Genomic DNA, 144,179 nt, shown 5'->3' with positions numbered 1-144,179 from the left:
CCAAGGATTATGGGCCCATTAGGAACCCACTGTGTCACTGTTGGCCTGTTTGTACACAGTCCTCATTCAAGTGTTACATGTCTGTCAAAAAATTAATTTTGAAAAGCATTTGAGTCTTCTGCATTGCATTTTCTGAGGTGCCTGTGTCTCTGTTTCCAGGCAAGCTTGAATTTTTTTATCTCAGGCTCAAGAAGGGGTTTGTTCGTACAAGTGGGTGTGCTCATGCCTGCTGAGTCTGGCTCTATCCAAATTGCAGCAGAAGCTAATGCCTCCTTTCACAGAGAGCTGTTCAAAGAGCCATGGATTATTGGAAGAGGCCTCCAGCCCAGCTGGAGAGAGAGTTATGCTGAATTTGCTACTCTGGCACTTCAAATAGCCTCTAGAAAAGTGTGATAAAAATCAAGGCAAAGGGACCCAACCAGGTAGAAAAAGAGTCCTCAGAATGAAATGAGGTAATTCCATTAAGTAATGCTATAGACATTCCTTAGAATGGAATTAGAATGAGTCAAGGGTGATGCTGCAACTTTTAGAGTAGACTCCTCTATCTGAGGAGCTACAGGGCTGTGTTTGTGTGATTCTGCTCTTCAAGCCAGCGTGGTTCAGTTGGTGGCACAGCTTGACAATCTAGCTCTGAGACTGGGCTGGCTAACACCATCTTCACATGAGGTCAGGAAAATCCAACCAGAATTTGTATCTAGACAAGGATTCCCCACATGTTAAACCTACACACCTTCAAACCTCCATATCTCTAAGGAGTTAAATATGCTGAAAACCTCCCCAGATCCAAAGGTGGGAGTTCCTCTCCTGATGTGCAAAATAAGAGGGTGAACTGGGACAGTACGTATGTTATTATTTAAGAAAAAATAAAAAAGAAAAGCACATTTTCATATTCACTTCTTGTATGGGAGAATGTCTTTACAAAACTACCTAATAAATCTCTTATAAATTTATGTTAAAATAAAACACATTTTTTAAAAAGTATTTCTTTCCAATGTCTTTTCTGCTCTGCCAAGAGAAGGATGAATAATGAGCATTTGAAGAACAAACATGATCAGCACAGGGCATACACTGAACTGTTAGTAAGATTGCAGATAGCAGAGCCTTTTTAGATCTCTTTGATTAGTAAAGTGAAGCTTTTCCTTTGTACACATAATGTTCTACCATGTATTTACACAATAAATAGAGATGAATCAACATCTTATCTCTAAAGGAGATTAAAGCATTTCATTCATAAAATAACAACTCAGAAGCATCTGCTTACACATCCTTATTTAGACAATATGATGCACAGTTTGGTTGCTTGTAGAAATATAGCACATGTGAAATAGCACCAGTGGCATTCCCGTATTTTACAGACTTGCATAAAAGTATAATGGGCTACCACACAATACTGAAATTATTCTAATGCAACTGCAAGTAAATATGTTTTTTTCAGTGTTTCTCTAAGATTATAGGGGTTTTTTTACACTTCATGCAAATAAGGATAATGAGGTTCACTAGTTTAGTAACATCTTTTTCTAATTTCAGAAATATTTGCCACCAGCCACTTAGTGTAGATTGGCTATTTGGTGAATATGCAAATAGTGTTTTTCCCTTGTATTCACTTTCAGGAAGGACCTGAAATATTTATGTTTTATTTGTAATGAACAAATAAAATAACTGGAGTTTCAATTTTCCACAGGAAAAGGCTTTTATAAAATAAACCCACAAATTGCACTGCACTATTCTTGGCCAGCCTTGGATGCTTTCGTTTTATTGATATTGGTCAAGTTAAGCCCCACTGTTTTGCCCTTAAATATATTCAGTGTAAAGCCAGGGAGCAAGTGTAACATTTGAAATTTTTATTTAATGCCTACAGAACAAGCATAATCACCAGTAGGTTCAGAGGAAGGCTGTGCTGTAGGTACTCTAACCTGCATACAGAAATGTGCTGTAGGTAGTCTAACCTGCATGTTTTTGTGGCAAGTAAAGATTCATTAACAAAAAAAAATACACACTCTATTAATTTAAAGATATTCTGACCTTACTATCCTGCTTTTTTTTCTTCAAAGGCAGTTGTTCTTAACTAAGATACTTCTCAGCAGTGTAGAGAAGCTCTGATTTTCTAATGAAAATTCTGTAGAATTATTTGGACAATATTTTTTTCTAATGATCTGAAAAGCCCAAAAAAGTGCCATAGAAAGAATAAAATTGTTGAGTGCATTTTATTGTAATTGCCTACCACAGGTTTTCTACTCTTTATTAACTTTTAATAGGCATTTTTTTAAATCCCTAGTAGGATCTACTTAAGAAAAAAAAATCATTTATTTAGCACAATGAAGCATGTGTCCTTGTGTGTTCTGAATAATGAAATCATAGAATCATATTATAATAGTTTTGGTTGGAAGGGACCTTAGAGACTACTCAGCCAGGGCCAGGGACTAGATGTCACCTTCCAAGAAATGGTGGCATGAAGTCCTAGCTAATCTGGCCAGTTTCCCTGGGAAACCTCTTCCAGTGTCCCAGCACCCTCGCAGTTATGTATTTCTTCCTAATATCTGATCTAAACCAATCCTTTTTCAGTTTGAATCTATTACCTCTTGTCCTATCCCTGCAAAACATTGCAAAGCATGCCTTTCTTTCTTTTAGGTCCATTTAGGTACTGGAAGACCGCTGTAAAGTCTCTCCAGAGCTTTTTATTCTCCAGGCTGAACAACTCCAACTCTCTCAGCCTGTCATCATAGGAAAAGCACTCCAGCCCTGTGACCATCTTCATGGCTCTTCTCTGGACCCACTCCAACAGGTGGAGTTCCACATCATTCTCATGTTGCAGGTCCCAGAGCTGGATGCAGTACTCTGGTGGGGTTTTACCAGAACAAAGTAAAGGGGCAAAATCACCTCCCTCTTCCTGCTGCCCACACTGCTTTTGATGTAGCGAGGTTACTGTTATAGCTTTCTGATATGCAAGAACATGTTGTTGGCTGATATTGGGCTTCTCCTCAACTAAGAAAAATTCCTCTCCTCAGGGCTCTTCTTGATCCATTCTTTCTACAGCCTGTATTTGTACTTAGTAGTGCTTCAAACCAAGCGCAGGACTTTAAACTTGGTTTTGCTGAGCCTAATGAGGTTTGCATATGCCTATCTCTCAAGCTTGTCAGGGTCCCTTCTTTGCATGGCACAGCTCAGTGCTGTCAGAAAGAACGTACTGAGAGTGCACTCAATTGCACTGTCCATGTCACTGACAAAGATGTTAAACAGCACCAGTACCAATACTGACCCCTGGGGAATCATTCATCACTGGTCCCCACTTGGACATCGACCTGTTTGCTGCAAATATTGAGTGTGACCATCTAGCCAGTTCCTTATCTACTGAGTAGTGCATTCATCAAAACCATGTCTCTTCAGTTTAGATACAGAGATGATGTGCAGGATAGTGTCAAATTCTCTGCATAAGTCCGGGTAGATGCCATTGGTCACTCCCTCCTCATCCACCAACACCATAATCTCATTGCAGAAGATGTCCAAAATTGACTGGCATGATTTTGCCTTGGTGAAGCCACATCAGCTGTCATTCTCATTTTTCAGAGTTTCAAAGATGATCTGCCCCATGATCTTGCCAGGTACCATTGTGAGACTGACCAAGGTATGTGGTTTCCCAAGTCCTCCTTATTTCCCTTTTTGAAGATGAGGGTTATGTTTCTCCTTTTCCTGTCAGTAGGAATGTCATTGTATTGTCACGACTTCTCAAATATGATGGATAGTTAGCTACTTAGCCACTTCATTCACCAGTGCCTTCTAGATCCATGGATACCTCTCATCAACTCCTAAGGATCTGTGCACCTTCAGGTTTTTTAAATTGTCTCAGACCTGATCTTCAGTGGTTACTGGTTTTCCCTGCCTTGCTGTCTGTAACCTGGGCAGTGTAGCTGCAGCAATTGCTGGTGAAGACTGTAGCAAATCTGTCATTGACTACCTCAGCCTTCATCACACACCAGGGTGGTCAGATCTCCCATTTCCTTTCAGAGACAGTCCACATTATCCCTAGTCTTTATTTCATCATCAGTATACCTACAGCAGATTTTATTGCTATCCATGATATCCCTGTCCAAATTTTATTCTGCCTAGGCTTTAGCTTTCCTAATCTGATCCTTGGCTGTTCAGACAACTTCCCTGTATTTCTCCAGGGTTACCTGTACCTCCCACCCTCTGTAGGCTTCTTTTTTGTGCTCTTGAATTTGTCCAGGAGCTTTTTATTCATCCATTCTGGTCTGCCAGATTTTTTTTGCCCAACTTCCTCTTTTTTGGGATGCATTGTTCTTGAGCTTGGATAAACTTGAATATTAACTGGCTTTCTGGGGCCTTTCTTCCCTTAATAAGCTTGCTTTCTTCACAAACAAATGAAAGGTATATCATAAATGGATGAAATACCATAGATTACAAAGGTCAGTCATCTCCTCTGAATTCCTAATACCCAAAATCTGTTTGCTATCCATTTTCTCAAATGCCGCAGCACAGGTAGTATAAGGACAGTCTTACAAAAAAATAGATAGAAGTGTGTCCAAGGAATGTAGAGGAGGACTGTTCAGCTGGTTTTGTAATTTTTTTTTAACTTTATATGCTTTTCAGCAGTGACTATTAAGGATTTATCTTTGTAAGATATGCTTTAAGGAAGTAAATGGCTGAATTCAATATGCATTGAAGACCCAGACTTTTCTCAGGCATAGTCTCAGAGTAATGTTAAATAATTTTTTCCCTTGCAAACAGAAAGAAAATCCTAGGAAAATTCAGTAATAATTACCTAACCAAAATATGTGCAAAACAACCTAACCAAGAAAAAAAAAAAGTAAGCCTCTTTTGGAGGCTTTTGGAATTCTTTTGGAATTCAGTTTACTTTGTAAACCCTGCTGTATTTCATCCTGGAAAGAAAGAGATGGGCAAAATAACCTAAAAGAATCAGATGTCTCAACACAGCTTAGTATTTATCAGAGCAAAAAAAGAAAATAAATAAACGTGAAAAGGAAATTAGAAGATCAATTTTATGTGAGCAATAAACAGCAATGTTTTTTTGAAATGTCAGCTCAGAAAAGGAAGAATAATAAATAACAAGAGCATTTACATTAACAAGAATAGTGATAAGCCAAAATGATTACAGTATTTTGCAGATTGTTTTGAGGCACTTTCTTCCCTTTATATGTTAGAATAAAACCTATAATCTTTTGCCAGCAAATGAGAAAACAACAATTTTAAGCTATTTGACACAAAACTGGTTGATATAAAAACCAAAAGTGCTGTGAATGGCGATGAGAAGTTTCATGACTGCATTTTATAATATTGAGGTCATTCAGTGAACACATGTATGTAGCATATATAATTGGGAGAAAAAAATTCAATGCAGGCACAAAATACAGTCAAAATCCTCTTGTTATTACTGTTATAATTTTCCAAATGAATTCTCTGTTGAATGTTGATCTATGCTGGATCTGGCTGCTTTTAATTTTTTTTTACAATACATAATTAGCCATTCCTGATACCAATACAGCTTGTTAATGAGTATATTTTTCTGAACTTTGTGGTAGTTAGGGGCTATGGCAGTCATTTCAGATAAACTAGAAACAAATAACTGAAAGTAATTGACCTTGTTAAAATGGACACTCAGGATGAAGTAAAGTAAATGATTATCTGTTTTGTTGAATAATAAGAGATTGCTGAATCTCTTGTTCTAGGCTTCATCTGCAATGTAAAATTTTGAAGTCATTAAATCAGATTTTATCCATGTCTCATGACTTCCTATCAGCTGAGGGAATGATTATCTATCATGCTTACATTTCTGTTAATGTAAGCATGAAATTAATTATTTAATTAATCTATCATGCTTACATTGCTTTTAATTTCATTCTCACACAAATAAAACATAGTTTGGACAAATTCTTTGCTATCTGGTGTTTCAGGAGGACAATATTGTAAACTATAATTCATTTTGCAATTTCCTTATTATATTCTTATTGCCTCTATTCATGTTGCTTTGCTGTGTGTGGTTGTTTTGTTTTCCTGAGACCTTTACATATTGCCTATCTTAATCACATAGGTTAGAATGTGTCTTTCTTAAGATCAGTTGGCCCAGATTTCATAGTGATGAAGCTAAAAGTGAATTGCTGAGTTGAATAAATACATTGTCTTGTATTTCAATCATTCAGGATGGAATAGACTTCTATTAAAAAGTTAGAAGACAGACTGGTTTAATTCCTATGGTAATTTAAAAAAAAACCAAAAACCCAAGTCAAAATACCTAGTCTAGAGCGTTTTTGATTTTGAAAGTGTTCCATTTGGAAAAAAAAGTAATTTATTTGTTTAATTGACAAACTTATCATGAACACAGTGGTCCTGTGAAATTCACTGAGAATTTTTTGAAACTGGTAACAACGCTGGTTTCAGGAAGGCTGCTGGAGAAGGCAGGTGAGAGGGGCGAAATCCTGAGGTGGTTCCTACACTTCACATACTCATTCCCAGTGTCTCACATGTCCGCTGGAGAGTTCAGAGGGCTCTCAAGCACCTTGTACCATAGGAGAAAGATACCCGCAGCTACTGCATGACAAGACATTTTATAACTTTAGAGAAATCTGGGTAATTTATAAATGTTCACAGGATGGATACTTAGTTGCAGCTAGGATTGGGCACCTCTCAAATGTTAGGGTTTCCTTTTGTTAGAGCTATGATGCTCTGATGTGTTTACCATGTGACATATGAAGTGATTGGCATATTGCAAAACTGAATATTTAGGGGATGGTTGAGTTTGTTTCAGGTTCAGCTGGAAAGTCATTGAATTCAAATTACCAAATATATTCCATGATTTTTAGCTGTTGATATCTTTTAGCTACAAGAAATTGCCTCAGAACATCTGAACTGAATGGAAGATATACAGTCAAGAACCTTAGATTCATTAAAAAATTACATGTTATTGTCTTTAAATTTTCCTATCTCAATGTACATTTTAATATAGGCATGCAAGGCACCTAAGAGCTTACTTTGCATATATCATAAAGTATAGCATAAAACTGCAGGAACTTCAGCACAAGCACTTTAAATAATTTTTCGAAGTTCACCTCACAAACCAGGAAGATCCAGAATCAAAACCTAAATCTGTTTACAAACCTCTTTCTTTTAGTAAGGTAAAAGATTTTTTTCAGATGTTCTTTCTCAGTGAAGTAACATACTCCTTATTAATTTTAAATAAAAGATAGAATCTTTATGTCTTTTCATACTGTGGTACAAAAGAAAGCATTAATAAAATACAATCTAGAAGGGAAACATAACATTAGAAGCAATACTTCAGCTACAGGGCCTTCCTTGAGCTTTAACCAAATATTGAACAACATTAGATTAGTTTCCTTCTAATCTTTTACTTCTCCCCCCATTCCTGACCCACCCAACCCCAACCTATTTAAAATTCCAAATTCCAGGAGTGTGGGGATTTGGTCTTTTCAGTCAAACAAAGAGGTACAATGCCATTAATAATACGAAATTTCTAGCCTTTTACTCAAAACTAATTTTAGTCTAGATTTAAGTGTTCCTACCAAAAAGGAAAAAAGGAAACATTCATGCTCTAGAAAAAAAATGTAAGTATATGCTGAAATTTGAAATAAATTTTATAAAACAGCATTTTTTTTTCCTGAAGGCTGGATATATGTTACCTTCAAAATATTTTCCAAGCTGAGTTTATCCATTCTGGCTGGACAAAAATAATCCTTAAGAGACAAACTTAGGGAAAATTTCCATACACATTTTGTAGAACACAGAATGATAATTTTGTATAAGACCAAACCCAAAATATAAAAAATACATCATTTAAAAAACAACATAAAAGCAACATAAAGAATGATAAGCAAGGTGGTATCTTTAGAAGGAGAAGTAGTTTCTAAAATACCAGAAAAAAAATCTCAGTACTGTTGATGCATAATCTGACTAACAGAGCAATCCTTATCAGAGAGACACAATCATTTTCCTTGGCTCACACTGAATTATTTTTAAATTATGAATTGAAACTTGAAATAAGAAAAAAATAGATATTAAATTTACCTAATTTATTTTTCTATCAATTTGGAAAGCCCAAGTTCACATATGTGGCAGTCATGTTGAATTTTAAATTTTCCAGGATTTTTGCAACACAGCTTACTTTCATGGAAAAAGAGTCATATTCTTCTCCTGTTCTGCAATTTTATATATAAAAAAGCAAAGAAGGAAGCCTGTTTTCCAAATTCACTAGCTCTTTCCTTGTTGGTGCTTTGCACCATTTCATTTACCCTAAAAGTGAAATCTAGACCTAAACAAAAGAAAAAGACCCCTCCGAACAGGAAATGTCACCAAAAGGTTCATAAGGTACAACCAACAGTTTGTCTCTCTTCCCTGAAGTCCTTGCATGTAGATAACCAATGTTTCTGGGTTTTTTTTTTAGCATTGTTAACCTCTGAAGTCTTTGAAGCAAATAAGATCATTTGGATCACAATTGTTTCACTCCTAAGTGCAAAAGAGACTCATCCATGACTGGCTCTCTAGGAGGTATGATAAGGCATTTAAAAGTACACTTATAAAATTAAATTTAAAATTAAAATTAAAATTAAAATGTATCTCTGCAAATGGATCATAAAACTAGTTCTGCAGAGAACACACTTTCCTACACATGAAGTGTGAGCAGAATGTTGAAAATAATGTCAAATGCAGATTAAAATCCACAGCATTAAAATGCAACACATTTTTTACTTGGAAAAAAAAAAGGTGTGTACTCAAGTTTAACATGGTAGGTACCAATTAATTATTCTGAAAAAAAGAAGTTAAAGTTTTCTTATTTATTTTTGACAGTTTATTCCTCAAATAGTTAATGTATTAGCTATTACAGGGTAATTTTAGTGATGTCAATCAAGATATCTTTAGAGTAATAGCTACTATTGCTTACAAGTGTCAGATGTTTTATTGTAAACCAGGAGAGAAAAAAACCCAGCAAACAACAAGCCAACAAGTAACACCCACCAACCACTCACTTCCAGAAAATAAAAATCCTCTCTGCCATCATTATTTGTGATTGTGGATAGACAAAAAAAATGGAGCACTTCAAAATAGACAATTTTAATAGAAGCCACTATTTTATATGAAAAGTGAACACTGACAAGCCTTCCATCAAATTAATTATCTTCCAGAAATTTGTAAATAAATTTCTGGAAGCTTCCCAAGTTCTCTGTAGTTTAGTGATGTCCTTTGGTTCTCATGTTTACAATTCAATGCTTAAAATTTATTGCCAACCTGAATTTGGAAGCTAGCCTATGAAATCAATGCCTTTATAAAAGACTGGAAAGACATTTCAATGAATGACAAGTTCAAGCTAATAATTTTCTGTCTCTGAAATCCCAGATAACTTTCTATGATTCTGTTAAACTTGGAATAATACATTTCACCTGTTTAGAAGCTACAGACAATTGTTTTGTAAATGTACCATTTTTAATGTGTTTTGCATTATTTTAATCTATTCTTGAGTCAAATTGTAAAATAAATTAAGTGATGAAAGATTGAGAAAGAATTTTCACTTGCCTAGATATATTAGAAAAAAAAAGCCACCTGGATTTTACAGAACATTTTAAATTCAGGAGCCAGTTAAAAAAAAATCTGTTTCATACAAAGCAGTAAAATACTACTTAGTCTATTTTACGAGTAAAAAAATCAATCAAGATTGTCTCAAAGTCACTAATATTCCAGGGGTTTGAACATTGGTTTCATTGAGATTCTGATGCAAGATTGGCACTCAAATGCAGTAGAACATAGGTCATAAACAAAAGGTGAAATCCTAGAATAACTAAATCTGGAAACCATTTCCAGGCACATAATGGACAAGAAGTTGGTTAAAAATGATCAGCAAGGATTTGCAAAGGAGAAGCCATGTTTGACTACATGTGAGAGTCTTCTACAATTGAATGACTCAGTGGGTAGATGAGGGGAGAGCAGTGGACATTGGATACCTCATCCTGTGGAAGGCTTTTGGCTCTGTCTCATGTAAGATCTTAAAAGGCAAGTTGCTGAAGCATGGGCTGGATAAGCATGGAGGTGGATTGAAAACTGTTGAGCAGCTGAGCCCAAAACATTGTGATCAGTGGCATAAAGTCAAGTCAGAGGCCAGTACCAGTCAGTGTATCTCAAGGATCCATACTGAGTCCAGTCCTCTTCAAGATCTTATTAATGATCTAGGGGAAATTCTGAAAAAATTCACATTCTGTTCCACAAAACAGATATTTGGCTTGTGGAGAGGTAAGAGGGAGAACCTAGGACTCCCTGCCAACGCTAGATATGGCAATGCAGGTCAACGATAACTTGTGTGACTCTCATAAGGAATCATCCACATAATAAATAACTTTCTCAAAAAAAAGTCATTCAAAGAAATAGTCAAGTGAAAAGTTATGACTGAGATGTAAAACCAAATGCTACAAAATCTTGAAGCCAGAGAAGCTATTACTGAATGAAAAAACAAGTTTCACTACTTTGACAGCTGAGTCCTACAGATGGATGTTAATTTATAACAGAACAAAAATATTTTTTAAAAGCAATTCCAATTGAAACAATAAGACAACAACTGAGGAGGAAGTTAATACTAAAAAGAATGCTTGAGAGATTAGAATGTACAGAAGAGAAACACAGCAAAACAACCATTTTTATAGACTACGACAGCCTTGTTTTAGTCTGGGCTCATGCTGGAGTCCCAGCATACCTGACAAACTCAAATCAATGTCATGACATTGCCTCAAATGTTCATCAGGAATATATATATATACTATATATATATCTATATATTATATATATTTATACACACATATATGGAGCTGATAAAATGGCTGTAAAATATCTTACTCCTGAATCTTCTACCAGGAAGTGTAATGAAAAAGAAAAACAGAAGAAATGAAAAAAAGAAAAAAAAAAAATCAATGAAACTGAATGAGCAAGTATCATCAGCTGTGATAGCTGGTGTCACATATTGAACAATAAGAATTTGTCATTCTTACTTGGTGCCAACTCTCTTCCCTGGCATCCTCGCCAAGAACTTGATGGTCAATAGAACCTTCATGCAAATTTTATAAAACAAGTTAAGGGGAAATATACCAGCTGCATGGGAGCTTCTATCTGAATTGCCTTTTGTGGCAATTAGGAATATGTGGGAACTTTTTCATGCCCCTTGCACAGACAAAGCTTGTCATGCCTTAGCATAGTTCATTCTAGAGCCACGTACCTTCTGGCTTTCAGTTTAACTTTTTGTGCACTAGATTTGGGTATCTTAGATTTAATCATCAAGCCTAACTTAGCATTAGCTGACCATGCTGCTTAGAGTGAGGCGCTTTGTCTAAGTTCTGACCTCATTACCAACGAGCAGGATGAGATGGGTGCCCCTTGCTTTTCCTAAGCTCTGGCTTCTTTAAGGGAATGCTGGTTGTTTCATCAACAGCTCCCTTTCCTGGTCTCTGACTCTCCTACAGAAACCACTGCAGGCCCTGAACAGCAAGGGACCTATCATGATGGAGAAAGAAAGGAAGCTCAGTCCATAAAACATTCTACAATTTCCTTTTTCTATTATTTTATAAGAATTCTTGCTTTATTCTTTTTCTTAGAGATCTTTTCATATAATGCTCTCTCTTGGCCTGATTCCTCAATATGTGCAGTATTTCAGAGCTTTCATTTAAAGCAATAACATTTCTCCATTGGCTGGTATTGCTTATTTTTCGTTCTGAAAACAATAATAATGTCAAAACAAAACAAACATCTGCTCAACTGCATTAAATTATCTGGCTTTCCATTCTCTGTGCAGAGCAAAAATAGCTGAAGTTTATTTCATAAAGTGAGTGTTTTCAGGCTGTAGCATGCCTGACATGAGTACTGCTCAAAGGCAGAATTTAACCTTTCATATCTGGTTTAAAGTGCTCAACTATTCTCCCATAATTTCCAGCAATTTTTGGCCCTGAGTTTCTATAAGTCTTACATGATCAATTAATTAGAAAACAGAGCATCACTTGAAAAAACAAGTGCTTTCTAATGGAAGGTCCACTTCTGTAATTTGCAATGTTACTGGACTCTGTTAAAATAGTTAACCCACAAAATACTGATGCCTGTTCCCCTGAGAATCTGCTCTTTTGAATTTGACCCCCACAGTAAAATAAACCTCACACCAAATCCTCATGCCAAAATTAGTCAGGATGAGGCTAATATTAGATCACCTCTTTGCAGAGAAGTGCAGGTGTAGATATGTCAGGGCAGGCACATGTAAACCTGTTGTGATTTCAGAGCTGCATAGTGGAGCTGCTTTTAGAACAAGTTAGCACAATTTCTTTCTAATAAGGGTTTATTTATGGGTTTGAATGATATTATGGTTTCTATAGCTACAGCTGGCTGGCATCTGGACAGCTCAGGGGATGGTGGGACTATTCACAGTGCTCTTTTTTTTCACACATACAGACACATGAACCAGAGTGACAGGAGCAGAACAACTCCAGTGCAGATCCTCTTTGTGACACCTTTCTTTTGCCACCTTTCCAGCCGCATCTCATAAAGCAGAGCATGCTCCATGACTCCATATGCTGCATTGGGTACCACTTTTCACAGCATTTTTGGTGAACCCATCAAGCATTCCTAGGCTCTTGCACAGAAACTCTTATTGTCTGTATGCAGCTAAGTAAATAATTTTGAGCTGTTGAAGGATGGGGATCAAGATCCAGACTAACAATTTGTTTTTATATTTAGATTTACTATGTTTTAGAAATCAGAAGTAAAAAAGTTCATGAAGCAGAAAGACGTTGTACATGAAGTGGCTTAGATAAGAAAATCAAACAAACAAATAAAGGATGCTAGTTTGTATACCTATAATCAAATTAAATTTATGGTTGTTTCTGAGACAAAATATCACTGCATGGAGTATCAGCTGCATATATGTCTTAAGAGCTCTACAATACATACATGCTTATCACAAGAATATCAAATACTTTAGTATTTCTTATACAGAAGAGCAATAAAAATATTTATCATTTTTCTACTCTCCTCTTGGAGCTGAACCTATATAGGTAAGACACAAATAAGCCTGATTTGTTTACCAGTGGATTTTGCATTAACAGTTATGTGTTGATAGAAAAATCACTTGGAAAATAAAATAACTGAGATATTAACATTCAAAAGCCTTGTTTGAATCTATTCTGAAGTGAATCCTCTAAGAAAGAATTAGAATTATTTGCAGAATTGGTTTACTAGAAGCTGAAAAAGAGGATGTAGAATAAAAGCATTTTATGTGGAAATAGTGTATTTTTAACCAAAGTGTTCAACTGATAAGTGACATAAACTTATTAAAACCTAGAATTAAAAATCCCATTCTGTTGCCACTGAAAAGTTAATCACAGTGTGAAGCTAATCCTGGATATCAGGATTTTCCCACCAATAAGCTCCACAGTATATAAAGTAGGCCCTACAGTAGCACATCTATGCTTTACATGCTAAAACTTGAGCCCATATGAACCATCTTAAGTAAAAAAAAAATAAATAAATGAAAAGAAAGAAAGAAAATGAAAAAGAACCACAATAATCAGCATTTAAGTTAATACAGGAGCATGAAAGGATGTATATAATCATCTACTTAGTGGAAGCTGCTTGTGCAGTAATTCTCAATAAGTACTGGATCTTTGGGTCTTCTGTAAAGCAGAATTGCTTAAATAGAGAAAAAAAACTGTTTTCTCCAACCATCAGAAAAATAAACTAAAAAAGCCAGCAGACCTAGCTATATTTCATTAGGATTGTTTCAGTAGCTTTGCAAGATAAGTTCAGTTGATGGAAGGTTTTAACACCACAAATACTCTGCTGCAACAACAAAGATGTGTTAGAGTAGTAGTTCATACCTCAGGAGCTTAGTCCTATTCCTTTACTCGAAATTTTTGCAGTAAGGCACAGAAACCTAATGGACAAATATTAAGGTACTTAGTGAACTGTTTAGGCTAGCCGAGAAATTCAGAATACCACTTATATAAAAAGGTTGGGCAAACGTTTTCAGGATTCTTTCAATGGTATAACATTGTATAAAACTTCTCATTGTTAAAGCATATGAGCATAGCCTTAATGAGTCAGTGTGCTTCTACAGGCACACAGAATTTCCAGCAGGGCAACTGTTTAGTGATCTTCTTCCTGTCCATTAGTCTAAGCAAATCTGCATGAAGCATAACACCCAAGTAAATGTCTCCACACTTTAAAAAAAAATCAACACTATACATATCCCCAAAATGACACTATTTTAAGGACTTTTTAAATATGGTTTCTCGGTATATGGACAATTGATTGTTCCAGCCAAAAATCCTCTCAGTAAAAATAAAAATACCTTCCAAGAAAATCAGTAGACACTTGTTTATTTTTTACTTGTTTTATATAAGACTGGGTAAGGACCTCAGAATATCAGTTTCAGGTGGTAGGAATTTAGAAAATGTGTTGTAAATTGGATAATTAGTTTTTTTTAATTAGCTGTTTTGATGAGGAAGCATGCACAGTCAAAAAAGGCATCTGAGAGCAGAAGAAGAAAGTTTTTGAAAGTTATATTGTCAGATTGAGCTGGTCTGCTGCCTGGAATGTACTCGAAGATTAGCCTAAAAGCTCAAAGTGTAAATAGCATTGAAGAAAATAGTTTTTCTGTCAGAAAATTATGTTTTCCTCTCTTTACACTGTTGCCACATATGTACTTGAAAACTCAAAGGGTGGTTCAAGGTATAGTGTCATTTTAAAACAATCACAAAGGAAAGAAAATTGATGTTTCTCTCACAGGTTCATCTTTAAATCTTGCCTTTTAATGGCTTTTCAAGGTCTGAGTTTTTTCTGATTTCTTTGTTTTTATACTTTGTTATAGAATATGAGTTATGGCTTAATTTTCTTAATTTGATTTTGAGATGCATGGCATTTGTTTTCTTTCTTGTCCTCACACATTCTTCTCTAAGGTACAGGTTGCAGACCTTCCCTTCAACTACTATGAAAGATAGCAGTAAATGGGTAGGAATACAAGAAGGCCTTTGGGTATGCCTAGGTTCAATCTAACATTTTTTGGGGCATGCCAGCGTCTGGAAAATGGCAGGGAATATTAAATTCCCAGGAAGTCAGAAGCAATCAAACATATGCAAGTTACCTAACTGTGATCAAAGAAAGAAATAAGCAAGAATTGTTGGGATTAAGATGATGTTATTTATCTAAAAAGCCAATATGCTTTCTCTACCTACATAATACTGTTTTCACCTCTTAAAAAAAACCAGAAAAACCAACAGATTTTGGGGTGGTTGAAGTCCCCTTCAAGAACCAATGGAACTTGTCTGATTCTTTCTTGTTTGTTTGTTTTCTTGTTTTGGTTTTTTTATTTATTCAACATTACCTGTAGACAAGGAGCACCCATTCTTAGACTGTTAAACCACCAGATTTCAGAGGTCACCTTTGCTACATGAAAAGGTAATAATAATAAAAATCAAAGGAATATGAGATCAGATAGTTTTTGTTTAGGGATCCTGATTACATCTTTGAAATTTTTCCCATTTTCAACTCCCAAGTAAGGATTATAAAAATGCTTCTCACCACACTATCATGAATTTAAAATCTAAAGTGAAATATCCATAGTATATCACTCTAAGGCAACAACATAATGGAAAGCATTTCTAATGTCTTAGGTCTCTGCAATAGAAGGAGTGCAGTTAAGCATCAATAAACATATTTTGCATCCTAAAAAGATAAAAAAGGCTGAAATTCTTATTTTATTACAGCTAAATACAGTTGTAAAACTCCCAGTAGGTTCCATTTCTGATTGTCTTTCCAACTCCATTCCACAATGACACTTTTGCATGCCTGCTGAGGTTTTGGTTCCCTCCTGCTCCTTTTTTTTTTCTCTCTCTTCTTTCCTTTTTTCCTTTTATTTTTTTTTCTCCATTTAAAGGTAAGCATTAAAGAAACATCAAGAAAATGCTCAGAGCAAAAAGTGCGCACTTGTCAGAATCCTACAAGCCAGTAAATCAATAAGGAGGAGAGACATGGAAAGCAAAAATTGTTCTGCATGATCTTTGGAGAAAACCAATATACAAATGCAATATGTATTTTGCAAGGAATGTCAGGAACAGTTAATTTATGTCCTGGATAATGCAAAGGAAAAATTAGAAATATGGTACAAACTGGATTTAATTTTCAGTGCCAAGAAATTGTTTGTTTCCATTTACACTTCTATTTAGTATCAACCCAATGTATTAACTACACTAATAGCCTGAAAACATCTACTTTATCCCTGAGGAATGAAGACTCCAGAGACCTCTGCTGCAACAGCTGTTTGGTGCATTTGGCTGTCCCTACAATGACTTGCATAACAAAGTTCTTTTCTTGCAGAAAAAGCAAACAGGAAAACATCAGCCAAGTATATTTTTTGAAATTTTGCTGTTCCAAAATCAGCAATCAGTTTGTGGATTTTTCTACAGGACTGCTCCTCTAATCATTACGTTCTCATTGTCTCTGCCACTCTCCAATAATAATGGAAAATAAATATTTAAATCCTGTTGCGATAAATCTTGAAAACTGCTTGTGGTTGGTTGCTTGCTTAGTTGGTTGGTTGCTTGGGTTTTTTATTGAATCCAAGCCATCTATCACATAGGAGCAGTGAGACAGCAGAAGACCAACAAATTTTCTGTTGGATGAATTAATAAAAATGTGGAGAACAATTAGGAATTTCATATTACAAATATACTCTGAAGAAATAGCAGGGATGAAACTACATTTCTGATAAATACATACAAATTATAATGTTCTAATATTGTTTACTTTTTCTCTGGTAATGCAGACCAACAGAAAGGTAAGGGAGATCTTCACCTCCTTTCAGGGAAATTCCTCTTCCAGAAATACTTGAAATTTTAGGAGATTAATTCTCAGTTACTTAATGTGTTTTCCCTTTGAAAACATTCCAGTGATTTTAGATGTGTAGGTAGTAACTATGCAGATGTTAGTGTTTGTGAGTGGCTTGGTATTAAGATAACACAGGCCAGCTATTCTCTGGATTTATCTTGGCCTGAGAGAAGAAGTTATGACTTGCTTAAACATAAAGAATTACATAACCATCAGGTAACTATTATCTGATCTGTTTCAGATCTGTTTAGCTTTATGTAATCATATGGTGCAACTATATTTCTGTATTTGTATTTCTGCAGTTTTTTGAAAGAGTTATTTGCTGTAGAATGAACCTATGATCTTAAAATAAAATCCAGACTATAATAAAGTAATAAAATGAGAAGAGGCTTTGAAAATATTGTTCTAGGATTCTTCCATTGGAATAAGAGGCTACAAGGTGCAAACAGCTTACTAGTGCTTAGTTTCTGATCACTGAATGGATGCAATATTGCAACCTGGTTAAAATGAGCTTTAGAATAAAGAAGTATTCAATCTATGTAGAACAAACCATATAAAATATAATCAGACTTGTAGACCAGCAAATAAAGATTAATGAGTAAAAAATTCTAGCAAACATATAAAATGTCCTCCAGCAAATATTTTGGTCACAAGCCAAACATTTTTTTCCCAGTGACCTACAAAACCAGAACTGACCAACTCAGGTGGATATAGAGTTTTTATATGAAATGTTGTGGTTTAAAACTAGCTGGGAATTAAATTCCAAATGAACTGTGCCCCCTTCGCTGTGCCCCCTTCTGGTAAGAGAGGGACAAAGGCAGAGCCTATGGCTTGAGATAAAAATTTACTGAAAACAAACATTAATGGGATGAGAAATGAACAGTAACAACAATATTAATAACAAAAGTATACAAAAGAGAGGGTGATTTAAACATAAACAAGGTGCTCACCACCTTGACTCAGTTCCACATGGTCACTGAGACAAAGAAAATTGGAGGACGATATTTCAGGATCTACAAGTTTTTTCCAGCTCAGTAGCTAAACAACTACAGGAATTATTTGACCTCTTTTGGCCTTAATTTCATGCATCTTTCTCTGTATTTCCTGAAATTTGTGATATCAAAATAACTATTTCCACAAGGAGCTAACTTGGAAACCTTTAGCTGTTAGCAGGAAAATATAAAGCAATAATAATCATTCAAGACTGACAGGAACTATCACCAAAGAAAAAACATGGAGTTTTTAAAAACAAATCCAAATGTACATGAAGGTAAAAGGACTTAGATATGTCCTTATACCACTATCAGTTTGGAGAAAGTAGATGAAGCTTTGGGAGTCATTATCAGTGAGTTAGTGTCCACAGTGAGATGAAGGAAAGGTATTAGGAGGAATTCTTTGCTGTGGAAGGTCTACTGTGTCTAAGCCTTTCCCATAAGGAAAGATGCCTCTATTATTGTGAAGTCCTGGAGAGTCCAGCCTGCCTTGAATTTCTATGATGTCTGAGGCAGTGGCAGCACAGGATGGGGAGGAAGTTGAATAACTCCTGATTTTTAGGTGTCTGAGGTTGAGTGAGATGTACCACAGGGGATGCGAGTGCTTATAGAAGCTGTCTAGGATGTTTTTACATTCAATGGTGGAAAAGCAGAGCAAGACTTTTATGATAACAAGATACAGAAAGAACCTGGGAGATGTATTACTTTAGACACTAATCTTTGAGAATTCTTATAAAATAATTGTAAAGTAATTGTACTAATACTTTGAAGGCATAAGTGATCTGAGTAAATTGTCATTTGCAACCAATGAAATGAGGTTCATCAGACAACAATGAAAGGTGGGCATATTGAGTTAGGCTGTTGAAAGTCTAGAAGGAGATGTTTAAAGATAACTTATTTCATCACATTTTTAATATATCTTGGACACCTTATCTTGGCTTACCAAAGTGTTTGTACATTTTCAATAAATCATAAATGAGATACTAGATTTTTTGTCCTATGAAAATATTTTATAGTAATATTGGGTCTATTTTTGGCATACTGTTTAAATGAATGGGTGAATTTCAGAAACAATACTAGTGTGGCTGGTCAGAGTCTGAAAAACAGTATGAGCTGTCAAGTAATTAAACAGTGGGGCAGTCTATTATTGATTTAGCTTCATAGTCACCATTTTATATTACCTATTGTATTGTACAGGTGTTGTTCATACTTGATTTTTTTTTCTTTTTCTGGAATGAATGTTGTTGTCATTGCATAGTTATTTTAGCCGCTAGACTAACCTTGTCCTGTTTAATTGCCTACTGGATTAGTGCCCAGTATAAGAGCAGATTTTTATTTTTTTGAGTACTATTTCTAGAGCGGATGATATTTATTTTTGTCAATACATTTTACCAATTTTCTGTTTTTCTTTCTTCAGGGTCATCCAATTTTTGTTTATCTCTCAGGTGTCCCCACTATTAATAATGCAGGATATTTTTTGACATTTTTAAGTCCAATTTACTGAATCAGTACATAAAAAATTCCTTTTCCAGCTCCTAAGCTACTAAAATTTGTTGAAGATGTCCTTTTTAAAGTCTTTTCAGAGGAATTTCTAATGACAGAGACTGATTTACTTACAACAGTTTCAGAAGTAATGCTTCATATATTATTTTGTATTTATATATATGTATATATTCCTATGGGTAAGTCTGTATCCTTTTAAACTTTATTGTAATAGCTTTTGTACCATCCATTTGGTCAGATACATGTATGCAGACTTTATTGTCTCTCTACAAATCAAATCTATTTGAATCACCATATGTGGAGCATTACTTAAATTATAAACTTTAATATTATGAAAGTATTATCTAAATAATAATTAAAACATATGGGGAATTAAGATCCTTTGATATCCTGTTTCAGTTTCTGCTATTTGAGAGTTTTTTGAAGCACTGATGTTTTCTAATTCTATTTATTAGGTTTTGCTCTTAGTGCTGTATATCTAACTGCCTTTGCTGGCAAACTTCCTGTTCAGTCCTATACATATTTCTGACAAATGTTATTATCTGTTTGCTGCAGGTAAGGTGTTTCATACTGATGCAAGCAATTTCTCTGTATGCATGTTTTAGCCTTCTCTAGATATCAGAGTTAAATGTTACTGTTCCTTGAACTCCATGTATGATACAGAAGGCTGATATAAGATCATGCATGTAGAATTTGTCTTTTCCCAAACAAATACAGAAGCAAGCAATTTATTATTTCAAAATGTGTCATTTTTAAATGAATATTAATTCTCTCACTTTTTCTTTATAAGGCACAGGTTTATCAGTTTTCTGGTAGAAAAATGTTGCAGGCTTTACTAATAGCTACTAGTTTTTTCATATAAATTCTATTCTATTTTTTTTTTATCTGGATCAAGGTGAAATACCTTCTTTTCCAGAGTGAAAAATCACATAAACTCCTCAACTTCTACTCCTTAGAGAGCATATAGTAGATCTGATTTTCAAGCATAAAATGTGCACTGTCATTTCAAACAAGTGTTACCCTCATCTGACTGGCTGACCCCTTATAATTCAGAATGATGGTTAAAATAACCAGATTTCCAATGCAGATTTTGAAAGCAAAGCTAGGTGTATAATGACAATACCTGTGAGAAAAAATGAGGAAGGAAAATTATGTGAATTGAAGACTAAGACTTCCCACAGTAATGTGCACAATTTCTTCCCGGTGTTATGATAATAAAAAAACCTGCATTGGGATGTATGAAGTCAAAACGAAACTGACATTTTTATTTTGGTTTAATTGATAAAAAAATATAGTTTTCTACTCAGAGCAATGAGTCTGAAGCTGCAATATGCTATTAAGTGATTTGCATATTTTTTTTAGTTTTAGATATCTGAATGCTAATTATTATTAGTATTAGATACGCATCATGTTTATTTCCTTGTTTTTTGTACAATAAAACAAAACCCACAACACTCAGTGAGTTTGGTGTGAATCTTTATGAGTCAGAGTGAAACAGGAAGCCAATCTTTTGTCTGGTATTTCACCAGTTCTTAAACTCTCTTTTGCCAGGTTACAGAAAAAGACACCTGTAGGAATATCTCTTCAAAGTGTTCATACAGAAAAGCAGTCCGTGTGATGCTTCCTTTCACCATAAGGAATCCTCAAGTAAATAAGTCTTCCTTATATTCCCTTGGGCAGGTCATGAACAGCTGAATATTTATTTATCATCTGTCACCCTACCTGCACTCTTCAGTTCAGCCAATAACATAGTGAATTCTAGCTAGTAATCAAATTTTGAAAGATAAAGATAGTGGAAGATTCTATTGGGAAAACCATGCTACAATTTAATAGATTTCATCATCAGAAACTCCAACTTATAACTTATCCTTTATTAATTTCATGTTACTCATGATTGTGATCTCTTATATGATATTTTTTTTAGAATGTTTACTTCTTTCAAATAACAAGAGAATTCTAAAAAATCGTTTTCTACTAATTTTTCAGCAAACTTGAAGAAAGTGTGAAGTTAAAGTGTGAAGTAAGTTCAGTGGTTCTTTTCTCACATGTGAAAATTGACAAGGCTGGGTTAGATTGAATACTAGGTACCTAATAAGATGTGGTCCAGTAACAGCTAGGAATAAATTCTTGTTTCAGAGCAAAACATGCCCTTTGGCTGTTATGTAAACATGATCTAAGGCTTTTTCAGCTAAAAATCATTTAAGATCCTTTACAGGCCATCATTCTTTTTACATAGAAATTACTGACAGTGGCCTACATGGGGTTAAAAAAACTATGTTAGTGGTATGCACTACTTACAAAAATTATTTGTTGTTAAAATAGCTCACAGTAAAGACAGGAAATTATAAACATGATGGTTTAGTGTTGAAGGCTATTTTCCTACATAAATGGACAAAATCTCTGGATTGAGAAAGGATCAGACACTGTTATCCTTTTTGTACCAAATACAACCTGAAAGCACAGAGAATTCTCTTAAAGCCACTGGGACCATCTGTGAAATAAAGATTTGTTTAGGGTATAACCCACATAAATCTATAGACCTAATCCTAAACATGTAGTTTTCACTGTTGTCAACAACTAGTGGTGTATAGTCTTTCTCTCTCCATGAAGCAAATTATTAATATGTAAAATATTTTCTCAAATAAAAGTGATTTTGCCACATGTGTTAGAAATCCATTGGTGTAAAAGGTTGAAGTCATTAACACAATGCTTTAACTTTTAAAGCTCGTTTGTAGCTGCTCATTCACACTGGCATCCTACCATGAGATTGGGAAGAATCTTTTTTCTTTCTTATGAAAACAGGTGCTGCTTCATCTGCCTCTGGTCAGATGGCCACCCTGTCCCTTACCCCCCTACCCATAATTTTTCAGCTATGAATATAATGACTAATATTTCTGTTCTTACCAGACCTCACACTAGAAATCTCTCCTTATTTTCAAACACCTCCATGTTTTATTTTTAGGTAACAGGAATTTAAACTGCGCTAGCACTTTTCCACTTAGCCTACATACCTTGGTTTTCTTCAGTAAATAGCAACTGTAGTAAACATTGCAGAATTTGTTTGTTGGGGCTGGTTTATTTGTTTTCTTCTTCCTTGCATAAGCTTTCCTGAATCTGTAATTCAGTTTCACTTACCTAAAATTTTACTTAGAAAAAGAAAGAAAAAAAAAAGGAAAATTGAAAGAAATATGTTGCATAATTTGGTTTATCATGATGCCAGATTTTAGGTGATTGAATGAGTTGATTGCAGGATATTATTTCTGTAAGATGAGCCCTCAGTGAAAGAGAAGTGAGTAAAATACAGATGGGTTGTTTTTTTTTCAGACAGACCATTTTGAAAACATTTGATGACCTCAGTTCCAAAATTGCTGCTGGGTAGTGGTTTCAGTAAAGTATTGTTCTGGGATAGCTATATATTTGTTATGGAATGGTTGGAAAAAAATACAGTGTGAAATGAATTTTGAAATCTTACTTGAGTCTTGCAGAATGATTCAGGATCATTTTCAAAGTGGATTAACATTTAAAGCATTTTATTATCTTATTATCTAATGTCATACATAAAGTTTTATAACCATCAGTTTAGCATTTTAAAGATTCTTAATATTGTTATAATAAAACTGACTACTGCAGCTAATTTTATATTCCATAATAAAAAAATAAATCTGTGCTGGTAAATCAGTCATCCTTTAAACTCTTAATAAAAGGAAAAAATGCCTGTATTTGGACAGCATTTTGTACTAAGTGCAGTAATATATAATGTGGTCGATTGCAGTATTTAAGTTAAATATTGATTCTTTTTCCTATCTTATTTGCTAAATTAAGTATTGGTTTACACATTTTCCAATAGCTTCATTAAAAACTAAAATGGCAGCAAATACTTGCTGATGTCGTAATGTGCTTTAATTTTTCTCATAGGAAAAGACATTTGTTTTAGTTTTATCATCCTAAGAACAATAAATAGATGATCTTGTAAGCACTTTTGACAATGGTATTAGAATATCTAGGGTCTACTTTTTCACAGAATTATATTTATATAATGAAGCATTATACAAATATGCGTGTTTAACTTTGGTTAATGTATGTGTTCAACCGCAACAATATAAGTCTGTCAGCTTTGGAAACTGTTTAAAGCTTATGAATGACAGAATGTTTACAACATCCATTTATGGCTTCTATTCCTCCTTTTATCCTAGCAAGATCCAGATTTTCAGCATCCAGAAGAGGATCTAGATATCCAAAGCAGCAAGGTTTGCATTTAAGCACTTAGATTTCCACAAGGTTTTCAAACTATAACCTCCATCCCTTCATGCAGTAACACCCCTGGTGTGTTTTATCCTTTCAAGAGGTTTCCACATCCAAAACTTTCCATGTTAAATCCTTTGGGCTTTTATTTCTCCTGTTTAATGTGGGATGACCTCCTTTTTAAAAATCCACAGTTGAATTTGGTTGCTGAGACTTAGGAAAACAAAAGAACAATTCAGAAAGTGCCTAATCCCCCACAGTTCTGTGGGAAGAATACATGCCTGCAAGCTGCTTAAAGTGAGGTCCCCATTCTGCAAGGTAGTCATAGCTCTGATCCATGTCTGAGGTGTTTGAACCCAAGGAGCTAAGGGATCCTGCCAAGGAGCCAGTCCCCTCAAACGCATAGGTCTGAAGTGAGTCATAGGGAGGAACGCTAGGATCCGTATTTGCTTCTTCGAGCTTTTCTGCAATGAATTGCCTGAAGATTGCGCTGTCTGGGCCAACCTGCAGAGACTGTCTGTAGAGGCTCTGGATTTCCGAGGCCATCTTCCTCCGAGGTTTGTGCGTTCGCATGACAGTGCGTGTCCTCAGTGCTGAAATATCAAAGGCTTCTGTGTCCTCCTCGCCCCCTCCTTCGTCATCATAACTGACAATGTTCTCTCTGAATTCTTCCATCTTCTCTGAAAAGGGAGGCTTCTTCTGCTGCTGCTGCCTTATGGTTACAATTGCCAAAAAGAACACTGACAAAATAAAAAGAAAAGAGAAGGGACAAGAGAAAAAATTAAGCAGAACTAGATACTATGAATGTGCTTGGAAATATTTAAAAAATCGTTTCTTATCTTAGTATCAAGGCTGTTGAATAGTGAAGCTATCTTAACAAATTTATAGAGCTGTAATTTTTATGCATTTCATGGTTTTGAGATGAGCAATGGGTGTGTTGGAAAATGGCTACAAAGGGACTTATAAAAAAAGCGAATTAAATGGAGCAGTTCTTTTGGTAGATGCAAATTTGAAACTGAAACAGGTTATGCTTTTTGAAAGTGCTTTTTTTATCACATTCATTTTTTTATCACATTCACAGATATCCATTTCACATTCAGAATTTACATTCTTAATCTCTATCAGTCTCTCTGATAAAAGCCCCATCAAGATCAAATGAAAAATGAGACAATGAGCAAGATATCCTCCTCACCTGGTTGAATCATTCAGTTCCACAGACTGTGCTGAATGGTGTTCAACTATTTCTGTTGTGCTGATTTTAAAATTTGAAGACTCACTAAATTCTGCGTCATTTTACTGTCAAGCCTATGAATCCAGTGATCTTTTTTCTTTAAAATGTGAAAAGTTTCTTACATTTTCTGTTAAAGCATTATTTTTTAATCCCACATAATTTCATTTTAACTGAACAATCCCTTTGAATTGGTCTATGACTTTCAAATAAATTTATTCTTTCACTTTTAACTATATCTTGCTGCTGTTCTATGTAACAAGTATTTTGTGGACTGTAATGTTTTTACTCAGAACATAAAAGGATACAACTATCAAGAAATATAGCATTTTACTTAAGAACTTGAGGAACCTGAAGCAGTTCTGTTTTCTACTTAGAATAGCTTACAATATATATTCTATTTGCATGGGAGGTACCAATACAAGACATGAAAGCACAGAAAACAACAATTTTTACTATGTATTCACAAAACAGGTGGTTTTCCAAATGCTTTGCCTGGTGAACTCTTCTGATGGTATACTTTCTACTTGAAAATTAAATTTTCAGATATAAATGGCAAACATTATATAGAAAACATTTTATTATTTAATTTTAAATAATTTCAAAAATACATTCAAAGAATTAAGGAATTTAAAATATATGTATTTGTAAAGAGTATAGTAGATTAAGTTTTTTCTTCTTTTGGACTAATATATTTATCTATATTCCTGCTTTCACCTTGGTGATATGAATAGTTCCAGTAGATGCCATGGGTTTATTCAACCTGGAGACAAAACTTTTCTGCAAGAACCCAAGAAATCATCAATTAATAATTCCCATGATGGCCTGGATAATGCAGCGGTACAATTTGCCTGAGCCATAGATCCTGACCTCAATAGCACAAAGTGAACCTATTCAGATACCCTGCAACCATCAATCAAAACTTGAAATGCATACTGACCTGTAAGCTTAAACTGACCAAAAGACATAAGGCAGATATCTAAGCTCAGATTTAAATAAGACAACTCTGGAGGTGCAGGCAAGCCTAGAAAAAACAAATTCATTGCATGTTCCCATGTCTTCAGTTGGAAGCCAGGGCATGGATGTAGGGAATATAATGCATCCCTGGGCTTTTCTGTGGAGTCAAGAAATGGCTGGTGTCTAGAATGGCCAGCCTTGAGTTGTCGGTTTGGCTATGAATGCTGTTTGTCAGCTGTGCACGACCCTTTACAGAGGTACTAGAAAAACTTATGTGCATTTGAACCACTCTCAATCCCAGTTTTCACATCCACAAATTCCCAAATGTATTGGAGGTTAAGCTGGTGTCTCCTGAGAGGAAAAAGGAGATGTCCAACATTTAGAGAAAATGTTGTCTAGAGATGAAACCTTAATTGGGAAAGAAACTCCCTGTGTCTGGAACTTTCTGGCTGATGTCAGATTCCCTGTTTCTTTTATTATTCATAATTGATCTCAGTTCTACATTTGCCATTCCTAAGGCAGAATAAGTAGGGTGCTGCTTCTTTTAATATATTCCTACACTAGCAAATTTTCTTGAATAATGCTGTCTTCAGCTTTACCTGTGATCAATACAAACTTTGGGCTCTGAAATCTTTGTTATTTCACTGCCAGGAGAGTTAAGAGGACCATGACTCAACTACACCCAACTTTTAGAAAATTATGTTAGAATTCAAATTTTAATGAAAACTGGGGAAAGGAAAGGAGAAATTATAGTTAAGAAAACAGGAAAGAAATGAAACATTTGCCTTATTTCAATTTTTACCAATGGCTAAGAACTTCCAGTCTTCGAGTGAAGGGTCCATCTTTGTTACTTAAGCAACCCCTCTGTAATAGGAAGCAAAGTCATTTTTCTTACTTGTACTTACCTAGGAATATTAAGATGCAAGCCAAAACAGCAACTAAAGCCTCTGTGCTGAGGCCCAAGGAATACATGAAAGCTCCGTATCGGCAGTAGAAGGTGTTAACTTCAGTGTCACAGTCGCAGACAGTGACAGTGAGAGTATTTGTGCTCGTCAGCGGTGGGGTTCCATTATCCTGAATTAAGATTGGCAAGTAGAAAAAAAACTGCTCTTGCCTGCTGAAGCCACTTTTTCCTGTGAAAATTCCAGCTGTGTTATCTAGAAGATAAATTATTATGATGGTATGCATATATGTATCTTGTAACCACAACAATAATATTTAGTGCTATCTGACCTATTTAAAAGCAATCATACTCTGCAAAGCTACACATTAGCAAAAGTCAAAAACATAAAAGCAGGCACTGACATTTGGTGCATATTTTGTCAATTGTGAATAAATTGTATTTAGTTTTGATATATTTACCCAGGGGCAATAATAAAATTTGACTGAGGAGCTCTGGTTTTAATGTTCAGAGCTATAGAAATTAACATCTTTTTCAGTACCTGGCACCTGCTCAGACTAATTAATTGGTTCTTAAAATGGTTCCATGTATCCAGCTGCTACCAAGCCAGAAGTTCACAGATAAAGTACAGACAGTTTGTCAATCAAAAAGGTTAAAAAGTATTTCTAGCAGCACATTGTGAAAACAGGTGGCAAGGGAAAGAAGAAAAAGCAAGAAAAAAGTCCACTAAAATGGTCTTTTATTTATTTCCCTGGCACAAAAAACTGGAGCTAGCTGGACTTTTACTGCCTAAAATAGCAAAAAAATTTAGATGCTTTCAATTTGCTTTGTATTTAAGTATGAGTGTTTAGAAATCTGTTCTGTAAAAAACACAGTAAACAGTTTAAATTCAGGTCCTGCTGCATATCAGTTAGAGTATGTAACTTAGATTGCTGCAAAACAAAATAGTCCTGTCTACATACATGTGTAATGAAAAGAGGAAAAAAGAATCTAGAAATATTTCTATGTCAGAACTTTTTCACATGGCAGAGTGAAAGACTGCACGTGTGTATATGTAGAAGTAGGGAAAAAAGGGTTTCTACCATTATTTGCACAATACATCTATACAGTCTACTGAAGTTAACTCCCTCACATATAAGTTGTTCTAGGTTTCTATCACAGTTCAGAAAGTAACTCTGAGATAAAATACTAGAGATCTACAGTCTCTTTTTCTCTTCCTTAGGGCTATCAGAATTCAACCAGCCATTTCTGTTGGACGTGGCAGAAAGAGGCAGGATGATATCTTATTGCATCATATTTCAAAAAGTTTTTTTTCCCCCATTAGTAGCCATCAAAAGGAACTGAATGGGTTGCTTTGTGTGAGGGTCTGCTTGGGTTTTGGGCAGAAAGAGGAAAGGTGGGAAAGGCTCATGGCTTGTGCACAATTTGACCTTAATATAATGACTTATCTCTTCCTGGAAGGGAGTGAGAGATGAAGATGGGAACTGAAATTCTTATTGATACATTGACTAACTTTGACGATAATTGAGAAGTAGTTTTGCATTTAATGTATTTGGAGCTCCCCAAAAGTCGTTTCCATTGATCTGTTCCCTTAGCCAGAACATTCAAATAATTACCATGGTCAATAAGAACGATGTGCGCTTTAGCTTAGTCCAACAAAGTTTTATTTCGTAGTCTCAGCAGACTGACTATGAATGGTCACCTCCTTGAAATTCCATCAGTTATCACACCTGTGTTTTCATCTCAGTCTGTTATTGCTTGATATTGTATATTATAAATAACATTCCATTCCTAGTTATCTGTTTTTATAATGTTGGTCTTGCTGAATTAATGAAATAACAATCTTATATCAATCTTCTGTTTCTAATGGTCTTATTTTTCAGGAAAATAATTTTAACAAGAAAGTTGGAAATGACCACCATATTCAGCATTAAGAAAAAAATTTTTAAGAAATATCAGTGTATTTTTCATCTCAGCTGTTTTTTCTTTCCCTGAAATAAAACTGCCTTTTGCTGTTTATATTATTCACTTGAAAAAGAAAATGCACTTTTTGATACTATTAAATTATTGTTTTGAAGTGGACCTCAGACCATATTTAATTTTTATGACAAAAATTTGTCTTTAAATGGAAAATTTTAAGAAATTAAGAACCGGTTGGAAGCATGCATCTTCCATAGGAGGGTCTTAAAAAGCTGCATGACTGACACTACCTTGATTGTCTTTGACAGTAAAATGTGAGCTGTTTGAGTCCTCCTGAGCCAATGAGAAATAAAAATGGTGACCTTCTTCTGAGTCATCTTTATCCACTGCACTGATCCTTTGAATTAGCTGGAAAAATAAGAGAACAGAGTTGTTTAGAGTAAAAGAATTTCATTGTCCTTTAAAGCAATAAAAAGGATATAAAAGATATGTTAAAATTAAACTATTGATGTTGAAGTTGTGATCCGTGAATCTGTGTTGAGTGAATAATATGCAAATATTCACCAAACACCCAAATAGGCTTATTGAGACTTATATTCTGCAAGTACTCTGCTTTAAGTTTTCATCCATTTGAGACAGGCAGGCATTGAAATCTTGAGAAAACTTAAAATGCTTTCCAGATCAAAGGACCAGGAGCAAATGAAGTCTCCATAAATCTAAAAAAATTTATATAAAGAATGTTTTGTTCCTTTTTTTTTTTTTTTAATCCAAAGTGAAGAGTACATCATTCTGCATTTGAAGAAATCTTTCTATGCAAAACCCATTCCTTTTGAGTCCACAAACACATTATCATCATTCAACTGGTATATTGTGGCTCCAGTAAGTTACATACGTTGACAAGTTCACATGCTGAATTGTTGATTCTGGATATTATAACAGATTGATTATGGAAATTTTTGGCTGCTTTTTCTCAAGAAAACGAAATAGTCTTCATTTAGAAATCTGTCAAACCAGACAGTCATTGCAAGATAAAATAAAAAGTAACAGCATTCAAAAGAATGTTTTTCATCTCTATAAATAAACAATCACATAGTTAACATAATTAGCAGTATTTCTTTTTAAAAAGTCTATATTTCTTATATTTATCAGTAAATATTGAATTATCAGCATATATTAGTGAACATCCTTGCTGATCAGGAGGAAAGCAAACTGCTGGAAGTTGACAAATTTTCAGAAAAGAGAGGGTCAAATTTGAACTTTGGCTCAATTTCATCAGTTATCTCATGCTCTGTATGTATTTGAACACAAGAACTTGAACCCTCAACTTTTCTCAAACCACAGATCACCTGAATGATATAAGCAGGGCTTTAAGTCAGTGGAAGTGGCTACTGCTGGTTTCCATCTGTGCCTTTGACAACTCTTTTCTGGTTAGATGCTTTTTCAAAGATCTAGAACTTCAACACACATTCTTTTTAAGCAAGCCAGGTTTGGTGAAATCATCACAGCAGAGTGCAAAATATGGCTTACACACCAAAAGCTTTGTATTCTTAACACTGTTCCCTCTTCATATGTGAAATTTATTTTAAATCTATTTTCTTTCTATTGAAACATGAGGACCCTTGAGGTTTTTAGGTTTGGTTTGTTTGTTTGTTTGTTTTATTGCCTTTAGTGAGAGGAATAGCTTCTCAGTGATGTCATGGCGTACAAGGGAGAGAGATTCTCGAGGGATTTTTTTTCTTTCCTCAGAACTAACAAAATAAGTGAGGTGATACAAACACAGGTAGAAAAAATTCAGGTCAAGAAATCAGTGAGGATAAACTGACAGCTATCATTTCCTTGACTACCACAGGCATAATTTTTATAAGAAAATATAATTCCCATAATATGCTCAACATGAATAGAAATAGGGTACAAAGTTTAATGTCCAGTCTAAATTGCAAAGAAGGACACACTTTATAATATTTTGCCACCTATCTCAAAAAAACTAAGAGACCATACTGGCTTTTCTTGAAAATTTGCTGGTTACATGTCACAGATGAGGATAAATCTCGGTATGAATGTATGCCTGTTCTTAAAATTCAGGGTCTATTAAGATATGCAGAATAAAATAATGATCTACAAAGACATCTTGGCGACATTTAGTTTGTTTTATTTTAAACCAAGATGTTTTGGTTTTAGTTCAGTTACTTGGTAGATAAAAATTACCTACCAAAAACTAAAAAAAAAATGTCATTCAACCAGGCATTACCAATATCTTTTGAAAACATATTTTTAAGAGTATATAATGTGTGAAGATCATAAAGTTACAGCAGTTGTGAATTAGATACTGTTTTGCTATTTCATTATTGACTTCCATATGGTACATATGGAATGTATTTGGCTCTGTACATTTTATCTATATCTGATTCAATCAATAAAATTCTAAGGAGAATGTGGCTAACTGAAAAAAACCCCAAACTACTTTCCCTTGATTTGATCTGTGCTGTCCCATTCTGCACAAACTTAAGATACCCATGTTTGTTCTAGATATAAATATAGATACTTATAGATACATGCCTTTAAGGATTCACCTTAACAGCAGGGGAAAATTTGGAACATAAGGACAGGACAAATTCTTATTGTTTACTGCTTGCTGTAGCACTTCTACTAAGATTCAACAAAGCCCACATTATGCTACAAAATATGCAGAGAGCAATAAGTACCTCTGATTTTACTGACTTAGAAGGAAAAATCACACAGAGTGAAGGAAATCCCTTTTTTTTCCGATTTCCTAGGTTTTTGTACGTCTAACCCAGGAGATTCTAGCCTCGTACCAAGGGAACTGGCATCACATTCTCAAAAACTGCAATTACTGCTTGTGTGTTGAGGCTTACACACCTCCTACATTTTAGTGTATAACAAATAAAATATAGTGAATGATTTGTTGCTTTTGCAAGGTTATGTCAGTTGTTGTGTTGATTTGGCTGAAATTTATTTGCTTCAAAAACTCTTATTTCAAGTCTCATTAATGTAGAAGCTTTAAAGATCCATCAGTTCATTTAAAATGGGTATGTCTTTGAAACAGATTGATTCACTTGATTATTTTCAAAAAACTGATTTGAATTTATGATGGCTTTTGAGGACTTAAAGAATGCAGTGAAATATCTCAGTGTGCTAGCAAAGAAGAAAGCTTTCATAAGATGAGCCACCAGAAGCATAGATGGGAAACATGAACATGCTCATTTTAGGCCTAAATGGAGGTGAAGGTTTGGAATCTGAACATTGGACAAAGGTTTGGAATCTGAACATTGGACAAAATTCCCCTGTGAGAACTTGTCATAACTGTAGAAGGCAACCACAGGAGAATACCAGGAGTGGTAAATCAGTTATGAGTGATCTATCTGAACAAATATTCCCACCCAGGCAAACTGAAAGAGGAAGAAATTCCTTATACACATGCCAGCCCAGGTTGTCTGAATGGCATCTTGTAAATAAATTATTTATTATATTTGATTGCATTTATTCATCTTGTAAATAAAAACCTGTGGATTATGGGATAGTTGACTGCCAGGTAAGCTTGATAAAACTTAATTGGAAATGTATTTCCGGAACTCCAAATGGTTTTACTTTATTAGAATTATGGAGAGGTCCAAAAGGAAAGGTCAAATCTTTGTTGCAGTCCTTTCTGCTTCTATTGGCTTTCAACCAAGTTAAATTTAAGACATAAATTGTCTATCTGAACAACAGTACTCCTTATTTTGATGCTAGAGAACTCTGAATGTAGAATTTTGAGTCCTTTATGTGTTAGTCTACCAATCCCATTAGAGAAATGGAGGGAAGTAGAAACATTTACCACCTCTCTCTTTCCACTTCAGTTTTTTTTGTTTTGTTTTCCACAAAACATCCTTCGATAGGAGTTCTGCTGTGGATTATAAGATGAAGGAGATCTAATCACCCATTTTTTTAGGGAGTACAGAACTGATTTTGTTTAAATTGGCAGAAGTCTTATAAGCAGTAAGATATTGCTCAGTCTCATAAAATTTACTGATCATCAGAGTTTAGAGCAGGTAAAAGATTAAAGTGTTGATTACTAGTCAGCACTACATGTTCCAGGTAGAGCTTTTACCTCAAGAGCCAGGTTCTCCTGTTGACTGCTTCTGTTTTGAAAAGCAAATTGGCACAGTATTCAACTGATTTATCTGGGTCTACTGTAAATGTTTCTGCTCAACTATAAATAAAATTGTGTACTTATCTGCAAAGAATTAACAATTACAAAGCTCATGCCGTGACACTGAGGTGCTTTTTTTATGTTTGCTCACATATGCTAATAAACTTCTCCCACCTGTGCCATTTTGCTAAGAGATAATGTTGTGGAATCATGGTCCACGTAAAGCAGAAAAAGGAATTTTCCATGGGTCAATGTGCCCCCTGTTTCAAAACATCACATGTTACACTCAGTGCATCTGCAGGTATAGCTCAGAGTAAGAGTCTGTTATATTATACATTGCTTTCACAGCTTCATCATGTTTTTATACTCTAAAGGATGCATTCATTGTTGAGGATTTTTTAACTTTTTATTTTCTTATCATTATTGCTCAGATGCTTTTTGTAAATGTTGAAGAAAACATACAATATGAAATAATAAACAGTCTTACCTCTCACTTTCATTTCTCTGCTAGGAAAAACAATTTTGCATCATGATTTGCTAGAAAGTATCTGTTTAGCAAACGACTCATTTTTAACATTAATCATATGCTCATAGGATTTGTTTAACGATTTCCTCTCTTTTCTTCTGTCAAAATTTCATTATGCAGAGAAGTAATAGCAAATGAGTACTTTTCACTTACACTGTAACTGATTATTATTTTATTATGTGCCAAGTACTGAGTAAATAAATTTAGTTTTTTTCTTATCTCTGACTGAAAGTCAATCACTTCTTTGAATCTAATAAAAATTGCTAAGCAAGCTGTAATATCAAAATCACTTCATATGTGATGCCCAAATTAAAGGAACTCAGAATTTCCAGAATAAATATGCATTAGAGATGACAGATTAATTCAGATTATAGGTAGTTCAGTATAGTTTATCTTCAGCAGAAATCAGCTTTCTCTCTGATAGGAAGAAAGATCAATATTCGCAAAAGGGCTGAAATTACCATGCATAGGTACATTATGGACAGTCAGCTTGCTCACATATAATATAAGGATTTTTATACAGTCTACATCAATCTTTCAAGCTGCATCATCCAGATGAGTTAATTTGTTAATATCTTGGAAATTAGGCTTTTTTTTTGAGATTCATTCTTGATGAGATGTCTCTAGTGCTACCTTTGGGGTGGATTTGGTCATCTTGGTCTTTTGACTATTTGGAAAGCATATTTCCTTGGAAGTTCAAAGGTTTGTACTTACTGTACACACCCATAAATGGTAAATATAAACAATTTATAGAACATTGTGGTCATAATTTACAGTGTTTACATGCAGTTATAAAGTCAAAAAGTCTAATCAAAAGGTAATCACAGGTTTGAATGCCTTAATAATTTTGTTCTATTTTATCTGATGATAACTATAGCTGTAGTGGAACAGAAGGCTATTTAACAATGCAACTTTCATGTTCGATTCATTTGGAAAACAGTTTATACAATGGTGGTGGTGCAGTGAAAGTGTTTTTCAATGTTTTAAAGAAAACCTGAGTTGTAGTGTAGTATACAGCTGACTTCTGTATTATAGGACAGTAGTAAACGATAACATTAAATGGATAGTGAAAATTCCATTCAAGATGTCTAATAAACACGATGAATGCATTCAGTATGATGCCAAAAACACCTATCTATCCATTTTTTATATCCATTTTTTATTGTCAAATTTGGATTATAGTCCCACAGACTGAAATCTAATCCTTTTGTTTGAATGACTTTTGGAGGCTAAGCTAAACATAGCTGTAACTCGCACAAAAACACTGTGCAGGGGGTTGAAGGTCAGCACTTAGTCGATAAAAGCAGACCAAGAATTTTCATAGTTTTTCAGAAAATCCAAAGCTTCAAAGCAAGCTCTCTCATCTAGACTGAAGTTATTATTAACTGTGTCTGAGTCTGGATAATTAGGACAACAATTATTTTTACTCATGATGTGTTTTATATTCTATATCACAAATCAGCATACTCTTTGGCTATGTAAAAATAACTTAATTGAGATCTCATTCTAAATTACTTTTATAGTAAACCTAGCTGACACCAAGATAAAGTCTAGATTGAATAAGACAATTCATTTTTTGGTGGTATCTTTCCCTCCACAGTGGCTTTCCTTCCTTTTCCCCTAAACATTGTAAACTCGTGCAAATGTGTTTTGGAATTTCCCATGAAATGAGACACAACTCAGCTCAGATCAGGGTAAGAAGTGAATTGCAGAAGTGCAGAATATCTCTGAAAACGTCTCTCAGCACAGTGATTCCAGCTAAAATGATAGATAGGTGTTGTGACAGTGTAGCTACACAATCTTTAATCTCAACTTAACACGTAAGCAGATTCCATAGCTGCTTGAAACTGAATGCAGAAATATGGTTAAGATAAAAAGGTATGCAATATCCTGAATAAGTCCTTTAATTGTTTATACTAATTCTTCTGAAATGTAAATTTTCTTATTCATTGGACAACCAGGCCACCTATAAAACACATTTGAATATTTTGTTTTCTTGCTGAGAAAAAAAAAGGATATTTTTTCTGGGAGTAAAAATTAAAAAAAAAAAATTAACAACAAGGAAGACACATCAGCTAACAATTCTGTTTTAATCTTAAACGCTGAATAAAATATCATAAACTCTGACAGTGATAATTATGCACTTCAGTAGCATTTTCCTGTTGTTCTTCCTAAGACAATTTGTTAATGAGAAAATTATTTAACATTACTGTCGCAGTCTCAACAGGCTAAACTAAAGATGCCTGTGATTCTCAAAAAACCTATAACAATGAAAACAATGAAAAAAAAAAGTAACATTTTTTTGTAAAAAAAAGTAACATTTGCTTTTCTGTAAGGTGAGAAAAACATCACATTCATCCCTCATTCATATATTGCAATGTCAAAGAAGAATTATTCAGTGTACTATAATTAAAGAATTTATTATTACTTTTAATACTGCTATTCTTTGTAGAACAGTTTTATCCAGTGATTCTCAAAATACTTAATATATATATATATATAATTGACATTAAAAAGTAGCTATTGATAGGTTAGCATACAGATATTATTTATTAGTGGAATACTAAAAACCTTGAGAAATAAATCACCTGGGTTTTTATCTTGTAGGCAAGTCTAAGACATGGATAACAAATATCCATGTTATAAGCTTCCATATTTAATTCATGGTATCTTGAAGCCAAGGAACATAAAGTGCAGCTGATTTCATGCCTGCACTTTAAACTGTCAATGAGATACCCAAAGACCAATAGAAATGGCTTACTACAAATACCTCCTAAACAGAGGTGGCCTTTGCAGACAGGAAGATTTCCAAATGCAGAACAATGTAGTTTCTGATAGAGAAATATATAAATGGTAATAGAGAGATCATTTCAGCAACAGGAAAAGCTTTATTTAACCGCAGAGTAATTGAGGTCAAAATAAACCAAAATGGCATAAAAAGAGAGATGGTTTGACTGAGAAACCAACACAACAAAACGTTTGAACAGAACCATCATATATATCCTAAAGGTCTTTTTTTTTAATGTGCAAATAATTCTTTAGAGTGGTGGAAAAACATATAGATGATTTTCTTCTTATAGACCTTTATTTGTTTGGTTGGGTATTTTTGGATGTTGTTTATGTCACATATTTTTCTTTAAAAAAGATCCAAACTGACCAATCAAAAAAAAAAAAAAGCCATTTTTTGAACATCCTGTTTTTTTTTTTTTTTTACAGGAGGAAAATGGAAAGACAGCAGTGTAACTGGGAATTGGGGTAGCTGACTGATGATACCCCATTCATGTGGATATCAAGTAGGAAATGGAAAATAACCTCCTGGCAAGGATGTTAAATATAACAATAAATTAAGCTGCCAGCTAGGGAAGGTGTTGTGAGGGCTGTGTCTTAAACATTTTAAGACTTGCACTGAACTAGTCAGGATTTGAATTCAGTTCACAGTAAAAGATTTTTACCTGAAGGACACAATGGATCTGGTTTGAAATTGGTGTAAGCCTGGATCTTATGTTGTTGGTGAAGTTACCAGCCACAGGTTTTTTAACTGTGACCCTAACATGAAAAAAATTTGTGTCCTATATTTTTTTCAGAAGTCTCTGCCTGCACTTTATTGCATTTTTTAAATACAAAAAAGAAATACAGATTTTCTTTTAAAGGGGAAAAAATACGCATCACTGTACAGAAATTTAGATTTCATATTATGCATATATCAACAGAACTAACTTTGAAAGAGAAAAAATACAGACTGTACTCACAGAACTGAAAGAATCAACGCTAAACATCTCAGAACAAATCTTCATTGTAGTGAGAAAAATGATGACTAACTACTTCATGCTCACCTGTCCAGAAACTGCATTTTCACAAACAAATGTTTCATAAGTTTTAGGGAATTCTGGTGCATTATCATTAACATCACGAACTTGAACATACACATTTGCTTCTGAAATTTTTTCAGGATTTCCTAATGGTTGAAAAAAGACAGAAATATAAAAAAAGTTATGAATAATCTTCTACATATTTCAAAATAATATAAAGATTAGAAAATTTTAACTATATTCTGCAGGGAAGAAAGTAATTAGAAAGACCTATGGACATATTTTTATACTATTACAAATAATACAGTACGATTATAATTGTATGTCTTGAAATAAGATAGTTCATGTAAAATTTTGGATTCATTCATGCTTTCCTTTACCCAATCAGAAACTGATTTAAATGTAAAAATGAAACCTTATCAGGAAAAATTGAATAATGTTTTGTTGATTAAGAAAAATTTACTGTACAAGCCATATCTAAGGTTATGTGGTAGGAAAGTGTTGACTCTTCTAAGGGCATCTGGTCATTTTCCAGTAAAACAGGAGTTAATAAGACAAAGAGGAAGCCATGAACAACATACTGGATCAAAAACCTGAGGGACAAGTGATAAAAAGAGGGGATGATGAGGACATAACCTGGTCAGGTATACTAATTGATGTGGGCACCTGAAGTGTGAGAATGTTTTTTTCCATCAGATGAGTGGCCTTAACAATTGATAAACCAGTGGAGAAAAAGGGGAAAACAGACACAAAACCAAGAAACAGACCTGACAAAATAAACACAGAGACTATGATAAGGAACAAACCTAATGATAATTGATGGGTTATCCAGAAAACACAGGACAACAATCCCAGCTAGATCAACTTGGACTTTGTAACTGGCAAGACTTTAAATGAGAGGTAACCCAGATCTGGGGAAGTGGGGACTCAATTGAGATGTATAGACCCATGGGATACATGCAGAGAGGAACAAAGAGAGTTCAGCTAGAAAAGGGTATAGAAGGGGCTGGTTGTGTGCAAAACAGGGCCAGACAGTGCATTTGTGTGTCTTAGCCTTGCACCTGACCACCAGCCTGTTCTATCGACTTAGATCTTCTTAATAAACGTTTTCTTAGCCATGTTTCTGCATAATCCCACCCTTTCTCTCTGCATATGTATGTGTGCTGCAAGGACTAAGTTACTGGTGTGACCTGCATATGTATGAATGAAAATTGGTTCAAGATACTGGAATGGGATGGGGGTCTGTGATGCCAGCTACTGACTCAGGAGCACAGGGGACAATTGTCAGACTTTGGCATGCATGGGGTTCATGTATGTTTTTACTGACAAACTTTAAACTGGACTCAACAATGGTTAGGGATCCTTGGGTCCAGGAGAAGTGCTTGGGAGGCTCATACTTAGGGAGGACTTGCAAATCTGGGGTGCATGAGGGATTAGTATGTGAGTTCTGTGGGTTTCAAGTAAGCACCAAGGGTGCACTGGCTCGTGAGTTGGGGACCTGTGAATTAGATAAGATGACTTGGGATTCAGGAAGGGGTGTTGGGCAAACAGATACTGAAGGGATCCGTGAGTGTGTTTGTGCTTGTGAATCTGAAGAGTGCTGTGCATGTGGGTATATGTCTGCATTAGTGATCTTCTGCCTTCCCAGAAGAAGAGGGGAGTGGACTGCTTGTGCTTGTAGACAGGGGGAGTCCTGTATCTAAGTGCTGCTGAAGGCAAAGCCTTGTCTTCAAGGCTTGAAGGCAAAGCCTTGTCTGTCACTCAATCCGAGTGACTGACTGCTACTGGCTGAACCTGCAAACAGGTCAGCAGCATTCCTGACCTGGGTCTGCTGGTTGACAGAAGCTGAATATGAACCAGCTTGTGCCCAGCTGGACAAGGAGCGAGCTGGGGTTTTTTAGCCTGGAGACATGGAGGCTCAGGGGAGACCTTATCACTCTCTGCAACTGCCCAAAAGCAGGTTGCAGGGAGCTGGGGGCTTGGTCTGTTTTCCCAAGTAAGAAGTAATGAGTGGCTTCAAGATGCACCAGTGGAAGTTTAGATTGGATATTAGGAAAATTTTCTTCTTGGAAAAGGAATTGGAATAGCATTGGAACAGCATGCCCTGGGAAGTGGTGGAGACACCATCCTTGAAGGTGTCTATAGTGCCCGATAGTGATTGGGCAGCAGGCACATGGTTTCGCGGTGGGCTTAGCAGTGGTTCATGGTTGGATTCAATGCCCTTATCAGTTCCTTCCAAACCAAACTACTCCTTAATTCTTCGAGTCCATGTTGGATACCTCTTGGAAGTCCTTTACCTATCAGCACATTGAATCCTGACTTACACAGCATAGCTTTAAGAAATATCTGCTTCTCCACAGTGAAATTTATTATTCTTGTAGGCAAAAAGTTCGTCTGCAATAGCAATGCTCACATTAACTTGGATGTGTTGTTGGGTAATGAAGATGTTTTTCCAGTGATTAAAGTAACCTTAAAATATTGCAGGAATACTGAACATTTGTCAGCCTAAATGTCTGTCAATGTATCACTCACCTATATCTAAACCAGGAGTGCATCAATAATCATAATAAAAATATGTCTCATGTTCAGTGCTAGTGTCACTGCATCTGACCTGTTCAGAAATTCTTAAGGCATTGATTTAAATTAGTCAAATGGACCTCTAAGAAAAAAGCTAAATGTACTCCTCTCTGCCTCTTTTCAAACGACATGAGTTTGGTTGGTTCTTACATAACTTTTTTTAATACACTAGGTGCTTGGAGCAAACATTTGTTTTCTTGGATCTTATGGAATCTATGCTGATAACTTTGAGTCTTTTGCTGAAGGAAATGGCAGCATAAGCACGTACTGCAGAGATAAAGGCATAGATACTCAGCAGTTTCACATTTCTATTCCTCCTGTGAAGTCATTACAGCTGTGCTAATTTACCAAACCTTGTGATCTGTCAGACTCATTTCAAGAATACTTCTTTGTGGGATGACATTTCTCTTGTTGAATCAAACATCCATAATAATACAATAGGTAATGAAATAGTGCTCAGCTTCTTTTAGGTAAACATAAAAAGTAGCATGCTTTCCTTTTAGACATAATATCAAGAGTGTAGGAGTTACTTTAATTCTTTTACTGAAGTCACAATTGGATGTATAGGGCAGAGATTTGACTACATTGTCTTTCAAAGGAGAGCTTTGTAATGTTTAATAGAAAGCTGGGAATACTTTTGGTGACTTCAGTTGTATAAAAAGTGGCACAGGAAGGAGTCAGCTAGTTTTGTCTATTCTTACCTTGCTTGTTTGTAAGATTCATGGGTACTATATTGGCTTTAAAGCTTACCCTTTTCTTGCACAAACATTTAGGTAGCACATTGTTGGAATCACATCTGTATTCTTTCAAGAAAATGTTGCGGCTTTTTTTGTTGTTTTTTTTTGGGGGGGGAGGGGGTTTTTGTAATAGTCTTGTTTCTAATTCTTTAATATATTTGAGTAGTAGTGTCATAGCTGCCTTGATGGAACTTTTTTTTCCTTAGTATAGAGTTAAATGACAAGGAAGATCATTTCTCTCATTTCTGTATCTATGGAAGTTTCTAACAATATGAAAATTTTTAATTTTTCTGAAATCATAACATTTTTGTTTTGGGAGGGAGCAACATATTTCAAAGCCGCTCTTGAAATCAGTGTCCGGTGAATATTTAATTACAGTTATTACAGTTTTGGTGAAGCAGTGTTACTGCATTAGTTGCATTTTGAAAATAAGGTAGGCAACATGCATTCGGCTAAAGTACCCATATCGTGCAATGTCTAAATATCTCCCAATTAGAAGAAAATTTTTTGTCACAATCTCTACAAGAGAGATCAGGACTTGAAAAACAAAGACAAAGAGAAGAGGATGTCAAGTGCAACAAGATGGATCAGTGTGGAAATTAAGATAATACTTAAATTGCTAGGGACCTGTATTATTAAATTGAAAATAAAAGCAATGATCATCTCTAGACACAAAACAGAATTCAGTATATGCAGGGGATTAAAGAAAGCTTACATTGACATCAGCCAAGTGAACATAAACCTTTAATGATAACAGTAATACTAGCACTACTACTAACAATAAATGCTATCTTCATAATTTATGTTTTTATAGCATGACTATCATTTATGCTAAGGCAAATTTCTTTACTTCCTAAAAGAAATGAACCTAAATAGTTTTTTAAGAAACGACTACTCCAAAAAGTTAAAAGCTTATCAACAAAAATATGTATGTGACCAAGGCAGGGTGACATTCAATTTTAAATTTATATTATCCATACTGAAATTATCACAGAACTTCAGTCCTGTATCCAGGTCTGGAGACCCCCATGAAAGGACACCTGCAAGAATCAGACATAAAATGACTCTTGTCTGTTTTGAGTTAATTTTATTGGGACTGACAGTATTAAGTAAAACTGATCACAGAATCATAGATAATTGAGGTTGGAAAAGACTTTTCACTTAATTAAGTCAAAATGTCAACCTAACTCTGCCATGTTCACCACTAAACCATGACCCCAGGTTGTAGCATCCCATGAATTCTCCCCCCTTGGTCAATCCTCAAGCCCTCAGCCCTGGAAACATTAACTACTTATCATAGAGTCATCCCTCCCAAAGAGAAAAACAGTCTCCCCCATGGTGTCACAACTTCCTTGGATTTCTCCTTCCCTGGTCACTGGCTTGGTACCCCTGGTGCCACCCCCCTACCCCTGGTGGCCAGGCCCCTCTGCCCACCCCTTATCTCCACCCCCCACCCTGTCCCCTTTATAAGCTGCATGCTCCACATGGTTGATCCTCTTTTTCTGGGTTTGTCTTTTGGTAGCAGTGTTACTCTGCTGGAATAAAACCTTGCAAAAGAGCCTTTCTTGCCTCTATCGCTGAGCCAGCTGCAGTGAGTGTTGAGTGGAGGTTTGACTGCATTGCCTGAGTGTTAACTCAGCTTGCCTTTCGACAGGAGAGGCTTGCTGGGGACAAGAGATAGGCAGCTGCACCTACCACTTTAACACCTGCATTTTTACCAGGTATCACATCCACAGGTTTTTTTGAACACTTCCAGGGAAGGTGATTCATTTACTTCCCTGGGAAACTTATTCCAATGCTAGACAACCCTATTGCAGAAAAAAAAAAATCACTGGTATCTAATTAAGCTTCCCCTGGTACAGCCTGAGGCCCTTTCCTCTTGTCATCTTACTTGTTACATGACAGAGAAGACTGACCCCTACTTCCCTGCAGCTTTCTTTCAAGTACTTGTAGACAATGTTCCCTCCCAGCCTCCTTTTCTCCAATCCAAACAACCCCAACTCCCTGAGTTGCTTCTCACAGGACTTGTGCTCCAAATCCTTTACTCTCTCTGTTGTTCTCTCCTGGATATGCTCCAGGACCTTCTGGCCACTCTGCTCCTGGCCTGTAGTGCCATGCAGGGTTGTTGTGACCCAAGTGCAGGACCTGGAACTTGTTGGATTTCATACAACTGGCCTTGGTCCATCAATCCAGCCTGCCCACATCTCTCTGAGGAGCTTTTATATCCTTCAACAGAGGAACCTCCCACAGCCCAGCTTGGTGCCATAGCTAAGCTGACTGATAGTGCACTCAGTCCAATCATCCAGATCATTGATAAAGCATATTGAACAGAACTGACCCCAGTACTGAGCTTAGGGAAAACCAGTACTGGCTGTCTGTCAATTGGATAGTAAGGATTTAAAAGTTTCTTGCTGTCAGGCAAAATTAGAATGCCATTGTTTGTGCTTCAGCTTTGTACTTGGTGAAAGTTTCTTACAACCAAGTAAAAACTTATGAAAGGAAACTTGACTTTTCTCGAGCTTTAGGCATAAAGTGTAGAGTCAAAAGATTGCAAGTTCTCCCTACTCACATTTAAGTTCCCACAAATTAACATTAGGCCCTAATTCTGAATACTTCTAAAACATGCTCCCTCAATGTCATAAGGATAGGATAATCCACATCACAGGTCCAGAATAACAGAGTCAAGCCTCTCTCACTAATCTCTGATCCCTGCAATCATTGCAATGGACTCAAAAGTCTTGTGTAGTGTACGAATGTCAGGGCATATCAACAGGCTCCTGGGGCCTGTTGTAACACAGTTTCAATACTTGACTAAGGTACAATGAACATCTTATTTGGATGAACTCTAATGACATTTTGACTGTGCTTTGGTGGAGCCACAATGTCATCCACCAAATGTCTCATGCACACAGTACATAAAACTATATTTCAAGGAATAATATACTGCTAGTTCCTGATAAAAATCCTTTCAGGTGTGCCCAGACCAAGGTGACCTAACTTCAGACCTTTTGAACATATCGTTATAGACAGTGACCTTATCATCATTAAAGAAATAAAGAATAAGAATTTGAACATAATGGGGTCTCCACTTCTCTATAATAACTTTCATTACCGTGAAAGTCTCACTTTCTTTTGCTGCAAGAGACAGTTATTCATTTGTAACATTTGGTTCTCTCCTGTTTTATTGTTTAACTAAACAAAAAAGTCTAGGCCAAAGTTGTCCTGCTGTGTTTCCATAGAGCTGTTCAAGACATGCCAGAGATCAAATTTGCTAACACCTGTCATCTGCCCAACAACATGAGAATGAAATTCATGCTTAAAATCTCACAGAGAGGCTGAAAAGGAAGATAGTACCATCAATTCCTAAATACAAGTTAAAGACTTCAATGAAAATTGATACTGAGTATCCTATAGTAGTCTTCCAGCAGTAATGTTCTACAGGGAAGTCCCCTTTTTGGCAACACTGAAGTCGAATAATATGTGTTTAAAGTGGTCATAGCAGTAAATGACATTTAACTGAGATTCGGGAGTAAAGAACTGGTGCTAAGATTATTCGGCAAAATAGGACTGATTTATTGATTTTACTCTAGTTTAATATTGTTTTTCTCCTTCCTGAGAATGAATGGGAATAGTTTTTAAATAATATCCCAGTAATCTTGTTAAACTGCCTTATAAATGAGGTGCTATTAAATTTCTAGTGCTGTCCCAGATTGAGGAGAACCAGATCACCAAAAACACAAACAGAGGTAATTTGCATTTGACTTTCAAACAAAATTGACAGGTGAAATCTATATAAAGGGTGCTTCAAGGCTCTAATTGTCCCTGAATAGACGTCTAGATGATTTAGGCCTTAACATTCACAATTAATTTGAGCCACAGGTTTCTGACTGGTGTTAAATTAGACCCTGGCTAATTTCACACTAGTCAAAAATCTGGTGTGAAATTAACCAGGGTCTAATTTAACATAAGATCTTGCATTGCAGGAGGAATTCTTATGCTTCAGTGTAACTTGAAAGCATTACACTCTCGATCCTATTACAATTTCTTTTTTCATAAGGTCATCTTTTATGAAAAAGCACAGGACCTTGGAGCTCAAATACATTCCACTTTTATTTAACTAATCATTTTAATAATGCTCCTTAGTGTAGCAAGCAACAGTAATATAATCAGAAAGAAGAATGTATTCTCCACTTAAAAGAAGGCACATACAGAGGATAATTACAGTTCACAGTGTAAGAACCCCAGCGTTCCTTACATTTCTTACTCACTTGTTTCTGTGGCTGTAACAGTTATGTTGTGCCAAGAAGCTATCTCTCGGTCCAGAGGTTCAGTGGTAATGATTGCTCCATTGTGCTCATTGATGCTGAACAGTCTCTTTAAATGACTGCTGTGGACAATAGAGTACCTGCACCAAAAAAAGGAAAGACGTTCTGTACTACTGAAAAGTTCCATCAGAGGCAAGGATATAGAAAGCTATTGTCAGCTGAGAAAACAGAGCTGTGCATATATGCATATAAATGTGTGCTGCAACAACTCGGAAATCATGAAAAATGTACATGTATAAACATTTAAAATTCACTGCTGCCAAGATCAAAGCTCTTCTTTTTAAAAAACTAAATACGTCTCAGATCTATATTAATATGAACTGAATCCGAAATGCATTATTCATTCTTACTTCTAAGTCAGTCTCCCAGCAGGTGAATGACTTCATTGAAAAGAAACAGCAAAATTGCCACTTGTGAAATGAATAACACCAACATCTAAGTGGAGGTATAATAGCAAATCTATTTTATCATTGCTGACATGCTCTGATGCCAAGGGAAGGGGCACTATAAAGACAGACAACTATCTGTAATGAGGTGACACTAAGGCAGAGTACAAAATCCTGCTGTGGGAGATTGCAGGAAAGACTCAGTGCTCCTGAGTCTTTTCCAAAAAGGATCTGGATGCTGTGGATATGTGGATATGTACATGTACACATACATAAACACATGCTGCTCAAGCTGTTAAAGTCTAACGGCTTGTCACAGGACAAAGATGAACTGAAATAGCAACCAAAGATATTGCAATTGAAATGGCAACCAAAGATAATGCAAAATATATTTACTGCTGTTTTTAATGGTCTACAAAGCAAAAGACCATATGATGCAGTTGCTAATAAAGTCTATTTCATGGAAATAAAACCTGTTTGAATAATTGAAAGATTCTTTCCACTCCAATTTGGAATGCTCACATGCAACTTTTCCTTTTTATTGTACCTTTAATTATTCTTGACAAAGCCTTTCTGTTTCCTGTTGACACTTAGGACTCCAGCTCAGACAATGTGTCAGCAGTTAAATGACTCTCTAGTTTGTTATTTATAGCTACATTTTGTCTGTTTTAAAAAACAGTAAGAAAATAAATTGAAGAACCAGCAAAATACTATAAGTGAAAGCTCTTATAATTTGAAGCAAAGTTTGGATACTTAGAAATTTTTATTTAAGGTATTTATAGTTTTTCTGATATAGTCGTTTTTTCTAGGCATTTTTTGGTAATCTGATTCTTGATAAAAAATTTTCAGAAAAAATATACTAGGTATTTGTTATTTTTTATTTTTTATTACTAACATAGTGAGGTTTTGTACATCTTTTTTAATTTGTTTGTTTGAAACCTGGAGTCCACAAAGCAACACAAGTGGTTTTCTGTAAGTATTGCTGTCATTTATGATGAGAATGGTTTCAAAATTAGATTCATTTTCATGGCACTTAGCAAAAAAACATATCTTTATATAAGAAGTGATATACTCTATTCTAAAATAACTCATTGATGTATCACTGTTTTGGGACTATGTGGACATATTCAATTTGAAGCCAGTTCCTCCAGAACATTTCTGACTAAGAAGTTATAGATATGTGTTAATGTTTAATTGTTCCACAGGAGATATTGAAATCATCTAATCAAATCACCAAATGAGCCCTCTTAGAGGGGGGAACAAAAAAAATCTATGTACATTTTTTTTTCTTATTAGTTTAATCTATTATTAGTCTAATAAATAACAGTAAATTAATGGAAAATCATTACAAATCACCACTTACAGCTCTGAAGCTGTAGCATAATATATATGTATTTCTCATATTAGAAATCTCTACACCATAAATTATTTTGTGTCTCAACCATTTGTCACTGTATCCTGCTTTGTCTAAATTGCATAGTACACAGTGATGTCAGGCAATTCAAAAAACTATTTTAATTTTAAATCCCATGGTAAAGATAATTACCTGGTTTCTCCCTTAAGAGACACCAAAATTATTTATCATGGATAGTATAAAAAGAAGAATCTGCTGTTGTTGGGTTGAGTGGCTAGGTGTCAGTTGGCTTGTGGTGAGAAATTGTTTTGGGTCTTTTTGCATGACTGTTTTTTTTTTCCTTGGGGATTTGTTGTAGATTTGGGATTTTCCCATCTCTTATTTTCTTTTATATTATTATTATTATTATTATTATTATTATTATTATTATTATTATTATTATTATTATTATTATTATTATTATTATATCAATAAAATAATAATTAACAACTGTCTTTATTTGAATTGATTTTATTTATGAGTTCTCACAACTTTACGCTTTCATCTCTCTTTTGCATCCCAGTGGCTGTGGGAGTGAGCAAGTGCCTGCGGGGTCCTTACCTGCCGATGTGGGTTAAACCATGACAAACGCAATAACCTTGGCTATCACAGTAAAAGCACAATTAACTGTAATTGTGAGCTGTGGTAAGGAACAGAAATATCCTTTGGAAATACCAACTACATTTGCATTTGAGGCCTGTTCACATTTTAAGACAGGTACCTGACTGGACTCTCATCAGCATCTGGATCTCTGGCAGTTACAACCCCAACCAGTGTGCCCCTCATAGCGCCTTCAACAATCTCCATCACATAGTTCTCCAAGGTGAAAACTGGAGGTTCATCAGCATCTTCCACATTGATTTTGACAATGGTTGTGTCTTCAAATGGTCCTTCTTCCAAAAAACGCTCATCAATGTATCTATTTACAGCTTTTACTTGAATACTGTATCTCCTTTGGCTCTCATAATCCACTCTCTGTTAAGAAAGAAAGTGAGATTTGGAATATTTATTTCTTCATATTTAAATTATATCTAGTTCTATAAATGGTGTGAGATTAAAGACAAAGTAGCGTTATACTTCTTTTAAGATTGTTTAAAAAAAAGGTTACGACTAGAAGTTAATTCTAAGGTTTCCTCTTTATGTTAAAAACACTTTCAAATTCAAATGTGCTTGTTTGCTTTCATATTTCATACTGGCTTTAATGCTGCAGTCAAGCAACACTGTAAAAAAGAATTCCCATGGAATGTCACCCCTGATGGCATATTGTTTCACTACAATTTTAGATAGTCTTTTTCTTCTGAATTAATTAAATAAATAAATATATAAACAAAAAAATCTACTAAATAAATATCTTCCCAAACTAAAAAAAAAAAACCAAACCACAAAACAAACAAAAAAAACTTTCACACTTAAAGCATTCAATTCTTCAGGGGCCTACATTTCACTAGGCTATTGAACTCTATCTTCATTTCAGATGATCCCTGAGATGACTGAGAAATCCTTCTGAGTGATTCCAAAATAAATTGCACAGTATCAAAGAATATTAATTTTCTCTAATTCATAAACTGGTCTTTTTTGATTGTACTTAGTAGCTTTTTAAAACTATGTCCCAACAAAAAATCCACTATCTAATATATTAATAAATTCTTGTTTCAGTTAACAGGAGATGTTGGAAGTGAGGTGAGATTGCTTTCAATTTATTAATAAATATTTTACAGGGAATGCACAGAAGAGATAGAACATTTTCTCACAATGGAATACACTGTGTGGCACAGTTAGGCATAACATTAAGGTTTATCTGACTGTCACTATTATATCCAGCAGTAATAGGAATGAGTGAAAAATGTCAACAGAAAGAAAAGCATTTTCTTTTTTATCCCTCATAATATTCCAATCAAATCACAAACCCTAAATAAAAAAGAATAAGAGAATCCAAAGCAGTAGGCATTTTTTGCACATCCAGCTTGCTTGAGGATTTTCTTTCAATTATTAGAGATTTTTTTAAAGTTTCTGAGATCTCACCTTTTTTAGTAAGATAATTCCTTCTTGAGTTTCATCATTAGTAATGATGTTAAAAACATCTGAGCTATCTGCTTCAATGAAATAGTCCATGGCTGCATTGTCCCCAATGTCTCTGTCTTCTGCGGAGACTTTGCCTACAGTGGTGCCCACGGGAGCCTCTTCGGAGACACTCATGTAGTAGAGTCCTAAAGAAAAAAAAACTGGCAAAATGTATCTTGAGGTTCTCAGAGAGCTGGGAGAAGTCCCAGCTTCTACTGGAGCAATTGATGTGATCTGGCATTGTATAGATTTTGCGTGCAGGGCAGGACAATCTTTTCCCTTGGGAGCCCTTCGCTCTCAGCCCTACTTCATCAGTGTATCGAGCAAAGGACTAAAAAAAAACCAAAACAGCTCATGGTTTTAAACTGAAGGAGGGAAGGTTTAGATTAGATATAAGAAAAGAGTATAAGAGTATAAGAGTTTTATACTCTGTGGGTGATGAAACACCAACACAAGTTGCCTAAAGACAAGGTGAATGTTCCATTCCTGAAAAATTTTAGGTCACTTTGAATGCAGCTCTGAGCATCCCTGCCCAAGGAGGGTTGGACTAGATGACATTTAAAGATCCATTCCAATACAAACTATTACAGGCTTCTATGATTGAACATGGTGAAAAAACAGCCAAGGATACACTTTCCAACAGTGCAGTTTTTTCCTGATGGCCCAATGAGCAGCTCCCACATCTGCTAGAAACTATCTGGACAGAGAGGTTCACATCATTTGCCAAAAACTCTCTAGCATGAGTCAGAAAAAAATGAAGAGAGGAAAAGAAGAAAGAAGGTGAGTGAAAATGATGCTAAATATCCTGCTTTCCATATGTTAGGCTGAGGTTGTGCAAATTATAGGGAAAGCAGTTAAACTATTTGACTCCAGAGTCTATTAATAAAGTGAAACCAGCAGACTTGAGATTTTTGAAATGATAGATTTTCTTTTCCTCTTGTTTTTTGAGCTTTTGTGAGATCTTTGGGGTTTTTTTTTCCACTATTTTATTTTTTTAAAGCTGTATGCTAAAGTCAAAGCACAGCCCTGTTCTAAAAAGACCTACCTGCAAACCTAACAGAGACACAGTAGAGCTAAACTTCCTCAAGATTTCCATTACTGTAATTAGCTTCTACTCACGCTGCTGAAACTCAGGTGGATTGTCATTGACGTCAGAGAGATTGATGGTAACAGTGGCTGTTGCAGAAAGCGCTCCTGGTTGCCCAACCATATCTTTGGCTTGAATGATGACCAAATACTGATCTTTTGTTTCTCTATCCATTTGAGAAGCCATTCTAATGACCCCTAAAAATAAAAAGAATAATATAATGGCATGTAAGTCTCATTTTTTTCTCAACATCTGACATGGGTTTATAATAAAGTATGCACATAACATGTATCACTGCATCCAGTTATGAATTTTCATTCTAAACTGTGCATTAGCACAACTGTTCTTACACTGGGTATTAGTAGTCCTCATGGTAGCAAGTACACTGTACGTCAAACCCATTCTGAATATTTAGAGTTCTGGGGAGCAGAATACTCCATATATTTCCTCTAACATATAGAAACGTCTCTATTACTCAGAAATTAGGTTTTTGGAGGGATGTCACATATCTGTCGTTTCTCAACATACAGATAGTAATATCACATGATGTGCCATAGAGGTGTTGATTCAGAATTGTTCCTAGATTAATTTATAAAGTGTGATATTCAGAGTCTAGCTCTAACAAGATAATTTTCTAATAAAGTTTGGATTTGCTAGAGAGAAAGAATTTCATCTTCCTATGGGAAAGAAAAGTTGATTTTTTTCAGCTCTAGGAGTTATGCAGAGTGTAGAGTGGTGTCAGTTGATCTTTGTTAAAATCAAGAAAAACAATTTTGCTTGCATCCATTTTATGAGTTTATGAATGTACAAAAGCACTTGTAGTACCTGTCTTCGGCTCCACAGAGAAATAAGGCTGTCCCTCAACAAGACTGTAAAGCAGACGAGCACTATTCCCATACGAAGGATCATCAGCATCTGTAGCTGTTACCTGTGTAACCGAAGTACCTCAAGGGAAAATAAAATAGATTATGTTTGTTTTCTTCTTGTATAAATTGTCTCATAATTACAAAATATAAATTCTTTAAAAACCTTTTAATATACCAGTTATACTAATAAACAGTCCTAAAAATTTACAGGAGCAAATGGCATCTATTAAATTTACCGTTAAAAAGGGAAAATATTTCCTCAGCAGCTGTTCTTGTTGCATTCAAAATTTCAATTAAAACAAAAATAAACCATATATGTTTTTTCAACACTACATTTATATTGCTTAAAATGCTACATATATCATGCCTATTTTCTAATATGTCAGTGGAGTAAAGCAAATTGTTTCTCCTCCTCTCCTTCAAAGTATTTTACAGAATTTTCCCACAGGAATAAGAAAACACAGTCACTTTATCACCAGTAGGCCCACTGGTGATAAAAAAATTAATTGTTAACAAGTAAAGAAACCAATAAGTATAACAAGGCTCTGATAAAATTTTTTATTCTTGAGTCTTTAATGAGCTTGTCCCAGCTCAAAACTTGTGGCAGAAATCCCAGTGCAAAAACACAGTGGAATCAAACTGCAAAGCTTGGTTTCTTCTTTGATGGGAAGCTGTTCATATCCTAGATAGAAGATTGACAATAATCTCATGGCACCTTGTCTAATGACTGTCCTTTAAAAAAAATATCCACAGTAACATCATTTTTTAAGGTAATCATTATTTTTATCTTTTTTTCCTCACCTAGATTCTGCATTAGAAAACAAATATCACTTCTTGTGAGGAACAGCAGGAAATCAAGCTACTTTCTAAAAATTTCTGGCATATATTCAGACGGTTGCACCTGCTTATCAATACAGCAGTATAGTTAGGCTGGAGGGGAAAAGAAGAAGAAAAGGTGGAGTGCAAGGAGTTAGACCAGAAACACCATTTTTTAATGACAAAAGCAAATGTGATATTTGTCCCAAATAAAACAAATATATTCATTGCTGGGTTTTCTAGCAGCTAAATAGTTTTATTTTTAAATAGAAAAGAAAAGAAAAGCTTTCTCATATAAGTGTAGTATATGGTAGAGATAATTCATGCTATATATGTGTATAAAATATTGTAGAATCTAAGATATGTGTGTGACCACCCTGGCTGGGAGCAGAGTCTTATGTTTATTCACTTAGTTCCAGGACAACCTTGAGATTATATCAAGTCTGTTAGCCTATGAAAGAACCCTTCCTGGGCCATGATTACTAGTTTCCTTGGAATGTCTAAATCATTCACTGGGACCTGCACCTGGGAGGATTACATCTACCTACTCAAGAACTGGTGTCACTCTGCTACATACGAATACAGGCTCTGCCGAGGTGCTCAGACATCCTCTGGACACCTGGACCTACCTTTGTCTATTCCTGCACATGTGTGGACCCAGTTCTACATGTGAAGAGACACAAAGAAAGGTTCGGTCATCCCTGCCTCAGGCAGAAAAAGCTGTATATAAGCTAACTGCTTGAAGCATTCGGGGTGAACCACTGGGGAAACACTGGCACTTTGTCAGTCGGATCTCGGTTCACCCAGCGCCTGCACCTGGGGCTGATTCTGTCTTGGCTCTGGTGGTTTTTCGAAATTCCATTTTTTGTTATTGATCTAATAAATCTTTGTTAAATTTTTATTACATATTTGGCTGCCGATTTCCTCATTTACAGCTTAAGGAAAGGCTAAGATAAATCATTTGCTTCTTTAAATAAAAAATTATTTTTCATTTTCTCTCAATTTATTGAGCAGCATTTGAAGTGATTCCATAATGCATGTTTTCTTCTCTCAGGCAGAGAGTAAACTAAGCCGTTATTAATTCACACCAAGTTTTGGACATATTGGTCCTTCATAACTTATCTACAATATCAAATATCTGACATGTGGGTTTAGATGCATAAATATAGATGACTTAGATGTGTATATAGATGTATAAATATATAAATAGATCCTATTGCTTTCTAGAAATTTTTAAGTTAAAATTACAAATTCATATTTAATCAGGGCACATATATGCCTCAGAAAACACAGAATTCTTTAATAAGTCTAAAGAGCAAATGGAATCTTCAGCTACATGACTATTAACTTCATATCAGCTGTGATCTATGAAAATTGGTCTCAGAGTTGCAGAAAACTCATCCTCTAAGAACATTTAGCATGGCTAGAACACAGTTGCTTAAAAAAATTGCTAGTTAGGAAAGGATCAGGCACTATGGATGACCCAACAGGTTTAGTATGTCATTAATGCCATTTTCTACTAAACAAACTCAAGTGTCCACAACTATGTTTACGAATGCACTTATTTATAGCAACATATTTAGTAAATCAGTGATAAAATACAACATATGTAGGACTTCAAAATCATCATCACAGCCTTTGTACTTTTAAAGGTAAATCCATTTTCTGCACAGTTTCAAAGCAGTATAAAGAAATATTGAATCTAAATCAGCATTTCATTCTTCTCTGGGACCCAAACACACTTTTATTCTTGTCTGTTAACTCTTCTAGAGTATTTCAGAACACAGCAGTAAGGCTATCATTTCTCACATGTTTTTAGAACAAAGATTGTGTGATAACTACATGAACCTCTACATTAAGGATGGACTATGTAGCAAGAAGAAGAAAAATGTTATCCTGGCTTTAGAGTACTTTTTAATTTTCCACTTTCTCAGTTTTTAATTTTCCACTTTCATGAAACTTATATTTCTTTACACATTTAACCATCAGAAAAAAACAATCCACCAAAACAAACTAAACTAAAACTGAAACAAAACCCCAACAACAACAAAAAACAAAACAGAACCCACAAAAACCGCAAAACCCAACTCAAACCATTTGCAGAATGGTATCATATTTACCTAATATTTGTATTTGGGTGACTGAAATTGAAATATTAATATTCCATACTCAAAAACTCCCAAGAGCCATTATTTGTAACTACATGATTGTGAGAAGAATAATTGAACAGATACAAATAATTTATTTTAAAACAATCAATTAACATATTTCATATTGCATACACCCCCCCAAAGTTAAGAAACCACAAGGCCCTAGTCCTGACATTGCAAACATCACATGATATAACTGACAATTGAACTTTTTGATTAGCTTTATTTAAGGCAAAGTGCTACTTTGTATCTCTGCAGCCTTGATTTTACCCTTCTCAGGCGAAATATCGTAGAGTGCCATTTACACACTGCAGCCCATTAGGCATACTGTGGGGCCCTCATATGGCAAATAGCTCTTCATTTTTCTAACTAGAGCTTGAGATCTATAAAGACATTAAATACTGATAGATGATTGCATCTGACTCTTAACCACTCCATCAGATATACTGCATTTGTACAAGTTTAACAGTTTTAAGGAAGACAGTGTAAAATTGTAGCAAATGCCTGAGGGTAAAGCAGAGTCCTGTGTTCTCAGAAGAGAGTCCATTTGCTGACACGCTGTTCATTTACTGTGACACTTGCATATAAAACCCTAATAAAATTTAGTACTGAAGATAAAAGAGAGCTAATAAAGAATTAAAATGTATTCTAATTTGTTGGCACATTTGTATATATATTGGTACTTGTAACTAACATCAGGCACAGTTATTTGCGTCTATTTTCTGGTTTTTCTGTGGTTGTCTGAGGCAAGTGACCAGCTCTGAATTATTATCTACTCGCTTTCTTAGTTCCAGACAAAATGCACAGCAGCAGTGACCTGCTTTTCCAAGTCTTGACCATGCTTCCTAAGAGTGTTTTCTGTGAGGAAATTACCAGGAGACCGAGCATCAGTGAGCTCAACCGAAGCTAGAGAGCACTGAAACAGAGCAAAGAGCAAGCCTCCCTATTGCACTGAATCATTTAAATTAACTCTGTTCTTCACCCCCTATTATGCAAGAGTATGCTTTAGTTTACTGGGAGAAAACCACTAATATAATCAACCACTATGCTACCGATACTGCAAACTTCAGTGGGCTATCCTTCCTCTCTGCTACGAGTTTATAAATTTCCTTGTAAGATTGGTTTAGAATGCTCACTGAAACAGGTTCCACCTCAGTAGTGCAGTCCCTGCCTATTGAGGAGCAGGGTAAGTGAGGCCCCAGAAGTGCTCACTGTGTGGCTCAGTTGTTTCATGTTTTGGAGCTGACCACTATCAAGTATACACTCCACTTGCATTTTATACTCCAGACATACGCATTAGTATTCCAGTAGTGTCTCCATGGAAGAAGTAGATGAAAGAAAGATCTCTGAAATGGCTATGGTATTAGTGCTAGAGAGGTCAAGTGTAGAAGCAGTAATGCAGAAAATATTTCAAGATCCTGAATGACCTGGATTCATCTATCATACACTGGATGATCGTAAATCAGTAAGTTTACTATTTCAGGAAGTTTACTATTTCAGGAGAGAGAAGGCAAATAGGGTTCTTACTTCATTTTTTACCCATTCTGACAAATGGGACATGGCTTTACTTCTGATTTTTAATTTAATTTTTCATCTAATATGTTTCTATATTTCACTGGAATACTTTTTTAATTTATAATATTACAGGAATATCATAAAGTAAATTACATTTTCTGCAGCTTAATTAATTTTATGATGAAGTGATACCATGTTTTAGGAATATAAGTATATAATAGATGACACAGGAGAGTGGACAAAGACAGCTGAGCCTTTCATTTTTAGTGTATCTCTTTATAGCAAACTCAAGGCAGTAAAGAGTGAAACTTCTCGATTGTCAACTGCTTGTTGATGGTTTCAGGTAAGAAACAGAAGTATATGGGAAAACTACTACTGTTGTTTTTGGTCTTAAGTACTATCCTACTTGACTATTTTTCTTTTTTTTTTTCTTTTTTTCTCATATAGCTGTCATAAAGACAGAAAGATAAAATGGAAGAAATTCAGTTGTTCTTACATTTATGTGAGTGGTTACAAATCTCTACGAGTATAAATGAAGACATACTAGATAATCAGCCATTCAAAAAATATTTATAACAGACTAAGGAGTCTATAAACAGTGTTTTACCACAGAGGGAAGAAAAAAAGAAAAAGAAAAAGAAAGGATTTATCAAAGTCCTTAATTTTTTAAAATCCTAGGTAATTCTAGACAATGAATTGTACTCATTTTTACTATAAGCACATAAAAAATGCAAAGGTCTTTGACAAATAACCTATCTTGTCTCCACACTTGAGCAAATGAACAAGATGCAAAAGCTGGAAGAGCCCTCTGAACTAGCAACTGATTATGTTAGAAAAAGTTATTTGAGCAAGAGGTCAGGTGCAGAATTAAGTCTGTCTGCACAGAAGAAAGTGACAATGAAGAAACAATAGAAGTAATTTCCCTGGTGGAAAGTGGTATAAGCAGGTAGCAAGTATCACTAGCAAGTAAATTGATCAAACATGTCTTTTGCAGCTACTGCTGGTAGTGATGATGAGCTGCTGCATCCTGGCAGAAATTAGGATACTAACCTCACTTTCAAATAAATAACAGGCATGAATATCCTTTTCTTTAACCTGCTATCCTAGCTGGTAGAAGAAGATAAAGTTTATGGCTTGCTCTCAAATATTCACTGATTCTTCTCTAAAAGTTGAGCAGATAATGCTTAATAGCATCTGATGTTATTACAATAATGACCTCATTGATTCATACTATTTAAAGCACCACAATATTTGAATTTCTTTTCAATATCAGTTGCAATAAAAATAAGCAAAAGAAGTAGGTGTATAAATTTGAAAGATTACTGGAATCTTTTCTGTAAGATCTGAAGAATGTAGTTTCCCTTTGATTTTCAAGATACCTATTTGGAGATATTACCTATAACATTCCTGTTTACGGCAGCTGTGTTAACACTTTGGGGTTTTTGAAGGCTTACATGTCCACATATTATGAATGCAGGTGTGTATGTAAACATATGTATATACATATACCTATATTTGCCAGATGTTGACTTTGCTTTGCATTTGTAGTATTAAATTTCCAGATACATGACAGATCCTAATACAGGATCATGTAAAAGTGAGAAAGAAGAGGTACAGGGTTTAAGTTTTTCCTCTGGACAAGAAAATTACAATTCATGTACTTAAGAAGTCAGAAGGCAGAATGCATTCACTGCACACTATCTAATCCAAACAAGGAGAAGCTGACTCAAAGGGAAGAGGCTTGGTAGTGTAAATAAGTAGGCAACATGCAGACAGTGAAAGTAGCTATCACTTCTTCCCAACTGGCTGCAGTACTCTACCTATTTCTACTGAGAACATTATATTTTTAAACAAGTGCAAATTTCAAGGCTGAATCACTGACGGGAAAGACAAATGTCTATAGTCAATCCAAGCATGTATCTAGAATCTGTAAAAGGACTTGGATAGATGTAGGTACCTAAATATTTAAAATCAAGAATGTTAAGTAGAGGTATTTACAACCCTCAAGTTAAGAATATACCTTTGCAAATTTCCAAACCTATAAAACAGTTTCCTTCCTTCCTACTGAGATGCAGTCTGTTAAATATGCTATGAAAATTTTACTTCAACATAGCTGTCTAGAAAAAAATCAGGAAATAAAGAGTTTGATTCACAGTATATCATACCTTCAGGTGACATCTCTGGAACAGTGGCCACATATGGTCCATCCAGGAACTGTGGCTCGTTGTCATTGATATCTCGAACCTTGATGATAAATTCTGAATCAGGTTCAACAGGAAGCTGAGTGCTCCGGTTAATTGCTTTTGCTGTTAGAATGTAGAAAGGTTTCTTTTCTCGATCCAACTTTTGTTTTACATAAATTTTGCCAGTATATTTATCAATGTAAAAAAAGCTTCCAGCTCCCTCCCCGGCCAAAATGTATTCTAAGTTGCCATCCTCTTTGTCTAAATCTGATTTCAGCTGAAAGTAAAAGGGAGAAAAATAAGTCACAGTTTAGGAAGAATGAAGTTTTGAAATATTCATTTTATGTTTTGTTTTGATTCTACAGTGAACTCTGTTGCTAACGGGCCTTCTTGGACATGATTGTTTGAAAGGAGGTACTGTCACATTTTCAGCCGACCATTTTAATTTAATTTTTTTTTATTTATTTAAAAGTATTGATATAACAGACTATTAAATGTGTGATATACCTGAAAAGAGATGCTTCAGCTACTTTGAAGTGAAGGGAATGCATCTAAGTACCTACTTTAGTTCATGTTTTCAGGTCCCCTACAATTCTGCTGAAAACAATGCAAAGGTCATTAAACATTATCCAATTTTTATTATTGCAGATGATACATATAATTTAAGTTTTGTTTTTTTTTTTTACTCAACAATGCTAAGTGGAAATGTATGCAACAGTGATGTTCTCTTTCTGTTGAAATATTAGGGGGGAAAAGACATTCTGGGTGAAAGTCTGTATTATTTATTCTGTATTATTATATTAATTGATAGACATTTTCCATTTCTATCCAGGATGATCTACATCCTTTGTTGTATTGCTAAGATGAACTTTATGGTGATGATTCCTTTGATGAAGCTGAGCTTTGGAGACAATTTTAGTCCAGCTGCATTTGTTCATGACAACCAAATAGTTCTGTTAGTATTAGTGATATATAACAGTGCAATATTTTAAGAGCAATAACCTAATTTCCTGACATAGCAAGCATCCACAGTTGAATTTTATGGGAACAAAAATTTCCATTATATCATTAATTCTCTATTTTTTTTTCTCCACTTATTTTGGTTTTAGAACAAAAAATATGAAACTCTCTAAAGAGCCTGGATACTAATTGAAAAATCCAAAGTTAAAAAAAAAATTCAACTTGCTTCTCTTATGAAGAAACATGTTTAAAACACAAATGATATGCCTAACTGTTGACTTTAATATCTCACTGTTTTGCTTATGTTTATTGAACCTAAAGGTCACTGTAATTGTGAAGCCATAGAATGGGAAAGTAACAGTTCCCTGTTGGATCTCCTCAAATATTTTGTAATAACTTCTAAGGTTGCAAAAATAGTTTTAACTTTTCTTTGGAAGAATGACTATGTCTTTTAAGATTTTCATAATGCATAATTGTCTGCATGCATCAGATGGATAATTGATTCAGAATGTGACTGGGACACAGCGCTGAGATATGAGGAACAGTTTTGAGTTCCTACTCTGAGTTCTGTAAAATTATTTAACACCTAAAATATTCAGAGTAAATTGTCCTTGCCAGTACAAAATACAGATTTTTTTAAGTCTTAGGGAGTTTAGAACCATTTAAGATATGAAGAACTTAAATATTTTCAACATAAGTAGTTGTGTGCTAAACATGGACCATGTTACCCCCTTTATAAGTGGTCTGGTCAAATTCATTTTAACACCATCCAAATCTGGCATCTCACTAAGGGCAACACAGATTCTTTGTCACCCATAGATCTTGGTTTCCTTTTCACATAAGCCAGGACATGGGAGAAGTGATTTATATCTAGATCTTCAAACTAACATGGGGCTCAGATGTGACCACAGAGTGCATCAATCCCTTAGGGTCTGGGAGCATGCCTTTGGCTGGCTGCTAAGACATAGCCTGTTTTTAGTAATTTCACTCAGAATCATTTATCCACAAAAGATTTCATGACCTTGAACATGTTAAATGAGAGGTCCCTTACAGATGACATTTGCTGAGAAAGAATAGCAAAGGTTCTAAGTTTACTTGTTTTTTTAGGCTGGGAACAAAATAAATGGTCTTACCATTGTAAATGAGAATTGAGAACAAATATTTTTCTACTTATCCTTGTGTATCTGCCATTGCAGTGCTGATGGACACATTTATTTTTTTCTCAATCTTGATGGAAAAGGAGTAATGAGTCTATGTTAAATAAAATTTGAAAATTTATTTCTGACTGAAAAAAGATTTTGATATGGAATAGTGGTTTAAAAACAGAGACTGTCTACCTTTGTATTTTCGTTGATGAAGTTTTCTTCAGAGCCTTAATTACTAAAAATTCATGTGTTGATCATAGACTACCACTTCATTTGCTCAAAGCAGCGCATATTCTACTCAATAAAAAGACACAAGTAAATATGTCTTATTAGACAATTGTTTCACTGCAATATATTAACAATAATCTTCAATAAAATCCCCAGTTAACCTGTGAGAAATAAAAAAGGTGAGATCATGAAAATACATGACATTTATGTTTTGGTTTTTTTTTTTTCAGGAAGTACTTTTACAAAGTATTGAAAAAGTAATAATAGTTGTTTAAAAAATAGACAGTATTCTGTCTATTCTGTCTTCACTTGTTCTTTCAGAAGTGAGACATCACACTTCCATAGTAACTACTTTGAAAGGGCTGTGAAAAAGTAATTAATGAATTTTGAGCACTTCACCCTTTGGGCCCAATTAAATTTTAGTGCTAGTTAATTAGCAGTTAAAGTTATTTTAGCTCATTCGTTTAAAAAGGGCCTTAAAGAAAAGAAAAGCAGATCGTAAGATTAAAATTACTTCTAGCATCCAAAAATAAATAATAATAATAAATAAAATAATAATAATAATGATCAGCAGAGAGAGAAGGGGGCAGATAAACCCTCATTAAGACAATTATCTTAAAGCACATTTTTAAAGGAGGGTGAAAAATAATTGCTCGTTGTACTAAACCTACGTTAATCTAATGAACCATACAGATTCCTGTAGTTTCTCAGTGGTAAAAGGATTTAGTATTAATCAGCTTCATTAAAAATTAATGAGGGGTAAATCAGCTGCTACTTAGTGTAATAGAAAATCAAACTAAATACTGTTTGTAAACTACACTACACTCAGTATGGATGCTTTGATGCAGTGCCAAAAATAGCACAAGCAAATTGCCAGATGTTGATAAATGAGTCTTAACTTCCACTCAGAAGGAAGAAAGGAACTTTTCAGCTTTATACCTTCATCTGCTGCACATGGAGCTAGTTTTAGTAACAGCATGTGAAGTTTCCTTGACAGCAGTCCTCAGTGAAGGAAGGTGCTTGGTACTGTTGTGGCCTAAAGCTCTTGGACTTCTCTGACCTTGAGAAAGATCACAGGAAAGGAGAAATGTGGTACTGCCTTGTTACAGCTTCCTGAACTCCTCTTTCTGCTTTTCTTGCTATTTCCACGCCACTGGAGATATTTGGCTTTCCAAGTCAGGGTAGAAGCTGCTACTCAGCATGCTAAATGTAACCTTGTGCTGTCCTTGAATCATTACTTATCATACCTGTCCAATATACACAGGATCCGGCGAAATCTGTTCCTCAGTTGCAAAAAGAGGTTCCCACAGCCAGCCACGTTTCACTCTTCGAACTGGTGTGAAAGACTGAACTGTATTTTGAGTGCTGGAGTTCTGTGTGCTGGGAGAGCAAGGCCAAAGCTGAACCAGCATCACCATGAGACATAGCAATACTGAGGAATTCATGCTGAACCGTTCTTTCAATCAGTCTTAATCTGTGAAAAAGGGAAAAAAAAAGTTTTTGACAAAGCATCACTTTTGTCTTTCTACTTCTGTATATTGATTCTGTGCTAATGTAAGAGCTGATTTGCTGTGTTAAAACCTCCTCCTCTCCCCAAAAGTAAAGAGCTGAAATGAAGTCTGTTTCTTATTAAAATTTTAATAAGAGATTTTAAAAAGACCTTTCAGAGTCTCTAATATGAAAGTCAAGTGCTTAACTTTTCTTTATGAATATCCTACACAGGGACTTATTATGCAAAAAAAAAAAAAGCAAAACAATCCTTCAATTAATTCATCTTTCAAATTAAGCTGGATAATTGTATTGTGTAGCCTAGGAATAATTTGATTGGAATAATTGTACATTTCTGCTTAGATAGGGCTCATTTTGAGCTGCAGTCACAAAACTGCCTGAAGGGTGAATATCTAGCTTTAGTAGCCCTGATGTCTGACAGCTGAAACAGAGTGATGCAGATATTTTTTTAACCTCTTCTTACCCACTTTCCCTGCTCAGCAAAATGCCTGCAAAAATGTTAAAGGGGATAGGGTACCATGAAGAAGCAGCAAAAATTTACACCTTTCTCCTTCCCAGCCAAACAGCAACATGGACAAGGCAGATGTGTTTAATGGATTCTTTGCCTGTGCCTTTGGCATGGATGATGCACCAAGGGGTTCTCACAGCCCTTAGCTGGAGGACCATGACTGCAACAATTATCAACTCCCAGTCAATTCTGAAATTGTCCAGGAACTGCTGCTCAAGCTGGATCCCTAAAAATTTATAGGGCCTTATGGGGTTGATCTGAGAATTCTCAAAGAGCTGCTGATGTCATTGCAAAACATCTATCAATGTTTTTTGAATGGTCTTGGGAATCCAGAGAGATCCCAGATGACTGCAAGCTGGTGAATGTTGTCCCATTTTTCAAGAATGGCACGAATGAGGACCCCAGAGACCACAGGATTGTCAGTTTCACTTCGGTGCCTCCTTAAGTTATAGAGAATGTTATTGAGGAGATATTGGAAAATACCTGGAGGACATCACAGTCATTGGTCACAACCAGCATGGCTTTATGAGAGGAAAGTACTGCTTATCAAATCTGGTTTCCTTTTATAACATGGTATCTCACCTAATTGATCTGTGGAAGCCAGTTGATGTAATCTTTCTGGATTTCAGCAAAGCTTTCAATACTTTCTCTCACAGGATCCTACTAGACACATTTTCAGCACACAGCTGGATAAACACAGCATGGGTTGGTGTTGGCTAAGTAACTTGCTCACAGGTTGGGTGCAACATTACAGTGAATGGGGTGATGTCAAACTGGAAACCTGTCACTAGTGGTATTCCACAGGTCTCCATGGTCAGCCCTGTATTCTTCAACATGTTTATGACTTTCATGCAGAACTGGAAGGAATATCAAGCAAGTATGCAAATGATAGAAAACTGGGAGAAGCCTTTGAAGGCAGGGAGATCTTGCAGAGAAAACTCAAAAAATTAGGGGGCTAGGCAATCACCAATTGTATGAGCTTCAAAAAGGGAAAGTGATGGATTCTGCACCTGGGATGAGGCAACCCTGGATGTATGTACAGACAGAGATGGTGGAAAGCAGTGCCACAGGAAAGGACCCAGGGGTCCTGGTCAATGGCAAGTTGTGCCTGAGTCAGCAGTGCCCTGGCAGCCAGGAGGACAAAATCCTGTCCTGGGGAGCATCAGGTACAGCAGCTGGGCAAGGGAGGGGAATGTCATGCTCTGCTCTGCACTGGGGCAGACTCACCTTGAATATTGTGTGCAGTTTTGGGTGCCACAATACAGGAAAGACATTAAGCTATTTGAGAGCATCTGAAAAAGAGCCATGAGGATGGTGAAGGACCTTGAGAGGAAGCTCTGTCTGGAGAGAAGGAGGTAATTTGATCTGTTCAGCCTGGAGAAGAGGAGACTAAGAGGAGATCTCAGTGCAGTTAAAAGTTCCTTGTGAGGGGAAGAGGAGGGGCAGGCACTGATCTTTTTTCTCTGTGGTGACCAGTGACAGGATCCAAAGGAATGGCCTGAAATTCTGTTAGGGGAAGCTTAGGTTGGATATTAAGAAAAGGCTTTTCACCCAGAGAGTGTTTGGAGACTGGAGCAGGCTACCCAGGGAAGTGGTCACAGCACCAAACCCATAGACAGGGTTCAAGAAGCATTTGGACAATTATCTCGGATACATGGTGTTACTCTTGGGGATGGTCCTGTTCAGGTCTAAAAGTTGGACTCAGTGATTCTTGTGGGTCCCTTCTAACTCAACATATTCTGTGATTCTGTGAATAGAATTTGTCATAACAGATTTTACCACCTCTCAGATTATTTTCTCCAACTAAACTGACAAAGGGCAAATGTATCTTAAAACCTGTAGCTTTCTGTAGCTAGTTTCATTTCCACTATCTGCACTTTAAGAAAATGAAGGCTCTTCACAAACTGTAAGCTATTACTGGCTTTTCAGTGATTTTTGGCACAATGAAAGAAATTTTAAACATAATTCTATGCTCAGTTAAGAATAGCCATCTTCTGTGAGGCAAAAAGAAAAATTTTGAAAATACCTACCCATTTGGCAATGGCATTAGGCATTCTTTTCAAGGCTTTAGCATTGAAGAATAACATGTCTTATGAAGGAGAAATCTGGTTTCTGAGTTTGTAACACACTAGTCAGTTTGAAAAAACACACTGAAAAAATATATTTGGATTAATTTATCTTAGACCTGAAAAATCCTTAAGTTTTTTAATTATTAATATTTTAAATATTCATCCTTATCTGTAGCTGCATTTCTCTTCACAGAGAAAAGCAAGGCACAACTTCCCAAGGATATTTCTGGGATTCACATTCTCTGAACCTCAGAGAAAGAAAATAACAATTCTTATCTCATTTACTGCTCCTGTGTTTTGGAACAAGTGGAATGCACTGTGGAAGATTGTTTACCTGGAGGAAATTGGTAATTGGATTCTGGTATGAGTGTTTTGATTCATTGACCACACACATGGATGTGTGTGTTGGGACTGTCGGCTGGCAGTCACGAGATTCTGTGCAGTTGAGTGCAGTTGTGTTGAGTTGGGTGCTTGGCAGATTCAGTCTAGATGTAGTGTAATATGGTATAGAATAATATAGTATAGTAAAGTAATTAATTATATCCATGGAGTCAGATGCATCATTTCTCCCCTTCGTTGGAGGTCACCATGCTTTTATTGTACTTATTCAAAGAGAAATGCCATAATTGCTTAAATAGACAGACAGATAATAGCAAAAACTATTTATTTCCTTCCAGCATCTTTGTATGATGTAGGACAACAGTTTGTTAAAATGTAACAGAGATGGAAAGAGAGGAGTTCTAATAGGAAAGTCAAATAGAACCACCAAGACTAAAGTGTACATTCCAATTTTTTCCCATTTTATGTTTTTTGACTGTAAAGCTGTAACAGAGCAAGACAAGATTTGAATAGAAGGAATGTGACTTGGGTATCCTCTTTTTCCAGTTTCCTGTAGAAAACTTCTTATTTTCCCATGGCTGCAAGAATAATATTTGTGACATTGAAGAAAAGTCCAACAAAGCTCAACTTGGCTCTGAAATAAGTCTTGAGTGAGGTTTAGAAGGCTTAAAGACCTTGGAGAGTCTCTATGCTATGAGTGTACTTAATTCTAAGCAGTAATCTGCACACAAAGTAACGTTGAAAAGGAGCATTCATTTCATTTCAGCACATTGCGAAGGACAGACTACTCAAAGAACAAAAGCTGAACAGTCAAGGAGACCTTTCTGAGGAATCACAGAAAAATGTATTTCAATCACTGTTTATATCCAAAGAGAGGTGTTCAGTCTTGGCAATAGCAAATTTTTCTGGCTAGTCTTTTTTTTGTTGTTTTGGATGCTTGTTCTAGCATTTTTCACATTATTCAACAAAATATCTCAGGCTTGTGGGGCAGTATTTCATGCAGAGTGAATGTGAAAGAAACAGCCCTTATCAAACTTGTCTGAAGACACTGTGTATTGAAAACAACATAGTGAGGGTGCAGAATGGCAATGCTGGTCTGCTGTTGGCCACCTTCTTGCAAGGTACTCAGCAGTTACAGCATAAAGCATGCAATGGATGTTTTGGAGCATTTTGGTGTCTCCTTTTTACTAATTTATGTTAATATCCTGTGTTACTGATGGACTTAAGCATCATGTCTCTGACAAATTGGAACAAATAAATATTTTTTAGATTCTGATATACTGCACACACTCTTAGTGTAAGAAGGCTAACCAGAAAATACAGATGGTAGGCAAATTCTTCTAAAAACAAAGCTATTTAATGGAATTGAGATCTATATGAATCTCTGTTTTTCTCCCCTCTGCTATAGCAAACATTCTGAATTTGCCTTTGCTTTCAGGACCTTTCAAAGCCTATTTGCTTCTAACATCTTCCTACTCATTTGGCATTGAGACACTGCCTCCAGCTTCTGGCCAGCATGTGTTGCCATTTTTTATAGTCCAGTTATAGTCCTTGTGAAACAATCACATTCTTTCTCTTCCACTGGTTGTAGCTCAGTCTCGGAAGTCAGTCTCATAAAATATCCAGAAAGTAGTTTCTTATTCCCTCATCATTTACTAGTCTTTTCTTTAAAAATCCAAACTTCAGTATTACCTACTTAAAAGAAAAATAAATATAAAAGGGCTCACACTGTTAAGATGATTCTGTGCTGAGACTGCTGCCTATCACTTTGTCATTATTCCCTCGTACTTTCCTGTCTTTCCCTATCCGTCAGTTGTCTCTTGTTTTACACTCATTTGCTATGGTCTTTGTAAATGAAATGACCTTATACTCTGTGTTATAATTATAGTATGCAGCAGAAGGGAGGATTAGTAAAAGCACTGAGCTTTTGGGCACTGCAGTAATATGCCCTAATAGATAATTTTTTAGTAGAATAGTTTCTCATTGAAAAAAAAAAAAAAAAAGACAAATATATTTTCAGAGATGAGCAAATGATCTATCTCTAAAAATTTCCCAAGAGGAAGAAAGGAATGGAAACTATTGTTCTGCTCCTGTCCTTTTGGAAGTTTGTCTCCAGTTTTTCTCACATGCAGTGAGTAGCAATAATAAAGTCTCATAGTAAGACCAGAGCAATGAGAATATCCATTGCAATTGTAATAAATGGGCTGCAGCTTTTAAAGCTTATAGAGCAGCATCTTCCTTTCATATCCAAGAGAAACCACAAGTTCCCTGGAGACTAGAAAAAGATTTACCTTCTTGGAACAAAGTTGATGAGTCCTTTCAAAAGTTTATTTTGGAATCTTCACCCAGTGACATCCTGTCTCCATTTGAAACTGGATGTTATTTCAGGTGTGCTGGTAGTATGACTTGGTTCTGAGTTCCCTTTGTTTCAAATTTTTTTTTCAATTATGATTGTGCAATTACATTACAAAATAATACATGCTACTTCCTAGCATTGCAAGAAAAACAATATAAAGAAACAGAGGTCTAAAAAGGACTGCTTCTGGGATACAGTGAAGTTATATATTTGTTGGTGGAGAAAATAAAAGACTAAAGTTACAGACAACAGCTTTCTAAAGCAATAAAAAAAAATCCAAACAGCAGGTTAGAGTGCAGGTGCTGAAAAATTCTGTTCCAGTTCTCTAAGTTGAAGAATAAGGAACAACGACCTTAATTTTGTAACAAAAGTCCCATAATTTGATATAAGTAAAGCCTTTTAGTTAGGAGGTAGCAAAACACTGAAATAGGGTAACAAGGGATGTGGTAGATTAGATACTCCTAAGTAGAGACCATTAGGATCATCTATACATGTTTGGTGCTACAATTTTGAAACTGACTCCTGAGAATAGCAAATCTCTCTGTCCTTGAATGTACTCAGCCAAAAAAAAAAATTAAAAATTCAGATTGAAATACATTCCTTTTGTGGAATTTGGTTCTGTCTTTTCTTGAGTTAATAATGTCAAGCAAACAACGAGAGGAATAATTCATGTAAGACAATCTAATTCATTAATATGCAACTTCTGAAACATTTCTTATCTCAAGAACAGCCTTAACATGATGTTGTTTCAGTTGCATGTTCTGTTTTACGCCTTGGTGTTATTCTGATTGTAGTGAAATCTGTCTCCCTTGTATGTTGCTATCTTTAATTTTCACTTAATAGGATAAAGAAGAAAGGCTATGTGTAACTAACCCCTACAGATTACCATGTTATAAAAAGATTAAAGGAATAGAAACCTTCATATTTCTCCTCTACAGACTTGTCCATTTGTTCTATGTCTACTGGCTATTCGTCCCAATTGCATTTAATGGGATTGAATACTGAAGATCCTAGTGTATTATAATGCTACTGCTCTATCTTTTTGCCAGAAAACACTAGATATGAACTCATTTTCATTGACTAGTTTAGGTCTTGCACAATATGGTAGACACCAAGACTATATTACTTGGGTGATTCTCAGAGAATTAGTAGTAGCTAATACTATATATCTGAACTATTTTAATTAATGTATGTATTTTGTGGGTTCACTAGTTTGTTTTTTGGGTTCATAATCTCTACAGAACAATGATAAAATATTCTGGCATGGGCTTAATGTTATTCTTGCTAGTCCTTACCATTGTTTAATTTCAGATAGAGTAGGATAATAATTTTTACAGTTGGGTGTGTTAAAACTCAGCCTTATCTTTTTCATGTATTTCATCTGTGATTTAGTCTTTTGCAATCAGTACCAAGATGTTTTTTAAAGAAGGCTTTCCATTTTTCTTGTATTTTTACTATTTTATTTGGAGCCATTAGAAGAAGGCATACTAAACTCCTAAGGAATAAAAATGGCATATCTAACTCCAATTATGCTGGAATTCACTATTTTGACAATAATGTTTAACTAATTTTGTAATAAAGCAGCAGTGAAGAGAATACTAAAATTTACAAGAATTTATTTTGCACTTTGAACTTAATTTTTACTAAATACAATCGCAGTTACCATTTACCATGCATACATATTGTGTGATTGACTGAGTGATTAATTGATTTTTGTGACAGGGTAAAATTGACACCAGTCTTGCTATAGCTTAAGGCACCTTTTCCACAATCCTCTCAGCTTATATTTATCTGCCTGAATTCATTTATTTGTAGTTGTCTAGTTTAGCTATTATTTTTATTGAATCTGAACATTTTAATTTCATCTATTTTGACTTTCTTGTCTTTCACAAATTTTTCTTAAAATAAATTTGGACTTCTATATCTAACAAGAATTCTGAATTTAATTTTATAGTGCTTATCAGAACTAGCATCTAAATGTAATATTCTCTTCAGTCAATTAATCAGAGGTATACCAAAATTTGTCTTTCTAGTCCACTGAAAAACTAGCTTTTTTAAAAGCTGCTACTTAGCCTTGAGAGGTGTTTTCTTTAATGCATATCTTGATGTGACATTTGACCAAAGTATGTTGACTAGTAGTGCATATTAACACAGTATGGCTGCATGTGTCTCCACCAGTCACCCAGAACTTCACTGACATGGAGAGCAGTTACTTAGATCTTATGAATATATTTAAATTTCACTTCATTGTAATTGGCACATTATTTTCTTCATTTTGAAAATACAGCATGGTGCCATTAAGGAAGACCTTCAAACTATATATTAGAAGTGTCATTATCTGTCATATATACATGGGCAAAATAGCTTAGAGAAAGGAATTTTTTAGTTGATTAGTGCCTTTAAGGCTGTGTATTTTCATCAGTAGAGAGTAGACTCACTAGAAATCATGTCATTCTTAGTGTTTTATATATATTAACACAGTATATTAACACATCCCCCATATTTTGCTACAATATCTGTTGCACAGTATGAAAAGCCCAAATGACATTTTGGATGACAAAACCCTGAGTCTTCAAAGCATGACAAGCAGTAGCTAGATTTCTGTCCCTACTAGATATTCAAAACCACTTTTTCCGTGTCAGTTTGTAATATTTATTTCTCAAAATCCTATGTCTTCCATTAAAAACCTATGACAACTCTAGGCAAAGATAGCAGATTTGTTTAAAATGAGGAGATGGCGGGCTAAGGTGAAGGATGAGATTTCTTGTAGTGAGTAAAAATAAAGAGAGGTAGAGCAGTTACTTGTCAAGCTCACAAGTCAAAGGATATTATATAGAGGATGTGGTGACACACTCTATGTTCTACAGCCTCATTCTGCAGTGTCATTGGTGGGTCTCATTTTCTTAGTGGAAATCTCTCTATATTAATCACCAATAGACACGAGTAAACCCATATTGAGAAACGACTCTTTAATTAATTAAAGTTGGTGACTTTGGTAGTATTTTATTCCATCTGAACTTTGGCATGTAAAACTGGCTTCACAGTACTTATTTCCTGATGGCCACTAGCACACATGATGATGTAACCAGTCTCTTGCCTTTTTCAACTCTGAACCACCAGTATTTTTAGAACTGATTAATTGATTGCTGACCTGTAAGTTTGCTGAAGATATATATAGCTGGAACTAGCTCAATATTTCTGTGTGTGTGGTGCAGCATTCTTATGTTTGGCTTAGGGGCTTGCTGCCACTCACTGCAATACAGCTAAATGCTACTTCAGTCCAGATGCTTCCTAGCTAAATAAAAATTGAAAAGATTACCTTAGAACTTATGAAAAATTATGTTCATTCTCTGCATTCATTCAATAGCTTCAGACATTTTATTCTGATATAAAAATCGATTTGGTAAACAGATGCTAAGATGTTAAAAGATTCAGTTATGCCAGTACAAGTAGTTGTGGTACACCACACTGTCTACACAAAAAATAAGCAAGCATTTAGTTTTAATTGTAGCTTTCCTTAACTAGGACTATTCTTTATTTCTAAGATAGTGTGCACTACAGAAAATTACAACTAATCCCATGCATTTTAACATAAATATTTTGCTTCTTTAAAAAGACTAACACATGTACACAGTAAAAACAGAAATTCTTGCCTTCTGGCATTTGCTTTTTATTGTAGGCAAGTAGCAAATCCAATTACAAGATGTTTGATTCACTGGGCAAATCCTACTGGAACATTTTTGGCTCTGCAGGATACCACTCAGTACTGAAGAACCACTTGTCAGCATAATGATGTAAAGGACTGCATTCCGTGATTCACACTTGAATCTGTTTGCCAAATGATTTTCAGGATGGCACTTCACGAAATGCTCCAAAACTCTCTGTAGGATTTAGGTTCTTTTAATCTCTTTAATTCATAATTATTCTTTGCATACATTTAAGCTAATATTGCAGCGAACTCACCTTTTCCATGGTTTTGGAGGAGATTTAATTCCACCAAACATGAGATAAAATGAAGCTTTGATATTTAAGAGGATGCTCTTTGCTAGAATTTGACTTATGTTTAACTTCTGGGTTTGGTTTTAGAGTGAATTTTCCACATAAGATGAGGCAAATCAGAAACACCCTGAAATTAAAAAGTCCAGTATATATCAATGGAAAAACAGAATGAAATCAGACTTTAATGCTTATATTTGAGGAATCTTACCAGGATGAGTTTGTAAAGTAAATAAATATTGCAGAAAGCAGTCCCCTAGAAGCAGTTAAGGAAAACATATCTTTACATTAGGGAAAAAAAAAATAAGGAGAAGAACAAAGGCCATTTATTTTTTTTTAACACTCTTTGTTCTCTGTTTATTGATAAAACACATAAGATAAATAGAGCAAGGAATAATTACTTTTAATGGTATGTAGAGTTTTCATTATAAGCAAGAAAATCTGCTCTGATATGTAATCCAGCTATTCAATTTAAAGGTATCATTTAAATTCATGGACAGCAAAAGTCTGTCCACCACCACTGTGGAAGTCAGTTGGAAAAATGCTGAAAGAATGCACCTGCCTCAGAGTGTCTGCAGTTGCATCAGATAGGAAAGGGTAGAATTTGTCTGATTTTTGAAAGAGACAACACATTGAAGGTTATGCATATTTTTCAGAATAATGAGAAATAGAGATAGAAAATATCTGACAAAATTCCTAAAAATATAATATATTTCCTTGCCTCTTTATTCTCTTAATCTAGTAATCTGTTGATGAATCTTCCCTTATCTCCTGCAATGAAATAAACTCTGTTTCTGTTTTGCTTAGCTCTCAATGATCAGTGGCTTGTTTCTCCCTTACCTCTGATTTCAATATTTCACTGTTCTGCTTTACTACTAAGAATGTATCTTTTTTTCACTCATTCTATGACTTACATTGAAGGCTGATATATTTTTCGAACCTCTAATATATCAAAAATATTTTAATTCAATGAGGTCGTTATTTGATTCAATGAAACTAAGCATTTTCCAGCACTGAGTTAGTCAGAACAGTATAGGAGCAGAGTATTAGGTCATCCAGGCAACACAAAGTGTGTTGTACAATAAGTTTCATGTAAAAATATTTCAAAAAGCTTTTCTTTTCTGTCATCTTTTAAGGGGTGGAATAAAATTTTTCAGATAGGGTCCAACAAACACCATCAGATTTGCAAACTGCTTTTTTTTAATGAAATAATATTTTATTAGAGTTATAAAATAAAAAAAAAGTGAAAATGGAAGGAAGTTTCTAGCTATTGATATTGAATTCTCTAAAAATTATTTACTTAAAAGCTATTTTTAAAGGATATGTGTGAATTTAGATTTCTGACATCCCTATATTCTGACATAACATCAAGATATACTATCAGGTTAAACAAAAATAAAATTTACTGTGCATAATATCTGGGACTTCACTCTCCAGAGTCAAGTTGCCTTGTGATATCTCAGCATAATTTTTATCTATTACTTGCATGCTGACCCATAGAATTTCTTATTGCCTTGCTACTTGGTACATGCAACTCTTCCTATAAAGACGGGGGGAAATGCTGTTTATACTTCCATTGTCATTCACCATAGTCCTTACAATGAAACAAAATAGGATATCTTTGGATATTATTATTAATTATTAATTTGCTTTGACTAAAAATCCACTCATAATGAAGTCATGAGCATCAATGAGTATGTGTTGAAATTTGCCTTTTGAAAAGGAATTGTTCAGGGTTCACTCTGGTTTTGGGTGAGTTCTGTAAGGTACCTATGTAGGACAGAGGCTTTGAAAAATTTCTGTTATTATTTTTGTGCCTGAATACCTACATATACTGCCTTTTCAACACACTTTTATCACAGGTCCTTACATTCTGGTCACTCTTCAAGATTTATGTTGTTTCAGAGGGGAAAAGTTAAAAAAACCCCAAAAAACATTGCAACAGCTGTGGAAAAATGGATTAAAAATTCAATATGGCTAAAGACTTCAGAGTAACCCCCAAAACTCAGATGATATTAATTCAGTTAAGTGTTATTGTTAGTTGTGAACATTACTTAGGTTCTGGACTAGTTCCCCTGATAGAAGAAAGCCAGACACCCAGATTGCTTTGAATCTGGAAAAAATATTGGTTTTTATATCTCCATATTTTTTGTTCTGTTTTTTTAAACTTTTCATTGATTTCTTTCCTTTTACAACCATTTTTTACCTTACTAAAACATAATTCTTCCTCTTTCTAGCCTGCATTGAAAACTCCTTTCTCACTGAGAAGCCGAGGCACTGAATGTTCCACCCCACTTTTTTTTCCCTCTCTTCATTTAAAAAATGTTTCCTGTTTGCACCTCAGATTAATGAATTACCTATTCACCTGTCACTTCTGTCCCCGCTGCTGTAGGTCATCTGCAATAACAATTTATTGCATCCTTTTCCCTCTTTATAATCTTTGTGTGCCATTCTCCCCTTGTTACCTGTGTGACCCTCTGTTGCTTCTCTGCTCAATGTTATCTCTCAAACAGACCTCTCAGTGCAGATTTCTTTTGATATATTCTTTTATAGAAGCCTATTATAAAAAATTATATTGTTGAGCCAAAGTCCCCATGCATCATTCAGAGGACAATTTTGCCAATTTCAGGAGCTCTTATGTACTTTGTAGCCTTAGCTTTTGTATCTCCAACTGAGCAGGTATCATCAGGACTTTATGTATTATCAGAGTATTGGAATGCACAATCAGACAGAAAATTTTTACATTTCATCACCTACTTTTTCTTTCGATTTAAGAAGCTTCCTAAGCCAAGAAGCAGGTGGAGGAGACAGGTAGAAGCACAAGCAAAGTAATTCCCGTCTAGGATGACTTTAATAGGGTAGGAATCATGGTAAATGGTGACAAGAAGTGAAAAGTAAGGTGTTTGAAATGCAAGACTTCATTCTCACACGGTGATTAGGCAAGAGAGGAGCTATACATGAGCTAAGGCCTGCATCAGAAAGGGGAACCAAGTGTGCTGAGCTGGGGGATTTTCAGTCCACAGGAGACATTTAGAGAACACCTTCCCTCCTGGTCAGTACACAGCTCTGTTGAGCAGGGCTTTGGAAAAGAGCAGACAATTCCTTTGCATGTTCCAGTTTTCTCCACAGTTTTAAAAACCATACTAATCTGAAATCTATAGATATGTCCAGTATAACTCAACTGAAGTTATTCAGAAATAATGGGATGGTTTTGTGTCCTTTCATCTGACGTATTTATCAGATGTTTAAATTCAATGAAAGAAACACATGTCTGGGAGAAGTCAGCAGAGCACTCTGTTAAGTATGAAGTACTCTCAATTGTTTCAAAAGAATATTGAAACCAACAAAGGCTGGTGGTGGTGCTGTGACAACAATGTGGTGCACTGTGTGGTCAAAGTAGTGTCTCCAGAACAAAGGAGGTAAGAGAAAGGATTAAGAAAACTATAGAAATTATTGTTATCAGACCTTGGTAATGAAGTGGCCCAAGACATACTACCTGAAGAAGTTGTGCAGTCAAGAAAGGAGCAGAGTTTGTGGAAAGCAGATGTAATCTGAGAAGATTTCAAAGAGCCATGAAGAACTGTATTGACATGCAGGAGGCAGGAGGCTTGGGAGTTGAATTAAGTTGCGAATAGCCAATTTGTTAAAAAATGATGCATGTTAAAGGAGGCTAACAGGTTAAGATTGAGTAAAGGTGAAATATTAATTTCCTGGAAAAAAGTTCTGGATAAAGAAACAAAGTAACAATGCAGAATTTTTTAAAAAGGTAACAATGTAAACATTAAAAAAACCCCAAAAAACTAAAACAAAAAAAAATGGGAAACCTACCAATACCAAACTAAATGAAATTTAAAAATATATTAAGGGTAAAATTGACTTTATACAGCTAATTTCATACCATTATCTGTATTGATTTTCTTAAGTAGAAGAGACTGTATAATAACCAATGATTCACCTTGGAAACTTGTCTATAAAAATTAGAGATTTATGGTTCTAAGTTGGCAAAATATGACCAGCACTATTTCTGCAATGACAGTTACCACTTTTCATTTATAACTATTATATGACTCTGCAAATTAAAACAGCAACTCATGAAGAAGAGCAGAAAGAAAAAGCATGGATTGTACTTCCCATCTCTCACTGATTTAATTGCTAGATTTATGACACACATGGGGGAATTTCCCCCTGGAAAGTAATGTTTTAATAAAATCTCAAGACAGGAGATAGGACACCTCTTCATCAATGCACATGTATATTCCAAAAGTGATGTGCAAGGCTTTGGGTACTTCTTTTAAAATTAATCCCTTCACAGTGGTGCATGGAAATTAGTATTGAAGAAATAGCACTTCAAGGTTCATTAATGAGTGGATACTTTTCAAGCCACTTGAAAACCACTCCTTGGCCCTGGACATGGGCATCAACACTCCCACTTTGTAGAGTTTTCCTTTCCTTCATCAGGCTATGGAACTTTATTTGATACCTGTGGAAAAAGCTGGATAACTTCAATGCATATAAATGCATGAATATGCAGGAGCTTTCAGAGACATCATGATTCACCAAATCATAATTTGCCCCCAAAATAAGTTCATACAAAAGAAATTACTGTTCTAGGTTTTTATGGATAGCTCGCTATTTTAAAGCAACTTCATCCACATAATACCCCTTTTTTCAGGAGCCTGTCTGAGTTTCTGACTTTAATTCATTGCAAGCCAACAGAAACTGGGAAGTCCATGAAGTTGCCATAGTAACTCAATGGACAAAGACTTAATTCCCTAGTTTATATAAGACAGAACTCATATCCTGCAGATAGTAATGGGCTTAAATTATTTAGGTCTAAAAAGTCAATGGGTTATATATATTTAATAAATAAGTGTCAGTTCCTTAATTAGTGAAAAATGAGCTTTTATTGCCCCATGCTGTCTCAAAAGTATTTGTGTGTGAGATAGTAAGCCAATCAAAAAGCCATGGGGAATAAAAAGGAAGAGGAACCTGGGTATGCTGAAAGTTAAGAGAGGCTATGAGCTCTGCAATTAACTTATTAAGAATTTATTTTGAAAAAAATTCCTCAAACTGAGCTGTTAAGGTCCATAAAGGCCGTGTGGATTTTACAGAAAAAGAGGATGGCACACCTGGAATTTTGCAATCTAGTGAAAACAATGGGACAGGCGTGAATTGTTGTTTATGGTTCACAGATATAATTTGCGGTAACAGTGCTGAGGTAACAAAATGTGGTACAGCAAAACTGAAGAAGTCTATTGAAAGATGTGTTATGAACCACATAATTTTGTCATGGGCAGCAAGTTTTACTGAGGGGCACTACATAATTTTTGATTAAGAGTGTGGCATAATCAACAATTGGGCTGGGTTGTGTCAAGATGAATGTGACAAAAATAATGAAAGAAAATATATATTTGCTTATTCCAGAGAATTTCTCATTTCTCAACTTCTTGATCACAAACTGAAAATCTTTTACCTAGAATTGATTTGAGATCACCCACTAACAGAACAATAGCAGTTTTCTTTTTTCGTCTGTTTAATTTTGCCCTCCTTCCCCACACCTTCTGCTTTATGTCATATGTAGCAACTGGGTAGAGTGAAATCATAAACCAGGCCTGCTGCAATGCAACTTGCCTAAATAGCACTGGTAAATAGAAGTATAATAAACATTCTTTGGAAATATTGTACTAGAAAATGTATAGGGACATTTTAATCATCAAATCTACCAATAACTTCAAGTGTCTTAAAAAAAATTCTATATAATTTAATTCCCTCGAGTAATGAATTCTGTAGGTCTTTTTCATGATGTTCCTGAGGACATGAGTTGTTTACTTTAATCTCGTAAGTGCAAGAAGAACAGCTCATAGGGGAATTACTACCACAGTTTTATTGTATTTTATGTTGTTTTTTTTATTATTTTCTGATATTTTAATTTATGTTCCAGATTTCAATAAGATATTGAGCCTGAAAAATTCCCATGCACATTTAATTTGAAGAGCAGACTGACATCTGTATTTCTTCTGGGATATGAGGTAATCATGCAATCAAATTTTATCCTTGTATTTACATTTTTTTTCATTCCAGCTATCTCCTATCATTCCAGTGTTTTGGGTCCTTTCATAGTTTCCTGCTCATGACTTGTAAACTGTGGGTAAATGGCATGAAATGCAACAGGACATGAAAGCCTATTCAGACAAATAAAAAAGACTGTTACTTGCAATCAAAGAAAACAGGGAGCAGTTAGATATGCCACTATCATAAATTTCTTTGTTGCTTCATATCATAACAGAAGGCTTGGGGTTTCTTGTGATTTTAGGTAAGTTTTGCTTTGTTCAGGAAGTTCCCATGACTTGTGAGATGCCATAGGCAGCTGCCTTAATGATAAGTTTTCTTTCATCTCCCTTTTCTAACCTCCACTGCTATTCAGCACACTCTCGAATTTTTAGGGGTTTCTTACAGAAAACATCCTCTAATTCTGAACCTTTTATATATTTATATGTATACATATATGCATATGAGTTTGGGTTTCCTTTGGTCATGTGTTTTTGGTATTTTTTTCTCTCAAAAAATATTTTTTTCTGTTACAGAAGACCTGAAATTTGTATTTTATGTGCTATAGCCTTGTAAGCCTTCCACTGTAAGCATTAATTTTAATGAAATTATCTGTCCTCTGGACACTCAGAATTAGAAGACCAATCGGGAACCAGTGTCAAATTCATTACTTTCACAAAGGCCATCAAAAATGCCAGTGTAATAAATGGAGGGTATTTGCAAAATACAGATATTTGCTTACTTAATTCTGTTGAAACTTCATTTATTAGTGCTTCATAATTTCACTAGGTCTTTTTTTAAACAAAATTAATTAGGTTAAAGTACCTAGGCTGAAAATTCAAGTAGAGACAAACTGGGATTACTCCTTGGTCTCATGGTTTTGCTACAGGGAAACATGTAAACAAAAGGGCAATAACAATATTTTAGTCCTGAGTTTTTGCTGTTATTGCCAATTCCTGTCAGCCAGGAAAGCAAATTCTGTACATTTTCACTCTCATTTTCCTTCAAATTACTTTTGTGACCTCCTTGGCCCTAACTGAAATATGACTCCAAATATACATCGCTAATGCTGATTATGTTATTGCACTATTTCACCTTCGCTGTGCAGTATCAAAGGAGCAGAAACAGGGACAGGGTATTGGCACAGTGCTATGGAATGTTAAACACAGCACAGAAATCCCCCTCTTTGGGAAAGGGCCAGGGCCATTATCCATGCTAAGAGAGCCAGCATAGCAATGTGAAAACAAAACAAAAAATCCCCACTGGATATAAAGTGTCATTTTCCAAACAAATAAATATAAGGGTTTCAAGTTTTCTTAGTAGAACATTAAAATAAGCTCTACTCTGTAGAGTAATGAAGAAATCTAGTGTGTTGATTCTACCCATTGCTAAAAAAGTGTCAGGAAGGATTAGGTAAAACTAAAGGAGACAAATGTATGAAGCATTCAGACACAACCTCCAAGAGAAAAGAGGCAACATGCCAGCTAGAACAGGGAATAGATAAAGGATTTTAGATCATCTGAACTTTTCTTTTGGGATGTCTTGCCATTCCTTCACTTGATATCCAATGAGTTTTGCAGAATGCAAACAGCAATATTTAAAATAAGACAATATGGAAGTACTATAGTACTATATATACAATACTTAAAATTGAAATATGCTTGAACAAAATGTTTTACCTTGAGAAAATGATTGAACTCTGAGCTATTTCAAAGCTGAAAGTTTCCAAGTTAATCAAATTATCTGAAATTTTTCAATAGATTTTTTTTCTCTGTGGAAGAGAATAAGCAGGGGAAAAAAATCTCATAAAAATCCAGTTAGTTCATATAAGGAGAAAAAGAGGGCAGGCATTTTTTTGTGGGGATCACACCACTTGATTTTTTTTCAAATACTGGTGTCAAACTGGATGCTGAACTATTTGCAGCTAGGATCAAGTAGATATTCAGTAGGCTTTGTGAAAAGGTAACCTTAAAGTAAAATATGTTCTATTATCAGGATTCTTTCAGTACAGTCTATTTGGATTTATAATCTTTGTGGAAACAGCAACTGATTCAATATACAGGGCACATAATTCATCTGTAATGAAAGCACTTCACCTTGAAGAGCACTTCCACTGGCTCTCAGTAGAACATTGTTCTATATTAAGAATTCAGGGGGGGAATTGTGCTTAATGGTAAATGAATTGTAAGAGTTCCCTTTTTATCCCAACAGAGGACTATGCTGCTCTTCTGCAATCTTCTTAAAGAATAGTTTGCAGTTTATAGCTTATAGTTTAACAGCTGTTTTCAGAAGTCTGCCTTTTCCCTCTCTTATTACTTTTGCTGTCCCTGGTCAGCCCCTCTTGTACTTCGAGTAGAGGAATTCTATGCTGTGAGTTGAACAAACGATAAGAAAAAAAAAGCAAAACAAAACAAAACAAACTAAAAAGATTTTTTTTTTGCCAGTTTACTACTTGTACAACAGAAGAGAAGGTTTGAAGGAAGAAAATGCCTGATAAGGTAAGAGAGTGACTGTCATGCTTAGAGCATGTTTTACGGCTTCAACTCCTTCATAAAGATGGTTTCTTTTGAAGGCTAAGGTTAATCTCTTGTCACAGGACTTTTTCCTGTACAGTGTTGAGTTTGTTGAGCATTTTAATACAAGGTCTAAAAACTACTTCCAGCATCACTACATATAAATCCAAATGCTCATTCCTCTTCAGAATGCCTGTACAATATCACCGAAACTATGGGATTTATTTCTGCTGAGGAAGCAGAGGGATTACAAGAACTGAAAGAAAATTATTATTTCGAGGTAATATATATTTTTAATATTTTAGCACATTTTCCTAAGTGAAATACAACTGTCACAAAGTAGAAAGTACTTGGAGTTTAAGTCCTTTATCCATCTGATAACCAAGATCCTTCCTGATTTTCTCTTTCTTTATAGAAAGAGATCTTTGATTAGGTTGAGTTCAATGGAATCAGTTGAGGTCTCTAAGTTGTATTTACTGCAATCAGAAAATGACAAACTAATCTGAACCCATGCCAAAAAATTCCTCTGTTGTAATTGTAACCTGTTTTCTTTATCACAGACGTAGAAATGGGAGAGTTAGAGTGCATTATAACTATTGGAAAAAAAACCATGAACATATAAACATCTATACAGAAATATTCTAAATTTTATAAATAGTTTAGAAGTTCAAAGCAGAAAATAGCTTCCAACACTAGAAGTGATGTTTTTTAGCACACCATTAACATCTCTGGTGGACTGTTTATGTACATACAGGTTGTAGCCCTTAAAACCCCAAAACCAACTCCAGTTTGTCTTTGTAAACTGAGGAGCTTTTATGTGATCTAATATAAATGCTATCAATTTGCTTTCCTTTAATACATTTATACGTAATTATTTTTAAATGGTAAATAGTGGTAAACTATTATTATGTATCAATAACTAGCTGCCGAATGGGGTAGACCTGAATATCTAAAAAAATTACTGTTGAGGTATGCCTTCTTAAATTCTTTAAGGTTTGGGTCCTCAGTGCCAGATACTTGAATTAATACTTTTTAATGCAGTAAATTGTTTCAATCGTATTTTATGACCATTTTTTATAAATATCTTGGTATTCAAAAATAAAAATCGTGGGTTTTCTATACGAAAACCATGTAGTTTAGCACCTCAGATTTTCAAAACTTGCTTTCTTCAACTTAATTTCCTCTCTTGAGAGAGAGATGTGACAACAAACAAATTGAAATTTGATTTTTTAATTTTTTTTTTTATTTGACTGATCTTTCATTAATTGCGAAGTAATTTCAAACTAACCTTTAACTAGCTCCTAGGATCATGAAGCAAGGGCAAGACGGAGCAGGCTGTGCCTGCTAACCCCCTCCCCGCGGTTTGTCAGCAGCGCTGCTGTGGGCTGAGTGCCTGAGCTCGGCGGTGTGACTGGCAGCAGGGCTGGGCTGGCTCAGCATCCCGGTTATCCCTGGTAATCTCCTTCCCCCAGCTCTGTCACCCACGGTTCAGCCTCGCATCGAGCAATCGATGTGTCTGATGGGCGAATACCTCGCAGTGTCTTTTACACAGATGAACTTGCTGCCACTTGACAGAGTTCCAACCTTTTACACCTATTAAGGAAGGAAACAATAATGCTGTCCTCTTCTCCCCAGGGTTTTCTATATGCTGCCCCTGACTGTGTCCTAAATGAATCAAGAAATCAATTTGCAGCCTCTCAGCCTCAGTTAAATCAAACTTATTCACAGTTTCTGCTGAGTGAAAAACATCCCATGCCTCTCTTCAGTACCCACTGTCATTTTAACAAGATCTAGCAGAGCCTTGGCCAAAGCTACACTGTCCAAAATGTTTCATTTTGCCTTTTCCCCCTCTTTTTATCTTTCCTTATTACCTTTTCATTATTTTATTACTTTACCTTTATTAGTATTATTTGTGGAAATTATTTCTTCTCCTAGAAACATTGTCTGCTAAATACAGCTGCCAAATGAGGTATAAAATTGATTTTATCACCAGAAGAATGGAACATAATATGGAATAAATCTCTTGTATTGAAAAATAGTTACTACAAGATGAAATATTACAGTGTTTATTGTGATCTTATAGATAATATAGGCCTGGTAATAACCCAAGAGTTTATCTAATTTTTTCATGTGAGTGTTTACTCTTTATGGCATAGATAACATTTTTGCTTTTAATAATACAGAGCCTGAGGGTCTCATGTTGTCTTGAGATGGCATTTATTAGTGTAAACACCTGAAAGTTAAAGACTTAGTGTAATATCCAATGCAGCCTCCCTAAATAGTCAATGGAAAGAGAAAACTATCTGTGCTTTACAGCATTGTAAGAAAGGCAAGCAGCATACTGAGTCTAAAACACCATCTTTCTGTCCAGAGAGAATCTTGGCAATTAACCTAATGTAATAAGTTACTTAAAGACATCTACAGGCAGCTCACAGGTTCGCCTATTAGGAATGTTTTCCTTTCAGGTAGCAAAAGATGATTCTAGTAAAGGAAATTAGACCAGAATAAATATGTTTCATAGATAAACTAGTTTAAAATAATGTTTAAAATTCTTAAATAATATGCTATTTATCTTCTTGGTACAAACTACTCTGAATTAAAATATAAGCCCTTATTTTTTAACCCATTTTTTTCTAGATTGAACAAAAGGAATAATGTTATCCAAAGAAGTTGACATTTCTTCTTTTTTTTCCAGTATATTTTTTAAAAAGATAAAGAAAAAACTTCAGAAAACTTTTTCTCACATATTTTAATCCCTCCTTAATGCAGCTGATTGCCGGAATGCTTTTTCTCCATATGATTACTAAGATTTATGATCAATATATCATAATATCATAGAATTGTGGTATCATATTAACATATAAATCCTAACCAAAATGTCATGTAGAAAGAAAAAAAAGAGAATATCTCTTTAGGATATGAGAAAACATCAAAACAAAATAAAGTCTTATTACCTCACTTTATAGTGATTTTGTCACACATACATGTAGATTATCTCATTTTTCATGCATTAGAGGTAAATATAAGTTCAGTCTTTCACTGACATTAATTCATTCTCCAATAGGTTCTGCTATATCAGCCCATAGGATCACCTCATTTCCCTGGTATGGCTACAGTGAACATTGCTCCAACAAAGCCAGACATAAAAAGAAAGCCTACAGGCAACAATTATGAATTCCTAGAAATCTAAAGTTGCTGCCAGTAGAAGACCACTGAAATAGTTCCAAGAGAGTTTATCTTCTGATATTCTCCTGAAATAGTGTGCTTTTTACTCCTTTTGACATTTATGATTAGTAATACTCAGGAATACACTCTATCATTTTTATGATGTAACAGTTTTTGGTGTGCTGTCTCGTTTTCATTTGAAACAAAATAGGCTGAATCAGTTTGTAGTAGTTCAGACTCAAGCAGTATTTCTCCACTTGGAAATCAGCTATTATTCTGAAGAGGCTATCAATCAGAAAAAAAAAAAAGAGAAGAAAAGAAAAAAGGAATAAACAGGCAAGCTACACTACAAAAACCCAATGGAGGAAAAAGCTAAAATCCATGATTTATGACAACAGTTATTCGCATCTCTGAATTATTTACTTTTGCAGTTTGTGTAATATAGGTAGCAAATGTAAATATAAATTTTTATTTCAGAGTTTCTTTGAATGTTTCATGCATGCAACAATATTGTGCTTGTAGACACTACACTTGGGAGTAAGTTCTTGCTTTAAATTTTCTTCTCTTCTGAGACAATAATTTCATTTTGGGAGGAAATAAGCAATATTATCTGCTGAAAATAACTTTTTAAAAAATATTTAATTATTTGGAGGGGGTTTAGGTTTACTAATCTCAGGTTTGCTCTTTAAGGACTCGATGTAATGGAAACTTGGGTTTTTGTGTTAGTACTGGGTTGCTAAGAGCACTGGGTTGCTAAGTTACACATCAGGGTCCTTCAGATGGTGGTGGTGGAACTAGCTCTGCCCATCAGATGAGGATCCTTCATGATCCAGTCTTGGACTGTCACCTGAGAGTGGCTCAGGCTCCCATTGTAAGCAGTTTGTGGTGCTGCTCTGCAGGAGCCACCAGCAGAGGAGAAAAGCTCTGAAAAACCAGGACACAGCCACAGTCATGGGTTGGTGTAGAGTGCTGAGTGCTGGAATGGGGAATCCCTGCCAGATATCCACCCATGGGAACAGTAGTTGATGGGGCTGGGGTTGCTCAGAGGGTTATATGGGGGAGGCACCCCACAGTATGTGAAGAGAGAAACTCTGTGTGCATGTGGGGGGACTCAAAGAGGGAATCAGAGAGACCCATCCAATGCTGTGCACCATGTGGTGGAGACTGCTCTGCTGACCTGCCCGAAGTTCTTCCTGGAGAGCAGCGACACTGCCACTGCCCCAGGCTGCAGGCTAGAGTGGTAGCATCATCCATAATATTTCATATAGCTCTGATTAAAATTTTCAGGTAACTGGTCCCATTTATTCTGTACACCGTGAAATTGGCCTTATGCTGTGACAGTCTTTGAGTCTAGGCTCTGTTTTCCTGTTACCTTTAAGTGGAAAAATTTTTCCTTAATACGATCACTTAACAAAATAGTTGAGATAAAGAACTGAGTAGAAGAAAATTACAAGTGAGGCACCAGAAAATGGGTCTAATTTTGTAACATTTGCACACCCCTGAAAGAGTGCATATGAAAAACTGAGCAATCATCACAGTTTATCTCTATGTGACATTTCCAAATGCTATTTATACATTTTCTGGGTCAGTCTTTTATGAAAATAGCCATGTATGCCAGCTATCTAATGACCTGGCATTTGAAAGCAATTCAATTTATATGTTAAATTTGATGTTAGGGGAAAACCAATACACTTACCACATTTTCGTTCTGTAAGACTAGTTGTCGTCTTAATTTGTCCGGAAACATCTTTTTATTTTCCAGGAGTATCTCATGAGATATAAAGTAACATAAATCATTCTAGCTCTTCTACTACTGGGAATTACTGTTAAGGGTAAATTTTGGCCTAGTCAATATACATCACAATGATACATAAAAACAGCACCAGCAATGCCCTTAATATTCTCCAACAACTACCCGCATCTCATAGAGGGGTGAGAAATCAGCTGTTCAAAGTTGAACTGGGCAGTAACTGAATGCATCATTTTTTTCTAATTTGCTAGCAAAGATGGAAGGTTTACATCCTATTTACAATTCTGAAAAGGTTCTCTATAGGGAAAGGACTGTGTAACCACAGTCTTTATCATTTAACTGGCATTGTCTCTTTAAATCCCTTTTAATTTTTGTAATCTTGGTAGTTAGAGAAAACTCATCATTTTGACTAGACCATCCAAACGCTAACAATGAAAAGCTTCAAACCTTCTTTATGCTGCATGACAATGAGCACAGGGCATTTGAAATATTTTTTAACATAACAATATGGTCTATTATTGCTTAATATGCTTGTAAACCCAGTCTTTAACCAAAAATTTTTAAGCAAAACAAAACTTCAAGAACTTTAATTTTCTGCTTTATTCAAGACCATCTAAAAGATCTGTAAAATACTGAAACATTCTGTAGACCTATTTTGCAGACCTGGTTAGGTTTTAATCACATTATATACTAAAGATAATATTCAGTCACACAATTCAGTTATTCTTTTGTTACTCATATTTTATAATTTATGCTACCAGAGTGTCTTTTGGCTTCCAAGGTGTCAAAATTATGGGTAAAAAGTGAAATGTTCAATGACATCTTACACTTCCTCTAATGTTTAGTTAATGATTTTAAAGTTGTAACAACTGTCGTTCCCTAGTTATAAAAAAATTACATACAGTGCCAACGTAAAAAAGAGTTTTCTCTCCAAAAATTGAACATTGTATCAGAGTACATGTGTTAGAGTTCTCCCTCAAGATAATCTTAGCAATCTTTAGGTATCATATTTTTAATTCCAGTACTGTATTTGCAGATACAAAGTCTTTTACTGAGGTTTTACTTTCCTTTCTTTTTTTTTTTTAATGGTTTTATTGTAATTAAATATCCCTTTTTCCTTAATTATGTTTTCTTAAATGGAGTTTACTTTAACAGTTAGGTCAGTGGCCTGAGACTGAAAGATTCTAATTTAATACCAAAGTCTTTGCTATGTTTGTGTCTCTAATAGAAAGCCTGGGAGAAATGTTCTTTTGCAAACATTGTTAGCAGTTATATCTTGTTAGCAACAGCAACTGCAATTTCTTTTGTGCTACAGGCAATGCACATGCAGAGAAGAGACCTTGACATGTGTATCCAAAGCAGAATTATGTCCCCTGCTCTGTCCCATGTGGTCCTGAGCCACATCAGCTTCCTCTGTAATGGATGTGTACCACGTCTGCCTAGCAGGGTCTGTAATGGATAACCAGGATAACCAGGATAGCTGAGATGACCACAGACACTCTCTTGCCTTTTGACTCATCCATTTGCAGAAACGAATATGTTTTTGGATAAAGAAAATTGGAAGGACAGATAGGAAGACCACTGCGACACATCTCACTCCCTTTAGCATCAAAGGGGGTGGAACACAGTTGAAATTGAAAAAAAGTTAAGGGACTGTGGTGGAACCTATCTCTATTGTCTGTGACTTACAAAGTAAAAGGAAAATAATGGTTTTTACCTAAAAAGGATCTAATCTTTTAAAGCAATATTATCTATTGTATTGTTAAATCTGATGGCAAAATTACCTTATAAATTAAACTCATTTGAGAAATAGTCAAATATTTCTGATTAAGTTAAGAAGAAGATTCCAAGGATTTTTTTAGAAAACATGATGCAAAGACTACACAATGGAAATTTCATTCAAAAGTATATACATATAACGTATCAAATCAAATAAACCAAAGAACAATGATGAAAAGCAACAAGTAAATTAAGCCAAAGACATCATTAAAATATGCCAGTACAGCATATAATATATTCTTTTCTTTTTTCAATATCAAATTGTTCTGATACAGTCTGAAAATTACTTCATATCAGTAATTGGAAAACATTCTGACATATGAAAGAAGTATATAGACTTCATTTTTAGGATACTATAAATTTTTCAGTTTTGAATATAAAGTGTGCATTATAATTCCATAGATTACCTTCCACTGGGTAAAAGAAGTTAAACTTTACTTTGATTTATGTGTGGCTTTCTGTAGTAGATTTTTGCCTTTGTTCTTTAATTTTAAACTACTTTTCTTAGAGTATTTTGTGAGCAAGGCCCTCTCTCATCCTCTCTCCACTACCTAAAAGTAAGTCCAAGAATAGGTTTTTGTTGTCTAGTTCTTTCACTGATGCATTTTTTAGTCTGTAAAAATGCAAAAATCTGAACTCCAGCCCTATATTCATTTTATGTAAGTGCTTGGTTCAACACTTCCAACAGAAAAATGCTGAACATTGAAATGTATCTTCATAAGTCCTAAAACTGAGTCCATAGATCAATTTTTGCACCATAGTGCAAATTCATCCAGGTATAAAATAAAAGTAGTTTATCTGAGGTGCTTTTGCAGCCATAACTGAGTCTAAGTAACAGTCTATTAAAAATAATATTATAATCCAAAAGCTGTGTAATTCCCACCAGTTTCATAGCGGAATAATTTGCAGAAATGAACAAGTTGACAGACACTCAGTATTTTAATAACAAATCAACAACTATTAAATATCTCTGGGCTATATTCTACTGGATGCTTTTTGGCTACAGTCTATTTGAAAAGTCTGAGCTTTAAAAATCAATTTTAACTATACCTCCCAATAGAAGTGTTACAAAAGAAACATGCAATGTAAATATTTTGCCAGTGCATGGAATGCACTGTTCTTTGAAAAACTCATATTAAGAAATTGCCATTTCACACTCAAGATCTGACAAAAATAGAGGGACACATTTTTTGTGGTCTGAAAGACATTGCAATTTCTGGCTGGGAGATTATAAAGAGAAATGGAAACAGAAATGTGAATGAAAACAAAAAAAAAATTCTGTTTCTGGAGTGAAGGGAAACAAAACAAGGAGTATTTCCTATTGTTCCTTTAAAACAGGAAAATTTTCACTCTTGATGCCACCCTCAGAAATTGTAGGCACACATTCATGACAATCACTTGCATAAGTGCAGTTGAAACTACATTTATAAATATTCTGTCAGAGCTGGGGGTCTTGCAAAAAATGGAATGGATTGATAGCATGAAAATTGTAATGTGTAAGTTGAACACAAAAAAAGCATAGTGAATATTTCTCCTGGTAAATCCAATTTAGACATTTGGAATTTCACAGATACAGAAGTTAGACAGTGGACTCTGAAGAAACAAAAGCAGACCTCTCTTTCTAGAGGTTTTGAGGGGCTTCTGGGTTTTTCTTCGCCTTTTTTGTCTTTTGCACTGGAGGCACCCAGATAAATGTTTAAAGTTTGATTTTAGAATATAATAAATAAAATAAAAAAGTAGAGATATATCTTACCTGTGTAATTTCAGGGCCTTCTAGAGGAAAAAAGGAATGGATATTGCCAAAGTTTCATGAAACATGGATGCAGAGAAGTAAGCAGTCCTGTTTTACTTCACAAATCCTCAGAAAGCTCTAGGAGTTACAGCTTCCTGCCAGTATAAGTCAGTTCTGCTTTTACTTTTGAAAACTCACAGTATGACACTGCTTACTGCATGCTATTTTGGGTGCCCTGAGTAAAACTATGAACACAGGCACTTTTGTGCAAAACATCATAAAGCCTCTCTGATGTCCATTCAGAGTCCAGAATTAAAATGCAGAAGGCTCTAGCAAGCAAAATACAAGCTGATTTTCTTCTTCCTGGTGGAAAAATAAAGTACTCTCTGGCAAGTAACCAGGGTGGTGGGAAGGTAATTTATTTTGTGTGAGAGCATTTTGCAAGTGAAAGGGATATGCCTTCTGTTTAGAGATTAGTCAGGGAAAAAAAGTGGTCAATTTAGAGCAGTCACAAAAGTTAGTCAAAGAAAAGAGTTTCTATAGTCTGGGTTTTACCCTCTGGCCATTTTTTTTTTTTCTACGTAATAATTTAGTTTCAAGAATCATACAATCTTCACACTGAGTAAAAAACAAATATGCCCAACATATTGGTTTATCTCCTTACATGTTTTTAGGGACATTAAATGAATGTCTTTTCTTTTGTTATAATTCTCTGTGAAAATTGAATATTATACACTAGCTAGTGTTGGGGTTTCATATGAAAAAATATAATAAAAATAATACAATTAACAAAACACAAAAATCACCTAAAATATTGTGGAATAATTATGCAACAGGTAAAAATCTTCCATAGACATCAGCTTTTATCTTAAGTGAATTCAGCAAATTTTGAGGATTAATTTAAATATTCATTGTGCCTTTAAAAAAAAAAAGAGTATATTTGGTGAGAAAACAAGAACTGTGTATTGCAGTAACAGTTTAGCAATTATTATGGAAGGCATGGTGGGATAATTTAAAGCCTAGTCTTACATCAATTATAACTCCAGGCCAAGAAGATTTCTGAGCAGTCCTAAATGGGAAAAAAAAAAAAAAAGAAGAATATATTTTTTAAGACATAATGTGCCCTGCTAATGATAAAACTAAAACTAAAAAAAAGCTCCAAGCCTCTAACCTCAAGAAAAATCGCTCTTCCATTTTCTTCTTCCTCATACAGTTTCAGAAAATTTCTATGTGGAGCTAGAAAACTTCTTTTCTGTGCTTCTGTCACTTACATTGTAACTTTTTTTTTTTTTTAATAAATTATGGACAGCTATGCAGATCTTAGTCAGATGTTCAGGAATTTCATGGGCAGAACACAAGAGATGGCAAAATGGCAAATGAGGAAATATGATTCTAGAATGGATAATGCTGTCAAACAACATGGTGAGATCATGGTCTGCAAAAAGAACAGTTCTGGTTGAAGCAGATGTGAAGTCTTGTACCTTGGCTATTGCTGAATCCCTGTTTAATTTATTTACATCTAGATGTCAAAGTCAAATTGACTTCTACCAAATAAATGCAAGCACCCCTAATATCACAGACTTTAACACTTGAATTGAATGGGCTTGAAGTAATACAGGAAAATTGTCCACCCATCATGCCCATCCTGACAGAGTCAGAACGACTTGTTCTCTATAGGAAAGTATGGTATAAATTATCTGAGTAGCTGGATTTTTGTAAGATTATTCAGAATCACTTGTGAGTCTTTTGAGGATGATTTCCTGAAAACTTCTTGAATATTTTCTCATTCTAATGACTTTAGTATAAGTAACATAATTTCAGTATCAGACTGGAAATGAACGCAGTTTATAAACTTATATACACTTTTAGCTTTAACAAGTAGATAGATCAGCTAATGTTTTTTTTTTTCTCAAATCAAAGCAAACATAATGTTATACAGCTTAAGTTTCTTTGACAACACTGTATTTCTAGTACACATTCTTTAATTATTCATAAAATTATATATCAAAAACAAGCTGACAGAGATTTGTTTCTGCTGGTCTTACCTCAAGTATTTTTTTGTCTGTGTTAGAAAAAACTTGATTTGTCTAAATCTTGACATTAGATTTGAGTAAGGGAATCAAAAATGAACTAAGATCATATTTGCATATCTTCTACACATTTTATCAAGCTTCATTTTTTGTTTGCATGTTATAAGAAACAGGAATGTTTGGTGAGAACTGCTATTTAGTGAGAATGGTTACTTCTTACTGTTTATTCATGGTCTGACATCAGCTCTGTACAGATTGAGGTAGAGCAAACCAGAAGAATGTGAAGAGGAGACAGACAATCTCCTAAGCTCTGAGGTAACTGAAGAAGTGTAATTGGAATTCAGAGATATGTTGCCATCTACCACCTGGAAAAAAAATGCTTTTTTGTGAACGATACTTCTCAATGACTTTCTACTAATAAAGAAGAGGTGATAGTTCATTCACCAAGGCAGAATTAACTAGACACAGATGTAAGAAAGGGCCAAACCTGTTGTTGGCAGATGTCCCGTCAACATCCTCATTTACTGAAATGAGGATATCCTCATTTACTGAAAATGCTGGATCTTGTCACAGGATATAATCTAAGCAAGATGTGCCGTGTGAAACAAACATAAATGAGCCCTAGAAAGCAAACAAAAATAGAAATTTCTTGGAAATGCTTGGTGAAGAGCTGATGAAGAGGGCTGGGCAGAACAATCGCCAGGTTTTTGACAAGGTGAAGACAGGATGCAGCTATAAGGAAAAAGCTAAAACTAGTTGTACAGGCTGCACCTTAAAAAAGTAGTCAAATGAAGGCTAATTCACACAATTATGAGAAAATTTTCTAACTCAGAAGAAAGCACATACTTAATCTCAGTACAATGTTCTCATGTGATCAACAGTCTCTGCTTCTATTTGTGTAGGCACCTTTTAATGATCGATCAGCAGGCTTTTTGATATTAACATAGAGATGAAATAATTTGGACTGCCATCCATGAAGGAAAACTTTTACCTTGTTAGCTCTTTCCTGATTTCACAGACCATATTTCGTCTAGAGAAGGACCTCAGCTAAATGGGAGAGTTCAGCAGAATAACTCTACTCATCACCTGAACAAAATTTTCAGGAGGTTTGGAGGAGTTGAGTGAATTTTTATTCTCTAATAATTAAACAAATGAATGAGTTTTTACAGAGAAAACAAGAACTAAAAAATAGGAATTTTATCTGTCCAAAACATGGAGCTTAAATAAGGTATTTGCTTAGACTTAAGAGCATAATAAATTTGGAATTAAAAAATATATATAATTTAAAGCTTGCTTACTGGTCAGCCAATTAAAACATGATATTTATTAACTTCATTTAAATATAAACCTGAAATATAGTGTTCAATCATACTTTATGGATATATGTGTGCATGCTATAACAACTTGAAGAGACATTCTTAAGAATTCAGTAGAGTTAATTGCCTTTTATTTTCTCTTTTTTAAAGAAAACATATTCCATTTTCCAGAAACTGAACAAAAATAAAGATGGAGAAATTCAAGAGAATTGTTTGTTTTTCTAAAAAACAAAGAACACTGTAAATTTTTTAAAGGGGTCATTTTTCATTCAAGAAGATGCGTGCTTTGACATTTACCTAATTGGACAGATGTAATAAGATTTCACTCTCTTGGGTTCACTCAGTTAGCTGATATCAGAATAAGTTGAATTTATTCAGTGAAGGAAAGGAAGTATGGTGGGGAGAGGGACAGAATTTCCATGATTTCAAGGGGGATGATTCTCCCATACTACCTCTGTCCAGATAATGGCCTCTTGGAATTTGCATTTCAAATTTTCATCAAGATAAAAAAGAATTAGTCCAGGATAGGTAAATAGCCAGCACAACACTTGTGGAAAATGGAAGTGCTGGGAAAATAGAAGGAGTTTCATTGCTCACAATAGCAGGGAAGCCTTTCATAATATCTGTATCTCTGGAGACTCAATACTGAATTGGTGGGATTTGTGTTATTTGTTTTGTTTTGTTTTGTTTTCTTGTTGTTGGGATCTTTGCCATTTCTAGAAGGAGTTTTTAAGAGGGATTTTGATATGCAGCTTTTTCTAAAGCTAGTCTTACTCATAACCACTTCAGGGAGGTATAGTTTCAAGAGGATCCAAGTGGAACCAAGAGAGAACAGAAGTGAGGCCTGGAGGGCTTCATAGGCTGAAATAGAATCACTTTTTTCTTCACTCCTGAGAAGTCTCCTGTCACTATTCAAAATAAATATATGACTCTGAATGATTTTTTTTAATGTATCTTTTTTCCCCTCCCTTTCATCTTTAATAATTTTGCAACTAGAATTCCATTTCCACTAAAATATCTTACAAGTCACAGCTTCTGGAAGAGAAAATAGAAGTTACACATGAGTCACTGTAAATACAAAAATGCATGGATTGATCTATTATACTAATGAGATTCTTTTTAATTGAATTATCTGGAATCTATTTAAAAATAATTTTCTGTATTTTCTAATATTATTTTAATATTATTTAATGATAATCTTGTGCATTTTTTTTTTGTTTTCTGTGTAATGACTTTTTTTTCCCAGAGGGAAAAAGGTTTAATGAATTGCAACAAAATATAATTACTTATGACTCAGTTATTGGCTTGTTTGAAAAGTCTGTGGAAATGGTGCATAACCAATCATTAAAAGACTGAATATCTCACTGTAATCAGATCTTTCCAATGATATTTCCTTTCTCTTTTACTTTTCTTTACCCTTCCCTTTTCCTTTCCCAGTGAATATTTTATGATAGAATACACTGTGTTTGGAAAATAATATTCAGATACTGATTATCATTTTCCCCTCTGTTTCTATTCCCACCATAAGATAGAACCAAATAAGAATGAATTCAGAGCAGGTAAATCTTCTAGATGATCCCCTGAAAGAATGGAGTTTTCTTATTGTCTTACTATTAAACAGTGTTTAGATATAAATGGAATGAAATAGGACATGTCATCTCTTCTATATCTTTAGCCTGAGGACTCATGCTGATGATCAGATCCTAAGAGCCTGAATTGGGCTGGTGTCTGTAAGTAACTCTTCTCCTGCAGAGAAGACAGTGCCTATCATGAGATACAGATCATATGTAGTGCAAGGCAGAATTCAGCTGTGAATAAAAAAAATATGTTGAAGAATAGCAAGACAACTATTTTTCCCATTTGTTTACATAACCCTCATACACTTTTTCACATACATGATCAGTTGCCTACAAATGTTAGAGCCTTTCTACTTCAATGTAAGTAGCAATATGTCTTAGTACACCCATTTACATGTAGAAAAAAATTAAGCATGAAAAAAGAAATATTAGAAATATCAAATGTATGTTTATGAAGAAAAAATATAACTGTGTCTGATCAGCCCCGTATCTTGCTGCATTATAATGTCCCAATTTGGAAATAAGTGTAAAAATTAGTACAAGAACTGGAATGGGACTACAAATCTGGGACATTTATGGAACAGACACTTATGTACAAATTTCAGTGGCAGAAAAGTAACTGTGCTGGATTAGTTCAGAAAAACTAAATTAAATTTTCCAATTTCAGAAAAGTCAATGTGCTTTGGTTTGTTTGTTTTACTCTGTTTAATTAAGCCTCATGACATTTCAATTCTGAAAAATGAATGAAATCAAATAGAACAAAATAAAATGAAGGATTCTCACCTGAAGAATTCAATAATGTCAACACTTCTTCCCATATGCCACCAGCTAAGCTTAAATGATAGCTTGGAAGACAATTGTGTAAATTTTAAATCCTATGAGATGAGCTGCTGAGTAAGGATCCAAAGTTTATCACTTTTGCCATGAGGAAGATGAAAATAGAATTCCAAATATTTTTTTTTGTTAATGGGTGCTAAAAAGATTACATAGGACAAGATACCCTCAGTCTGTGCTCAGTGAACCACCCTAGACCTCTACCTTGTTTTGCTTTCTAGGGCATAGAGGAAAGAAGTAGAGCATTTTTTTTTTTTTTTGAGTTGTCTGATTTCTTAGAATGAAAAAACTGGGCTTTTGTATTACACTCTGAGAAAAAGTTTTTCAGCCAGCAAAAATGAAAGACGAACCATGCTTTGTTTAACACCAATGCCACCTCCCATTTTGTTTGGTTTTGGGTTCATTGGTTTTTTTTGTTCTTGGTTTTGGTTTTTTTCCCCTAAGAATCCCCCTTCTTCTATGTCTTTTTCTAATTCAGAGAGAAAAATGTTTTCCTTTTTTTCTACATTGAGATTCAGAGGTAGACGCTTAACAGAAGAGAATTCAATAGAGTTTACAGTTGTATTCTGGACACAACAATTATACTAACTTGTTCTCTTTCATTTTTACCTAGAGGAACCCGTGACTGGGTCTGTACCATCTGCCCTGTGTGGTGGGCCAATGCCTCCACACAAACAGAGCTGTTGAAGGGGGAGTGTCCACTGCAAACCTCAGACTGCAGCAATTCCCAATTCTTTCTTTTAGGGTAGCAATGGGCAGCAAGGAGGGGTAATGGTTTTGAAGTAAAAGAGGGTGAATTTAGATGAAATATCAGGATGAAATTATTTGAAGGTGTTGAGACACTGGAACAGGCTGCCCAGAAAAGTATGCCTGCCCCATCCCCGGAAATATTTAAGACAAGGTTGGGTGTGGGCCTGGTTTAGCGCAAGGTGTCCCTGCCCGTGTTGGGGAGCTGGAACTGGATGACCTTAAAGTTCCCTTCCAACTCAGATCACTGTGAGATTCTTTTCTATGATTCTATGATCTTTAAATATCAAAGACATGAAAGATAGCACTGAGTAACTGCTCTTTGCAAAATGCTCCTATTTGATCTATGAGCAGGACAGGCAAATGCAAATGTACCTCGCTTCATTGGCCGCTGTGTACAGTCTGCCAATTAGACCAGCTGATGCCCTGATGTGAAGTCTACATGAGTAACAGCATGGAAATGCATTGACCTCGAAGAGTCAGAGTCAAGCAACAAGCAAGGCCTTGCGTGACAAAATCTGGGGAGAAAAATGATCCGGTTAAATGAGATATTTCATGGTAAACTGAAAATATTCACAAAGACTCGTCCTTTTAAAAATGTTATCTCTTCATGTGTTTTACTCTTTGGTACCAAAGATATTTTTTTAATATGTAATTATTTCTATGAATTTGTGTTGTAAATATCTTTACCCACTGGAGAGGGAGGAACGAATATATATGCACCTAGTTGATAGTGATGTATCAAAAGGAAATTTAAAATATAGTACAAATATTAAATAGAGATTTTTAAGCTGTTCTATTTTTTGGAAGAGGGGGTTGTTTTCACAAAACAGCAGAGAATAAGTAGGAAAGTTGTGTAATGATGCTGAAATGATCTTGTGAGGGACAATTTCACAGAATTTAGGAAGCTTTCTGCTACTGGAGGACACACAAGAATCAAATAAATAAAAAATCTGAGGGGGAGGTGCAGGGGAGGAAGCCACATCTCTTCTCCACAGTTATGAAGAAGTCCAGCCAAAATTAAATATGTGTAGATGATGTAAGCAAGCTGTGGAGAGAAGGTAGGAAGAGATCCACTGTTCTAAATTAAAATATCCAGTTCATCTTTCCAAGAATAAACCAGATGGAGAAACTGTGACTGGATTGGTCTGGACACTAGCCAGATGGAGGACCAGAGTTATTCTGGCAGCCAGGAGAAAGGGGAGAGCAACCTATGAGAAGCACAGCAAGGTTCCAGACAGATGAAGATGTGAGTAGCCCAGGAGCAAGGTCAGCCCTGCCTTGGGTGCTGGCCAGCTCACCCGCAGAAGATGGGGAACAGCTTGTGCAGTGGTCAAGCTGCTGCCTTCAGGAGCCAACCCACCTCCCGTGTCAATGGCAAGGCTGTGGGGCTTCACACAGGGAAGGACATTGATAGTAAAAGCAGCTATTGTTGTCACTGGATGACTCTGTTCTTTAGGGAAGGTTAAGGGAATCAGGAAGCTCAATCTAGCAAGGATGAAATGGGATGCTTGGATTCTGTTGTTTCATGCACAATACTTAAGATCTACTTTTTTACTTTTCACCTTGGCCAGATAACATGCTTTCTGAAGTGGAAATTCAAATTTCCCAGTATTTTCAAGGTCAGCAGTAACATGTATTTTATGTCTAGTCTCAAATTTGGCCATTTTGACAAAAGTTTTCTTTGTATCAAGTGTTTGTAGGTGAATATTTTATAAGCTGTAAAGGCAAAGTCTTCCTTTCTCCTTAACAAAATTCCATGTCTGTTTGCAAATGCAGATTTGAAATCTGAAAGTTTGCACCATAAAACTCTGAAAAAATGCATGTGACAGAGGAAAACTGAGTTAGTAATCTAGAAGCTAAGGTACATGGATAATATATATATACATGTAGCTTCTTTCACAGGTACCAGTATACTAAAAGTACCTAAAAGCAGGGTTTATCTGCTTGGTTACACTTCTGATTTTCTGTGATTATATGTAACCTCATAAAATAGATCTGCTTTTCAATAAAATGACACACACTGAAGTAGAGATGAGTATAGCTCTTTATTTTATCTCTCATCTTAATTGCAGGTATTATATGCCAGAAAACTACACGTCTTGGTATGCAGGGCCCATATGTACTGTGGAGCATTCTCATAGTTATGGCAGCTACCTGGTCAGAGTATGTAAGATCACTGAAACTGGTATGAAAAGGAATATCAGGGCTAAATTTAACAAAGAGTGTAGCCACAGCTATGTAGTTCTGCACTGCATTATATGGACTTTACAATTTTTTCCTTCAGCCATTGTATCTCCATTTTACTACCTCTTAGAACTGCAGTTTCCCAATAAACTCCTGAATCTAAACAGTATTTCAGGTCTCTGTCACCATAAGTTGGGACTGTATGAAGAAAGTAGGAGTTTCAAGATTTACAGCTTGTTAGTTTAAACTATGTTACAGAAAACAAAATCAAATGGCATGTGCCATTGCAAGCTCTGTATTAAAAGTATGCTCCAGGCCTGACCTGCAGAGAATAATTGCTCCATAGTCTCTCACACGGCTCTATAATAACTAAAAAAAGAAAAAAAATCTACTATGCCTATGTCTAACAAGACAATCAGTTTATCAGATTTATCAGATTTCCATTGCAAATGACTCAGTGCCTGACTTTCAGTCAGTGAGTGATTACATAAATGCCTTATAAATGGACTATATCCTAGGACCTCCTTTTTCAAGAAAGCAAACTCAGCCTTTGAGCTGTGCAGAATAAGATCATTGCTAGTTATGGGCTACAGGTTTTGTGGTGAGGAAACATCACATGCTCTAGGATTTACCATGCTTTGCCTGGATTCATGTCTGAAAACCTTTTTTTTTAGCTTATTTAAAAATAAAAGAGGTTATCCAATGATCAGTTTAATAATTATCTGACTTTGTTTTCTCTTTCTTTGGGTTGTAAAATTGTGTAGCTGTGTATAGACATCCATTTTTGTGTATAGCTCTACACACTTTGATAGCTGCTTGATATCCATATTCAGCAGCTGTGTTTGGTGCAGAATGAACTCTCTATGACCCCAGAGTGAAATGCTGCATGGAAGAGGAGAGACACAGCATAAGAGAAGAAACCTTAAAATTATGGGCAGGGGATGGTGCCAGAGCTGCTTATGAGGAGGATGTAACCTGGTGACCTGGGTAAACATGTACAACATGCATAGATAGTGCACTTGGATCAGACATGGTCCTGCAGACCAATGAAGAAAGATCAAGATACTACAAATGGGGAAAAAAAAAAAAAAGAAAAAGCACCTCAAGCAGTGAGGGGGAAGATGTTAACCATCCCAAGAGTCAGGTACTTACAGAGAAAGGCTTGAGATGCTGATGCTTCAATGCAAAATTTCCTTTAACCCTTGCTGAAGCTACTGACCTTAGCACACAGCAGGCCACTAGAAATGATGATCACTTCACCAGAAAAATTAAGTGAACATACCAGGAAATTTGAGCACAGTAATTTTAATTGTCCATATTTTGAACTATGACTTATTAATATGGTTATTGTGATGATATTAGTTATTTTTTCATTTTACTCTTGAGACTGTAATTTGAAAAAAAAAGTTCTTGATTTTTAAGAGAATATGTTTGTTGCCCTTTGTTTATAACAAGGTTTGAGACTGATTAATTCCAAAGGCATTTAAGCAGCCCATTCTACAAATCAGGTGCACCAAACAATCTGGTAGCACAAGTATGCATTTACCACAGTGTTTTTGAATTTGAGATTCTCTGTTACTCAAAAGATAATATTTTCCCTACAGCGCAAAGATTTTGAGGCAGTTAAGGAAAAAAGGTAAATGCTTATAAGTAGATATTTATATGTCTTTGCTCAGCATTCTGAACATAGTAAAAATTTATTTAATTCACACACAGGAAAACCCAATACAATAATAAAAGAAAAAGTGTTGCCTTCTCATTTCAGCTAAGAGATTCAAGAGGAAGATTTAGGAGGGTGTTTATAACTTTAGTTTTGCAATCTCTTCCTAGGTCGAAGCATATATTCTGCATGTTTAATTATTGCTATGAATAAAGTAATTTTCATTAATTTAATACCTTCAATTTTATAATTATAAGCAGTAAACTGAGTTCATAAAAAAATGATATGCAAACAACATATCACATCAATTGGATGATGTATAAATTGATAGCTTCTTCTGCATCATAAAACTTTCTGGAACCTACATTTCTAGGAACATTAGCATTCAAACGTTTCTTCTTCAATGCAATAAATAAATTTTGTTTTCAGTCTAGTAATGATATTTCCAGAGGAAGTTATTTCATTACATATCACAGATTATTTTTTCTCAATTAATTTATCTGACTAACCAGATACAATAGGTTTATAAAATATTATATGCCATTAGGAATTTTCCAAAAGATCATATTCAGCAAAAGTAGAAACAAAGTATACAGAATAATACCCTAATATTCATCAAACAAAGCAATAAGTCTTTCTCATCTTCCTTTTTCAATGTGACCTAATACTTACAGATTATAGCATTGTAATTTTTATACATAAACTTTTACAATCATTCTTAAAATAAGAAATATAGAAAGGGAATGCAGAGAGGTTCAAAATGTAATTTGTGGCTAATAAAATTAACACAGGAATATTACAAGAAATAATATTCATTCTCTAGAGGTCAATGATACAGCATTTCATTTTTAGTTGTATTCGACTTTCTGCCCTTTTTGCTTCAAATGCAAATATATTGTCATAAACTAATTCACTCTTTCATGTTACATCTTTACCATTTGATTTAATTTCATAAAACCTTCAAACTACTAGAAATGCAATTCTGTAAAAAAAATAAGGGTACTGCTCAAGAAATAAATTTATTCTGAAGTGTTACCCCAGAAGGTTAACAATATTATTAGTTTTTCCTAGTATGAACAGTAATGTCAAAGAGACTCTAAGAAATAGTATTTTCACTGTGTTAAGTATCATAGCCAAAGACAAAAAAGTTCCTTCATGCAAAAAGATATATATCCTAAATATTTTAATTAAAAAGCAGAGGTTCTGATGATCTTTTTAAAGGTTGTCTGATATTCATAAATTAAAGACAATAACTCATCATCTGTATTTGATCTGTTTGTTTTGAGAATAATCAGGGAAATGCCAAAAAAGAGATATTGTTTCAACAACAACAACAACAACAACAAAAACAAAAAAAAAAAAAAACCCAAAAAACCAAAAAAAAAAACCGCAAAAAAACCCAAACAATTAAAAAAAATCAAAAAATAAAAAATCTTGGATAAATTTGTATGTCCATAACACAGCACTTCCAGTACAGAGAAATTATCATCTTTGAATTTACCAAAGATGAGTCTGTGAGTCTGAAAATCTAAAGATTTTCTAAGAGCTTATGGATGCATAAGAGTTTGAATATTCTGTTTAGTGACTGTAGCAGGTCAGGAACAGGTAGAAAATGTTCTGAGACCTCAGCTTCTGTGTACTGCCATTCAGGAAGCATAGCTACAAGCACAAATGAAAACTATATATTCATAGATATTTTTAAAAGTAAAAAATTTGTGTACCTTTGCTTTCTTTGTACTCAGTTCTTGATTAATTCAAATTACTTTCTTGTCTTAAGGGAAAACAAGTACTCCTGGTGTTTTGTACAGGTAAAATGCATCTTAGCTGTGCTTATACTGGTGACTTAAATCAATTTCGTACCAGAATTTTGCACCAACCTATTGTATCAATATTTGCAAGGTACATTCTTCCTATTCACTTAATGCGATATCCACCTCCACCCTTCTTTATCTATAATAAAAGTGACAGGGATAACTACTTACAATAATCTTTAAAAATATTTTTGCAGACCATGCATTCTTCTGAGAATATTTATGACCATGAATTCCAAGGGTACTTAAAATCTCTTTAGCAGAAAGTTGTAATAAATGCAGTACCAGGACAGAGGTAATTGCAATTCAACATTGGAATAGCCACCTTGGATGAGGCTGAGGTCTAGCTAGAGTAGGAGCCAGTTTTCAACAGTTTGTAATGTTAACTGATCCAGAAAGTTATCAAAATGAGGTAGCTAGGCATTATGAGGTAACATGATTCTCTCTTCTTTTTCTGAATTATTCTCATTAATAGCCTGATCAAATCCTTAGGCAGCTTCAGGTTTCTTCAACACCTTTATCTTGAAGACAAAAAAGGTAAAAAACATTTCCAACAGAGCAGAGTAGATGTGGAAGAGAGGACAGGTTTTTCAAAAGGTGATAATACTTCAGAATGGCCCAAATAACTGTGGCCTTTCCACAGAGTAAGTAAATTGAAAATATGTGTCATAATTCCTTCCACTACGGTGGGAAAAGGACTCTGCACAAGGCACAAGGACTGGTTAAGGTGTGTTTCTTGAAAAAATAAAGAGCAAGTTAGCATCTGACAAATAACACCAATAAAGTCCTTATATGTAAACACTCATAAGTAAAAATCTACCATCTCACCCATAACACTGAAGATTTGGGCTCATATTTGTTCTATTTCTTGTTTTTGGAGAAGGTTAATTAGCAGTCCAGGGGCTGGAATGATTTCCCATATGAGTATCATAAAGGTGTTTGGCCCAAAACACAAAGTCTTCCAAAGTATAGCATGATAAATAAATAAATAAATAAATAAATAAATAAATAAATAAATACTCAGATCCATGTGAAAAGTATTTACTAGAAAGAAACAACACTGCTAGGTATTACATATCAGTAGAGGTGTCTCCAGGTTGTAGCACATTTAAATTCTTGCTGAGGAAAAAAATGGGGAAATTGGTTAAATGGTTGTGATGATTTTTTTGGGGTTTTTTACCAGGCTTGAAATAAAGCAGCCAATGGAACAAGAAAACAAGGAGTGCTATTCGCATCATCAAATATATCCAACATGAGAAAAACAGCAATCTGTTATAAGCTAAAGCTCAACTATATAACAAAGGAAGCAAAATCAGCTGCGTAGTAAAATACATAGAAATGAAATATGACTTGACATTAAATTGGAAGGGTAAAAGCTGGTAATTATTTTTAAATATGGCACCAAATTAAGAAACAGTTGGTATTTGCAAAGAACAGATGTTAAAGATCATTATTATAACCACTGGCAATATTGTATCTTATAATATGCAATATACCAGCACATAATAGCATATAAGGAAAGAAAATCTCTGTTGAAAATACAGTTTTATGAGCAAAAAACTGTCCTGGTTATTATTAATTGAGATCCTAAAAATATAGTACATGCTTTAAGTAATCTAAGAGTCACACTTTGCTTATAAAAAGATAAAGTAGAAAAAAAGTTCTTCAATCTCTGTGAATAAATAAAGAAGCATAAAGCCCTTTAAGAGTGACACCTCATGTAGTGATAAGTGGAAAAGAGCTTTTCACATCTGCAATGGAGCAGATGACAAACATCATTACTGTGAACATCCATATCAGCATCTAAGTTGCACGCACATTTGAACAGTGCAAATGTACTACTCCCAAAGGCAGATGGTACTGCCTGCTTCCAACCATGGGAAAGAACAATGTTTCTTGTACCCTGTTGTAAATATACTGGTTTGGAGTCCATGGGACATTCAATTGAGACATTAAAGGAAAAATATAAAAATGTAAACCAGTATACTATCTAGCTCACAGCTTAGGCAGCTAATATACGAAACAGGAAGAAATTACTTGACAGAAATCAAATATGCATGCAAAACATCCAGAAGAATTTCCAGGAAAAAAAAAAAACCCACAACCTTTTTAAACACAGAATGTGTCCTAGCCTCAGTAATACCAGGGTAGATTGTAGGGTGGAGAGGTTTGGTTTTGTTTTGTTTTGGTCTTTTTTTTTCCTGGACTAAAAGGACTGTCAAAAGGTGAAAGACTAGATGAGCTTGAGAAAGACGTTCTGGTAATTTTCCAACTTGATAGTCTCTTCTATTTTTTGCTGCTTTGTCTCCCTAACATGGGTATAAAAAGGAGAGATTCTCTTGAGAAAGTATGCGCCTTCTTTTTGTTAAGGATGGCAGCAATAACTTCAGTACACACATTAGGAAAACAGATAAATGAAAAGCCAGGGATTTTCAGGCACTGAAAATACCTTCTACAGCTTGAACTTGACTTGGTAGTCCCAAGTTGTGCTTTAATGTTGCTGCTTATTATACTTATATTTTATTTGCTCCTTTCCTACCATCTAATAAGGAAACTGAAACTGCAAGGATAAAAAAGACAGAGAGGGAAAGACATACATAATGCAATTCATACAAAAGTGCTCTAAGTGGCTCATTTAGATATAGTTTTGACATATGGGCTAAATTAAGACTTTAAATAGTGCAATACATCTTTTAATGCAAAAGAAATAGTATAAATGGGACTCGATTAATGAGTGGAAAATGTAAAAGACATTCTGGAAAAGCTATAAATTGCTTACTAAAATAAACCAGCAAAATTAATACATAATGACTCTTGCAGCTCACTGTCATGTCCTCTTAACCACAACATCCATCAGAAAAAAAACATGCTTAGACCCAGTTATTTTACTTATTGAAGCTGCATGATTGAACACTTTGATGAGGATAATTGAAAGTCTCCTAAACTGCCAGCACAGAGGTAAAGCAGGACTGCAGATACAAAAAAAAAAAAGTTAATCCTTCCAAGCCCCATGTGTTGACACCTGTCCCTGCTTCTGAAGTAAAAACAGAGGCCTCTATCAGCAAGGCATGAACCCTCAGGGTGAGGGGATGGTTTCTGGTGTGTGCTCCAAGCAGGGCCTGCCTGGCTCCCAGGCTGCTGCTCCTGCAGATGGATGGCAGAGCAATGGCCCAGCGGGCAGCCCTGTGGGAAAGGGAAAGGAGGAGAGAGGCGGGCAAGGGGCACATCCCTGCCTCACCCACTGGCACTGCTGTGTCAGTTTTCCTTCCAGGGAGGAGGGGAACAAGGCAGTGGGGCACAGCGCTGTGTGTCTCACCACAAAATGATTAAGACAACAGAAGTTTTTATTTCCTTTCCTGTAACTGTTGACGTTACCGCTATTGCCATCTTCTGAGATAAATTATTCATTTCAGGCTTCAGCAGTTTTATTTCATGCTCACAGAGGAAAAACTGATGAGGTGTTGTGATTATTTATATTACTGCTGGGGATGGTGACTTTAACTCTGACATTCAAAACCGATGTATAGTTCTGCTTTACAAAAGGTACATGTGACAGTTGCCATGTCATCTTTGATTAGTGAACTACCATTTAGCTCCTCAAAGAACAGTGATTATTATCTTTTTGTTTTATTAGACAAATATGAATAATGCAAAATATTAAGATTATTTATGTTCTTTGATCTACTTGTAGGAAGACTTTTTCTTGTTACGGTATTTTTAATTACTTTTAAGACGATCTAGCCAAGCATGTTCTACCACTCTTAGCAGTGCCCTAGACTCCAATGAAGTTTTGTGTGTTTTTACTTAATTTATCTGGTGTCTCCCATAACTACAGTTCTAGGGCTGTTTTTCTTTTTTTGTCCTTTTCCTTCTTGATACTTATCATACACATGGTACTCTCTGATTATTAAGTTATATGTCATTTACAATAAAACTCTTTCTGAGGTTCCTAGAATGCTCTCATTTATTGTTTAACTTCTCTGTGTCTTCAAGTATTTATAATTTTACCCATTCTTTTTTCATTTCTCTTTTGCACACAGGTGGGATTGGTCATCTTTCTGATATTTAAAAGATCGGAAGCAGAAATGAGTAACTATATGGGAAATTATTACGGAAAGCAGAAAAGAGCACTAAACCAGGCACAATATACCCTGATTTCAGAGTACTTTTGTGAATCAAAAGATCCTTAGTCTGAAACTTGGCAAATGATACAAGAAGCTGCTTTGGAGAAAGAAGGTGGGCCATGACCTTCAGTAACTTCCAATGACAATATGCCTTGATATCTGTCTTCAAAGCCCTTCAGATTTGACAAACTCATCTTTTCACTAAAATTTATCAGATTTGACAAACTCATCTTTTCACAAAATATTCACATTATTTCTAGTCATCTTGTAAGCCATTCAGCTTGCAGTGGGCATAGCTGGTGTTTTAGACTGATGGTGTCTGACAGGGACCTCAAGAGATGTTGGGGGAGGGAGGGATGGAGGGCAGGATTTTTGCAGTGATTCTGGAGAAAGTTTAGAAATTTAGAGAGACATGACAAGCATGACAAGTTATAGGTATGTGATGACATGCTTAGATATATTATCATCTGGAGACAGAACTGTCAAAAATTAAACACTCATGATAAGCCTATGAAAACATGGGCATATGGAGGTCTTCATGTATACATCCTGTTTCTGTGAGCTACAGATATGTTTCTCCAGAGGATAACATATGTATACTTGCTTTCTTGTAGCATAACACATGCACAGACCTGAACCTTTTTATCTGTAGTTTATCATAGCAAGTTTAGTTGCATCATTTTGCTTTGGTTACACGAATAATTTCACATATAAAGCAAATGTGTTTTTCTGTTTTTTTGGGGAGCTTCATCAAACTAACTAACATCAATATTAATTTTGGTCATTTACACAATCCCAGGGATTGCGTAAATGCAATTATTTAGACATAAGTTGGCAGAGTGGCAAAATATGATTGAGAGCAAATATTGGAATCAGACTCCTGAATGGCGAGAAAATGCAAGCTTTTTTAAGGAAATTTAAAGATCAAAATGAAAGTAAGATTTCAAACAAATTAATAGAGATGCTTACAGATCATTACATCTGAATGCTTTCAAACACTCCAGGTAATAAGATTATGCTGGGGATTAGGCTATAGGTCCACAGAACTGAGGAAAATCTCACCATGCAGAACATTTTGAAAAGCCTACACAGTTATTGTGGTGTTTAATAAAGAAGAGTGGAATTGTGAAAAGGCAGTCTATTGCAATATATGACTTTTTTGAAATACTGAAATCTGCTAAGAACATAGGAAAAAAAGAGAAGCAATAAATGAAGGAGTAGGATAAAATATGCACTGTGATTTTCATAGGAAGACAATAATGAATGTCATTCTATATGAGACAGCATGAGGATAGGTATCATGGGAATAAATCTAGCAGTGAGAACAGGTAAGTTATTTCTTGGTTATAAACTGGTAGGCATTGAGTTAGGGGTGATTTATACAGGAATTTACAATGTGATGCAGCAAAAAAAAATTGATGGTGGTGGAGGTCTGGATGCAGGAGGAAAGAGACATGATAACATTTGGCTTTTAGGCCAAACTATTGAAACATCTGTCAGCAATGTTTCAAGTTCAGATGATTCAGCCTTTTGAAAAAGGAAAGACCTAATGATGCCCTAAGGTCCAGCCCAGTTTGTGTTTTCTATGATACCAGGGGCCTGGGATATAAGGTTATCTTAAAATTATGTCTTTACATGTCAAAAGGCTGCAGTAGCAATTTGCTCCAAAAAGTCAGTTTTCAACAATGTAATAATTGTCCTCCGCCAAATTTTCTACCAGTTCTCCAAGAGGTAGAGACTGATTTATACTGCATGGGTGAACATGTTTTTAAGGTTCAGTAATTCTTAAATCCATTGAATGAAATGTGGAAGGAAGGATCTTTTCTTTCAAAATTTATTTCTCTATACTTCTCTGAAATATTTTAAATCTTCTTATGTCATTTGCCTTAGACTGTGCCTTTTTTCCCCCGTACTTGTGCCACTGTAAGCTCTTATCAACATCAGATAACCTGGCACCAGAACTGGTATGAAGACAGTGATTTTGATTTGCACTAGTGACTACAGCAGCTGGACCTCATATGAAACTCTGTTCCCATTCTGACTTGATTATAAAATGGGTAAAAACATAACATTTTCAGTTCTTGCTAGATAACGAAGAGAGTCTAGTGAGGGCTGCCCTCAAGTTTTATGTTTACATCCAATCTTTATTTCTGAAAATCAGTGAAATAGAAGAATCATCAATTTTTCTTCCTTCAGAGAATTTGATTCAGTTCTGGATTAATATTAATTTAAAAACATTCCTGAGGCTTCAGACACTGGGCCGTCAGATAGAAATTACAGTTTTAGAAATCTGCCAATGCATGTGCCATTCACATCTACACAGAATAAAGTAACTATGTCAAGTCAACCAAACAAAAGAAAAAGGTGGGAAATTTACTTCACATATTTACAAAAATACATCTATTTTTACACCACCAAATATTTGAGAGTAGAGAAGTGATGTCGGAGCATGAGGCTGATTTTTAATATGCAAGTAAGTTCATCCATTTTAAACAAAAAAACTTTGCACTACTCCCAAATGCTTTTTTTGCTCGAAGATAAATAGCCTAATGGCACTTATGGAATATCCTAAAGTGCTTTACATCAACAAAAGTTACTATCATAGGTATTTGAGTGAATTTTTACTTCACATTGAATTATTATTTATGTCATCCCCTGCAGATATATGACTCCTCTACAACGTATTTTCATAAAGATTTAATAGGTTATTCCTAATGAGTTGGCTTCCTTCTTTCTTTGCAGCTTTTTCCCATAGTAAAACTTGTTACTGGAAAAAAACCCATTTTTAAAACAGTATACCTCAGCGATAAGTTTTTTAGTGAAGAGTGTGTTTCTGAACTGTTAGCAGAGCAATACTTAGGAGATAATATCTCATAAAGGTTGGAGTACTCTCTATTTTTCATGTGGTAGTATAATAAGAAACCACATGACAGGCTGGGAGGAAGAACCTTGAAGTGATAGCTACCTGAATAGAAATGAGAAATGGGGGGAAAGAAGTTGCGTGACCTTGCTCTGTCATATGTGTGTCATACTCCAGGAGCAACAATCAATTCTAGTAGGACACAGGCACTTGCCTTAGTGACCTCAAATTGCTAGTGCTGGTGGGAGTCAGTTACTGCTGCAAAGAACAGAAAAAGAGGTGGACTGATGATAAATAACAGAGAAAGGAGGGTGAAAAAAGAAAACAGCTGGATAGAAATCTCCAGACAGCATGAATCCTTGGAGAAGGATGGTTGGCCCAGTAAGTGTCATATTTCCTGACACTTTCACTTTTTCTTTCTTTCTTTCTTTCTTTCTTTCTTTCTTTCTTTCTTTCTTTCTTTCTTTCTTTCTTTCTTTCTTTCTTTCTTTCTTTCTTTCTTTCTTTCTTTCTTTCTTTCTTTCTTTCTTTCTTTCTTTCTTTCTTTCTTTCTTTTTCTTCTTTCTTTCTTCCTTCCTTCCTTCCTTCCTTCCTTCCTTCCTTCCTTCCTTCCTTCCTTCCTTCCTTCCTTCCTTCCTTCCTTCCTTCCTTCCTTCCTTCCTTCCTTCCTTCCTTCCTTCCTTCCTTCCTTCCTTCCTTCCTTCCTTCCTTCCTTCCTTCCTTCCTTCCTTCCTTCCTTCCTTCCTTCCTTCCTTCCTTCCTTCCTTCCTTCCTTCCTTCCTTCCTTCCTTCCTTCCTTCCTTCCTTCCTTCCTTCCTTCCTTCCTTTTATGAGGCTTTGGTTTTGTTTTGTTTTTTTTTAAATAAGAATATTTCACATTTATGTACAGCCTACTATTCTTTATTAATTGTAAAAATAAGAATTATTCCGATGAAAGAACAATTGAATTCAGCACTTACATGTCTCTAACTCAAAACTCAAACAAAGTAGCTTAGCAATGTACCACAATGCTCTGCAAAGAAAAGGAATCTTGCTTTGCAAATTGAGTAAAGATCATATCAGATACACAATGAAATAACAAAACTCTTATTCTGGGTTTCAGTAGACTGTGAGTCTTTTTGAACTCCAGCATGGTCTGGCAGATAAGTGAATAATAAACTTGTCTCAATTTTCTACACTGTCTAATCTGTCCATTGTGGGCTTGATTCAAAGTAGAAACCTCATAAATTAACATACTTTTTACATGAATTCCATTTTAAAGCAAGAACAGAAACCAAGGAACAATTCAGTATTTGAATATTTAATGGCTTCTTGTGTGTAATTTGAAAGCAACCTGAAAAGGAGTGATCTAGCCCAATGAAGCATACTGTGAAGATAAAATTTAATAAAAATATGTTATTCATAAAGATAGTGACAAAGACATAATGAATAAAGATATGAAGATAGACATAAATGTATAAAAATAAATATAAAAATAGACACACTTCATAGGAGAGAGTTTTCTTCTCCCATATGTAGCCTACAAGAAATATAATGGGGAAAATCCTTAACAATATATTAATGTCCAAGACATGTTCTAATGTTAATTTTCAAAATCCTTTATATTTTCAGCCTGCTTTACCTTTAGTCTCTAATTCTTACTTGCTTTCTGCTCTCTTGAACATGATGCTCAAAAAGAATATTTTATTTCAGTGTAATGAATGGTTTCCTACTTTAATTCTTTATATTGAACAAAATATGTATCCACATAATTCTGCTTCCTGAAAATATTCATGAATTACTGCACATGCTTTTTGGGTTTCTGTAATTGAGAAAATATGAATTTGCATGAGCAAGGGCTACAGTCTTCTTCTAAAATGTTCTTATGGGTGATTTGTACACTATATCTTTGACTGTCACTTGGTCTTGTCTTTTGTAGTTATTCCCTATTTTTCTGTGCTCATTAAATAGAGACAGCTTCATGTAGCACTGGGAGACTATGCCCTCTGCCAAGCAGCATGTCTCTGCCCTGGAGGATGCTGAATAGTACATCTGAGGCAGTTAGGAGGACAGATCAAAATCTATGCTCTTGTTGGGTTGCCAAGGGTACTTACACTCTCACCAAGCAGAGGGTTTTGAATATGTTCTCTTATTTTTTTTTAATGACCCTTTCTCTGCCTATGAAAACTGCAACTATATCATGCTCTGCATCTGGTTTTGTGGCAGAGCTATGTTAAGGCTTATTTAAAAAACCAGTTATGGCAATAAAGTAAGTGACAACGCCTTGGAAATATATAGGCACACACAAATCACACTTGTGCATACACATATGCAGACATATTTGCACACAAAATCAGCAATGCTAAGATTTATTACTTCCTCCTGTAAACAGGGAAATTGAACACACACATTTGTTCTTTAACACGGCGAATATTAGTTAACAAAATATATGGATTAAAGGCAAAGATGCGTGAATCATGTTGCCTGCCTGCATCATGTAAGTGGGCTCTTACCAATATGAGCAGGCATCTATCTGTATTCATTTGGAATTACTCTGATGACCTTTTTTTGTCAAGACAAATAGAGTGGTAAGTGCAATAAAATTAATTTTTATTGTCTGAGAAGAGAAATAGTATCAGGGTCCTGCTGAAGAAGTAAAAACCTGATAAGATAGAGTTTTCATCTCTCCTAAAAGACGGACTCCAGAAACAGAAGGAAAATCACAAAAGTTTCTGAAAAAAAGAAACAGAAAAAAGGTACAGGGATGGGGGGAGAAGATCAGCTCTGCTGAAGTGAAGGTTCATTTTCCCCAAAAAAAAGCAGCTCAGAAAACTGTGGCAGATGTCACCCTGACAGGGAAAGTGGCAAGCGGCCATCTCAGCTCTGCTTGTAACTTCTTTCACAAGACTCAAGCTGTTTTTTCCACTCCATTCAGCATGTTTGTGAGTGCTGGGTTTGTTCAGAAGACAAAAAAGGGCAAGAGCTCTAGAATTCAATAGAAGGTCAGAATGGCAATCTTTTTTGCGGGGCCGGGCTTCCTTTTATACTGTGACATCTGGAGCCATTACCAGAACAAATTAGACCAATTCAAACCACCAGCAGGAAAAAGTGGGTTTTCTGTTTTCCATACAGCAGAGCTACAAATTTGAGAGCAGCAACTGGGGCTCCCAACAACTCAGCATAGAAATAGATTTGCTATACTTGTTTTACAGATTCATATGGCAACAAATGTAATCAGTGATTATGTTAAAGATGTCCACCCTTCAGCAAAGCCTCCACAAAAGGAAGAGAAGAAATAATTACACTGATGAGTTTGCACTTCATTTTCAGCCTGTTAAAGCATGAAGTACTAATAGTTCCTAGGAGGCATGCAGCAGAATAAAGAGCACACCTCCTCTGCCTGTCTGGCATTTTAATATCAGTGACTAATGTAATTTTTTAATTCCATATTCCAGTAAATAATAATGAATATTTTACTTGTAGGTACAGATGTAGACTAGATTATTTAGAACATTAAGTCAGTTACTAATGTTAAATATTTTGAGTATCTGGCTGACTTTAAACTTTAGTGCTCAAATTCTTTTCCGTTTTACCCTATACTTAAATAGAAACTCTTTCTACTGCCTGTAAATAGGAGAGTTACACAGTTAATTCATCTTCTAGGTACATTAGCTGCAGGCAAAACCAGGTCTTCCACATGTAATCTATACTTGTTAGTGGGACTCTGTTCAAGAGTAAAACAATTTATTGTGTCAGATTGGACTGACTCTCACTTTCAGGAGACTTTCACAGCTTTTATTGTTAAAATCTTTCCCCTGTCAGAATTCGATTTTCATTCTGATGATATAAGCTTTTTTTTTTTTACAAAACATATCTTGCTGTGATTCAAGCAGAAAAAAATGTATCTTGATGAGGTTGAGCAGAATTGTATGTGCAATACCAAGGTCCCTGGTCTATTAATAGGAAATATCAGAATATCAAAGATACTATGCTCTGTTAACCCAACATTTGTAAAAATGTTACCTTCAGGCACCAATCTCAGCTTCAGGCTGAGAGCCTGTTCTGACATGTCTCTGATGTCTTGATATTGGGCTGATGACCAGCAGATAATGCCTTTTACTTGTAGTGCTGAGGGGACCTGGGGGACTCATACTCACAGAATGGTTTGGTTTTGAAAGGACCTTAAAGACAGTCTAGTTCCAACCCCCTGCTATGGGCAGAGACAGTTTCCAATAGATCAGGTTTCTCAGAGCCTCATTCAGTCTGGCCTTGAACACTTCCAGGGACTGTGCAACTTCTCTGGGTGAATTATTGCAATGTCTCACCACCACCACAGTAAAAAATTTCTTCCTAATATCTAATCCAAAGCTACCCTCTTCCATTTAGGAGTCATTCTCCCTTGTTCTATCACTACATGCTCTGGTAAAAAGCTCTTCTCTTTGTTTTTTGGGGGTTTTTTTAAGATTTTTTTAAGTACTGGAAGGTCACAATCAGGTCCCCCTAGTGTCTTCTCCAGGCAGAGCTGCCCCAACTCTTTCAGCCTGTCTTCATGGAAGAGGCATTCCAAGCCTCTGATCATCTTCACAGCCCTCCTCTTTGATGAACTGCTTCTCTCAAACTGCAGATTATTTGACTGGCTACTATATGTACAGAGGGTTCCTGAATAGATATATAATATAAAAAGCAAGCAACTGAAAGTACATATTTTAGAACGCCATGGGCACCCTCTAAATAGTGAGAATCCATTTTTTCATACATTGTTATTAGGAGGAACTACATTCAATGCAGATTGAGGACTGAAACATCTAAAACTTGAGTTTCAGTGGCACTAAAATTCATTGTGGAGTAAGTCTTATAACTCAACCAATAATAGCAACTTTTTTTTTCCTGCCTTTTATATCCTCACTTGCAATTTTTAATTTTGCCAGAATTGTGATCTCATGGAAATAACATGTGTTACTGTCTTAGTTCATAGGGGCATGGTGCAAAGTTTTCACCCTGCTGTGTATTACTTCTTATCTGCCAGTGTTTTCCCATTACATCATCTTCAAGAAGACATGTGGTTTTCTCAACAGAACCCTTGATACTGAAGGACATCAGTCATCCAACAGATCAAAATAATTTTCAAAAACTGTCAGGAAACTGGTAAATGCTTTCCTATTATCTAGTTTTGTAGAATAATAAAAAAAAAAAACCAAACACATTTTTCACTACTGGTTATCCAGAAGACTTCAAACCTCCCTTTAAGATGAAGACCTCTTGACTCAGAGATGGTCCACAGTTATCAACAATCAAAACAAGATGTCTGTCTTGTTTATGGAGTGTCTCGTGTTCAGTAGGACCCCTAAGTGTGAGATTAGCACTGGATAAAACAAGTTTTTGTCTCTATAAAAGGTAGGCTACTCTTCTGAGGAGCAGGGAGTTGGATTCAATGTTCCTTTTAGGTTCTTTCCAACCAGAGATACCCTGTGATTCTAGGAAGATGTTATACTTTGTATAACTTGCACGGTGAATGACTCTAACCAGCTTCTGTTTGCTCTAGAAGGACAAATTCAAGTATTTTCTGATGGAATTTTACTATAAATCTACTATTGTACATGTTAATCCATTAAAAAAAAAAACTACAAGACCTGGTATTTGAGACCTAGCTAACAAGAAGTACAGCCCTTCTTTTCTCACAAAAATCATAGCAGAAAAGACAAACCAAGAGTTTCACCATTAGGTATCATCTAATATTCACTTGCCAGAATAAGTCAAGCTGACCATAGGGTAGTAAATATAAAAACTGATTTTACACAGATGTGATCAGTTTATCCATTCATCCTATGTAAAATATGTTACTATGTCACCAGGTTTCTAAGATTAATTTACAAGCCAATATATGGCTTTGTTTGGTCCTTGGCAGCACACAGGATTACCATGATGAGCCACCCGAATTATCAAAAGGAGTCTATGGATATTAATTTTTCAGAATCTGGCAAGCAAATAATGGATTTTAAAATGCCATTGTCCCACTGAAAAGGACTTGAGCTGAGTAAAACAGTCACCAAGTTGAGAAGTTTCCATTTTATTTAGTACATTCTGTGGCATAACTTAATTATAGAAACCAAAAGTTTTAGTGTCAGGTAAACCATAAAGGAAAACTCCATGTCCTATGCTCAGCTTAACCTAACTAAAAAACATCTTAACATGGTAGATATGCCATATTACTTATTTACTGGTGTATACTTTATCTCTTTGGAAGTACTCAGGAAAACACAGTTTAGGATCTGTGGCAGCACAAACGTAATAGGACTTTGAGAGAGCTGCATTTCACAGAGCATATTTTTACCTACAGGCATTTACTTAATGAAACTATTTATTTCAGACTGAATATTCCTTGCCTTTATTGTTTCATAGGAACATACAGATTCCTGCAAATAATTAATATCAGTGAGCCCTGAGGAAAGAAGCAAAACTATCTAGAGTCTCCTTGACACTAAATCACTTCATGACTTTTGACAGTGACAACTTCCTTAGAGAAATTATGTTTCAGGATACTTGCTTTACGTATTTGTTTCACATTCAAAATGACATTCATTCTAGTTTTGCTGCAAAGGAACCTACACATCCTGAGTATGCTGACAGAATGTGAATCATATTCAAGGTTGATAACACACTTTGCTGTTCAAAATACATGCCAACCAAAATAGAACTTTATTAAGTTCTTTCATCAAGCCTTCCTCCCAGCTATTCACCTTTAAACAGATGACTTTTAAATGCTCTGTAATTAATGTTAAGCTGGTCTAGTTAAAGCAGAGGAAGAGATCCTGACATGATCGATATCAAAACACTCTATTCTCCAAAGTTGAATCAAATGACCTGTGAAAAGTACTTTCTATTTTTAAAGCCTTACACCTTCATATCTGAAGACAGTGAGCAGAAAGTATAACCTGGATCTAAAATGAAATGGCCTGTCCATCAATTTCCAAAACTAAGATTCCCAATCTGAGTAGTTATTACAACAGGTAAAACAGAAATACAACTCAACAGATTAATCACTCAGATGATAACGCTAAAATGCAGGGATTGAAAGGAATGCATAAATTGTATTATGCATTCCTTTCAATTATTTTATGCATATAAAAAAATATTTTAAATTACCTTCTACATTAATCTCTTACTCATGTTACTAGAACACTGTGCTGCAGAGCTTGCTGAGGTATGGAATCATAAGATGTTTTCAGGTATATGATTATTTCATTGCTTATTACTAGGAATACTGCTAAAAGTGTTTGCCATGTTGTTTTTCTCTTTCCCACTCCCCCATTATGTACTCTGTGTGCATTTTTTCTCTTGAGGAATACCCAAGCTGTATGCCTTTACATGCAGAAAGAATTTTTTATTCACCAGGGTGGATAGCAATGATAATTGTATGTGCAAAGGTAAAGGCTTGTATAAAAACAGGGCAGCAAATCTCAGCTGAGATATTCTGGGGCAGGTCACCTTCCAAGGGTAGAAATAACTCCCCTCAGTACACAGAGAGTCAAGGTTTCCCTTCTCTAATACATGAGAAACACATCTGCCTGAACACAAGGTTTTTTTACTGATTTTTTATAGAAAATCACAATAATGGTCATTAAACTGACTCTCACAGAGAAAAGTAAATCTGTAATTCTTTGTTCTGTATGTGCAGTGCAGCAGTCTTACACTGTCCTGATAACAGTAGCCTGGCACAAAACCAGCCTAGTTTCCCTCTGGGCTTACAGTCAAACATTTTGTACAGGCTAACAATAGAAAATGATTTCATAGGCACAGGGTCTGCCCTGAGCTCACCCAGAGGCTTAAAGTCATTCACGCAAGCTCCCTCTTCCACTCTGTCCTTTTCCCCTTGTGCCCTTCATTGACATCCAGAACACAAACCATCCTGACTGAATTTGATATTTATATGAAGTTTTCTCTTGCCCGAAACTGAGAGATTTTCAGTGCTTTTCAGTACCTTGCTGAAACCTCAGTACAAATAATTGAAACTCTGAGGCCCAACGCACATAATGGAGTTGTATACTAGAATAAAAATTTGGTAGCGTCTTCAAAATATTTTCTGTGTACAAGAGCATACTTCTTTTATATGAGGTTTAGCCTTCGGATTGTAGCTTTAGATGGTAGTGTTGGTGTTGGGTGCCATGAAGAATCCTCCTAAACTTCAGTTCTCACCTTACAACACCTGTACATTGGTGCAATGGTGAGTCACACAGGTCCCACTTCTCAGACATGACTGAAAGTTGTTACTGAAAGAGACTCTCTTTCTTCACTTCAAGAAAAGTAAAATAAAAGTGGGATTTTCCAGCTCTTAAAGAACTAGCAAAGGACTCAGGCACTCATTCTTCTAATGTGACACTTGCTAGAAACTGCCTCGTTTATGTGTCTCTTCAGCGTTCTTCACTGATCCTTAAATCTAGGAGCTGTGTACTGCCTGGCTGGAGTCATGGGGCTAGGGAAAGCTTCTCATGGTTATCTTTGGGATCCAGAGAGCCACTCATTATATGCAGCAGGTTGATACATCTAAAGAAAAATAAGAATCCTTTTCCATCATGATCCCTTGAAAATGTATTTCTCTGTTTTAATTTCATTTTTCAGAACTGGAGAACTAGTGCACCATTTACGTTTTATACTGTCAGGGGTGAAGTGAAAATCTCAAATGCAGAAATAGAGGGCAATGCAAACCTTTTTGAGATTGGCTATCAGATCCAATGGGAACCTAATAAAGCTTTTCATCAAAGTGTTTGGCTGTTGGAGGGTTGTTTCCATCTCTTGGGTGGTTTAGCTTTTTTTTTTTTTACAAATCTGCCCATCCCAAGAGCGCTGGATAACTCAGAAGTATGACAGCTTCTCCTTTAAGGAACAACTTCAGCCTCCCAAAATAGTTTTTGTTTTAGTAGATAGGGGTATAACTTTCATAATAATATTTCATAGATAGTATTTTCTCCCCAGTTTCTTTAGGTCTATATAAAAAAGAGGTATTTAGCTAGGAACTGTGTCGCAGTGTTTGACAGCTAGATGCTTCCTGCCTGGCTTGGTGACAAAGACTGAAATGATTAGATGTCTCAAATGTGTTTCTAACACAGATTTGAGATTAGTCTTAATAAGTGGGTACATTTTATCTCCTCAGGTTTGTAGAAGAAAACTGTAGTGCTTAGCTGGAGATTTTTTTGCACTCTCCCTTTCTTTTTTCTTTATATTTCATTTAGAAAAAGAATAAATGCAAACTTTACTAGCACATTAACCTTTCCTTTGTAAGTTTTCACTTTAGCATGCTTTTTGGTTTTCTCTCTTCTAATTTTCAGTATTTATTTAGCTTTACCTCTATGAGAACTCTTAACTTCAAGGGCAGAAATGAGTGAATTGGTGTTTATAGTTTGTTTTGCATCCCACTAGTTCTCTTCTGGTTTTAATTATCCAACAAGTTTTTTGCATATTCATATGGCCTTTTACACAGCACTGGTACAGTAATTCAAACATATTTGTAATATTTGCCAAACCATTTTCCGTAACGGCGTCTATTTATAGTCACTGTTGATGCTAAGTCTTTGGAATTACTGTGAAACAAAATGTTCTTATATTTGGGTTTTTTTTCTGATCATTACTTGAAATGATGTCTATTTTCCACACAAACTGGAAGATCTAAATGTGCTTTCAGATAGGATGTCCCAGTTTTCTTCACTCACATTGCAACTATCAAGAGGCATCAGCAATGGAGACATAAATTAGAAGGTAAAAACTCTGCTAATTTGCTTTGTGGACTGAGAAATACTTTGTAAAGTTGTGGAATCACACTTGTGGTACATCTCAGAGGAGAGAAGATTCCAAGGAAAGTGAAAAAGGAGAGATATATGTAGGTGTGTTTTAAGACCATATGATACATGTGGTGAAAAAAAAAGAGGAATACATATGTTTTATTATATTTACAATCAGAATATAAATTTTATTAGAATACTCATAATCTCTAAGTTTTGTCCAAGTTAGCCTAAGTTCTCAAGTGTGAATGGTACAAACTCAGCACATAGGAAAAAAATATGTCATAGATATAATGGAACACCCTTGCTTGAACACTGCAGAATTGCTGTACGAGCTTTTGTCAGCCTTGAATCCCATAAGTCTTGAGTTTTCTGGTTCTGTTTATGGACATTCTCTGCCTCTGCCTGCGGTACATTAGATATGAGCTTCCCCTAGTACTCTGATAATCCTTTGGCACCAAAGTGCCCAGAATGACTGGGTCTTGGAAATAAACTTTGCCTTCCCTAGACACCTCCAGCAGCTCTGACTGAAGATTAAATTCTTCTTTTACAATAAATGTTTTTAAGAATTTGTGACAGGTGTGAGTATTACACATATGGGCATTTTGCTCATACCTGAAAGCAAATTGCTGTCAGACTATATGTCAGACTACATTAGAAGAACCAGACAAAACCAATAAACAACAAAACACTCTTCCCTGACTTAATGGTCTCATTGCTCTGAAGTATTCTGGGATACCTCTGAGAGCATACTCTTACTTATCCTCTGCATTTCATGGATTCTCTAAAATAAAATGTCTTCTGTGCTTCATAGAATCATACAATCACACAATGTTAAGGGGTTGAAATGAACCTTAAAGATCTTGTAGTCTTAATCTCTTGCTATGTGCTGGGACATCTCCCACTAGACCAGGTTGTTCAAGACTTTCTCCAGCCTAGCTTTTGACAAGGCTGGGGCATCCACAGCTTCTCTGTGTGACCTGTTCTAGTGTTTAAATACCCTTGCAGTGAAAAATTTCTTCCTAATATCTACCCTAAATTTTCCTTTTTTTTAATTTGCACACATTACTCCCTGTCCCATCACTACAGTTCCTGATGGAAAGCCCCCTCCATCTTTGCTGTGGTCTCCTTCAGATACTGGAAAGTCGCTGTGAGGTCTCCACATAACCTTCTCTTCTCCAGGTTGAACAACTCCAACTTTCTCAGCCCAGTTCTCTTATCAACTTCAGGGCCCTTCTCCTGACTTTCTCCAGCAGTTCCATCTCCTTCTTAGCTTGGGGACACCAGAACTGGATACAGTACTCCAGGTGGGATCTCACAAGCGCAGAGTAGAGGAGAAGAATCACCTCCTTCAACATGCTGGCCATGCTCCTTTGGATGCAACCCAGGATTCCATTGGCTTTTTGGGCTATGGGTACATTCTGCCAGCTCATGGTGAGTTTTTCTTCAACCATCACACTCAAATCTCTCCCTACAGAACAGCTCTCAGTCACCTCTTTGGCCATTTTTTTCTCTTGTCACATTGGTCCTATAATTAAACCAGATAACCATTCTACTTCTTCTCTGCCTTAAGAGGATAATTTCCCAAACGCAAGAAATCAATAATTTTATTTTCTTTCCAAAGCATTCTCTGTGAATTTGTAGATTTGACCCATTTTTTCTCATTTCCCCAGTAATCTGTTTCTGCCATACTATGTCCTACAAGTTTTCTCTGCTCAAGTTCTAGTCTCACAAAAGTTACATTCCCTCTGAGACAGATAGTGTAATAATTCCTTTGAGAGCACACTGACTCCCTAGGGCTTCACCACTGCATGATAAGAACACAGGCCTGATGATCTCTTTGTTCCCAATCCCAGAAAGATTTGTTTCAGCTTCTCTTTGCCAACAGGAACTTCCACACTTTCTGAAACATTCAGTCATACAACAGGAAAAACATAAATGAATGAAACTTCACAGCCTTTATCTGATCTAATAAACTGTGCTGGCATATACTGCTTTTATTTGCTTTGCAGGGGAAACTGAGGGTTATTTCAAGTTTTGATTGCTGGCTGCTTTGTTCTCTTAGATGTTTGGGAATTCATTGCCTCAAAATATGGCATCAGGGGCATATTTCTAGCTCATTTCAAGCCATCCAAAGCACAAACTATGCAGCTTGATTTTTTTGTTGTTGTTTTTAAAGTAGTTTCAATTTATTTGTGCTTATTATGCAATCCACTAGCCAAGGGAGGAAAGTTCATGCTAGAAATCAGTCTTAGTTTTCACACTTACAATAACTAAACACTGAAATCCTTTCATCAATATGCTGTTGAGCTGTGCCTCTGCAAGTCTTTAATATTAGACTAAGAACCTTTCTAAAAAAAAAAAAAATTGTAGCTCTACCAGATGTTATCTATGCTCATATACTGAAATAGTATGTAAAAATGTAAAGCCTTAAGATAGATACAAGAACTATGGGATAAAATCTGTCACCTGAAAAGGTTAAATTAGGTGACCAAAATGTCCATCCCTGTGACTGGAAATTGATTAAAGAATAAGGGTGCCTTGGCATCTCTTTTCTACCTGGTCAGTCTTACCTTTGAAGAGAAATGTAAAAGAGATTGCAGAAGCTGCACTCCACACCATAAAAATAATCCTTTATTTGGATTCACTCTGAGCCTCTATTGAGATTGACCTTAGAAGAGCTTTTCAGCAAGAGTGAATAACTGCAATGCTAGGAAAACATTATTGAAAATATGGTATCTAGAAGAAGGAACATTTTAAATTCATCCAGCTTTCTTCTCCCTATTGATTTTTAACTAGAAACATTTTGAGTTGTGTACATTTATTTTAGTCCTCCCTGACTTCCATAAGTATCAAATTTTAAGTTCCTGAACAGATATTTCTTCTCTTGGGAAAACTTCAACATCACGATCTTCTGTGTGTGCATGTGTGTGTGAGTGTGTGCACACGCTCATTTGTGCCTAACAGTGGTTACATGCTACACTAATTTAAAATTAAATTCCTTTCTAAAGAAGAAATTTTGTATAAAAGAAAAACATTTAAAAAGGATGATCAATTTTTTCCTTAGTTCTTCTACCATTCCTCTTTTTGTCTATGAGGTATTGTTTTTTCTCTGCATGAAGGATAAAGGACCTCAGAAAGATTTCAAGAAACCACTTAGATACAGAAGACCTTTAGGGATTCAGACACCCCAAAACTTGAGGAAAACAATTGTTAAAGTGAACATTGCCCTTCAGGACAGTAAAATTAAACCACTTGGAAAATAGAATAGAATCACAGAATCATAGATTTGTTCTGTTTAGAAAAGATTTGAAGTCCACTGTGTCCAACCATTAACCTAACACTGCCAAGCCCACCATTAAACCATGCCCCAGCTGTCACTTCTACGTATACATTAAATGCCTACAGGGATTGGCCTTGGCACATCAATCCAGTCTGTTCAAATCCCTCTGCAGAGCCTCCCTATACTCCATCTCCATCAGGGAGGTCAGCACTCCCATCCTGTTTAGTGTAATCTACAAATTGTCTGAGGATGCACTCAGTCCCTTCATCCAGACTATAGATACAAGATGTTAACACAGGACCAGCCTCAACACTGAGTTCAGGGGAAACCCTCTCATGATCAGCCACCACATGAATGTAACTCCATTCACCACCACTCTCTGGGCCTGGCCAGATAGCCATATTTTTAATTAGTAAATTTTTTTACCTATGCTGTTTAGAGAGCAGAATATGGTTGGTTGGAAATCCAGTCCTTGATAGTTGCTATGATTCAGCTGCTGCTGATTCAATTCAAAATCCAAACATCTCACCTCATATAATGACAAAAGTATATTAGAACAATAGGGTATGCTCATGTACTTAAAGGAAAATACAAGATATCCCAAAGCTGATTTGGTATTATTATAAATATTAAACAAGTAGAAGGGAAAAACAAGAGAGTAGCAGATGCAGTTACAATGTCAAAAGAGAATGCAAATCTGTTTCTTATATTACTAATTTAATTTGTATTCAGGATTTAGAATTTACTGATGAATATTTTTGTCACATCATCCATCATAGCCTGGCACTAGAGAGAAGGAAGATAGAAAAATTAAAAACTTGCTTGTTACTGTAAACTAAAGAGCATGAACAACATCCATCAAAGACAGACAGATAGAAGATAAAAGCGATTGCCAAAGCCAAGTGATCTATGCTGATTTTCTTTTAAACATTTATTAAAACGCTCTAAATGTAGATCCACTTTCCTTTGGTAAATATTTATTGTTATTTCTTTTGCCATGGACTGGAAACTGTGAACAGTGATAAATTAGTTGTAGAGGTCTGTAATTTACTCTTGTTTTTAAAAATATGTTTACATCTTCTACTGAAGTGCTGTTTTTTATCTCTGATTAACAAGGATGCATTCTATGCCAGCTGTTAAGTAAGATGCTCTTTTTGTTGCTGAGAGAGTCACAGAACAAGGCATGGGACAATAGTAGAGGACAGATACTGCACAAGGGACCTTCTACAAAGTTAGCTGCTGCCAGTGGAAGTGTTTTCATTGACTCAGTAGGCTTTAGATTAAACTAGAGAGCAACTCCTTTGTACCCTCAAACCATAAATTTTTGAGCTTTAACTTACACAGAAGTACATGCATTTTTCTCTTAAGAGGTGCTCTGAATGCCAGTCTATTTCCAAACTGGAGTTAATGCAATTGTACCCTCAGATTGGACAGTATCAAAATGTATACAATGGCTTGCCTTTTAGAAAAAATTGCAAGGTATAACATTCCTGATAGTAGTGCTACTGCGTCTTGGACAGCAAGTGCGAGGATGGTGTGAGAGTGTAAAAACTGTGTTCTGACACACAATGCACAATTGTTTCCTTTGTTTTCTCCTAACAAAGGAAAACCAAATGCATTCAAAACAAAATTCAAAGGGTCTTACTGAGAGACAGCTCGAGTAGATTTACCCAACAACTGCACCAACAAACTAAGGGTAGCTCAAAAAGAGGAGCTCTTTTGGCTACAGACAACAGAAGAGAGAAATGTGTTTTTTTAATACAATTAAAGCAGAGATAAAAAACAATTAGGAGGGTGATAGAAGTCAAAGAAACTGACATGAGCATAGCCCATGCTCATGTTAATGAAAAGCAGAGGGACAATGAAAAAAAAAAATGAAGCCACTTGACAGGAAATTATATTCATTGTCATCTAGAGAAGTGTAATGCACCTAGCAAGGAGGAAAAAAAATCCATACAAATTAATAGATTTAGAATTTGTTTTAATCTAAGAGGAATAAGATCTATGTGTCAACACAGGCAGCATATTGAACTTGGTTTCTCAATGCAAATAAGTGCTCAGAAAAGCTAACAATTTTTTATTTAATTATGAGAGGGTAGAGAATAATATGAGAAAGTGTGTTGAAAAAAGCTGACACTCATTTTCAGAACAAGACTGATTTGTACTACATTATCCAAATTCTGTGTCACGAAAGCTCCATTAAATCCCATGCTGCCAGAGAGTACAGAGTACAGCTGGCTGCATCACATTTTGTTTGCAGTTCATCTCTCAGCAAAAACGTGTTGGTTGCTGCCATAACATTCTCTATAAGAGACTCCTGCCTCTGCAGCTGTTTGCCCTACAAGGTCAAAAATAATTTCTTCAGCTTCTTCATAGCCTACAAAACATGGGCTCTGGGAGAAACTTTGAGATTCCTGTTTCTCCACTGGGCCCTCAGGGCTGTGCTAGGATGAATATTTATGTCTTAACCTCATTTAACATTGGGCAACTGATTTAGAAGTCAAAAGGCTCTTAGATTCTTTGCTGAATGTTGAATCATTCTTCAAAAAATTGTTAACGCGTTTGAAGGCAAAATTAAATTTTCAGTCTTTTAAGGTAGTTTTATAAAGTCTGGCCATAAGCTAGGTATTTGTGTGGCAATACCACATCAAATTTACCTGTTATCCTTTCCAAACTATCATATCCTAGTGGTGCAGTTATGTAGAAACCTGAGATGATTTAGGAGCTTTCTACATTCAAATGAAAAGAACAATATTTTCTTTGAAGAGAACACTCCTCCAACTCTGCTGCTTCACCACTTCATACTGTACAACCCTTCCCAACCTTGAGCCACCAAAACAGTCTGTGTGGTAAACCAATTCAATAGACTAAATCTGGCTGAAAAAAAACCCCAACAACAAACCACAAAACATAAACTCCCCCAGCAAAAACAAGAGAGTATTGTTATGACAAGTAGGTTTGTCAACCTATTGCTTTCACAGACTCTTATGTACATTTGCCTTCAAAATCAGATGTGTCACAGTGGACACAAGAGAAGTGAGATTGCTGCACAGAGATGAATGCAAATATGAAGTGAAACTGACGGAGCTGGAGAAGAGAGAGGAATGATTGGACCAGGAAGAAGATGGAGGTAACTGAACCCCTTGAAGTAGCTATGTTAGTGGCTACATCCAAAGAAGAGATTAAATCTTATTTTATGCCATATGTATTTTCACACACTTTCAGCTTTAAATGTGCTGTAATTTTGATTAAATTACTACATAAGTAACACATCATAATTACTATGTAAGTTCCCATTCCCCAATTTTCAAGGCACTTATCTACCTATAGAAGGAAGTCTGAATAGTGCTTATGCTTAGTCACTAATTCAAAACAGAACATAAATATAAACAACTCCACTGCCTCCTGGAAAGGATGGCATTTGCTGATTTTCTTGAAAACATTTTATTTGTGCTGCTTGGGTTAGAGGAACTACACTGCAGTAAAAGATTCGTAACCCAGGAAGACTGACACAGAGATAAATCTGTATCAAACATATTAATATAGCAATAAAATAATAGAAACATTCTAATTTTACCTGCCTAAACATGCTTCCATTCTCCATGTAAGATTTGCTTTGTTCATTTCCCTTGGGAATTTAAAATGTAAACAGTAAAAAATTCCAAGTGCCTCTTTCCCTGCTGAAGAGTAAACTTAAGCTTTAGCTTTCATTTACATCTAACTTCATTCATATTCAAAGCAGGAGACTTCTCCCTAGAGCTAATAAGCACCTTAAATTTGAGCTAGCCTGCCAGTGTGTTATTCTGGGTTCAAAACCAAGAGCTCAGTTATGTGCTGACATTGTGAACACTGAGCAGTGACTTTGCAAAGGAGTTCACCTAAGTGTTGAAAACCTGAGTTAGCATCAGTGTGGAAACAAACCAAGAGTTTGGATAAAGAGCTGACGCCGAGATCACCCTAAACTCTATCAGGGCCTCAAAAACCAGTAGAGAACTTCACCAAAATGCCTTAGAACAGAAATAAGTCTAACCCCGGAAGAAAATTATATTTCCAAATGCCTTTAATTCTCAGTCTCTTTGATGAAGTTCCCAAAGAATTCCAGTTCTGATGATAAATTTCCTGATGGACACTTGCCTCCCAGGAAAAGAGCTGCTACAGGTACTGCAGTGATTTTTACAGGTGCTATGGAAAAGATACTGAACTTCAAAATGTAACCATCTCTTTATTTGAGTTAGGTAAGCATCCATGAACTACAGATTAAAATATTTTCCCATACTGGAGCCAAATGGAATTTTCAATCAAACAAAATTAAGCTTTTGTAAAAAATTGTAAAAGCATTTTAAAAGACTAGGCAATGAGTTCCAATACTGCATACAACCAATAAACTCTTGTGTATTCTCTTTATAGAGAGATAAAAATCTGTGTAGGGTGGAAAAGAAAAATCAACCAGTTTAATGTTTATGGTTTAGGTTTTTTTTCTGATTTGATTATGTGGTTAAAAACGTAGATCTATGGGAATATAGCTAAGAAAATATTTCCTCTTTTAAAACATTATACATATCTGGTCAAAACACGTATGTATAATATAGAGAACATTCTTCAGATTTCAAGAGTTGAATCAAAAGCCTTTCTATTTGAGAAAGAAACTGATAGCTGTTGGTGACAAATTTTGAATCTGAAGAATATTTTTTGACATTAAGGATTTAGGAGTAAATAGAAAATTAAAGCAGGACTTAAAATAATAAAGCCATAGAACAAGTGTAAAGGTTCAAGAAAAGAGTATAAATGAGTTCAAGAGATTCCTAGGGTATAATTGTTTCTCAACAAGGAAGAAATTGATGGATATGATGAAAAGGTGAGAAGTTGAATTCTGGGAATAAGATAAACCTAGGGGGAAAAATACACATGCTGAGTTGCTTGGGCGCTTTGTAGTTCAAAAGTGTTTCATGTTCACTAACCTCTGACAGAATTCTTTATCAGTTTGATTTGATTGTACTTCAGGGTGCACTGTGGCAGACTTTTGCCAGAGCTGCCCATTGCTTCAGCAAGAGCTGTTAGCTAGAAAGTGCAGTGCTGTCTAATTATTTCTCTTGAAATATGAAGCCCTATTGTATGTATTGTGTATTATTTTTAATACAATTCAAGCCTTTGAGAGAGCCACGAGTGGCCAAGTTTTCTGAGGCAGTCCTAGGTTTTTGTATGCTCTTTTAGGGAATGTGCTCTCCTTTTTACAGGAAGATAAATGTGATTTGGTTGTCATTTTGTCAGTCAGGCTGCCCAGCATTTTGCAATTGTTACATGTTTGTTCAAGTCATACCATCACCCTGGTAAATACTGTTGCACAGTCCATTTTCACCACCTGAGTTGTTGTGACAGTTACTGTTTGAAGACAAACTTGCAGGTTTACCCAAAGATTTGGCAACCTGGACTGATAATAATAAAAGAAAAATTGGTGACAACCCTTTTTTGTGCCCATCAAGAATAGGTGAGTGGTGGAAGTATATACATGATAGGTTCTTTCTCTTACTTGCCTCACTTTTTGAAAGACCAGTATGGTTCATCTGACTTTTTTCAGTAGGCTCCAGTGCTTTAACCAGGTCCCCTTTACACTGACAGGAGCCAAGGGGAGTTCAAAACATGTATACCAAATGACAAAGTTAATAATCTTTATATATATTGCTGAAAAGCACAGGTTTGCTTTTGCTTTTTGAAATATTCTTTGTTTCCTAAGTGTACTTTCATGCTGTTTTCATCTGGAACAGCATCAGACCCATAAGAATGTTACTTGCCTCTAATTATATAGCCTGTATTGTCTGATTTCAATTGATGTGTATTCTGTGAGGGTATTCACATATGCTTAAACTTAGAGACTTCTTGTTCTTTTCAATTACAGAATTAAGAGAGGCCAATCAGGAGACAAATTTGGCAAAAGATAAAAAGGAACATTGTTCACCTCTATCTCTACTCTTTCACTCAATTTCTGCTGCTTTATCTATATCCCAGTCCATGCTCAGTCATTACGTGACATGAAAAAAAAATTAATATCTGAGCCTGGGAAAATCAAAGCTTGTTTTTTGTTTGTTGCTTTGCCTGTTTGTTTGAACACAAGGACTCCAAGATTTATTAATCATCCCACCCTTCTGAATCTTTTCAGTCTGGTTATCATATAAACTTCTTTTCCTAAAAAGAAATTTTTTATGTATTTTGTGAAGTCTCACTTGAAACAGAGAGGAAAATGCTCCTCTCAGACTGGATTTGTATTCACTCCGTACTGAGCACTGTGGCTGTGATCCAGCAAAGCATTTAAGGTTAGTTTATCTTTAAGCATAATCCCATTGAAGTTACTGGCATGATCCATGTACTTAAATTTAAACACATAGCTGAGTGCTTTGCTGGATCACAGCCAGAGTACTCAGTACCTTACAGGATTGAACACTCTCTTTTCCTTGACACTGGCCTGGGGCAAGATATACAGACATGTGTGAATATATGTTCCTTATAGTATAGAGGTTAAACACAGTGTTATTCTCAGATTCTTTCATATTCCATTCAATAGAAGATATTCTCCAGTTTCTTAAAACTCTTGCCAGTTGTACTGAAAGTGGAAACATTACAATTCCAAAAGAGTCTAACCTAGACTGTCCCTTTTCTTTCTCTTTTTTTGATCATGCTGAATTTTGTAGCTCAGGAGATTCAGGTCAAGTTGGTGTTCTGAATGAAGGTAATTTGTTAACACACGTTTAAATCCCTGCAATGTTCTGCTGACAAAGGCTAACTTAATACGCAACAGATTCAACACCTCTCTGGTGGTGGTATGTGCTTTAAATGAAAGTGCTTTTTACAGCTTGGACTAACTTGAGCTATTTGGGGCTGATTGAATGTCAAGTGCTTCAGGCAGCTGAAGCTAAATGTTTCTATACAAGTTTGTTTAAGCCTGGTTTGGATAGTAAGACCTACAGTTCTTATTGAAATGGGGAGATATCTTGAACATTTGTAAGTAATAAAATATACAGTCCTAGAGAAACAGTGTTTCCATCAGATTAAATTATGCATATAAATAAAATTATACTGTTACAGATTTTTTTTCTTTTTATTGGCTGCATCTCAGCATATTTAAAGGTGATTTCAAATCTGATTAATGGGAATAAGTTTGGACTCAAACATGGATTCACTTGGAAGGTGTTTTTCCTCTCCTTCTTCTTAATGCTTTCTTTTTTCCCCCACTCTTAAGCACCCTTGTACAATTCAAAGTCCATGTTCCTTATCTGAATATCAGCCAATCAGACTTTGTATCTGTACAGACTAATGATACATTCCAAGTATTATTTGCTTGATTATAAAGCCTGGTTTGATGGGATACAATCACTTTTCTGTTCTCAATGACCCACTGAATGATGACATTACTCAGAATTCCATTTAGATGATGCAAATGACCTAATCAACTTGTCTTCTGCCATGGCACTAACTGAACTCAAATGTCAAAGAAAACTTAGTAAACAAAATCTTCCTTTTATGTAACTGAAGTTATGCTATGGAAACCTTATGAATGTTAGCTATAGAAATTGTTTTGTTTTTTTCATTTACATAACATAGGTGTACAGGTCCATACTCTTAAATACACTCAGAATTTTGTTTCTAAACAAAGAAAGAAAAAATACAGAGCAAAAAGTAAAATTACATTATATGAAAACTGCAACATGGTTATTTTGTTTCACTTTCCATAATAAGCTATAAACTATGTCTTAATTCAAATTTTACACCAAGTTCTCAATGGAGTTAATATTCCTCTTCTGCATTTTCAAGTACGGATCATAGTTGCTCTGTTTCCTCTGTTTCTTTCTTTACCATTAAAAAAAGCCTCAGTCATGCAAGCTATGAAATATCCTAAGTATTGTACTGGTAGAATAACCACAGTAGCTCAAGGTTACTTGTTTCAAACACTGTCATATGGGTCGCACATATGTCACACATATGACACATCAAAATTAAACTGCATATCTTGGTAGCAGTCTAGTTTCCACAGCACTGAGATTTCTGGAAAACAGCCACTTGTTTTTGCTTTGCAGGCCTATGTAGCTGAGTTTGCTGTTTTAGCTGCTTTTTACATGACCTGCTCTCATGTCTTGGTTGCAACATGTGCTTCCACAAAATTGTCACCTAAAAACAATGGAGATAGTCTTCTAGACTGCCTCAGACACACAGAAGAGCTTTTCCACAAGCAAATGTTTGAAAGTCCAATCCAGTCCTTGCACATTAATTTGGCAACATCAGGGCAAAAATCTTAATCGCTAATGTGAAAATGTTGCCAACTAGTTTTCCAGCTATTTCACTTCTTTCTCAATATCATACTCAGTTAACTGTAAAATGATATTTGATTGTTTTGAGGGAGTTCTTACACTGAAGAAATGTTAATTAGTGTCTTTCTGCAAGAGAGAATTCAAAGTCACTATCAATGGTAACAGTGGTTCATTGCAAGTGATCCCACCTTCCAGGCTGTCTGTTCTTTTGATTTTAGGCCGATTTACACATGCCAGAGGCCATAGTGATCTTTCCATAATAAGATTATGTTCCTGAGGTATTACATGTCTTCCTTTAAACTGAAGATCAAGACTGAAGTTTGATAGTCTGCAATCAAAATCACACTTTACATTCCTTGAGAAAAATCTAGAGTACTTGATCCATTACATTTAAAGCATGGGTATGACAGATAATTTTCTTCTTTTTTTCTGGATACTAAACATACACACATCAGCATCTGTAAGAGATGTTATAGATTTGCGATGAAAACATTCACTGTTAGTCTGTGGCTCAGTGATGCAGTGCTCTCTTCATGTCAGCAAAAATAAGGTTATTTTTATGTAACCAGTGTCTGACAACAGAGAGATTCATATAGACATCATGTTATCTACTACACCAAACTATATTAGTCTAACATCGAGATAGAAAGTTCAAATTTGAATTTTTTGAACCAAGTCAATGAACCATGCTCTTATTTCTACGTTCACCAAACTTGGAGATTTTCTTCAAGATATAAGATCACAGCAATTAGAGGAATAAATAGTGAATATAGGTAACCCTAATAAAATTTAAAGTAGAACTATATTGACTGTGACTATATTTACATCTCAGTTGTAATGTTTAAACTCCATTTTTTCATACAGTTATAAACATCAAATAATACATACTGAAGGGTGAATAGACTGATGCATTATTTTGGTGTAATATCTATCACCAAAAAAGGCATATGAAAAATATTTTTTACGCTGTGGAACTAACCCATAATTTTAGAAGTTGTATACTAACTTAAGCACTATTTTATTTTTACCTTTGATCTGACATATCTTCCATTTAGAGTTTTCAGTCCAGTTCATTAACTTCTAGTTATGGTCAGCAGCCCAAATTCATAAAAAATATTTTATTGTTATGTATAAGTATGTTAATACATGCACACATATGAAATAATATTTATCTTTAGTATAAAAAGTCACCCAGAAATGTTCTGAAAAATTCAAAGCATGATAAAATCTATTTAATATAATTACCTTTAAATGCATTGTACAGTTTAAGGATTAACATCAGCCTCACAATTGTTTATTTCATCTGTGGTCTTCAAACATATTTTATTATTTCTTCCCCCTTTTTTTCTCTCAATTTTGTTTGAAATAGGAGTAATTAAATTTAAAATCCCAGTGAGTCTACCACAACATTCATGAGAATGAGATAATAAATGTCCTACAGCAGCCAAGGCAAGTCATCAACATTGTTTTACTGCAGCTTGATGTTTTTTGCCATAAAGATTATTGTGCTTCACACACAAAAAGTTCTGTTGACTATCAATCTTAGAAGCATGAAATTTTTGTTTCACCTTTTTCTTCTTCTGTAATACTCCTTGCCTTCAATTGAATATTGTCTGATTCCTTGGTATTATGATTTAAAAAAAAAAAGCAGCAAAATATTCAAAGCCTTGAGCTCAAGAAGAAAAAAATATGTTAGTTTTTTATATTCACAAGAATTTATAGTTGGATTTTAAATAACTTTATTTATCATGAGTGTTTGGACTCCATCTGTCACCACTTTGGGTTGTTCATTTCATATTTGCAAATTATAAGGTGGAGACACTGAGTGTATAAAGAACATCTTTTCCTTACTGAAACAATCAAATATAAGTATCCTTAAGGCTATTCTTTTCCCTGGATTTGCTAAGTAAGTGGTGTGTGACAAATTAAATCATGATGAGACAAATTATCTACCCGATGTTACAAAGACCACACAAATCAAGAGCTCCTCTGAAATCCAGAATCTAAGAAAATTCTCAGTAAGAGTCTGCTTTACCCATTATCAAGGTCTGTGCTGGATATTCCAAACCTTGACATCTCACTTTTTTGTTTAGCTTAGGGATTTTGCTTTTGTGTTTTCTGACAAACTTCATGAATTTTATGAAAAAACCCTCCAATAATATACATTTTTCTTGTAGCCTAATGAGAGATGCTTAGATAACATTGTTAGCTCAAAAATTAAAATCTGAAAGAATTAAACAAGTTTGGAGGAGTAGGTGTACCATTCCTTCCCCTACATCACGAGTCCAAACACTATTTCTGTGTGTGAGTAGGGCTGATAAAACTAAAGAATATGAGCACATATATACACACATATTTTGACTCAGTGTTTAGAAAAACAAACAAAACCTATGTTCCCTAAAAATTATTTCATAGAACACAATGAAAGTATTGTATGGGTTTCAATAACGTAGTATATATTTCAATAAAGGAGATAATTCAAGAAATTTGGCCTGCTAGTTATCTGGGATAAGATGCTTTGTTCTATTACAACAAAATCTTTCAGATCTTCTGGTGTTTGGGGTTTTTTTGGTTGGATGTCTCACATCACTTCCATAGGTCTATGAATTTAGAATGAACTAGAAAGGTCTGAATAAGTTACATACCAGGAAATGGAATATGCAAAATTTCTTTCCAAGAAGAACACCACTTCTAATACAGAAATATGATTTTACAGTAATCTTCAAATGATGACTGAAAGTTTACAGAGTTAAATACTTCAAATGTTTCAGTTAAGATTTGTTGTCACTTTCTAAAAGGTAAATCATCATTTGTTATTTGTTTTTAAATGTGGAAAGATATAATCACACAAGGCCTATAGTTTATGTTTGTTTAAGCACCTTTTCATTTCTCTGTTGCAGCCCAGAAGCAGGGTACAGCTGTGGGAGAATGGAAGAAGGGTACTATTGCACTGGAAACCTTTTGGCAGACTTGAAGAAAAGGCCTGAATAGTTCTGGTTTGCTTTGTTCTTCTGTTTGAGTGTTTCCTTTTTTTAAATATAACTTTAATTAAGAGAGTTGTCATTAATGTTTTAATCAAAATCCCCAAGAACTTCTCATTGTTATACTAATCTGATGTGGATATACTCATGAACTTTTGTAAATGTAGACAATTATACCAAAGAAATACCAGATTTCACTTTACTGACTTCTACTATCAGGAAGTGATCTTCACTGTCCCAGCTAGGTTACTGCACAGCAGAACAACAGCCACAGCCAAACTTAACGAAATTCAGTATGATCTCACCTAAGAGTTTTCTTCTTCTCTCATGTGACGTGATTATCCTCAGTTAAACTCAGACAAATATGTTGTGCAAGCATAAGGTCTGATTTGTAACAAGTCACTGAAAGTAAAGTAAAGTAAAACTTTATCTAAAAAGTTGGCAAAAATGCATTTGCTATTTAAATTTTTCTGTATATTTAGCATAATTCAATATCTCCTTTAGAGCTGCACTGGTATATTAATTCTGGGTTTGCATATGAGAAAGTCCTGAAGAAATGGATTTATAATGAGAAAAAAAAGCAAAACACGAGAAGACCAGTGCACATACAAATCTTCAAAATGAGCTTTATTTTTACCTACACAGAAGACAAAAGTAACAGATCTCCAATCTATTCTAATTCTTGGCATAAAGGCTTATTTATTTGTAGATCATTGATCTGACAAACTGAAAAGACAATGACTTCTCTTTCTTTTGGTGGCTTATACCAGTCTATTGCAAGGAAAATAGACAAAGAATTCAGATTTGTGTGCGGTGGCATCAATTTGAACTCTTCTGCTAATGTCTGTGGTTGCCTTCTCAAGGAAGACCATCCAATGTGTGCACTGTTGCTTGCTGAATGAGTTGTTTATAAAAGCATTTGTAGAAGAAGTTGTATGATTTTTGAGTACTGTAATATACTGAAGTTTCTGGGCAAATAAGCTTTACAGTGGAGCAGGTAAGGCATCTTGTTCTTTAACAAATTCATAAAGGGGAATGTGGGTATTTCTTTACACTCCTGAAGAGACACAAGGAATTAATTTTTGTGGCTAGTATGTGTCTCATAAACAAGTAAATTGAGTCATCCAATGCAAGCACGGGTAAGCAGGTAGTGTGAAGAAAAACATTTTTTCAAACTCAGTTTGCTTCCATGGGACAGATAACTCTGGGTTCAGGATACAGAAGAGAACTGCTGGACTGTGAAACATAGGTTTCATTAATTATTCTGCTAGATTTGTAATTTCATAGCACAGTCCATAGGAGAATATCCAAACAATCTTTCCCACCTCATGCTGTCTGCATACAAAGATTTCATCCTTCACACCAGCCATAAAACTTTCACTCATTTTCTGATATTCTTTAGGATATAATAAACAATTACTGTAATGATGTAGACTTTGTACCCCCATTGTGGAAGAAAAGAGTTAAATGTATCCCAGAATCAAAAAAATCTGCTCAAAAAAATTCTAGCTCTGTGGGATGCAAGGATAAAAGTATGATCCCACTGTAAGGAAGAGAAACACCAGACATGGATACTGATTACGCTTCCCAGCTTCCTTCGTGTTCTTTTTCTGGGGAAAGAGGAGATTTTACTCCTTTCTTTTACATTTTAAAACACTACCCTTCTTGCAGCAGGCCAGGTTAGGAGAGTTAATTGGACCAAGATGTCTATCTTGTCATGACCCAAACCCAAAATTCAAAGTCCCTTTGTTTAGTTAGCTTTACTTCTTCGGAAGGGAAAGAAGGAAATGGGTAAACACCTGAGTCATTTCTTGATCTTAGCATGCATTAGAGGAGCAAAAATTATTATAAAACTAGCGTGACATTTGGCAAAGAGGCCTATAATTATTGATAGAACTGAACTGAAAACCATACTTCTATTTGTGGCTTCTCAGGAGTGAAAGAAAATTCATTAATCATTCAGTACCACAGTCTGCTGTAATATCACACCTTCCATTGAACAAATGGATCTATGATTAATCGGGTTAATTGATTTTGTTGCTTAAATCCAGACTACTTTGGCCATGGAATAATTTTAGGCTCTAAAACTAATTCTGAGAGAATAAATAGGGCTAAAAGAATACGTTATCATCTGATGATTAATATTGTCCTTCCAGTGACCAGCCAAATTACTTTCTGATCAGTTGTACCTATTTAATCTTGTTTTGAACTGAATATGGTGATAATGATCAAGGGAGGCATGACATGATTTGCAAAATTTTCTGTGTTCATATTATGAAGTAGAACTGAGAAATAAAGTCTATGAAAAAAAAAAAGGGAAAAGTTTTGCTTAATTTATTCACTTTTCCATTCCTAGCTGTAAACCATTATATATATATATATATTTATATATATTTTTATATATTTATATATTTTCCCTGGCCTTTAAGATTTCTGAATTAAATGAAAATAAAAATGAAGCAAAAAAGATAATAACTTAATAACTTGTTAATCTCCAGCATTTTTATCTCATCAAATAATAATTATTTTTAAAATTGGTATCGTTTTTTTCCTAAAATGAAATAAATTTCAAAATGGAAAGTCATTTCAATCAAATAACTACAAATTGGACAAGCAATTCAAACTTTTAAATGGTAAGGCATAATACTTTGTTAAATTAAAAGTCTTTTTTTCCTTTCCTGTGTAACAAAAAGCAATTTGTGACTACTTACATTTCTTCACTTATTCATATTGCATGTAACAATTTTTTTTTCAAAAATTAAAATTTCATTAGAACATTCCCTCATATACGTCAGCATTTGCCTAAAGAGACACAAATTTTAAAGAAAACATTTTAGCATCAACAGCAAATTAAAACAAGCAATTTTTAAATGTTTTGAAATCTATATATCCACATGGTTGCTGGATCATACCACTTCAAGTGGATCTACAATTACCTACACTGGGATAAGTTTAAAATGTCCTCATGACCCCTGAATCAGTGTCAGTGAGTCACACTTTAATACTCAGCACTGTTTGGTTCTGAACCTAAGAGCTGAGTGGATAAAAGTCTGTGGTTTCTTTTAAAAACTCTCCTATTATTGCTGGAAGTAGATGAGAGCCTGGTATAACATATTGCAAATTCTTTGATTTCTACTTTCAAACACCAGTGTTTCTGAGAAATTTATGCTATTCCATTAAATATGTGCCACACCACAGTCACCATAGACTGTAATTTTTATATTTCCCCATAAATAGGATCTGACATAATGCAGAGCCAAAACTCAAAGTGTTCTTTATCTTCCAGATCTTACACAAGCTACTGAGCTTATAGGTCAGGATTTGAAGGTGGTTTCAAAACCAGATATTGAAGAATAGATAGAGCCAAGATTCATAATTGAAAGATAATGACTGAGGCATTCATCTGTGCAGTTTATGTGTGTTTTCAATTAGTTGCAAATGTTCTTTACACAGTTTAATATATGAGACAGGTTAGAATGGTGTCATGGTTTAACCCCAGCTTGAATTGAAGCTCCACACAGACACTCACTCACTCCCCTCCCCACCAGTGGGACAGGGAAAAAAACTGGAGGGGTGAAAACTGGAAAATTCAGGGGTTGAGATGAGGACAGTTTAATAGGGAAAGCAAAAGCCAAGCACACAAGCAAAGTAAAACAAGGAATTAATTCACTGCTTCCCATGGGCAGGCAGGAGTTCAGCAATCCCCAGGAGAGCAGGGTGCCATCACATGTAATGGTGAGAGGGGAAGACAAACTCCATCACTCCAAACCTCACCTCCTTCCTCTTTATTCCCACACTTTATGTACAGGACATGATGCCATATGGTCTACAATATCCCTTCAGTCAGTTGGGCTCACCCGTCCTGGCTGTGTCTGCTCCCAGCCTCCCATGCACCCCCAACACCCTCACGAGGGTGTCAGTACAAAAAGAAGAAAGGACTTTGGCTCTGTGCAATCCCTGCTCAGCAGTAACAAAAACACCTCTGTATTATCAACCCCCTTTTCACCACAAATCCAAAACACTGACCCATACCAACTACCGTGAAGAAAATTAACTAAACTTCAGCCAAAACCAGGAAATCTAGAAAAAACTGTACAACCTTTGAAACAATAGAGATATTCTTTAGGACAACTCAAACATTTTGAAACTGGGAATAAAAACATGAAAAATCAAAGTGAAAGGAGGAAAATTAGGAACCCGTTATCCATTTTTGGGGAGTAAGAGTAAGGCATATTGAATCACAGAGCCCCTTTTAAGTTTGAACACTGCTTTCTCAGAAGAGCAAAACACCTTTCAAGACCTCCCTCCTTTAGATGCTCTTGATTGCATCTATACCTATATAAACCCATCCTAGGAACAAAGAAATAAAGGTTTTCCTGTCATGACCAAGATTCTGTCCTAAAACAGAACATGCAAACAAGTCCTGAGTTTAAGAGAGAAGGAAAAGAGATGTGCAAAGGAAAAAATAAATGCTATACCTGCTCTCTTCGTTTAATGAGTTGCCTCTTTCTGTGAAGGAATTCCTCCTGGATACCCTTTTCTCTGCTTGGCTGTGTCTCAGCATTCACTCCTGTTGTACATCATTTATCAGTACCAGCTCTGGGAGATAACCAGCATCTGTGAGATGTGTAGTATGTTTTGGATGAAAGCTGTCCCTGTTGCCTTTAACAATGCCAATTGTTCTACATCCCCAGTGTTCTGCACTTGTCTTCTGTGGTTAGAAACAGCATTCCCAGCTGCAGAGGGAAAGGGTTTTGAATAAATATTAAGCAGACAGCAAGCATGCTACATGTAAGTTTTTCATGAATGGTATTTAAACTGGGAGTAACAGTAGGTTTTAAAATTTTTTATGAGTGTCTTAATTAGGGGCTTATTTTTTTTTAATTATCAGAAAGGAAAAAACATTATTGCCCTATGTTTTTCAGTGAATAAAAAGAGTCCGGCATTTCTGATTCAAGATATTGGATTCAGACTTGAGATCCCAGACTCTGGAGGCTCTCACATGCCTGACAGCAATTCCAACCACAATATACTTTGGTAGAAACAATTTTTTCCTTCAAAAATATCTGCAGAATTTTATGTCATGATATGATAGCTCCTCTGGTACAAACCACCCTATCTGCATCATTCAGTCCAGTCTTCAGAAGCGTTGGGCATGAGGAAACTTTCTGCTGCACGGAGAGGTCTGACTCATCTCTCACCATGGTGTCCAAGCAAGCTGTCTGAGGCTGCTGTGATAGCAAGAAAAACAGCTGAGATCTGTAAGAAGGAGACTGCCTCAGGGTGTCTGTGTTCCCTATTTAGAAGTCACATGGATCCAAATTTAAGAAGATGGGATAATTCCTCAATTTCTATTCTAACCTTGACATGGGGAGTTTCTGGAGGTATCCTCCAGATGGGAAATTACAAATCTACATTTTGGCACACAAGGTCACAGAAGTATTGTGTTCACCTTTACCTTTTCAGTAGTAGACAGGACTGGACAACATGCAGTGGTGGGACCCCATGACTCCTCAAATATACCTGCTTACATGAATGGTTTGGATAATAAGATGTCTTGGTTTGAAAGGACAGGTGTCTGCTAAGGAAGGCAGGAGCCTCTCTTGAAATGGAAAATGTAAATCCCCTCCCTCCAAATTATTATAATTTTGAAATTAAGGGGCATTCAGACAAAGATATGGGAGTAGGAATTACAGTTCTTTATTAGGAAAAGTAAAAACAAAAATGCATTAATACAAAACAACAATGCAGAACACAACCTGACACCCTGTGGGTCAGAGTAGTGGTAGCAGTCCAATTAAATGGTGGCTGCTGTCCTCCTGCAGTGACATGTGGGGCTCTGTTGGAGCAGTGATCCCGTAGAAGGGTATAGTTTTCTTCAGAAGGTTCAGTGGTAGTGTAGATGGGCCTGGCCTTCTGGGAATCTAGAGAGAAAAGGCTACTCCTCTTGGGAGTCCAATGAGAAAAGGCTGCATGCAGTGTTCTAAATCTCAGATTATATCCAGGTGGGAATGCTTAGCTCCTCCCCCTGGGTGGAGTATCTCACAATGGGATGATGGAATTTTATAAGTCATGCAGTGAGACTCAATGGCCCATTAACAGAAGATATTTTCTGGAGGGAGGACTCCCTCCTGGTTTTAACAGGTGACCCAATTAACAGCAGATAACTGCCCCACCTCTAACAGAAGGCAATAGAATACACACCCCCAGTCACATCTTGCATTTGCAACTTGGGACTAAGTAATATAATGAAAATAAAGGTAGGATGGTATCACAAAAAATTGTATTGGAGCATCTAATTTAAGGGTTTATAATCTGACTTGTTTTTGAGCAACTTACCATTTTTCATTAACACTCTGCAGCTTATTATTGGCTTCATAGATGAGATGACGGGAACCTGACATACTGGCAGACTTCACTGTTGTTCAAAGACACTTCCACTGCAGAAGAATTGTCCAAAACCAGGAACATCTTTACTCTTTCTATTAATCTGGAAGTTTGAAAGTCAATGAGAAGACAATACCAATGCTTGCAAGTCCATGGAAATTAGTCCTTTTTCCTTAAATTATGATTCCAGTTTTACTATGCTGCTAAAATACTTGCTACAAATTTGTTCTTATTAGTTGATTTTGTTATTGCCTTGGACTTCAATAGCTATCCTGCAATCACAAAAATGGAGGTTGTCAAGGAGAACTGATTTTCTGCTTAACTTCAGGCTATTTATCATTCTTGCCCTGTATCTCTGTGTATTTGCTGAGACATAGGTACATCAGTCATCTGTCATGTGCTGGTTTGCAGCTAGATCTGGATTGTCCCTTTTTATTTTCATTCCATACACAAGGATGAAAGGACAAGGCAGTAGTGACTTTAGCTTTGCCCTGAGGTGTTGCCAGGGCACAATTCAGAAGTAATACCAAGTTCTGCAACACAGTAAAATTTCCATGTCCTCCACTTCTGAGCTATGTGCTTTGTCTTAAGTTTTGGCAGGCTAGTTAAGGTTTAAGGTTCATTTAAAATTTGATTTATTTCAGGCACTCTCAAGAGTTTTATTAATACTAAGTGCAGTGGGAAGCCCTGTGATTATCATTTATATGATCAGAAGAGATAAATAATAGGCAAGTAGGGGTTTATGCAGGGATAGGAGGAAATACTTCTTAAATAAGGTGCTTACAATCACATCATCATCATAGACATTAAGAAGTTATTCACATTTGCAATATTTCAAACACATTGCACAGAAATTAATTTTGGTGACCAGTAGTATAATTAAAATGTAGAATGAAACACTGTGAAAATGAAAACTGTGAAAATATCTATGAGCTTTCACCTGTCTATATTATTTCTACCTTTTATTTATTAAGTTTTATTCATCTGCTTCCATTAATCCTATTGGCCCTTACACTGCTTCATAAGGCACCGATTTTTTGCACAGTCAAATAACTTCTTTGACTTGATGTGGATTGAAAGTGAACAAGTGGCTGTTGCAAAACTGAAACAGTGACAAAAAGAGGAGGAGTATCTGTAACCAACTAAGCTTCACCATGATGTTTCCTAATGTATTTAACAGTAGTTTTAACTAGACTTTTCCAGTTGTTTATAATGTCAGATGCTGCAGCTTGCTGAGTGGCAATCTTAGTCTTCTTCACTGAAAAAAAAAAAATACAACACAAAACAAACAAACCTTGCAAGCCTATTTTATGCTCTGCTATGTCTCAAAGAAGCTGTCAGGTAATAGCATGGAAAGCTTCTGATCATTGAACCTCTGGGAATCTGGGTATTGACATGAATACTATTTTCAATATCATCCTGGAAGACAAATTATTATTTGCCTGATTTTGCTGGATGAACGGGTTAATTTTTTTTAGACATAAAATTGTACTCCAAAACATTTAGAAAAAAAACCAGCAAGCACAGCCTTAGCAAAACTAAGATATGATTTCCCTCACTTACTTCTTTAATAGACACATCAATCTCTCTTGTCATGGTTTTGTTGCTATACATATAGAGCAAACCTCTTTTTTATTCAGACTGATTTACTTTTATTCTAGATTGAGGAAACCAACAAACAAGAAAACAGCAAAAGAGGAATTGCAGTATGTTTCTTCCCAGCTGAAATGCTAACTGGGAGCTCTTTCAGCAGGGAGCATACTATGCTTAAAGGTACAGGAAACCCTGAGTATTTGTTTCCTTGTGCTATTTATAAGCTCCTCACTCCTAATTTTTTCTTGAATCCCATCTAGTATATGAAGAATTACCACAGTCTTCCATTCTATATAACATATTGTATGTGAGTCCTGCACCTACAGCCACTTTAATATCCTGATAAACTAAGGAGCAGCCAAGAGTTATCTCAGATAATGCTGCTCTGGACATAGATATAATGACTTGAGAGTAATTATGGTTTTAGTCTGTGCATTTTGGCTCTAGTCTTTCACCTTTTCTCTGGATTTAATAGCTCACAGAGCCTTTTCCCCCCTTATTTGATCTCTCCTTCAGAGAACCCAGAGAACCTGCTGCTATACAATGCTAATACAAAATAATGGCTTCTTGGAAACTCCTGCTTTGTGCTTCTCATGCCCCATTGCTTCTGACTTACTTTTTACACCTTTCTCATCAAGGGACCACTCTGATGGCTCTTAAAATTAATGGGAACCTATAGAAATCTGCCCAAGTCCTATCAAAATGCTGATATTTATTTTTAACCCACCCAAATAAATTTAGAAATTAATGGTAGATACGTAGGAATGTATGTATGAAGAAGAAAATATGATAAAGCAGTTAATCTTCCTAAATGTCTGCATCTGTCTAGCACTTCCATATGAAAATAAAATTTTAAAGGTGTTTCTTTCTCTTTTTATAGTGATTAATGGGATATGATATTTTATAGTGATTTAATGGCATAATGGCCACTGTAGGCAAGTTTATCAACATGCTCAAAATTAAAAACAAGTATTACTGCAGTCCATTTTACATAGTAAGTATTTTCACAAAATTCTTCATATTTTTCCTTCTGCCTAATTTATCCCAAGTATACAAAGCCATTTTAAGCTTTAACTAACTATACTCCAGCCAATATTGGAAAAAATAGAAAAAAAAAAGAGCAATTTAATTGTAGCCTGATTTAATGAATTTCTAATCTTTAAAATTTTGTGCATGTATTAACTATGCAAAATTATTGTCCAGAACAGTATTTTCAGGCTAAACATGGGAATTTTTCTTCAGAAAGAAATCATAGAAATTTCAGTGTGAGGACTTCAAATTCTGTTTGTGCACATAAGAAAAGGCAAATAATATTGATTTCTCAACACAGGAAATTTCACTGCCTTTCACAATAATGATAATAGAATCAACAGACGGGAAGGACTGTGACTTATTTCCTGGATGTCTCTGAAAATTCTCTGATCCAGCCTTTTCAGTTATGATTCTTCCATGCTTCATAACTGACACTTCAACACTCAGTTAAATTTTGATATACAGTGAGCAAAACACACAGACACACACACATGTATATATAAACCCACAGGAATCTCTACTGGTTTTGTTATTTAGAAGGAAAATATACTGCTTTTCTCCACCAACATCTCAGGATATGTCAAGGTAGATGCATTACTGTGGCCTAAACAGGTGTAAGGATCTTAATAAAGATATTTTTCAAGATTGGTCTTCCAAAGCAATTAAATATGCCAGCTTTTAGAAAGGAGAGTATAACTTCTTATTGCCCTAAAATCTACAGCTTGAGTAAGATACTGTCTAAATAAAGTTTTAGATTAAGAAAAAAATTGAGAAAATCTTCTTGCCTTCATTCTATGAAATGGTGTGCCATTCTATTTAACAGTTAAACTTACAGGCTTAACTCAACTTCTGCTGCTTTTTTTTTTTTTTAACTTGCCCTCAGCATATAAATCACAGTTCAGTGCCTGAAGTTCTGAGAAGACATCAGTTTTTCATAATGTCTCCCACAGACTGTGCATATTGGGTGCTTCAAACTCTGCTTAAATAATTGCAAAAGTCCCTGGATTGAGATTTGGAGAACAGTAGCTTGCCCTACTGCTGTTGTCATGAGGATTTCCATCCATTAGCAAACATAGAGGAGGGATAGGAAGAGAACTAACAAAATGCCAACTTGCTTCCTGTGACATTTAATGTCATATTCAAAGGGCAGCAGATTTCTTGTCTGCACACGAACTGTGGTAAAGCTGCTACAAAAAGCAGATATTAAGATTCAAATTTCATAGTGATCCAGACACCTGTCAGTCATTCTGCAATTCTGATTTTTTGCTGTGATTTTGCTAGGTCTGCTCGTGTTAACCTTTAAGAATAATAATAAATTTTAAAAATCCTTGGCTAACAATAAATTTAAAAAAAATTCCACGAGATTACATATATTAATATGTTCTTCCCAAAATAATAATATTCTATGTATTTAAAAATTTTCTGAAAGACCTAAAGATTTAATCACTGTAAAATATTAATTCCTACCGAAAGTTTTCACACAGTAATTTTTGTCGCTGCTCTTTGTGTTTAGGGGTTTTTGTCTGATGTAAATTTATTTATTAGATTATCCTGTTCCTTATAAATTCAAATGAAGGAAACCAGTGATAAACCATTGGCAGCACTATGCAATATGTTTTATACTGCTTTGGAATTTCGCTGCTTCTTATGTTTAACCTTCCTGACTTTGTAACACAAATTTGACAGCAGACACATTCTTTCAGTAAGTGATACGCCGCTGCCATGATGAGAATTCCACAAAAATCTTTCTTGCTACAAGCTGAAAAAAAATTAAATGCTTATATACAGTAAACTTTTACAGAGCTCCCTAGTGAAGCTGAAAGCAGCATGATTCTGAGGCTGTACACCCTTTGCACGGAAAATGCAAAACTGAGAGTGTTCAGAGAGAGTCGCTACAATGTATTGTGCTGTGTTCTGATTTTCCTACTGAACACATTTCATTTTATTTAATTTTGTTTTGTTGTATGCCTTTCCCCTTCCTTTTGTCACTTCTCTTGTTTAATGCTAATGCATTTGCAACTTCACTAACCCTGGTTATTAGTCACCACTCAGAGCAGTACAAGACAGAGATGTATCAAGCAAGATAGCTTGGTCCCCAGTTGTTGCTGTTGTTTATAAATAATGCTGTCAGACTGCCTAGACACCCCAGTCATTTATATGGATTCCACAGAACTGCCTAAATCTACTTAAAAAAAAGTCATTAACCATAAGTGTAGTACAACAAATTTTCTTCACTTTTTTTTTTCTGATTTCATTATAAATTATAGAAAATAAGGCTGTGTGCATCCTTAAAGATATGTGCAGTGTTTGAGAATAAAGTTTCTGACCTTAATGCTCAAAATCTTAGTGTATATTTTATCTTGCAAAAATAGTATTCTATTTACTCTAATTTTATTTTCTTGCAGTTCACAAGTGTTATCACTTTCTGTATATACACCCCTCCACACCAGTTCCATGTGTCAGGAGTCACTAGAAGTGTAATAGTCTCACAGTTGGTTTTCTATCCTCTACTGTTAATATCTTCCTGTATTTCCAGAAACACTTCCACACCACTTTATTTTCCCCCCCACATATCACATATTCCATTGTTTCTTCCTTTCTCTCAGCTTCTTGAACTTTAGGTCCTTGCTTACTAAATGAAAAATCCCTCATTTTTCTTGCATTGCTCACACATTGGTTCAGAACTTAAGTGTCAACAACAAAGTAGAGAAGAAAACAAATTAGTTTTCAGTTCTGGATGACCTTATTTTCTGGTCATTCTGTTTCCTGACAGCAAACGAGGCTGACATCACTTACAGTAAAAGAACTTATGATTCTGATTTTCTGTACAAGTAATCTTGGTTCCATAGGCAGATAGAATCTGGTTCTGGAAACTAAAGGCCTGAAAGAAAGAATAGGTTTTGATTTTTAGGATTATTTTTCTAATTGCGATTTTTCCATTTGTATTACTTTCCAAAAAATTCTAAAACCTTCTCAAGTAGTAAAAATGCTTTAAAATATTTTTTTATAAACATATATCTTGCTGACTCTCTTTGTGAAAGATGAACAGGTTGATTTCTTCAATTGTGTTAGTTTTCTGTTATTAGGAGAAAGAAGTGGAGTATACATGTGTTTTCTGTACTGCAAAGCAGTTTTTGTGGCCTCCTGTGGATTTCCCTGCATGGAAAAATAGGTTGTGTTTTGGTTTTGATTTTTATTATTATTATTCCTGAGTCCATTCTTCTTTTCTAGTGTTGCTATTTTTCATCTGCTGTTCTGAAGCAGTGGCAGATTGCTTTTCTGTGTTAGATAATATAATCAAATAGATCAGTGTCTTAAGGAATATTATCATCTCAAAAATCACTTCAGTTTGAAAACATTGTGCTTGCTCTTGTTATAATTTACAAGAAACATACCATATTTCTATAAAGAAAGGTGATGGGAGGATAATCTAATTTCTTTCAGTGTGTTTACTGTATGCATTTCACAGCACTTTACAGTCAGTTTCAGTTTCTTGTGTAATGTCTGCTAGACAGACTCCCTTGTTTCTTTGGTATAGGCAGGAATATTATTTTAGGTGGAAATCATCACTCTAAAATCACAAGAGGTGAAGGGGAGATTAACTACCATACACAATACTTGAAAATATATTTTTATACATTTTTTAGAAATGCTACATTTCAGATTGATGATGCCTTGCCAAGTAAGCTAATATTTTCAGAATATCCAGTGAGAATGTGTTCTTCCCTGTTTTCTCTGTCAGAATATCTTACATTTTTACTTTAATTATTTAAACTATTTAAGATTTCTTCTTCCACTGAACAACCTCAGTGTACATACATTTTCCTAATCAATCTTGAGATCAAATTCCTATACAAATATAAATTTTAATATGCAATGTTCAAATTTTCACTTGCTTAATGTGCCGTTCAAAATCAGGGGATACTTAAACATATAAAATTCTATTACTAAATCCTCTCTGTTACTCCTTCACAGTCAATCTAAATCCAAATAATTTTAATAAAAATTCTAAATTATTGCATCACAATCCTTCCTTCCTTTCATCTTTTCTGATCCTAATTACTTACTGTTGAAATGCAAATTATTTTATTTCTTTTGTATATAGAGATGAAACAGCCTTTTCCATATATTCCACCATAACAAATTCATCTTTAACTTCACATAACCTTCTACTGGGTTTCCAACATATCAGAGAATTGCTAACTTATCAAGAGTTCAGTATGGTGGACAGAGTCCTTATTCTGTGAGCTAGAAAGAACAATGAAATGAAATGAAATGAAATGAAATGAAATGAAGAGATAAACAATAGAAATAGGGAAGTGGCCCTACAAAGGCCTCACTGATGGATAGAAAACACTGTATCACAAAAAACAGGAAAGAAATAAAGAGCTGATTTGACTGGA

The 144,179-nt window shown here is 35.3% G+C and overlaps 1 protein-coding gene across 3 annotated transcripts; it reads right to left on the bottom strand.

The window, feature by feature from the left end:
- Positions 1 to 22,895: 22,895 nt before the first annotated feature.
- LOC129123809 (cadherin-19-like) lies at positions 22,896 to 135,400 on the bottom strand. 3 transcript variants are annotated; one of them, XM_077183846.1, is made up of 13 exons: positions 135,243 to 135,400; positions 133,476 to 133,566; positions 60,789 to 61,015; positions 57,191 to 57,485; positions 50,504 to 50,623; positions 49,711 to 49,875; positions 48,553 to 48,737; positions 47,252 to 47,505; positions 44,695 to 44,831; positions 37,137 to 37,258; positions 28,921 to 29,038; positions 26,715 to 26,966; positions 22,896 to 24,364 (listed from the first exon to the last, which is right to left on the bottom strand). In XM_077183846.1, the coding sequence occupies exons 3-13, from the start codon at positions 60,984 to 60,986 to the stop codon at positions 23,871 to 23,873; spliced, it is 2,340 nt and encodes a 779-aa protein (XP_077039961.1). In that variant the 5' UTR covers positions 60,987 to 61,015; positions 133,476 to 133,566; positions 135,243 to 135,400; the 3' UTR covers positions 22,896 to 23,870. The 3 variants fall into 3 exon arrangements, with proteins under 3 accessions (XP_077039961.1, XP_077039955.1, XP_077039957.1); XM_077183840.1 differs by lacking the exon at positions 133,476 to 133,566; XM_077183842.1 differs by lacking the exons at positions 133,476 to 133,566; positions 135,243 to 135,400 and adding an exon at positions 87,327 to 87,494.
- Positions 135,401 to 144,179: the final 8,779 nt, after the last annotated feature.

Source organism: Agelaius phoeniceus, chromosome 1, assembly GCF_051311805.1.
Source record: "Agelaius phoeniceus isolate bAgePho1 chromosome 1, bAgePho1.hap1, whole genome shotgun sequence".
Taxonomy (NCBI): domain Eukaryota; kingdom Metazoa; phylum Chordata; class Aves; order Passeriformes; family Icteridae; genus Agelaius; species Agelaius phoeniceus.
Note: the sequence above shows the minus strand (reverse complement) of the source record. Positions and strands in the feature narration are given on the sequence as shown.

What these genes read in the sequence shown, in the direction of transcription:
- LOC129123809 (XM_077183846.1), bottom strand. Translation starts at nt 60,986, where the DNA reads ATGAATTCCTCAGTATTGCTATGTCTCATGGTGATGCTGGTTCAGCTT. An exon ending in CTCTGTGGAGCCGAAGACAG is followed by an intron (nt 49,876 to 50,503) that starts GTACTACAAGTG and finishes TTTTATTTTTAG; the next exon opens with GGGTCATTAGAATGGCTTCT. An exon ending in GAATTATCTTACTAAAAAAG is followed by an intron (nt 47,506 to 48,552) that starts GTGAGATCTCAG and finishes CTTTCTTAACAG; the next exon opens with AGAGTGGATTATGAGAGCCA.